At 37.0% G+C, this 144,179-nt stretch overlaps 8 protein-coding genes and 1 long non-coding RNA gene across 23 annotated transcripts; 5 read left to right on the forward strand and 4 right to left on the reverse strand.

Moving 5' to 3' along the window:
- Nucleotides 1-795: 795 nt before the first annotated feature.
- LOC113063358 (apoptosis-stimulating of p53 protein 1-like) lies at nt 796-50,410 on the reverse strand. 6 transcript variants are annotated; one of them, XM_026233673.1, is made up of 19 exons: nt 50,045-50,410; nt 49,443-49,530; nt 31,103-31,250; nt 29,881-30,000; nt 27,608-27,678; nt 19,004-19,105; nt 15,320-15,494; nt 14,484-14,680; nt 14,061-14,201; nt 13,686-13,875; nt 11,291-11,440; nt 9,604-9,728; nt 9,055-9,529; nt 7,376-8,097; nt 6,111-6,248; nt 5,889-6,022; nt 5,638-5,804; nt 2,187-2,386; nt 796-1,986 (listed from the first exon to the last, which is right to left on the reverse strand). In XM_026233673.1, exons 2-19 carry the CDS (start codon nt 49,449-49,451, stop codon nt 1,945-1,947), a joined length of 3,306 nt encoding a protein of 1,101 aa, XP_026089458.1. In that variant the 5' UTR covers nt 49,452-49,530; nt 50,045-50,410; the 3' UTR covers nt 796-1,944. The 6 variants fall into 6 exon arrangements, with proteins under 6 accessions (XP_026089458.1, XP_026089457.1, XP_026089459.1 ...); XM_026233672.1 differs by having other exon boundaries at nt 14,037-14,201; nt 50,045-50,408; XM_026233674.1 differs by lacking the exon at nt 11,291-11,440 and having other exon boundaries at nt 14,037-14,201; nt 50,045-50,401.
- A 4,182-nt stretch (nt 50,411-54,592) lies between these two features.
- LOC113063360 (protein RD3-like) lies at nt 54,593-58,646 on the reverse strand. 3 transcript variants are annotated; one of them, XM_026233679.1, is made up of 3 exons: nt 57,284-58,646; nt 55,971-56,243; nt 54,593-55,393 (listed from the first exon to the last, which is right to left on the reverse strand). In XM_026233679.1, the coding sequence occupies exons 1-3, from the start codon at nt 57,325-57,327 to the stop codon at nt 55,027-55,029; spliced, it is 684 nt and encodes a 227-aa protein (XP_026089464.1). In that variant the 5' UTR covers nt 57,328-58,646; the 3' UTR covers nt 54,593-55,026. The 3 variants fall into 3 exon arrangements, with proteins under 3 accessions (XP_026089464.1, XP_026089465.1, XP_026089463.1); XM_026233680.1 differs by having other exon boundaries at nt 55,971-56,334; nt 57,284-57,332; XM_026233678.1 differs by lacking the exon at nt 57,284-58,646 and having other exon boundaries at nt 55,971-57,276.
- Nucleotides 58,647-64,861: 6,215 nt separating this feature from the next.
- LOC113063361 (reticulon-1-A-like) lies at nt 64,862-88,412 on the reverse strand. Of its 2 annotated transcripts, XM_026233682.1 has the most exons (9): nt 88,202-88,412; nt 81,257-81,985; nt 79,744-80,544; nt 67,887-68,094; nt 67,680-67,818; nt 66,622-66,691; nt 66,450-66,496; nt 66,291-66,349; nt 64,862-65,772 (listed from the first exon to the last, which is right to left on the reverse strand). In XM_026233682.1, exons 1-9 carry the CDS (start codon nt 88,410-88,412, stop codon nt 65,730-65,732), a joined length of 2,307 nt encoding a protein of 768 aa, XP_026089467.1. In that variant the 3' UTR covers nt 64,862-65,729. The 2 variants fall into 2 exon arrangements, with proteins under 2 accessions (XP_026089467.1, XP_026089468.1); XM_026233683.1 differs by lacking the exons at nt 79,744-80,544; nt 81,257-81,985; nt 88,202-88,412 and adding an exon at nt 74,713-74,925 and having other exon boundaries at nt 65,617-65,772.
- A 4,211-nt stretch (nt 88,413-92,623) lies between these two features.
- Nucleotides 92,624-93,991, forward strand: LOC113063362 (putative nuclease HARBI1). The gene is made up of 4 exons (XM_026233684.1): nt 92,624-93,056; nt 93,141-93,256; nt 93,384-93,495; nt 93,584-93,991. The coding sequence occupies exons 1-4, from the start codon at nt 92,624-92,626 to the stop codon at nt 93,955-93,957; spliced, it is 1,035 nt and encodes a 344-aa protein (XP_026089469.1). The 3' UTR covers nt 93,958-93,991.
- A 54-nt stretch (nt 93,992-94,045) lies between these two features.
- On the reverse strand, nt 94,046-96,229 carry LOC113063363 (uncharacterized). 6 transcript variants are annotated; one of them, XM_026233686.1, is made up of 7 exons: nt 95,321-96,229; nt 95,140-95,207; nt 94,862-95,038; nt 94,646-94,686; nt 94,513-94,584; nt 94,382-94,432; nt 94,046-94,310 (listed from the first exon to the last, which is right to left on the reverse strand). In XM_026233686.1, exons 1-7 carry the CDS (start codon nt 95,518-95,520, stop codon nt 94,077-94,079), a joined length of 843 nt encoding a protein of 280 aa, XP_026089471.1. In that variant the 5' UTR covers nt 95,521-96,229; the 3' UTR covers nt 94,046-94,076. The 6 variants fall into 6 exon arrangements, with proteins under 6 accessions (XP_026089471.1, XP_026089473.1, XP_026089475.1 ...); XM_026233688.1 differs by having other exon boundaries at nt 94,877-95,038; nt 95,140-95,210; nt 95,321-96,226; XM_026233690.1 differs by having other exon boundaries at nt 94,513-94,575; nt 94,646-94,659; nt 95,140-95,210; nt 95,321-96,225.
- Nucleotides 96,230-98,038: 1,809 nt separating this feature from the next.
- Nucleotides 98,039-104,159, forward strand: LOC113063364 (protein phosphatase 1A-like). The gene is made up of 3 exons (XM_026233692.1): nt 98,039-98,487; nt 98,936-99,805; nt 100,418-104,159. The coding sequence occupies exons 2-3, from the start codon at nt 98,948-98,950 to the stop codon at nt 100,559-100,561; spliced, it is 1,002 nt and encodes a 333-aa protein (XP_026089477.1). The 5' UTR covers nt 98,039-98,487; nt 98,936-98,947; the 3' UTR covers nt 100,562-104,159.
- Nucleotides 104,160-129,122: 24,963 nt separating this feature from the next.
- LOC113062756 (uncharacterized) lies at nt 129,123-131,387 on the forward strand. 2 transcript variants are annotated; one of them, XR_003278586.1, is made up of 5 exons: nt 129,123-129,156; nt 129,463-129,604; nt 130,488-130,520; nt 130,603-130,898; nt 131,052-131,110. It is a non-coding gene; the product is annotated as an uncharacterized LOC113062756 (long non-coding RNA). The 2 variants fall into 2 exon arrangements; XR_003278585.1 differs by lacking the exon at nt 131,052-131,110 and adding an exon at nt 131,328-131,387 and having other exon boundaries at nt 129,124-129,156.
- A 3,552-nt stretch (nt 131,388-134,939) lies between these two features.
- Nucleotides 134,940-138,372, forward strand: LOC113063366 (homeobox protein SIX6-like). The gene is made up of 2 exons (XM_026233694.1): nt 134,940-136,610; nt 137,758-138,372. Exons 1-2 carry the CDS (start codon nt 136,039-136,041, stop codon nt 137,921-137,923), a joined length of 738 nt encoding a protein of 245 aa, XP_026089479.1. The 5' UTR covers nt 134,940-136,038; the 3' UTR covers nt 137,924-138,372.
- A 454-nt stretch (nt 138,373-138,826) lies between these two features.
- LOC113063365 (homeobox protein SIX6-like) lies at nt 138,827-142,119 on the forward strand. The gene is made up of 2 exons (XM_026233693.1): nt 138,827-139,775; nt 140,917-142,119. Exons 1-2 carry the CDS (start codon nt 139,204-139,206, stop codon nt 141,080-141,082), a joined length of 738 nt encoding a protein of 245 aa, XP_026089478.1. The 5' UTR covers nt 138,827-139,203; the 3' UTR covers nt 141,083-142,119.
- The last annotated feature ends 2,060 nt before the right edge of the window (nt 142,120-144,179 follow it).

A 144,179-nucleotide genomic window follows, 5' to 3' on the forward strand; every position in this document is an offset into this window, starting at 1 on the left:
TTTGATCGCTTTTCCCTTAATCCTGCAAACCATGAATTAAACGTTCCTTACAGACATCAACTGCAGTAGTTTACAGGTCTTTAGCCAAACGCTGAACTTGTAGGAAATTCGGTAAATGTCTCAGACGTGAGTACAACTAAGATGAACTCTTTTAGCCATTTTATATTTTAAGCAGAAAGGTAACACTTCCAACATTGAAACATCCCAACAAACTCTAAAATTAAGAACTCCTATCTAGTTATAACGAACGACTGTGATCGGTCAAGCCTGACAGCGCAGAGAAAAGTAACGCACACCATTGTGACCACATTTTTTTTCTTTTTCTGAATAACAAAATCTTTGGTTATTCAATTTGAAATGCACTATTAAGAAGCTATATAGTATAACTTCGACCCTCAAATTCCGTAAGATTAGATGGATACTAGTTAAAGTGGACTCTTTCATTCCAATTCCAGTAAAGTTCTAATCTTGGGTCTTTGCCAAGCAAGTAAATTTAATATTTGCTCTAAATCTCTCTCTATTTAAATCTCCCTATATATTTAGAAATGTATATCTATTCTCTATGCAATCATAATAGTTAGAACTGGAGTGCAAGGCTGAATTTGATGTGCCCTAGATACAGTGCTTTAGAACTTGTATCTAATCTTCCTTCAATATAATTTATCAGCTATCAGTGGGTTTTGTCAACTGGCTTTTTAAGGCCTCTAAAAAAGACATTGAACCAGATGTAAAAATCAATTTATCAAGCAAAAACAGAGGGAGAGACTGAGCAATAAGCATAACACAAAGCAGACATGATTTCTTGCGAAGACTCATTTCTTTTTATTGTGCACATGTAAAGAACACAAGGTGCGAGTCACTGTATTTCACAGAAGCCCACACGGGCAGTTTAGTCTAACAGCATCGAGTCAAGCATGTCTCCTCTCCAGTCCTCATCACAGTATTTACAAGGTTAAACTCCACAATAAAGCTCTTCACTGCCTCAACGGCAGAATATAAAAATCATTTCACATGACTAAAAACTGGAGTGGAGAGGAATGGGCTGGTATGATAAAGAAACATGAAAAAAAAAAGTGTAAAATATATGTTAATGCAGAGAAAATTTTCAACTGGATTCATCAGACAAAAATGTATAGCATCAGTCCCTGTAGGCCAAATGCTTACTGATTTATAATGATGCTTCTGATGGTTCATCTTAATCTTTCTACACACTCTCTTCAAAACACTCTTATGCTATGAAAAACACTTCATGATGCTCACTGCAGTTTAAAAGAAAAATCACACTCATACATAAATCCCACACGCAACACATACGCTCTCACTTATATGCGCCTTTATGAATCATATACATGCCCATCAGTATACGGGATTTCTCAGTCATAGACCAGAATAATCGTTTTAGGCAAACTATGTATATTTTGTTCTCTGCTCTCAGATACTTCCAGTTTATACACTCGTTTTGTAGAAGAACTATAAAATTAAATCACAAGTCTTTTGTTTTAAACTGACATAACGGTTCTCATTCATCCAGTTCGATTTAAAGTATATAGAATCTCTCTCTGACAAAGAGTACTGTCTGCCCTGGTCTTCTCGGCAAAGCATCATGGGTAAGCAACTACAAATAAAGGAAAGCTCATCAAAGCGATTGATCCCCAAGGTGTGATGTACAGCTATAATACATTTGAGATGACACAAGAGAGCGTGTGAGGAGTGGAGCGGGAGATCCGGAGGCCTGGGAGCAGAGCTGATGGGGGCAGACCGAGAAACCTGAAGCTGCTTGTTTGGCCTGGTGTTCACTGGAGAGTGTGTAGTGCGGGGTAAATTGTGCCTCCAGGTTCAGGGTTTAGCAGCTTCACCCCTTCTATGGTCCAAGTGGCACAAAGAGGTGAAAAATGGAGGTTCAACACCTCGAGACATCAGTTCAGACGGTCACCCACAAGAGGGTTACGCCAGAGACCTCTGACGTGGTTTTATTCTGGGGTAAAGCTACGCAGAAACAAAAACACACAACTATTAACACATCATTTCTTTACTATGCACAACCTTTCAAATGTTTTTTTTTTTTTTTTTGGTAGGAAATTAGCACTTTTATTCAAGAAAGATTTATTAAACTGATCGAATGTGAAATATTTATGACGTTTGGAAGGAATTAGGACTCTGCTGTTATATTGTGTGTGTGCACCTACCCCTAATAGGTTACGTGGCACATAGCCCTCTTTGTCATTGAGTTTACTCCACCACCACTCGGTCTCGGTGTCGTCCTTCCTGCGTAGGACAGTAATGGCGTCACCCTCCTGAAAAGAAAGCTCATCTGCGCTCTGAGCCTCATACTCCCACAGTGCGTACACGACTCCCTTATTCATCACTCCCAGCTTCTCCTGCACTCCTGTAAACACACACAGAGAAAATGCTCTTTAGGTATAATATTATGGCATTAACATGAGCAACACACAAAAAATAGTTAAATTTTATTATATTGGTGAGTATGGAGTAATACTTTTGATTAACATACATTACTGTTTAAAAGTTTGGGTCAGTACGATTTATTATATATTTATACAAAAGTATCTTATCCTCACCAAGTCTGCATTTATCCAATAACAAATACAGAAAAAAATGTAATCTAGAGAAATATTGACTGCTTTTTATCTTAATGTATTTTTAAAAGTAATTAATTACTGCAATGGTAAATTGATCCCTCAGAAATAATTTCTAATACGCTGATTTGCTGCTTAAGAAACAATTTTTATCATCAGTGAAAACAGTTGTGCTGCTAATTATTCATGTCGAAAATCTGATACTTTTTTCAGAATATAAAGTTCAAAGGAGCAGCCTTCATCTGAAATGGAAATCTTTTGTAATATGTCTTCACTGTCACTTTTTATACATTTAATGTGTCCTTGCTGACATACATACATACATGCATATCTTACTGACCCAAAACTTTTGAATGGTAGTTAATGGGACTTCTGGATATGTCGTGATGGGAGAAGTGATTCGTTTCTAAGAGCTCTAAACTCTGTATTTTGGGGACATCTGCTGGTTAAAGCAGTGTACATGCACTGAGAACTCAGATTAAAGGTCCCATGACATGGATCATTTCCTTATCTTTAAATGCTTTTTAATGTTCTCTTAGGTGTACTTATATTGTTAGTATGATTTTTACATTTAAAATTTAGAAATAAAAAGCATTTTTAGATCCTGATATTAGCCCTCTGGCTTGAATGCTCTGTTTGAAGGGGCATGTCTGCTGTGAGACTCCAAACCACAACTGTTGTGATTGGCTGACATCGTTGCATCATCGTTGTGATTGGCATGAAATGTGTTCATGTTAAACCCCTCTCAAATATAATGTTATATATATATATATTAGGGGTGTAACGATACGCGTTGTTCGTTGGAGTAATTAATTATGTTTGAAAAAAAAAAAAAAAGAGAGAGAGAGAAATATAATGATATGCGTTCAACAAGGTAGCCCAATAACCCAAACAACGTAACAGGCAACGCCCCTGACACTCCCGAAGAAGAAAAAAACACCATCTTATATGTTTATGTTTGGCTACTCAGCAGGCGCTCGCTAACTCAGTACGCGCTGAAGGCTCGTTGCAAAATAGCCAATGCGTTTAACAGACTAGAAATGAGAAGATCCTCCAATAACCAACAGGTCTGGTGTTTGGGTGCACTTTGGATTCCCTTTAAGCTATAATGGTGATGGCAAGAGAGTGGTGGATAAAAAAACAACGGTATGTCGCATCTGCAACATGACAGGGTACACCAGCGGGATTACAAAAAAAAAACACCAGCGGGAATATCTGGGATATATGCGTCAGTACTATCTGGGAAAAGACGAAAAAAAGGAGAAACATGCACGCAGCAAACTATCCCTGCAGCATTTAGAAACTATAGCTTACAGGGAATCCAACCCAAACACCAGACCTGTTGGTTATTTTAGGATCTTATATTTCTGGTCTGTTAAAGGCATTCGACATTTTGCAACGAGCCTTCAGCGCGTGCTGAGTGAGCGAGCGCCTTAGGGGCCGTTCACATATCGTGCCTAAAAACGCATGGAAAACGCTAAGCGCGTCTTTCTCCTCCTTTCCAAAGCGCTTGGGCAGAAGCGCTCATGAGGCGTCTGTCTTTGCTAAGCAACAATGACGTGCTCTCTCCATGAGACGCGGAAATTTCAGCGAAGGATAAATGGATTTGCAGCTCTAAAAATCGCTTGCAGTAGCTCTGCTACTAAATTTATTTCAAAATTGCAATCCATATACAACTATGATCAGCTGATCCTTCATCTTGGCTGAGCTCTCAACGTTGTTACGGGAAAGGATGAAGCTGATTGGTTAGTTCTTGTCACATGACCCGCGGTGCGCTTGCGGCATTCTGAAAAGTTGAGATGTTTTTACATTTTGCTGTATCTAAAACGTATCGAACCAAACCGAACCGTGACATCAGTGTATCGTATCGAACCGAACCGTTTTTTTTTTTTTTACTATTACAGCTGTCGAGATTAACGAATCGTGGAAGTGTGGATTATATAAAAAAAAATTCCGATCTTTTCCCATCACATGAAAGGCTGCAGTGATGAGCATTGAGTAGACAGAGTCTGTTTATTGCGTGGATGCAGTGATCTCGTCATTATTGCAACACGTTTTTTCACAAAATGCTTTCACCACAGCTAAAAGCAAACACATGAATACAGTAAGAGCTCCGTTGTGCAGCATAACAGCGTCATTCATTGTAACGGCAGTTTGGGCAAGTGTGCAGATATACTCGCGATGTGTAACAGCTCCGGAAAAAAGGGAGCTTTCTTTGATCGCTCTTTGTAGTTAAATCACAATTTAAATAACAGATTTGTTTCATGCTACTAAGAGAAACAACGCAAAGTTGATCGTTTAGTCACTGGCTTGATTCACTGATGCATCAGTATTAAACGATTTAGAAAGTCTGTGTGAACTTGAATGATTAGCTACACATCAGAAATCAATGATCACAGATCAGGCATTAATGAACACTGTTACTCACTGTTTGTGCCGGTGCTGTCGAATCCATATCATAAAAGTCTGTTTGTAACACCTGTCGCCTGTGCTGACATTGCGACTGAATTATATGTAAATATTTGGGCAGGCAAAGCAGAGAAAGGGGAGGTAACAATTCTCGTTGCAACGTCACAACGAGGATATTCAAGATCAGCCCGTTTGAGCTTCCATGTTCTCAAAGGCAGAGAAAGATCGAAAAATCTCAATTCACACTGATTCAAATTTCTAGAAACTTGGGGACCATATACAGGCTAGGGAAACTCATATTAATCTTAAAAAACCTCAGAAAGTGAAATTTACATGTCATAGGACCTTTAAAACGTTCATTCAATGACATTTTCTACCAAGAAATCTATAAGATCACTATCAGTGGAAAATGATCTGTATATGTGTGTTTGGAAATGAGCTATTTAGTTTGATACGGTCATCTTACACATATTTTCATATATTATTGAGATTAAAGTCACACAAAATTTTATGGAGTAATTTACATTTCGATCTGATCCTAAAAATCGCCTTTACTTTTTCTCCAAATGGATGGTATGAGAGGACTAATAGTTATTCTGAGCCCCACCGAGGAAAAGAAAGGCACTCTTACCGTAGAGAAACTGTGAGCACTGTATGTAACCCTCCTCCATCTGCTCACATTTGTCCGCTGCCGTCTCCACATCACTGATAGTGGTGGCGAAGATGGCAGCACCAGACTCCACCAGCAGCTTACACAGGTGCACGCTGTTACAGGAGGCGGCACAATGCAAGGGCGTCCTACACACACAAACACACGTCTGCTCAACACCTGCTAGACTGAATATATCTTTCACACTGACAGAGCCAACAAAGTGTCCTCACCAGCCATCACTGTCTGCTGCATTCACATTAACACCAAAGTCCAGCAGGAACTTGACGATGGGATGGTGCCCGGCACAGACTGCGTTATGGAGGGGTGTGATGCCCTCATCATTAGGGGTGCTGGGATTGTTAACCTATGAGACGAGAGGAGAATTCGTTAATGAAAATGTGCAAAAAGCAGTGTGTAAATTGTCCTCATGGCATACATGTTATCATACACACCTCATAGATTATCCTTTGTACAAGGTCAAACTCGCCCTCCAGTGAGGCATCCAGCAGCAGAGCGAGGGGGTTGAACTTCACTCTGAGGCCGTGACCCGTCCGCTCTGAGTCGGGTTTCTTTAGGTTGGTGCGTTTGCCCTGTTGAGGACATATGGATCATTAGGCTTCGTTCACACAGCACACAATCTGATTTGCTTTTCAGATCTAGTGTTTAGGACTGATTGTCCGCACTGTTGCAAGCTATATATTCTGAACTCTTTGTTCAGTCGATATCTGGTGTAACTATAACAGCAAGTAATGATGTAAACGCATTAAAACTGTCAACTTAATGTGACTTTCCAATATAGCAAATGAGAGCAGATGTCAGTTTAAGAGGAGACGGAAACTAGAAAGGAAAATGTGAACATTAGTGACATTTCATATATTTATACTGCTGTATTTGGACAGACGATGTTGAAATATTATTACAATTTAAAATAACTATTTTCTATTTTATATAGATTTTAAAATACAATTTATTCCTGTGATGGCAAATCTGAATTTTCTGAAATCAATTCTAATATGCTGATTTGCTGCTCAAATATTATTTATTATTACTATCATTTCTTATTATAGTTTTGCTGCTTAATATTGTGAAAGCCATTTTTTCAGGATTCTTTGATTAAAAAAAAAGTTTAAAAGAGCAACATTTATTTGAAATAGAAATATGCTGACCCCAGACTTTTGTAGAGTGGTGTAGTTTGTGCATTACCTATGCACTGTTACCCAAGTTATGAGAAAACTACTCAAGAATGTGACTGAAATAAACATTAATAAATTTCAAAGAAATATCTGTTTAATCAAATACGTTCTCATTTGTAATACTGTTCTTTTTTTCCCTTTTTTTTTTTGCTTTTCAGAGTACAAAAGAAAAATTACCTGAACTCATAACTGCAGATATTTGAGATATGAAATGAAATATGAACGCTCACCAGTTGGTGCAATTAATAACTAATCTTTTATTGCAAATGCATAATTTATTGTTCAATTACCTATTATAATACAACCTAAAAATATATAATATGAAACTTTTTGACTATTGTAACATACTATGTAAATTACAATATATTAATATCTAATAACATATTGATGATGATGATAATGGTTAAATTCAAAACAGTAAAATACTAGGTAACAACTGCAGCGCTGGAAATGAAACCTAAATGGATCGGGATCTAAAAAATGATTCATATACAAGGCTTGAGTTTGTGTATCAGTAGACTGACCGTGGGCTGGGATGAGGGACAGGTGTCTGCTTCTTCAGGTGTGCTGGCCTCAGCTACAGGGCTCGGCAAAATCGCTAATGGTTCTGCAGGATTATTGTTACGGTCTTCTGCCGGTTCTGGTTCTGGAGGGGTTAATGCCTCAGCTGCTTGCTCTGGGGGCTCATTATCATTGGCATCATCCTCAGCAACAGCACCCCCCGAGGGCACGATGGGTGTTTCTGAAGGTGGATTCCCATTGTCTGCATCAAAGAGAATTTCACCTGTGGCCACGGAGGGCTGGTAGAATGGAGGCACACCTCCACTTCCACTCACACCACCCATTCCTCCTTCCATCCCTCCAGCCAGGGTGTTGAACCGCTGATAGAGAAGTTTCTGGATGTTGGGCCCATTAGGACCCTCTGGTTCTGTAATCGAGCCGCGTTTCTTAAGCGGTCGTGGAGCATTGGCCAGTTTTTTGCGCAAGGTCTCCAGGTCAGCATCGCTCTGGTAGCGCATAGGGGAGTGCACCATGGGTGTGAGTTTAGTGGGGCTGAGAGGTCGCGGGATGTGGTCCACGTTGGGTGGGGGTGGCTCAGGAACACCCATGATTTGGCCGTCAAGGTCCAGCTCAAAATCCAACATGTCTCCTCCAGGACCCTGCAGGGCAGGAAAGGCGCCAGAGCCCCCGAAAGGTAAGGGAGAAGGTGGCATAGAGCTGGGAGGCAAGACTGGCTTACCATATACTACAGAGAAAAAGAAGAAAATACTCAATTATACTGTACTAATAAAACACAATCAAGAAATAAACCACACGATTCACATAAATGCATCGGCCTGTTTTTTAAATAATTTTTTGCTGCAAAAGTTAAAAAGCACAGTAAGGCACCAGCATTCTTTTGCACTGTATCTTGCTGTTTTTAAAAATAAGCAGCATCCTGTACAAACATGGACTATAAAAATACAGATTTTTAGAATCCCAAGAGCGATCTTTTATTCTATGCACATTTATTCTGTAGGTACATATTTTTTAAGGCACATCCAGACTTTTTTTCTACACTATAGTTGTCATGGGTGTTTACTAAGTGCTCATTAATTTCTAATGTTATAATATATTTATAGATTATTATAATAACAGTTTTTAACACAAAATTACATTTAAAGCTGACTTCAGCTGGTATTTCACAATAAAAAACTGCATTAACGCGCGATACAATAATTGCCAGCATTAATCAATGAATGCGTTAACGTGATAATAACGTGTTAACTTGCCAAGCATACATATACATTTTATATATATATATATATATATATACATTTTATATATATATATATATATATATATATATATATATATATATATATATATATATATATATATATATATATATATACACATACAAAACACAATTATATATTTTTAATGATACATATAAGTATATAATTTTAAAATATTTTCATATATAAATACAAATATTTTATAATAAAAACTAAAAAAAATATTAATTTTATAAATATATTTTTTATAGTCTCCCTTTAAAATTGTACACACTTATTTCAGCATCAATACATGTACCTGATGTGAACACCTCGTAACAAATGTTAAAAGTCTGTCCTATAGGGGAGCACAAACTGTCAGTGTAAGTAGTAAATTATTGAAGTTCAATATTGTTTATACAATATTGGTATGTTCTGATGTATACCTGCTTTGACGGCGGGTTTGGCGTTCAGAGGGTAGTTCTTGGGGGCTGCTTGTTGTAGGTACATATGGTAGATGGAGCTTGAGTTCATGGAGGCTGGGCCTTTTCTGGGTGACTGCGGTCTGGAGCCCCTATCAGGGATGAACGGCCTTACCGCCACAGCCAGAGGAGGGTCTGGCCTCTCACCGGGAGGGAAAAAGGGTGGGCTGGGCTGGAAGGTGGGACTGGGGGGCACAGAAATGCGCTGCTGGATCTGCTGAGAGGAAGAGCCGGTGGGTGCTGGGGGGACACGGGGCCAGGCCGGCTGTGGGTTCGTAGGTAAGCTTGGCGCCAGCCGGAGAGGAACATCCTTGCGTCGGTCCAAAGAGCTGGTCGAACCCGAGTTGACCGATGAGAGGGGGTGGTTGCTGGTATGGGCTCCGTATGGGGGGGGGTGGGGCTTACTGAGAGGAGGAGCTGAGCCCATTTTACTGGAATCCTGAATTTAAAAAGGATATTGTAAAATACCAGGACTGCAATTCATTTGTGAGCACAGCTGTAAGACAGAAATACCTTATCTCCAGGAGTTCCTGCAGGTGATGCCGTTTTACCGGTCGTGTCCGTTCCAGACTCCTTCCAGTCAGATTGTTTAACTGATGTGTTGCTCTTGTTAAGGGTAGGCCAACTGGTGTCATTTGCTGAAAATGGAAGAAAGGGAGAATAAGTACAAGATCAGATATGACAGGACCCCTCACATGCACATTCATTATTAGAACAGTATGACGAACTGCATTGCTAATATACTAGACATGACTTCTAAAGATGTCTAGGTACGTTCTTGAGTTAGGAGACATGGAGTATACTGGAAAAGAGAGGGGGGCTCCTCACATCTACAAGAACAGCTCAGATGACCCTAAATTTCAAGAAGATGCTGTTGTCAAAATGTAGTCAACTGCATGATATCTTGACTTCTCCAACAGAGCTTAAAGGTCAGTCATTATGAAACTCAAGCCAAATAAAGAGGAAAACTGATTTATGTTAGAAAAAGCAAACTGACAGAGCCACCAGTCTTACATACTTAACTGTTCTGTCTATTATGCATGTACTGTATAATTAGCTGAATGTTAGAGAATGGTGAAATGGAGCCAGCAAATTAGTGAACTTAAATGTAGAGAGGAAGAGAGCCCAGTGAACCTTATCAGGGTAGATTTTCCCATCCCAGCCAGCATGAGTCCTCACACAATCTATTCTTATACACACATACTCCCAAAAGACAGGATCAGCAGCTTTCGACCCATACTAAATTTCAGTAAAGAGCAAATAAACAAGGGCAAATTTAATTGACCAGACAGAGGGATCTAGTATATCATTAAGGTACTGATGCTCATGAAAAACATGTAATTTTGACTTCTGCCTTAAGCCATGTTTTGTCTGGAAAATTGCACCTCTGCAGTTTTTAAAAGTGGATATGAAATTGAGATACAGTGGAGTCCAAAATCTGAGATCAGTGGAAAACAGAATTAATTTGAGAATTTAGTCTTTTTTTTTATTACACTACTGCTCAAAGTTTTTTTTTTTTTTTAAGAAATTCATATTAATTCAGCAAGCATATATTACATTGAAAAAGTGACAGTAAAGACTTTTATAATTTTACAAAAGATTTTCATTTCAAATATATGCTGTTCTTTTGTACTTTAAAATTCATCAACGAAACCTGGAAAAAGTATGATTTCCACAAAAATATTACAAAAAATTTAAAGTTAATAATAATATTTCTTGAGCACCATACCAGTATTTCAGAATGATTTCTGAAGGATCATGTAACACTGAAGACTGGAGTAATGGCTGCTGAAAATTCAACTTTGCCACAGAAATAAATTACATTTGAAAAAAAAAAAAAAAATTAATAGAAAACAGTAATATAAATGTTGAATATTTTACAATATTACTGGTTTTGTTCATCAAATACAATTTTGAGCAAATAAATGCCACATGGGTAAGCATTCAAATTGTATTTAATTTTTAAAGTATCTTTATAAAATCTTACCAAACCAAAATTCTGAACAGTAGTCCCTTTTTTAAGCTTAACAATGGAGTTACATTTATTTAAAAAAAGAAAAGAAAAAAAACGTATTTGGTTTGTCCAAATACTTGGTTTGTGTGTAACAAGTCTTGGTCGACTGCTTTGATCCTGCTAACCACACTGAATAAGGTTCACAGGCCATTCCTCCTGCCCTCTATCAGACACCTTCCCACTCACGAGAAGCGCCGTCCGACCCTGCCGCAGAGCCGGTGACTGGGGGTGGAGCCCCAGGGCCTGGGCAGGACTCTGGAGGGGGCGGAGCAATCTGGTCCACTATGATGTCTAAATCAGAGACCTTCCACGGGACAGGAGGCTTTCTCAATCCATCTAATCCCCCCACAAATCCCACAAGTTCAAAGTACAGCGACACCAAAGAGAAAAGAGAAACACACACATAAACATATGCACAGCACAGAGCAGAAACGACACAAGAGGTTAGAAGTGAAGAAAATGAAAAATCAACTTCATAAACAAACAGTAATTGAAGAGAGGGAACTCAAGGAAGGAAGTGATCGGATACATGCTGTGGGGTCTCTAAAAGAAGTACCAAACCACTTTATTTACATTTACACATTCAGCGTATGCTTTTATCCCAAGCAGCTTTCCTTCTAGCTATATATTTAATTAGGTTATAGATTCCCTGGGAATCAAAACTATGATCTTGACATTGCTAGCAGCATTCCCTACTGTTTGAGCTACAGGAATGCTGTAGAACTTAATGTTAGAGCTAGTTTCAGTCTTATTGAGCCCAAAGAATACTTTGGTTTTAAATCCTACACCAGGGAGAGCGTATTATGTAAATATCGTTTGGTCCACAAGGTGGCAACACTAGCCCTGGCCGTTGTTTCACAGTCGAAACAGGAACTAAAGAATCAGGACAACAGCAGAATACAAAGACATTTTCTCAGGCAATACTTCTAGAGAGACAAAGGGCAGACAAAGGACAAAAGATGAAACTTTCTAGTGTGCATGTGTCGAGTGCCTATGTTTTTCCAAGCTGTCAAATGGAGTTATACTTTGAAAGGGTTTGTGTTGGGCTGTATGCATACACTAGGTGTTAACGTCAAAGCTTAAGTACACTTTAGGCTTTAGTCACAAATCACGCTTTCAAACCGATCTACTGGCTGCTACACAGTCCATCACAAAACAAGTCATGTTGACATGGGACCAGTGGATGAAACAAATAATTTGAGCAATAACTGGTTGTTGAATTTGTCAAAGTTCGAAAGATCATCAGGGGCCGGATTCACGAAAATCTTCTTAAGAAATAAATTAAGACATTTATTTAGATAAATTCCATAAAGTTCATAAGTATGTTCTGTGCAATTCTTGAAAAATTCTTAAGAAGTTCTCAAATATATTCTTAAGAACATCTTAATTTTTTTCTTAAGAATAAAATAACAGCCGTTATCTGAATGAATACATGATGCACATTACATTGTACATTACCCTAATAATCATAATTAGCACGCACCATAGACTATTTTCATTGCGACTTTGACTAGTGCTCAGCTTCACGGTTTTTAAATGCGGCCTGTTTTTGAACAGTTACTTAGCCTGTCTAAAGCTGCAGCGATACGTTTCATTCATTTTTGTGCCATGTTTTTGTGCTCTCTCCTGAGTTAACTATTCCGGTATGTGAGTCTTCACTTCTACAGCAAATGCGTCCTGCGCATTCATATGTGCTGAATACTGCCAAAGATTATGTATTTATAACTCAAATTAACGGCATTCATTTAAAGCTCCCTATCTGACTGGTTTTAGAGTTGCTAATGAGTTTTGAATTCAGCAAAAAGCAGTGTCACACACAGGCTAATAATGAGCAATCATGTTTATGTTAACAGTTATCGCTGTCCCTTCAGAAAACTCGTGCACATCACTAGTCGTCCTGTGTATTATATGTAGCTGTGTTGTAATGCTTAAATATAACAATTCATTTGAAATAACCCAATAAATTCATTAAATAACTATTATGGTTTCGGATTTAAGACAAGTCTGGGGCTGTCCTAAATGTAAGATGTTATTTACGATGATTTTTAAGAAGATTCTTTTCAAGAATTTGAATTCTCCTCAGGTTTTGACTTAAGAACAATCTTAAGAAAAAAGATAAGAATATTTGGGAATACAAAATATTCTTACCTTTTTTCTAAAGTTAAAAAATTTGAAGGAAACGGCAGTTACGAAGAAAGCTTCGTGAATCCAGCCCCTGATCCTCCAAAAAGTGTTTTATTTGAGGCAAATGAAGGCAGTGAAGTAGATATACATAATTATTGTTTTATGCGTGCGTGGTGTCTGTCAAATAACTGATGCTTATTACTTTTAGGTGGTCAAATGCTCTAAGATATTATTGCATCATTATTGAAAACACTTCATTGATCAAAAACTACCACTGATCAAAACTGACCAAAGCAGTGATCATTTTCAATCCAATATGGAGAGAGTTAATTATGTATGCTGATTCACAATGTACTATTCAAATACACAGACAAAAATTGAACCCTTTTTTTGGCACCATTTCATTCCAAATAAACGTTTGATGTTATCATGCAGATGTTGGTGTTTGAGGACTGACCTGATTTGGAGCGGGCAGGGTTGGCTGGGGTGTTTACACCCAGTGACTGAGGTTTGAGAGGTTCAGGGGGCACTACATAACCCTCCTGTCTGCCTGGCACCGGGACCTGGATGTAGGGTCCCACAGCTGCCACACGGCCGGTGTTTCCAGAAGCCGGCTGGGGAGAGGGAGGACCATTTATTCTATTCAGCTGCAGGAAGGGGAAAAGGGAAAAAAAGTATTTAGCTAGGTTGTAATTCCAAATCTTCCACAAGCTCCAGATTTGGTCTCTAGATGTCTGAATGGTTTCTGAACAAGATCGCTAAATAAATTAAACTAAGAAGCGTGAGTGATGCACACTCCTGGCCTTACTGGAAGATTTTCTTTTTGACGTGCCTCAGCTTTTCTCTTGTACAGTCGATCTCGGAGCTCATTGATGCGCTTGTCCATCAGTGTTACCTCCATGTTTCTCTTATTCAACAGCTCTTTCTGCTGCTGAAGTTTACTGTTCTGCTCCTGATTCAACTTATTGCGTATCTGATTGGGGAAAAAACAGTATTATCACTGATAGAAATGACGACCGGGACATACACCGAGTTACGATCGATGGATATGGCAGATTCCATGTTTCTATACAACTAATGTCATAAATTCAACAATTGTGAATTGATATACAAATAACTGTAATAAAAGCAATGTAGATTTCTCTTCATTTTTTTACATTTTTAGGAATTTTCACACCCTATTTGTTGAAAGTGCCCAATTAAACATTTTTGAAATATACAACATATTAAAAAAACTGCATTATTAAACTCGTACCTGTAACTCCTGGTAGAGTTTGCGGAGCTCCAGGGCAGCGGTGCCGGTGACCTGACCCCCGAGGGTCTGCAGGCCGTTCAGTTTGCCTCTCCTCAGGTCCTCCAGCTGCTGGCTGAGCTGATCCACCCTCAAGACGGCTGCCTGCAGCTCTGCCTGCTTCTCCTGGAACAGCCCGCTGATGTGCTCGATCTCTGAGGCTAACAGACCACAGCAGAGTAACACACATGCAAACTTGCGTGCAAACACAGGCATACATGTGGCGACATACTTTCTCCATTACTATAGGATTATTATTTAATGTTCAATAAAAATGTAATGTCATGCACATGTTGTATAGGAGCTATTGCAAAATGCAAAACTAGCAGGCGGAACAGATCTATTCTATTCAGTACAATCGACTTTTATTGTTCTCAGTTTTTCAACAAAACAATATAGCCTAAATGCTGGCACAACACGAGCAAACCACCCAGCTGAGGGTTAAAACTGAAGGAAAAGTACTGAAAACAAAAATAAAATGTTAAACTCCTAAAAAGACTCCTCTCCAGCAGAAAGGACAATCCCATCTGGAGTTGCGTGTGTGGGAAAATTTGGCATTATGTGAGATCATTACAATTTACAAACTGGCACAGTGCAAATTCTGACCTTATGGCATGTGTTTTTATGTGTGCATGTGATCACAGTTGCAGTTGGAAGCTCAGTGCCCTCTCACGCAACGGCTTACATGAAGCAATCTGGCTTAATACAGCCATGCAAAAAAGTGGCATCACAATCGCCAGCAGTTAGCGATGGTGTTGGCTGAATGCTGAAGTCTGTGGTCAAACAAGTAGTGTACATACACAGGTTGCCATTGATGACTTTGCTGTAGTCCACTTGGCCCCTCATGGCACGGATCTTCTTGAGTTTGGTTTCCTGACTCTCCACCCTCTCCTTTAACCTCTGTAGTTTCTCGGTCTCAGACACAGCCTGCTGCTGCCGTCGCTCCTGCTGCTTCAAATAGCGCAACCGTTGCTCCTACAGACAGAATACATACATGAGCATGCAATAGGAACTGGGGAAAACAAATAAAACAATAACAGTAAATTGTCAGGGACATGTAAAGTATCTACTGGACCACTAAGCCTTGTTGTCATTCCCCATTTTCTGTCCATCAAACTTTCGAAACACAAAAAAAACTCCTTTTTGGCAAATTCCCAACATTATGGTAAGACAGTGTTTCTATGGTACATGTATTTCCAACCGTAGGGATCCAAAGAGGCTAGTCAAAGGAGTTTTGTTTGTTCTGTTTTTGAAATCATATATATACGGTTCGGTACGTTTTAGATACAGCAAAAAGAAAAAATTGGCAGATAAATTTCTTTGATTTTTAAAATTTTTTTTATTTATTAAAACTAACAAAGTATGTTTTTTGTCTTTTTTCATTGAACAATGATGGAGCCATTCTTTACCCATCTTCTATGGTGTTTTCTTAGCAGCATACTGTATAAAACAAAAACAGCTCCTTATAAAAAAATTTTTTTAATGTTATATTGTTGTAGTAGTTATGAACAAATACAAAGATGTAACTTTTTATATGGAACTCTATAACTCTTTATATTGAGTGTGTTTTTACTCAATTGGTTCTCTATAGGGCTTATGTTTTTCGGAACAAAGCAGGAATTACGGTCTGGCTGAAATGGGCTCGTGAAGGAATATTGTAACGGGGCTTAATTTCATTAACCATGTTCTTAATACCTGCGTTTTCCACTACAGAGTAAGGCGCTCGCTCACTCAGTACGCGCTGAAGGCTCGTTGCAAAATGGCTAAAGGGTCTTTCACACAGGACACGGTATGCGCGGCGCTGGACCCTGGGCTCAGCGTTGCCCTTCAGATACAACGCGATTTGCGCTGCACCATGCCAAGAGCAAAGTAGGTTGAGTTTTCAAAACTGCCCGTACAAACGTTCTATTTATAACAGTTCTTCTATCTAATAACGTGCAGGCCTGTTAATTGTATCGTACTGCTCAGGAAATTCCGACACAGTACAGTACTAGTCCATTTTGATTTCCGTGCTTGTTTGGATGCCCCGATCGATTGGTAAAGTGCACCCAAACCCCAGACCTGTTGGTTATTGGAGGATCTTCTATTTCTGGTCTGTTAAACGCATTGGCTATTTTGCAACGAGCCTTCAGCGCGTACTGAGTTAGCGAGCGCCTGACTGAGTAGCCTAACATAAACATATAAGTTGGTGTTTTTTTCTTCTTCGGGGTGTCAGGGGCGTTGCCTGTTAAGTCATTTGGGTTATTGGGCTACCTTGTTGAACACATATCATTATATTTCACAATTTTTTATTTATTTGCAAAATATAATTAATTAGTCCAACGAACCGTTCGGTACATAATGCGTACCGCGTACCGAACCGTAAGCCTCGTACCGAACGGTTCAATACGAATACGCGTATCGTTACACCCCTAATATATATATATATATATATATATATATATATATATATATATATATATATATATATATATATATATATATATATATATAAATATAAATATAAAGGTAAAGTCAATGCCACCAAATTCCCAGTTCATCTCACTGGGCTTATGTATAAAGGGCCTTTAGGAGCAGTGCCATTATATGAAGCACGACCCGTCTTTTAGCAGAAATACAGTACTTAAACAAGATACACAACCTAGTGATTTACTGTCAAATGTCAGGCATGGAGGCATTTGCTATTAAGAACAACCATATTACCTTTGGGAAAAGATGGTACTTCCAGTGCGGACTTATTGAGTAACTAAGTGAAAATAAAAGCAATTAGGCTCTTTTTTTAAAATCATTTCTTTCTCTATCTTCAGGGAACACAAACAGACGCAGTGAAATGGAAACAGTGTCTGAGTGAGTGAGAAAACTAAAAATAGCACACGGTGGACTTTCAATGACTGGAGGCTCAGAGTCTTCACAGCACATTGAATCACAGCAATATTAATCCAAATAACTCTGAGATCAGTGTTCTCATTGGGTCTGATCCTGGAACAGTCTAAGTGCAGTCACTTCTAGATTCCACACTTTGTTGAAGAAAGAAACAAAGCTAGTATGGATGAAAAATGCCTTTCATGGCATACAAAGCATGTCAGAGTTGTCTGCTACATAATTGGCATTTTTGGTTTCATTCAGCTTCCCGGCTCAACCTGTGGTTCCCGTGACTAACACCCTTATAATAGTCAGAACAACCTGCTGTAATGACCTATAAATGGCGCTGAGGAAAACAAAGATGAGGTCAGTAACTTTAAACCACTAATAACAACAGTGCACAATGGTAATAAAGAGCTTAAGCTGCTTCGTAAACAAAGTTGGAGGTTACCCAACAAGCAGCTGTGTTTTGAATAATTACAGGGATACTAAACCCATTAATACCCAATTTTTTTTTCTCAGAAAATGACTTAATTACGGTTATTTGCATAACATATGAACAAACAGTGCAGTTTGACTTGCAATACTGAAGTGTTTTATTTTTCCCACATACAGGTAATTTACATTGGGCTAGGTAAAGTAAACTGTAAGAAATAAGAAAATGAGTGTTTTTCCCAGGTGCAATTATGAGTAAACACCCAGAAATTGCAATATGACTTAAATCAATTGTTTTTATAACACCTAGAGTCATGTTCACAGAATGAACAATGGAAGACCCTTCCGCATCTTCAGTTGCCTGCATGCTTAAACTTACCGGTAAACCATTTTAACAGCAAAAAGAAGCATGCTATCTGAAAAACAACATTAATGGTACTCAAGCGCATTTCCTAAAGATACATCCCTTGGTTCTAGCAAGGACAAATGTAGATGGTTAAATAAAATAAAAAAACTTAAATTATTTGCCAATTTTGGGTAAATGCTACCATGCAATGATTGTCGGCTTAAAGGCTAAAGAAAATTATGCTCAACATCCACAATGTTAGGTACATCATGCCAAAAAATGTTTAGAAAACAGTGGAGTACAAAAGTCTGAGACAACCAGTGAAAATGATTTTGCAACATTTTCTAATAGTAATAATAATAATAATACTAAATAATGAAGTTACAAATTAACCAACTTTTGATTAACAACCTAGTCACACTTACATAATTATTTTACATTCTATCTGAAAAATAAAGTCAAAGCGTACAATTACACATGGTACTCAAGAGCCTTTTTCCAAAGATATGATCCTACCGTTCACCATTGCACAACTGCAAGTTCAGTTCTATCCAGGATAAATGTAGACCACTAAACAATGAAACTAAAAAGTTACATTTATCTGCCAGTTCCTGGTAAATGCCACCACATAGTCAAAACAAATAGTCATGGAAAACACCCATAATAGCAATACAATTTAAACCGAAACCATGCCATTTCAAAGTCAGTGAATTATTCATCACCAATCTTTGATTCAGCAGAAAATTCTAACTGAAGGAAATACTTGTGTCTAGTCCCCACACAGATGACAACAATGATCATGAAAAAGACGCCCATCAAAGGACACATCTGAGCGTGTTACCTTTGCGACAAGCATCTGTTGCTGGGCCTCAATTTGCTGCTGCTGACGAGTGGCCATCTCCTGCAGCTCTGAGAGAGTGAGCTCCACGCGAGGGTTTCCCACCTACACATGGAGAGAGAGATCAAGAGAGAGAGAGAGAGAGAGAGAGAGAGAGAGAGAGAGAGAGAGAGAAAGGAGGGGCAGTCAGACCAAAAATGAAATATATGCACACAAACAAGGATCCAAAGATGACTGGTTTAATTCTACAGCCATAAATGACACCGCAGACTTGAGAAACGGACACGACTGTGTATCTGCAGGGCTCATTGTAGTGTGAAACTGGGTGTGAAACGTCCCGTGGCCAAGTAAACACTCGGAGCTTAATTATAACAGGAGCGCTAATCTTAGCGTAGGCCTGCTGAGCTCATTGAGAAGAGGAATGATGACGCTTTTAGCCGAAAGGGTCTAAAACAGACCTGTGCCAGAAACGCATCCCAGAATCCAACTTTGTCACTGTGCATTCTGGAAGATAAGAGCAAGTTGTCCGTCACTGTGGATGTTGCCAGGGTGTCACCATGGCAGCAGAACAGAACTGTCGTGTAGCGAAGATTAAAGGCACTAAAGCACTCAGATGGCAACTGCCATACAGTTATAGACTGCCATTTAGAGCAATCAAGCAGAGCTGAGGTCAATTCAAGCCAGCGCGGTACATGAACGTAGTTCTGAAATAAAGAGAAGCCGTGTAAGATGACTCACATAATCCTGAAGCAGAACACCATTAACAACCTGGTTCATGCTGTGCAAAAGTTCCCCTTGAAATCCAAATCTTCTATTGTCTGTGGCAATACAGCAATCCTTCCATTTCCTAAAAAGCCAGCAGTCTGTTTTGACTCTGGGCTGTCCGAAGCGAAATCCAAACAAGTGCACTCGCACAGTGTTTCAGGTTGAAGCTAGGTCAGTCATTAAGGTTATGTAAGGACTAGGGGCAATCAGGCATATCAGTTTGAGTTAAATACATTCATCAATTCTGCCAATTTTTAACTATTACATGTCAAATAGTCAACGTCATGTGATCCTTCAGAAATCATTCGAATATGCTAATTTGCTTTTCATTATTATCTACATTGAAAACAGTTGCACAGTTTGAAACCATGCTACATTTTTTTTCTGGATCCTTCGATGCATAGAAAGTTCAACAGAACAGTAAAAAGTTTGCTACAGCAACACTTTGTCTTCAATAGCTAGCTTTTCTCACTGACAAAATTTGCTACCCACATCGATTCATCATGGAACAGAATTCAATGGCCATCTATCAACATTAATACTAATATTAACAAGAATGAGCACACAGCATGAGAAAGATACTGTGGTGATGTTTGTGTCGTGGTATTGCCAGGTCACCTACAGCCTATGGCTACATCTATTCTTATCCAAGTTAATACCATGATCTATTTCCATAATTCATGGGTAGTGTTTTTCCTACCACGATGTGATGGATGAAAACATGTCTGTAATTATCTCATAGTCCATCAATGCTCATGTCTCACAATTTCTTGTTTTTGTTGATCTCCAGGCTTTAAATCACTACATGTGAAAATTGCTTTCTAAATCAACCTGTGTGTTTTTACAGTCACATATAAACACAAGAAGGGTTAAGATAATAGTGGTTTTAGCTAGAGGTTAGAAAAAAAATAGTGTAACTACAGAAACATCTGACATCACAAAAAACGTTTACTTCTCTTCTTGGAACTACATTTTTTCTCAAGCTCACCTGCTTTTGTACACAGAACCCCTGTTTCCACATAACAGACATAATACCATGTACAAATACATATTTAACAACAGAGATTGATAATAATAATAAGAAGAAGAAGAACCTCGACAGAGTGCATTAAAATCATTTAATGCACAGCTAGCAGTGTATTATCAAAATTATTCCATGTCATTTACCAGCATTGACTAGTTAAAGAGGTTAATGATGTTTGCAGCACAATATTTGACTGAAAATAACTTGGTTATTTTAGCTTCAAATCAGACACAGATGAAATAGTGTGGTAAGAGCACATTTATTTAAAGGATTAGTTCATTTTCAAATTTAAATATCACCCTCATGTCATCCAAGATGTTTACATCTTTCTTTCTTCGGTTTGAAATGAATTGAGGTATTTGATGAAAACATTCCAGGGTTATTCTCCTTACAGTGGACTTCAATGGTTACCAAATGGCTGAAGGTCAATACGATACCAGACAAGGAATAAGGGTCTTATCTAGTGAAACAATCTGCCATTTAAAAAAAAATAATAAATAAAATAAAAATTCACATAATATGTAATTACGTTGAAAAGGTCATGCTTGATGCAGGCGGAAGCATCGATTCAATGACCGATCGTTTCGCTAGATAAGACCTTTCTTTATTCCTCGTCTGGTATTGTGTAGAGCCCTATCGAGTCTGCACAGAAACCATTTGGTAGCTGTTTTAGTCCAATATAAGGAGAATAATCCTGGAGAGTTTTCATCAAAAACCTCAAGAAAGAAAGACCAACATCTTGGATGACATGGGGGTGAGCAAATTATCGGGAAATTTTAATATGAAAGTGAACCAATTCTTTAAATGAATTATAACATTTATTTGAATTAATTATCAATCAATATAACCCATCATCTTAACTGTTTTATTAATAAAAGTCACAGGACTGCATTGTCAACAGTTTTCTGTATGCCTGTTTCTGTGCGAGTGACGTGTGTGTCCGTATGTGTGTGAAATCAGCGCATAAATATAGAAAAGGGATTCAACTGACTTGAAATTACCTCTGCATTTTAATAATATAATATAATATATTTCTGAAGGACTGTAGGATCACATGACACTTAAGAATAAAGTAACAGCTGCTCAAAATTCAGTTTTCCTATTACAGGAATAAATTAAATTTGAACAGAAAACAGTTATTTTTAATTGAAATGTTTTCTAATAAAATATTTGTACTGTTTTTAACCAAATAATAATGCTTGCAAATATTATGCACATAAAATATTTTATTTATTTAATAGATAAAACACTTTTAAATGGTAGCACATATTTGTCTGGGTTATGTTTGTCATGTTTACCTTTGGCTTTGTAATTACATGCTTTTTAATCTCACAAAATAAAAGGCAAACTAATGGCTCTGTGTCACGGGAATTGTGTTCCCCTCTTTCAAATTCAGAGATTGTGCTCATGCTCTGTGTTAATACAAAACTGTTCTTTCCATTCAATTAATTATTAGCAACTGCTGAGAAAAAAAAAAAAAAAAGTGTGCTTTGCCTGGAGCAGAAGGCCAAATCACGCCTGGATCATTTCACATCAGAATGAGGGAATTAACTTTTTCCCAACTGCCATCGCTTTTCTTGAGACTAAAACAGGCTACATGTCAAACACACTTAATAACAGTACAAACAATGGCTATACTTACAGTTCAAATGTTATTGAAGACACCGGTTTAGAAACAGCATCATTTCAGTACTTTAAACGATCAACTCAAAAATAGCGCTTTATAAGAAGCAAGCATTACGTATCTTAGCTCAACACCCCGTGATTTATTTATTTTTTCAGTTCAGCTTCCGTTAGCACAGAATAATCCAGACTTGATCAAGAACGATGCAGAATTGTGTGCAGTTCCCATACGCACGAGCTCCATTAAAGTTGAAAGGACTTGACTCAGTTTGCTAGGGAATGATTCATGGCTTAAAGGCCAATTGTGTCAGGCTCTGTTAACCCACACAGGCTCCGTATGGCCACATCACATGGGTTATAAAGAGCCCATCTCCATGGCAATGTGGCACAAGGAGTGACATACAACAGACTGACTTGATTATCAGTTTCTGAGGTGGTACAGTGGAGGGGAAAAAACTGCTCCGTTTCCTCTGACATTCAGCAGAGGGCGTTGTCGGCCACAATTCAGACCACATAGCATGAGCTTTCCTGCTCTTATCCTTTTGTATAATTTTTTTACAAGGCACAGTTGTACAAATATGGCCACGGACCTCTAAAGAAGGTGTAAGAGATCATTCAACTGTGTGGCGAAACTCAAATGATTGTTAAAACAATAATCGGTCCTGAGTCAATTAAGTAAAGATGGTTTTTATTTAAAGAGCAGGCTTCATATTTCCTGGAGCCAAGCTGAAGAAAGGGATGCAGTTTCTTTATTTAACTGATAAATTATTACCAAGAGAGCAAGACTGATGACCGCTGTTTTCTTGCTTTGAAGGTAGACAAAACAACAATTTCTGTGAAGCAGATCATTCAGTACAAGAGAAAAGAAGCAGGTCAGTGGGTAATAACTTGGACTCTAGGGCCTTGTACTATTATAGATCATGAGCTAAAAAGCTGCTCCAGCTCGGATCTTCCAGACGTTTCAAATTCTGGAGTGATGGAAACCTTGGACAGTCCCTTTTTCTTTTTGTTAACTTAAACCCCACACTTGTCTCTTCAATATATGCCTGCATAAAAACATCAGAAATCAAGAAAGTGCTAAATAATTGGCAAGCAAAGAGTGTTTCTGCGGGACACTTTTTAATCTTTATTTTATTTTATTGTTGTTGAAGTGACTAGGGTTTTTACAGAAAAAGGTGTATTTTCCATTTCGCTGGTGCCTGTCATGTATTTGGGACATTTTATGCATGCTTAAAAAAAAATAAAAAATAAACCCTGTTGCTGTGATTCCATACACACCAAACTAGAATCGCAGGACAAACTCTGGCATTAAAAACTGCATCTCTGCAGGGCAGCGTTTCCCAATCAAAGCAGCTCTGGATGCAATGTTCCAAACCGCCAAAGCACATTAGCCAAAGCTGGCTGAGGAAATATCACAAAGTTAAGCTCGTCTTTTGACAGAAATATTATTTTGATATGATTGTATGGTGCACAACCAAAGAGTTTTATATCAAGTCAAGCGATATAAGTATCCATCCTTCATCACTTCATAGACTGAACCCACATGGACAGGATGTTCAGCTGTGACTCTTGGCATGGAGGAAACACACAATGGGTCTCATTCATGAAACATGCGTAAATATACGAGTAAATATCTGAGGGATTTGCGCGTAAAGAGAACTTCCCGAAAACTCTTCTCCTGATTCACAAAAACTTCGGAAACGTCAGATGTGATAGTGAAATGTGTGTGTGTTAATGAATTCCAATCAGTCGTAAATGGGACGCGCGTGCACGCTCACTCTCAAATTACCATAAATCCCGCCTATTAAATCCGACTGACAACTATATATGAGCATATTATGACACCAAACGAAGGATTTCAACATGTCTTCTCAAAAGCGACTGAAAAAGAAACATTTCTCAGCTGCAGAAATTGAAGCGTTATTATCAGAAGTTCATTCAAAACGCCACATTTTATTTTCAAGCGTACTAGTGGCGTATCAGGTCCTAAAAAAGGTAGTTTGGCAGCATATTACAGATCCTATTACTGGCTATCATAATAAAAGTTAAAAGAAAAAACGTATGTAATTAATATATATAATATTTTTTTCAAAATGCTGTGTAAATATGTACCCGATTAAGGTGAATTAAAATGCAGCCGTATTAATGAGCAAAACGTTCAGACATTAAACGCACTATTTACGCGTGGCTGGGAGCAGGTGTAGATTTCTTTCGTACCAACTAACATTTGGAAAATACGAACGTTTTAATGAATATGAAAATTTACGCCAAAACCACTTTACACGCGATTTACACAAATTCGTTCTGCTCGTGTTTCATGAATGAGACCCACTGTGTTTTCCACACTAAGATTTAGACCGGCACTCATTTATTGGCACTGGTCTGAAAGCTGATCTTAGAGAGGATGTAAAAGTCATTCAAACAATGTTAACTTTCTAACTATGTACATTATAAACATTAATAACAAACGGGGCACAAATTATACAGTAATTTATTTAACAGCTACAATAAATCAGCGTTTGACAGTTCTTAAAAGATTCACTTGAGGATGACTGACTTGTGGCGCAGTTTTTGCCACAGTAGTAATTAAAAAAAAATAAAAAAATAAAGTAAAACAAAAAACCTTTACACCATAATGCATGATGGTTTCAACAGAAAAAAATGAGGTAGAAAATAAAAGATCAGGAGACTATTTTAAATACTTAAATTCATGACGTGAAGCATGAAAGGGAGTGAAGAAACAGCAAAACCTGAAACATGTGAAGCCCTTGAGAGAGCCTCATCCCACACACAGGAGCAGCTTCAACTTTATAAAACATGATCTGCCCACACAGTTCACTGTTCTGGAGCTCATAACTGCATGCGTGATGGACAGACATGGTCTTCCTCGATAAGCAGCAGCTCTAGTGCCAATACATACCATAGAGCAGCCTATTACACACTTAATCTATAAAAAAGACTCAAAACAAGAGAAAGACTGACAGCTCATATTACTTTCCAAGTACTATGGACCACACACACTGAGTCAACAACAGCTGGTTTAAACCATTAACAGCCTACGAATGTTCAGAAATGTATTATTGAAAAGAGATCTTGCGTAGGATGGTCACATTCTGCATGGAGAGCAGAGGCAGCCTTACCTTTTAGACTCTCCCTGGGGGCACAAAGTCAATCCGGGCCGTGTAGATGAACGAAGTGTGCAGGGATGGTGTGATGGGATGAAAGAGGAGACAAAATGATGGACAAAAAGGACTAATGATGCAGTGCAACGCTTCACTGTGGACAGGGCCAGGTTGACCCTCTGCCACACGTTTAGAAAGGAGACTCTCGCTTAAGAAAACAGATGGAGAAACAGCGAGAGGAAATGAGAGAAAGGGGGCCACCCACTATTTCATTAGGAGAAAAATGTTCCCTTTTACAGGCTGGCCACACATTCAGGGATTTACCCTACTGTGAACGCTGGGCGTGGTTGTGCGTATGTGTGTGTTTATGTGTGTGTGTGAGAGAGAAATATCTTCAGAGAGACAGAGAAGTCAAAGCAGAGAAAACGGCCCTGCTGTAAAACCACAGGGATAATCCTCTTAAAAGCGGTTATGTCACGAAACGGCGTGTAATCCACAAAATAATATAGACATAACAGGAGAAGAACAACACAACAGAACGTGTTATGAGGGTTCAAAGAATTTTACTCTGACACACACAGATATACAGATGTCATGCTGTTGAATCAGCACAGTGTTTGTGTGCCAGTAATGACTTGCCTAGAATCCTGGGTAGGGAGAGATATTACTTTAAGTACAGGGATGGGCTTCTTCTTTGGGATTGTTCTTGTCTAGAAGTAAACAGGCTAAGATGAGGCCAGAGGGAGAAATCCGATTAAACAACAGGACGTTATCACATACGAGGAGAGTTATCATTAGCTATGCACAACAGGTACCACATACTATGCAAAACAACCCAGCAAAAGTGGATCTTTATTTATGCTTTGATGCTAATTTACAAATCTCCACCCAATAATTAGTCACTGCCAAATCAAGAGGCTTGTTATAGGTTGGTGCTGCAATTTTTGAATGTATAAGTTCACCAACTTTTGCAAGGGGAATTTCTTTGTGTGTGTGTGTGTGTGTGTGTGTGTGTGTGTGTGTGTGTATATATATATATATATATATATATATACACACATCTCTTTATTACAAGAGTCACAGTACAAGGGTCAAAATGAAATTTATGAATATACGTTAATGTAAATTAATTTGTGCAAGCTTAATTGTGTCCCTGGAACACAAAACCAGTCTAAAGTCACTGGGGTATTTGTAGCAATAGGCAAAAGAACATTGTATGGGTCACAATTATAGATTTTTCTTTTATGCCATTTAATCAAACTGTTCCAAGAGCATTCAGGATCATGGGCCAAACTAGCCAAATGCCATAGCTATATAAGTTAACCCTCTTGATTCCCCTTAAACACAATCAGAGAGTAAAAATGAGAGCCATATGGCTACCTGACAAGACAGGCAGACATGTGTAACAGTCTGTTGTGTAACAGTCCCTACAGTAAGACAGCACCTGTCAGAAATAAGTGTGCGCTAAAGACTGTGAGACTGGAAAGACTTCATGCCTGTGTAGCAACAGCATCACTAAACAGCTCCCACACCGACCAACTACCTGTGCCTTTACTCCATCTCTGAAGACTGGGATGGCAGTACCCAAAAAGAAAAATATGTTTCATATCTTTTCTGGTGGTCTACTGTCATCTTTCTCCCTAAAGGTGGAATTAGTTGCGCTTTCTGGAGCCTGGCTTTTCCCCTGTTGGAGTCTGGGCCAGATAGTTGGAGGAGACGAGCGCAGTGGACCACTCTTTGCAGGAACAGATCACAAAAAGAATGAGTGATGTGACAAATGCTTATATGAAAGAAAATGGTGAGTGACTCAGTGACGTGACAGGTCTGGCTGCGTTTGGCTCGGGTTAAGAGAGAAGAACTGAATAAACATGACGTGTTCGAAACGCTTCGGTACTGAAGAGTGTCAATTTCAGCCAGAACTTTGCAGCTGCTACTTTGCATTACAGTAATCAGAAAAGCACAAGCTGAAATGACCATGTGGAATTCAACCCCCTAGGATGCATTTGGAATAACCACAATGCTAAGATTAGAAAAGGCAGCACACATTTTGATGAGGATGTGATATGAACTAACCCCATTCTCGTTGTGCGTGTCTGAGCTGCTTCCTCCTCTCCTGCTGGGCTGCTCCTGAGACTGCTGGCTCCCTAAGAGCCAAGAAAAAATATATAATGAGTCCGTCAACAAAAAACACATTCTTTTGTGAAACATAATCATGAATGAACACAAAAAGCATCTATATACACACACTGCAGAACTTTAAATGGGGGGGTGAAATGCTATTTCATGCATACTGAGTTTTTTACACTGTTAAAGAGTTGGATTCCCATGCTTAACATGGACAAAGTTTCAAAAATTAAGTTGTACGTTTGAAGGAGTATTTCTGTTCCAAAAATACTCCTTCCGGTTTGTCACAAGTTTCGGAAAGTTTTTTTCGAGTATGGCTCTGTGTGACGTTAGCGGAATATCCTTATATGGGTCCTAAGGGCACGTCTGCCGGAAGAGCGCGCGCTCCCGTATAGCAGAGCAGAGATGAGACATTCACTGACCAGAGCGAGAGTGTCGCGAACCGTCACAAAAGAAGTGTATTTTTGGTTGTATGGAGTTGTGCAAGTGTTTTTGTTTGTTCCCTGCATTTCGAAGATGCTTGTTTTACAAACAAGGCCCAGTTTGAAGACGGATTTGCGTATTGTTTATTTCTTAAGGATGATGCAATCCCAACGAAAAATGGTCACGATCGTGTGTTGGCGGTGAGTAAAACTGCTTAAAATATCTCTGCCTCCTTGTTAGTGCGTCCACCTCCCATGCCGGAGACCTGGGTTCGAGCCCCGCTCGGAGCGAGTCGTTGCTGCTGCTGCTCTCGTTCAGTTTCAGCCGCTGGATCTGATTCTGGATCATAAATATACGCTGAATCTGACTGTTAACCACGGTTTGTTTTGGATGATGGTTTTTTCCTCACGGTAATGTCACAACTTCCAAACGCTCTCAACGCAAAAGCCTATTTGCGCTCGTGATTCTTTAGCTCCGCCCACATGTCACGCCTCCAGCCGGTCGTGTTTTTCCGGGAAAAATCGGTACAGACTATCTTTCTCTTATGAATATAATAAAACTAAAGACTTTTTGGAGTTATGAAGGATGCAGTACTACTCTATAGGTACTCAAGATTAACAGGATATCGAGTGAAAACGAGCATTTCACCCCCCCTTTAATAAACCAAACATTGTTGGCTGAACGGAGGGAGAATCATCACAAGACTGTGGAGGAAAAGTTTAAAGGCCCATTTGTTATTCCCATGTGACACACTGGGAACAGAACTTATGCTTTTAGTGGATTACTGCCACTTTTTCCCCTCCCACACATAGGGGTTTCAGGTTTATACCTTAATCCATGCAGACGCTCACTACAAGCTAATCCTGTCTATGATTAGTGATAGGACAAACCTCACTGGGATGTGAACAGAAAGGGTCAAAACAAACAAATGATAGGATAAAGAAAGGGAGAAAAGACTAGCAGTGCTGAAACGGATCGCGTACATGAAGCAGCATTACACGGTGTTCAGTGGTGATGCGTGCAACCCAAAAATTCAGCTATATAAAACTGTATAATAAGGTTTAATCTGTCTAACATCATGGCAATAAAAGAGTTTTACCAGTAAATGCTTTTTAATCTGTCCCTCTGCTTTAGTGGATAAACATATAAAAACAAAACTTTTTAAAATGTATTTATATTTTAAACAATGTACAACAGCATAACCTGCATTCATCTATCTATTTTTGGTCATTTTTTTTTTAAATCCAATTAATCAAATACATTGGCAGATTATCAAAAATAAGTTTGAAATATTACACAAAGATTACCATTTTGCAATAGTTTCACTATTTTATAAGTCTCAATTTGAAAGCAGTCACGTGACAAGCTGTTAATGTCCAGTAAAGGCAAGTGTAAACAAGCATGGAGCTTGATTATAGAACCAGTAACATACTTAATCACCGCAGCAGTAATGCCAAGGTTGTGCATTTTTGCTTCCAGTAAGATCCCTTCATCTTAAATTTTGACATGAATTTACTGTGGTAGTCTCTCCTCAAGTCACAATGCCTTGCTCACTGTAATTTTAATGCACTGAAACTTTCAAAGCTACTTTGAGATCATTCATTTTGTGTAAAGCAAAACAGAACTGAATCAGGAACAGAACCCTGTATTGTTCGGTCGGGATGTGCTTGTCTCTTCTTTTCACATGTTGGAGGCCACTGAAAAGGGAATGCAAAACATTCAGCCACTGTCAGCCAATGAGAGGGGAGTGGTAGTGGGCGAGACGTGGCCTGTAGCCAGTCAAGGGGAAGCGTTCTCACCCTGATCGCTGCTTTCAGTGGGCGAGTCTTCGTGACGCAAGTAGAACTTCACCTCCTGCTTTCTGGGGCCCCATTTCTGCAGGTGCTCATACATCATGTGGTCAAAAGGTATGGTTCGCTCTGGACAGGGGAAACCACAAGACATGGCATTAAAACAACAACAACCCATTCTATTTTAAAAAGCTCACAAACATCATTTTTTGTTCCTCAGGAAAAAAAAAGAAAGTAGGTATAAAGATAGAGATAATATGTTCACACCAAAAAGAGAGCAGGAGATAGATCCTCTCATGCTGAGGAGCATTTCATTCCAGTGTTACACACTTAAACCCACGCCTGAAGAGAAAGAAGTGAGGAACAGACACAGTGGGATCAAAAGAACAAAGACGACGTGAAATTGAATCCAACGTGGCGTCCAGCCAGAGGAATGTGGTGGGACTGGTTGAGCAACATAGTATTGGATGTGGAAAAACAACATTTTGGACATTGCTAACAGGTGGAGGGACATCTGGAAGTCAGACGACACGGAAAAACAGAAGAAAATATGAAAGTGGGAGAATAACAGAAAAGCACACAGGGATGTTAAGAAAGAAAGTGAGTGCAGACAAATTTAACCTAAAAAAAAGACCTGGAGCCAGAAGCTTTAGCAAAATGTTAGAACATACACTCTTTCACACACACATACAAGAACATTATATGAAGAATGTGTTATTCAGTTTAAAAATCAGCCTTAAAACATGAACTACTTTAGAAGATTTTTTTGACTCAGCAATGATGTCACTTCACGATGAAAGGACGCAGGGCTTATGGAAGTCCGTTTGAAAGGAGGCTCCAAAAGCAAAGATAACATTTCTGGCACACAGCTGTTTATACAAATCACTACCACCAAAGGAAATGGAAAAATGAAAATAACAAATATTGACCCATCTGTCAGAACAGAAGTAGCATTTATGTCTGCAAGGACTAAGTGAGTGTGTTTTTCATTGCAGCAAGATTCTTCAAAGTGTGGAGCGAGAGCGTCTTTAAGAGGATAAAAGCACTGAATGTTTTTATTGAAAGAAAGGGCTAGGTTGGGAAAGCTGAGTGCTTTCTCATGGTCAATATTTTTTACATTCAAATCCTGCGACAGGCATTACCTACAATTACTCTGCCTTCACTTGCTATGAACGGCAAGAGGGATGGGGTTACAGACATTTTTGTTATGTGGCAACTCAGAGAATCTCACCATTTCCGCGCCAAACCTCGGCCAGGTGGCAGCCGCTCTCTCCTGGCTCCTTACAGAATTCCACCACATCACGACACGTCGTCTCTGGAGTGATGGGCACCTCCGTCAGCGCCTGCTCCCCATCACTCAAATACACCGTTAAAATCATCTGAGAGAGAAAACGAGACAATATTCTAAATATTTTATACCAAAGATGTGAAAGCAGGCTTTCCCACTCAGCCACGAGACCACTAGGGGGCAGTGTCATTGCTCAAAAACAACTCTAACGACATCAGCAATGGTTTAATTTGCTATTCAGATTTTACCACACAACATCATGCTGTGTGTCTTCATTTAAAGCATTGTTTTTAAGAGCTTTACCTCTTAAATAGTTGCATACAGGAAGACAAAGCACAACAATACAGCACAGTGAGTATGTTGATGAGATTTCGAGCCTCTCCCCTCAAGCTATAACTCACTCTGAATGAGGGAGTAGTCTGGGCCTGTCAGCTTGTCAGGTTAGTGCTGCTCTAAGTGCAGTGTGACACGGGAGAGATGGGTGGTTTGGTGCAAAACAGAGAGAGAGTGCGATAAATACAGAGAGGAAGACCAAAAGAAGTGGTGATGTAAACATTACCTCCCTAACGAGGAGATGAGAGCATGATTGTCTACATGGTACTGCACTGACACTTTCTTGTAAGTATTTAAACAAGAACACTATTCCAAAAAGTGTCCTTTTACCATCCTTGATATTAGGAGTATGGAGTAAAAAAAGGACACTTCACGAATTGTGTCACTGTGCAGCTTAGCAGAGAGTAGAAAACCAATTCTTTACGTCAGCCATCACGCAATCATCCTGACTGGTCACAACAGAGGTCTGTGATATTGCCAGTAACGACACGCGTGATATTTATCAAGGTTGACATTTATGAGGATTACGAAGCTGGGGAAACCTTTATATCTGTTATATAAGTCCCAAGTATCACATTACTCGACATAATTCCAAATGAGAAGTAAGCCTGACCTTTGTGTGGTGCAGAGTCTTAAGAGAGAAGAAGTATGCCCGAGACAACTTTGGACAAAATAAATTGGGTGTTTTTTTTTTTTTACTATGGGCACTGTTAACCCTGAGGACTGGAATAGTGTGAGAGTGAAAAATGTGTTTTAAGAGAGTTTACTTTATTCTAGGGATGCACTGATATGAATTAAAAAAATTGTAAAATTCTCCATATCGTCTGATTCCGATACGATACCGATCCAGATTTTTTTTTTTTTTAAATCAAATCAACAAAGTTTCTATACAGTCTGTGCGATGACCTGATCATCACTTTTGTGTGTGTTAGACTCAACTACTAGAAAAATAACAAATGAAAAATATATATAATATTAAACTTATGACGAAAACACTATTAAAAACTAGATTAGTGGATAATTCATCAGCAAAAGTTATTCTTGAAAAATCATGATGGACAGAAAAAAAAAAAAATTATTGAGTGGGGAGCAAATAAGTGAATAAGTGTAGGACTAAACCTGGTAAAATGTTACACATTTTTCCTTTGTAATGTTGTGAAATATAAATAAAAGTAAATATTTATTGTATATATAAATATATACTATAACATTAAAAGGCATTTCTTTCAAATGTATAGCTCAGTAATGAGGCAGCAACATATGACAGATAGGATAGAACAAGAAAAGGTTTTAATAATCTTTCATTGCGCAAAAATATTATAATATGAAAGGCTCCAATACAGAGCGGCACAAAGTGCTCCGCATAGAACAGTTTAAAGCACAAAGGAAAGAGATATGGATGCGTAGTGTATTAGTATGCTGTGCTTTATCCATTTGTCCACTGCTATATTTATGTAATTTTTACTATGTGCTGTGTGTAAAATGAGTGTTACCCTTACTTTATTTGGAAAAATATGATTCCCAATGCACACAAGCTTCCCAGAATACTGAATGCCCTGATGGTTACAGTGTTTACTTCCTTTTTAATTACCTTTTGATTAAATATGTATTACTGGAAAATACAAGGGTGTTTATTTTACACATTTATTTTTTAATCCATTGTCAAATGATTTCAAATATTCAAATAAAATACAAAATTATATTGGCTTTATATCAGCATATTAGATTGGCTCATGCAACACTGAAGACTGGAGTAATAGTTGTTGAAAATTGAGCTTTGCCATTACAGAAAAGACTCAGAAGTTTGATTTAGTCTCAATGATGGCTAGTTGGGCGGGATAAAAACACTCTTAGCAGTATTAGTGCACTAATGAATACTCCAATACGTCATACCCAATTCTTAAAAAACCCATGTAAATCCCCTCTTCCCTTAGAGCATCCAGGAAGGCCAAACCTGCATTATTTTCTCTTGAATGGAGGGCAGTTCAAAACACAGGTGTGTAGGAGAAGAAAGAGCTCTTACGCTGAAGCAAACCTGTCAAATGTAGTAACACCATACTGACATTCTTTTGAAAGCAACAATTGGATCAGGTCAGTTTCAATGAACTCTTTGTGAAGCAACACTAGGACTAAAATATTTAGGCCACACAAGGTTTTTCGAAACACCAAAAATGACTCTTTTGTGCATTCACCCAACAACGGATTTTTGTGTGCAGCTACACTAGAATGGGAATATGTAGGCTGTGCACATATAATGTGTGTGTGAAGGACAAAGAGAGGTGCAAACTAAAACTGCAGGGAGAACAAAACACACAAGCGCAAGTGGGTCCAAGTGACCTGCTGAAAAGCTGGATAATTTGAGGAAAGTCCCTCGGAGAAGATTTTGTGTCTGTCACAAATTGGCACAAAGACAAATACATGACCATTGCATTTTTCTCACAGACTGCATGAAAAATAAGCAGATAAACAAGCAATAAATTAATAAATATATAAACACCCAAATTAATAAAGTACATAGTAAATGACCAATAGGAGAAAGAGGGTGCAGGTGCTACAAAAACAATTCTGTAGAAAACACCTGTCAGCAATGAGTCGGTATTACAAAAGCTTGTGTGGGAGAGAAACACACTTTTGTTCAGCTTATTTATAAATGCACCATGCCTGACAGATAGCGTAAGGTTTGTCATTATGTCAAGGTCTCAAGCAGTGCAGAGAAGCACAAGAGAAACACGCAGGGTTGCATTTTTGTATTCAGCGTATGCAATGTCACTGCATCAAACAGAACAACACATTTATCTGAGCCCCGGCCCGATCGCAGCTAACTTCTGCTGAAGTTACGCGCACAGAGTGCTCAAGTCTCAATGAGTTATATTGTCATGTGAGAAAGATATGAAAAGGATTTTAGTAAAGAATGTTCTGAGGTTTGTTTGTTCTTCTAAATTCCACAGTCCTCTGATCTAAAGTAATGCCATTAAGATCAAGTTGTGTTTTAAAAAATAATTTGCTATTTATGAGAATAAAGACAATTAAAGAAAGAAATAAGTCATGATGAAATGGATAAGATTCAGGAAGCTATAGCAAAAAAAAAAAAAAAACAGGATTTCCGCAGGATTTAAATGGACACAATTTTCTACACATTCCCCGTTCCACATGCGTCTATTAAATATTTATTTGGTCCAATACAGACAATAGTGTAGCCCTCAATCAACTTTTACTTGACCTTTTTATATAAAAGAGATCATCGTAACAAAAGAATATCTTATAAGTATAAGATATATAAGTTTCAGAACTGAAAACATCCTTCTTACTTAAAAGCTTTTATTGACACCAGATGACATGAGGGTGAGTAAATGAAATACGCGAGTACGTGAAATATCCCTTTAAAGCAGTGGTCTCAAACTCAATTCCTGGAGGGCCACAGCTCTGCAGAGTTTAGCTCCAACCAGCTCCAAATCACACCTGCTTGGAAGTTTCTAGTAATCCTGAAGACCTTGATTATCGTTGGAGCAAAACTGTGCAGAGCTGTGGCCCTCCAGGAATGGAGTTTGAGACCACTGCTTTAAAGTGATGTGGTTTTCTAGTAAAAATAACAATCAGTTGAGTTTTGAAATCTGATCTTTCCAGCTAAGTGATCTGTTGCCCAGTTGAGATCAATAGAGATGCAGAAACCCCCATCTCAGTCAATGTGAAGAAGAGCATCAGTTCTTGGCTGTTGACTATTTGACACACAAAAGAAAGTTAGAGCATTTTGCCCTCACACCAACTCGGGTTTCTTCTTTTCATCATAGGAGAAAAAAGTTGTCTCCTTCTTGATCATACTGCTTTTACAGGATTACGCCTGCTTTAAATTCTGTAACTGTTCGCACCTCACTGAAAATAAATGGTGTCCTAGAAGGTAACTTTTACCAAGCAGGTCGAAGTGATATTGCAACAGAGACGGGAAAAATGTTATTGTTTTGTCACACAGCAAACCATGCTTAATTTTAAAGGAAGATGTTTTTTCTCCAAAAAGCATGATATATACACTGACTTAGCAGCATCCAAATGTAAAAATCCTCTTGGTGCCATCAAGTGATCAAAACCTTAAATCAGAGAAATGCGGCGAGATATGCACCAAAGTACATTTGAGGTCATTTTAGTAAAAAACATTAATATGGACCATCAATATCCTTTTTTTAAGCTATGCACAGTACATCAACTTTCAAGCTCCAGGCTACATCTAAACTATCTTCAAACCCTTCATCTGTGAGTATCTGTAAGAACCAAGTCCTGCAACATTATCGTCAGCCGCCTTTTTTGCAAATGGAGAGATCTGCCTGAGTAAACATCAGTTTTAGTGCTCAAAATTTAAATACATTTTATATGAGATTTGAAACCAGTATCTCATTTTAAATGTCTTCAAATGTTGAATGCTGAAGCTGATTTCACCTGAAATACTCAAGCAGGTCAAAAATATCACAACACTTCAGCACTCCAGCAAATAAAGCAAAAACCTGCATGTCACAGTTCATAATTTCGATCTCTTGAAAAGTTAATAATTGTTACCTCAGAAAACTGAATTCTTCCTTTCAGCACAGGAAAGGGGCATAAATAATTCAGATGTCCAGACAGTCAACTCTGACTTGATTAATCACCGCTTCTGGCAGCAGAGATGAGAACATCTAGATCCCCAAATCTTTGCAGGCCCCACAACTCCCCTCCCTTGTCGCGATCTTAATATATCCAATCAAGATCCGTAACACTAAAGCAATTCTATTAAGGGCAATATGACAAAGCCTAGCAGACAGAGATGGAGAACTGAATCCAATGACTGTCTTGGCACAGGCTGTATGAAACCATGCAAGAGATTGGTTACTTTTTGGCAGAAGAACTAGACTACATTTTATGATTAGAGTTATAGTCTCATTGAAAGGCTGTACTATATACACTTTACAATACTGTCAGCAACAATTTTGGATGAATAAAGTAGCTCATATGGTCATCACTTCTGAGAAGAATTAACAAATTGCTCACTAAATTAATATATAGACAATGCAATGTGAAATGTTACTAGCACTGGCTTACTACCTGAACTACTTGTGATGAAAATTTCATGAAAACACCAAAAAGAGTTTTCTGTCCAGCCGTAATAGAGAGGCACAGGTAAGTATTGTCATGCTCCGCCTCTCATCTCTAAGCAGGACATCTATTTGTATCACCTTTCCCCACTTCGATGCTGTCCATCGTCTCCTGGCCTCTCTCTTCAGCTGCCGGGCATGCTCCTTCCTCCAGGTTTTATCTTCAGGTTTGATAGACAAGCTGACCAGGCCTCGAAGAACAATAGTCACAAACTTCTTCATGTTGCAGGAATCGCTCGTAGCGCTACAGCAAACACATCCTTTGAATGGGTCTCGTTTGAACCCACTCAGCAAACAGCAGCAGGCAAGGGTCCTGCAGCGAAAAGCCTTCAGTAGTCAAGCAAGCTGTGTGACTGCTGAGAGCAAGAGAGCGTGTGAGTGAGAGAAAAAGAAAATCAGAGGAAGCCAAAGGAGGGAGGGTGCTTCTCTCATCAGAATCGTGAAGGGTGCGTCACCAGGTCCCCTCCAGAATAAGGCTCCCTTGAGAAAGCGGATGGCTGCACCCCAGACAAGAGCCAGCTGATGTGTGCATGAGGTAAAGGATGGGACAAATATCAGATGATCATACTCGGTACATTACAAAGGATGTTTTTTTATAATCATGACCTTTAAGAACCATGAGTGAGATAATCAACAAAACAGCTTAGAACACACATAATTCAGTGACTAAACTAGAAATTTTGTGAGTTTTTAAGATAGTACATTTGCCCAGTTTGATAAAGTTTGAGCCAATTATAAAATTGCCAGACTCAATTATACTGCAAGAAAAAAAAAGTTATGAAAACCATATAAAGTCTTCTTAAAATTGGACCACTGTGTGTTGCACTGACACAACCTTCTACTCTCAAAAACGGGTAAAAAAAAATAAATAAATTGCATTTATGTATTATTGATGCTGCCATGATAAAAGGCCAAGAAAAGATGGAATACTTGAATCATTAAGATAAAAATAATGGAAATCAAATGAGAGACGAACTTTAATAATACATGATAAAGTGGATTTTAGTACCTGGAATTATCCTCTTTCGAGAATAAAATCAGTGAAACTCAAAAGCCATATGAAGCCCTCGAAAGACAAACCCTAAAAAGACTGGCTTAACTTCCTTTTTATACTGGCAGAGACCTCAGTGAAATACACACAAACACACACGATACATATACATATAGTCAACATTTGAAGTGGATCAAAAAAGTTCAAAGTTGTCCTAAGACAAGAATAGGTATTGTTTTGGTTTGGTGAAAGGTTTTGATCCACTACACATGTTGATTACTTATACAGGTGCTTCTCAATGCATTAGAATTTAGTGAAAAATGTCATTTATTTCAGTAATTCAACTCAAATTGTGAAACTCATGTATTAAATAAATTCAATGCACACAGACTGAAGTAGTTTAAGTCTTTGGTTCTTTTAATTGTGATGATTTTGGCTCACATTGAAACAAAAACCCACCAAAATCACAATCTCAACAAATTAGAATACTTCATAAGACCAATAAAACATTTTTTTAGTGAATTGTTGGCCTTCTGGAAAGTATGTTCATTTACTGTACATGTATTCAATACTTGGTACAGGCTCCTTTTGTTTTAATTACTCATCTGCATTGTTTGGTCTCTCGTTTCTCATTTTCCTCTTGACAATACTTGACAATAATTTATTATGGGCAAAAATTGTTAAAACATTTTTCAAAAAATTTACTTCCGTGTCCATAAAGATTTGGAACAAAATAAGGGTGAATAAATGATTAGAGAAAGTTTATTTTAGGGGTGGACTGCTGCTTTAAGAACCAAAAATGTATTTGTCTGCATGTGCATGTTTAATACAACCTTTACCACGTTTAGTAATCTGAATGGCCCTCAGAAGAAGAAAAGTGGACAATGCATAAAGCACGATGACATCCTACTAGAGCTGCAACTAACGATAATTTTTTCTGTCGACTACTCTAACGATTATTTTTATTACAATAAATAATTAATGTTCTTTTTTGATTAGCTTCTGAATCTTTTGGATAACTTTACAAAAAAATATAAGTACAACTCCTAATATAATATTTAAACCTTTATTCATTTTCAACCAATGTGGCTGAAGTTTTTACAGTATACAAAAATACATAAAGAAAATTATTTTACTACGGTAAACAAGTTTATGATAGCGCTTATAATTAAACCACAGTAGCCACAAATTTACAGTTGTCTGAGACGTCATGAAATGTTCTTTAGCATCACAAACCATAAAATGTAGTCAGGGTTCTGCTATGGTTTCCAGAGATCTGGAGCTGATTCGGGGTAGCTCGGTGGTTTGTGACTGTTGTCTCGCGGCGCGCTGTCTTTTAAGGGGCCATTCACATCACGTCTTTTGCGCGCTCAAGTTCGTTATTTCCAATGTAGGCTCATGATAATCGGTCATAATGGAAGTGATGCGGTGCGACGCACTCGTTTTTTCCAGGCGAAGCGAGGTATGTTCTGAAATTTGTGCGTCTTCATGGATTGAGCACGTCATGGTTGCCTAGCAACGGCAGACGCCCCAGGGGCGTAACTGCCCGAGCACTTTGGAAAGAAGAAATAAGCGGCGTGACTAGCGTTTTCAGGCGTGATATGTGAACGGCCCCTAACGCGTGTTCGAAACCTGCGCCAACACACTTTTTTTTTTTTTTATCCTTACTTCAGCCGCTACAGGTGATCATACCAATAACTTGTAATCTTTACAAGAATATCAGAAACATGCAATGAGCAAGTTTATTAGACACTTAATAATATCACACCAGTTTGTTCCATCACAATCCGCAGCAGAGACCAGAACCAGGAAATTGGTCGCCAGAACACACGGTAACCAGTTAAACTGTAACACCGGAGAGCGACAGGATGTTTTCCTCTGAGATGCTCGTGCATCGCAGTTGTGCTGCTTTGGTTTTACAAAGGGAACAAAGGGCCATTTTATTTGGCCTCTGTTTAAAGTATTCCCATACTTTTGATAACAGTGCTCTCTGTTTTTGTAATAGAATGCAATTTTCTCCATTCCCAGTATGCCATTAAGCGATATGTAAACAGTGTGACACGTCGACGCATTTCACGCACGTCGACGTATTTTTGTAGTCGATGTAATCGCTGACGCCGACGCGTCATTGCAACACTAATATATATATATACACACACACACACACACAATGGCCAATCAGAGCACACCTCGCTTTTTGCTTTGTAAAAATCAACGCATTTCAGAAGGCGGGGCATAGAAGAACAATTATGTGCATTATATGGAAAATGTGTTTTTTGAACCTTTAACATCATAAACACATTGCATTTACAACCAATACACAAAATTATGTTCTATTTAGCAGCATCATAAGACCCCTTTAAATGTATTCTAAGCAGTGATAATGGCTTTGTCGATTAGCATTTCATTACAGATATACTTTATTATGATGAAAATTATAATAATAAGAACTCCGTATATAAACCATAAACCATATCCTGCTGTAGTCGTGTGTCTGTTAGTCACATTGAATCAATGAAAGCAGTTAAATCTTCTGTTTATTCAGCTGCAGCGCCAGGATTTCTTCTTCAGGGCATATCTGGATTTTCAGCACAAGACTGCTCTCTGGCCTACGAATGGAGATTTACTGCTGATCACAGAACTGTGTTTCGCTGAAAGATACGCACAACAATCGCAGCTTCTGCCTAATCATGATTTATTGCCTTTGCAATTTAATTTCGATTAATTGTGCAGCTCTAATGCCAGCTCAGCTATTCGACAGTGTATTCAGGGGATGTTGTTCTATGCTCGGACCGCCGTAGAATGAGAATCAACCTGGGGAAAATTAAATCAATAAAAATCGCATGTCAAAGAAGTTTCCGAACACATCCACCGATTACATAAACGCCACAGACCAATGGAAGCTCAAAGGTGTTCAGGAGCCAAAACCAACTTGCCCAGAATGTTTGCTTTGGTGAGCTGTTGCAAAACAATTTTGTTCAAAATTACATATCAGTTCGTTCTTCGCTTCTGTTTGAAGTATATCAGGGCCTTTACTCACTGTAAGGTCAAGATTATGCCTGTAGGCCTAATTATACTTAAATAATTCAAGTTTTTTTTTTACTTAAGTAAAGTAAGTGTATTGTTTGGTGCATATCTTAACATAGAAAAAAAAAGATTTAATTTTATGCAAGATGAAATGGGTTCCATGAGAGCTTTAAGAAAGTCAGCCTCTCTAGAGAAAGTGCTTGATAAATCATAGACAGCCCCCTAAAAAAAAAAAAAAAGTTTTTTTAAAAGCACAGGAGTGTAGTAGGTTTTTCTTCAAGAGGTTTAAGTAGGACTGTCTCGAGATATAGTACGTAGCTCCTCAGTCCTCCCGGATTCAAACCCCTTGTGACAGACACCATTCATATTTCAGAAGCTTCTCTATGCAAAGAATGACAGTTAAGCAGGAAGCATCAAGGAAAATAATGCATTTGTAATGTGTTTAATGGCAAAACAAGAGGGAGTAGAAAGAGAGACAAAAAAAAAGGATGACATGAAACAGCAACAACAGCTTTTGAATAATTACAGACGGATTGTTTTATCTTCTTTTTTTTAAAGCCAGACCTGTCAAGTTCCACACTGTATGTCAGGCCTAGGCACCTGTAGCCAAATTAATGGTAACACTGAAATGAACTGATTTGAAAAGAACCGTTTCATTTCTATACATAGTGTAGTTGTTAACGAAAATAATTTTTGATTTAAAACCGTTTGTAAATGTAAAATGTAAAACGTAAAAATAAAAATTAGAAGTAGAAATTCTTCCCTGAAATAAAACAAGTTTGAGTTGAAACACTAAAATGACTAAACCTAAAACTGAAGTAAAATTAAAGATAAACAAAAATATTTCAAATAAAACTACAAACGCACATAAAATTACTAAAGTTTAAAGCAAAATTTAAATAAATATGAATTCAAACTAGGGATGGGCATTCGATTAAATTTTCTTAGTCGATCGTCGGGAGAATTAACGATCGACTATCGATTAATCATTAATATTTTTTTATAATATAATTATTAAATTTTTATAATTAAAAAATGCAATGAATACAAAAATACAGCGTGTTTTTCCTCGGTGAGACCTTTATTACAAGATCAACTTGTGGCAGACAGTTAAACTACGTTCAGGCAAACCGAACATATATCCGCGTGCATATGCAGTGCTCTAGCAGCGGAACCTGCAGCTGCGAGCCGGCGTTCTTAAACAGAGACCTCATTTGTTCCAAAACAATAATAATGATAAAAGAATCATGTTAAACAATAACATAAAAAAAAACATTATAATACTTAGATCTGACAGATTTTGTCAAAATGTAACTCAAAACTATCCAAGCCAGAAGAAAAGGCCAGATATTAGCCTTCCTAACAATTACGCTAACGTAACAAATTATGCTACTTATAGCCTCATGAATAATAACTAACTTTAGTAACTAGCATACAAAGGCTACGGATTTTTGTTGAGAAATACCGTATAAGCATGTTGATATGATCTGGTGTCAGACGCGACCGCAACCATGGTGACCGTCAGTCCAGCCGCCGAAAACACCCACTCTGAGGGAACTGACGTTGCCGGGATGCACAGGTACATCATTTGAGTCGTGGCCGAGTTGTACTTAAACACCCCATCGCAATGTTTGCAGTTAACTAGTTCGCTTTTTAAATCAAAATGGTCCCACGCCACACTTAGCCGTGACATCTTCATGATTACTCTTTGAAATCAAAACGGAAAATCACAGATAACCGAGTAGGGTGTCAAATATTGCACCCTGGTGGTAAAATATTTAATTGCTGCCACACAGTGAAATTCATGTAATTGCTTCAAGACTCGTACTACGCAACGCAACCTGCATTAGATAAAAAAAAATGCTTTAGATTAATCGATAACAAATTAACATGATCGAGGAAAATCTTAACGATCAATTATCGATCGTCGATTAATCATGCCCATCCCTAATTCAAACTATTATAAATTACTACAAAAGCATAAATAATACTAAAATATCATCAACATGTAACAGGAACTGAAGGATCAGTCCACCAATGAGAAAAAAAAAGCAGAACCAGAAGCAGAAGATGATTGTAAAAATGCGCTATAAAACAGCATTAGAAAAAAAAAAATTCCACATCAACTTAGAAGAACGGCTTATTTGATATGACATTTCATAACTCAAAACATTAGTGTAAGTGCACAGTTTCCTGCATTTCTAAAACATTCAACACATGATTCTTGGGGTATTAATACTCTTAGCTCACACTTGTCTTTCAAAAAATAAAGTGAAAAACTACAGAAAAGAGAGCGGAAGATGAGGCTGTGTCTACTAGTTCAAATTGCCCCAACAACAGCGTGTTAGCAGCTCAATACACTGGTCTTCATTGGCTGCCGGAGTCACATGCACAGAGAGGAAGAGATGACTGAGGATGGGACACTGATGCCATTACAGAGCTGTGGGGCAACCCGCCATGCAGGGTAACCTCACATTTCTGACAGCACATTCATGTGCCACTAAGACAAAGGCTTATAAAAGGACAGTTCCTCTGTTTGATCAGCACTGGTTACTCCAGCTCAAGGAAAAGTCTAGAAATATAAACCTGAATGTGTCCACATGTCCCAACAGAAAGTGTCAAAACAGTTCTAAGAGCCTCTAAACACCAGATTTAATAAGACACTATATATCAACTACTGGTATCAACTACTAGATACCAGAACACAAAACCAAATTTAAAAAAGTTAAATAGTGGGTGATAATGTGGCTGACAACTGACGATTCAAATCCTTGATTTTGTAACTCACAGGCAACATGACCAAATGGCACAATATTCATAATCATTATAATGACCATGATCAGAATTCATTTTACAGCTTGGAAACTCCCAGTTCAAAGTTAAAAGAAAACGAACAGCTGCATCTGAGAGCAGTAAATGAGCATGCAGCGGGATCGGGATCATGATCAATATGCCATAATTAAAGCAAACACCTAGGTCCTACTGTGTGAAACACTCCAGATTAGATGTCAAACCCCCAGTAAACACACATCCATGACATGTGAACACACACACAGGCAGAATGGCAAACTGAGGAACTGTGGATCAGCCCAATGCTTTAAATTCATAGTGAAGAGCATTGAGGTGACGCGTTATGAATCTTTCTCCAAACAGGAATGCTATCTAGCAGAACAGACACAGTGGGTTCAGCTGAGGTTTGTCCATGGACAACAAGGCCATCAATTCAAATAGAAAAATAAGTTTCTAGAATGATGTAAGCTTGGTCAATGAGCTTGCCGTTTTGATCCACCAACAGTTTTAACTTTAGGAAAAAATGTCTTGAGACGCCTCTTCTTTTGTATAACATTAACATACATTTTGACATAATACTGATTATTATGTAAAACAGATCATTAGTTAAAACACATACACTCTAAAAAAACTAGTTCATTTTTTAAACCCAGTAGCTGGGTTGAGCCTGTTGGGTTGTTTCTTCCAGTGCTGGGAGGTTTTTATTTTATCCAGCCGTTGGATTAGTGGCTGGGTCAAGCTCACTGACAGCTGAAACTATACACCCCTCCCCTCCCCTCCCTCCGACGAAACAACCCAGCGCAGGTATTTGCGTCCTCTTCAGGAGAGAGCGATTCTCAGCTCCACCGAACTGGAGCACTTCTTCAGTCAGCTAAATGCTACAGCAACGGTCGTAGCGAATGATGGAAATATCTTTTGCGGTGCATAACAAACTGATTGTATTCGTTATAATACTGAATTTTATTTGTTTCGATGATGAAACACGTTCTCTAATCTCAGTACTGTTTGTTTATGGGCAGGCTATGGAGTCAGTCATGGCATCTTTCAGTTACGATTGAAACGCAAGGCGGCGCTCTGAGGTTCGCAGTTCCTCCACCGAAAAGTCTCTCATTGCTGGGTCAGATTTCGGAGACACACCAGCATGAGAATCAGCACAATTTTGATGAAAAGGGATTACAGAGAATGGTTGAATACGCTTGAATTAAACAACAGTTGAGTTAAATAAAACAACCCAGCATGTTGGGTAATATTTAACCCAAACAGCTTGGACAAAATAACCCAGCATGTGTTCAGTCCAACATTTACCTAGCACTGGGTTGCCAAATAACCCAGCAAATCTGATTTTAACCCAGCATTTTTTAGAGTGTTTGTGAGTTTAAGCTATAGGCATAACTGACAAAAACCAAGGATTTCAAAACCCCATTTAAAAGCTGAGCAATAAGCAGCGGTCTTTAAAACAAACTTCTAAGTCTGCTTATGTCAGTTATTTCCTCATGCTAGTGGGGAGCTCAACACTACAAATGATCAAAATAAGCCTATAAAATTGCTGTCTTTAATTAAATTAAACTATAAATAAAAGACTGTTTATGGGGCTGAAAAAAATATATATTTGAATATTTCAAATATTAAAAATAAACTTATAATCATAATAAACTGAGAAACAGGTTTATAAACAAAGTGTTCATTTATTTAAAATTAATTTAATACTGTTTGTTACCTATTTTTTTCATAAAAGAATTTCCTCTGCAGAGGGTGTTCGGTCATACCTGAAAGAATAGAGATGAGTGCAGAATGACATTAACTTTAAGGATTTTATCTTTGATTATGCAACATACTGCTGCAATAACAGACTATCCTCATTCCTTTCCTTTCAGACACACCCATTTACACTCCCTTATCTTCAACAATACTGTACGTACTATTTACAGTAATTGTGAGTGAAACTGACAGAAGAAAAAAAAATTCCAGGTGAATGTGCAGGTATGTGTCAGCTTATGTCGAATTCTTAAATGTATTGTTACATCACATTAAAATAATAAGATATTATAGGAACGTTACCTATCACATAATACCATAGCCAACAAAAGACATATTTATACTGCATCTGAAATGTCATTTAGAAGCATTTTATCTGTTTAATGCAGCTCAGAGGTCCTGAAATAATACTATGAGACTAAGTTTTAAAAATCCTTTTGAATAATAAAATACTGAATGATATTTTTAAAGATGAAACTAAATCTTCCAGAAAACAGTGGCAAGTTTCTGTCATAATGAGTGAGTCATTGAATCATTCCTTCTAATGATTCATTCAAATCAGCTGACTCATTCAGAAATTAAGTGTGACTGTCTTGATGAATGGTTCATTGAATCATTAACTCAATGATTTGTTCAAAACTGCAGATTCATTCAGTAACAAAACACAGCATTGTGTTGCGCTGAGATGCACAGTGGTTCGGTTTCTCTTTATTTGGAACCGTTTTCACAGGCAGTGACAATGTCCTCTCACACATCTCAATATTATCGCAGACTATCACACACCCCCAATTGACAACAAGATCAATGAGCAATATTAAGTGTTCAAAATAGTGCTACTGATCTGCACTCTCTCTTTCTCTCAGAAAATCCCTCTACCAAACCTTATATCATCGAACTAAAGCATCAGATCTGCTGTGTGTGTGTGTGTGTGTTCGCTATATTAATATCTAGCACTGCACCGATGTATCAGAGCTTGCTAAATTTACCCACAGGGGTTATTAACTGGCGTGGCAGGCAAAAGGAGTAAACAAACTCATCACTTATCCACAAGGCCAACCAGCACTCTTCCTGCACTCTTAGACAATCCATAGAGACTGTGGCGCAGGTTCAGAATGCATCAGTGACCCTGTTTTCAGCGCACCAGTGTATGGCACTCTTCAGTAAACAGTAGACAAATTAAGCACTTTATTATATACACCACAGGAGCATGTGGGGATGTGTCTCTAGAGTCTGTGTGTCTCTGACCTCTACTGAGGTTTGATGAAGTATGCTCTTAGATCTTCTCATCTACTCGGATTCTTGGCTTACAAGTTGCTCTAGTTCTCAGATACAAATAGCCACTAGGCAGTACATATGTAGGCATTTCCCATCATGCATCTGCATTCCCAGCAGGATACAGTAATCTAGGTCATGGAGGAGGTCTCTTGTGATCTAAACGACATGTAGGCTCTCCATCGCAGTCTTAAACGAAGAGTCCTATACAGTTTCTAAGAGGCTGACTATGGAAAAAACTGCTTTCTCATAGTCCATTTATGCAGACTGAAGATGTCTTTAGTATTCTAGAGAAACCAAAGAATAAAAACACATTCCATTCTTCATCACTCATTCGGATGTAGCAGTTATATGCGCACCTGTGTAGCCCCTGAGGTGCAGTCTAGATGGTTTTACAAAAAGTACATTTACAAAATATAAGACCATAATATAATGCACAGCTCTAACCTTATGTTGAACTCAACCACACCCTGCTGTGAGTTTGCCGTTTACCCCTCGTTTGGTTGTTTCCATGGCTCTCAGCCAATTGCAGCACAGGCAGCTTAGACGCTGTAGCTACACTACATTACATTACATTGCCAACATGAGCAAAGGGAGAAACTTCGGCAAACTAACAGGAAACTGAACCTAACATCCTTTGTTTGAAAGCTGCTGCCGATAATCAACAGTCAACAATTAAGCCTATAGTTTGAATCAATAAGAGAAAACGAATGGTGTGGTAAAAGCTGTTTTGCAATTAAGCTAAAAGCAAACAAATCAAACATTCTAACAACTAGCTTGTAAAAAGTCAATTATCAGCAGTTGACTTTGTATGTTACATTGTTAAGGCGGAGTCTCGTTTACCATCCTGATTGTTGCATAACTACAATAATGAAAATGGACCTTTGTCCGCAAAATTTTGTCCAAATTGATGCAACCTCACCTTTATATTGTTGCAACTTGCATCTTTCCCTTTTAAACATCTTGGAAAAGATCTGGGACAACGTGTGCAGTTCAAGAACATCACAATAGTTGCAAAAACTAAACTTCTGGCTAAAACAATGTTTTAAACACAAACCACCCACAAAAGAACAGTGTTACTGTCCCTGAAGACCAAAGTCTTTTCTACATTCTGCTCCAGATTGCTGACAGTCCGAGTTTCAACACACAGCCCAATTTTTGGGTAAGCAACTGAAAAGAATGGTCCACTAGAATAGATCATCCATATGTTGTCACAGTCAGAATGTCCTTTGAAAGCCTTGCATGCTCAATTGAGACATAACATGAAAAATGAAATATATGGTACCTCATAGTCCTCCTACCTGCTGCTGAATAAAATGTGTTTGCTCTTTTCACTTTATAAACAGGAAAGATACCGAAATTAGGCTCTAATCCAACAACAATGACAATAATAAAAATAAAAAAAATATTTATTTTTTTTTACCTACAAGTGTGGAACTGGACTTTTTCTCCATAATCCATATTAGTACAATCACATTTTACTCGATTCATTTACAACCAATCAGATCCCTTCAACACTACAGAAAAACAGGATATTAATCAGATGTCATCAAAGGACGGTAATCATGACTAACAATCTGCTTTCTGCTGAAAAATTCAGTTTGGGGACACATTAGACTCGTATTACAGAAGAAAACTGAAATATGAGAATACATATACAGTTTGACAAGGTGATTGAGTTACTAGGTTCTTGCAATGATTTTATATTAATTTATCAGTGAATTAAGGGGGGGGGGGTACAATGGTGTTTGGTGTATTCAGAGTTGTTCACAGTGTTAAAGAGATGGATTCTCATGCTAAACATGGTCAAAATTTAAAAAATATATAATAATTTGGAAGAATGACAGAGAATTTCTGTGCCGAGAATCTTACTTCCGGGTTGGAACAAGTTTTTTTGATCGTGGATTTAATGATGTAGGCTATGGTGGAACTTATATGAGCATTTCTCCCGGAAAAGCACGCCCATGTGTTCAGTTCACCATGTTCAGCTTCCCCAAGAACCAAGCGTTACATGAACAGTGGATGCAGTTTGTTTTTCCGGGGCAGCAACGGAGTGTATCAAGTGCCTTTGTGTGTTCTGGTCATTTGAGTAAAAAAAAAAAAAAAAAACTGATCCTTAAAAGCACAAAACTAGTTTTTTTTTTTTTTTTTTTTTATTTTTTTAATGACCTGATGTACTGAAGTTTTTGCAAACAATTGTTTACTCAAAAATGTTGCCTAAAACCAATTCTCATATATTTAGATGGATGTGGATTAATCCCTTCTTTAGTTCCTACAAATATGGAATGGTGTTCAAAACTGAAATAAAAAGAAGAGCAATAAAAACATGAACGAACAACTGCAGCATTTGTATGTTTTCAGTGTTGCCAAGCATCAAATACCAAAACCCTTTGAGATCTGAGGGAGGGACACAAAGCTGTCAATAATGATTTAGCATTACTGAAACTATTAAGCCATTAGGCTGAAGAAAAAAAAAACACTCTCTTAATTACATTAGCATCACAAAGCTAACAGTTGCCATTAGTGCATAGAGAAAAAAGAAGCTCCTCAACAGAGGGTTGACAAAAGACTAGTCACACAATAACGTTCTGTTTTGATACTGTTCTGTAATGAAAACTGGTTGTTTGCCATCTCAAACAGAGGTATTGTACTTAAAAAGCGTAATGATCAGTGAAACCACAAACAGCACAGCATGAGGTACAGACAGTGAATCTGCACTCTGGATATTCCCATCCACAGCTTTCCGAAAATTAACCCCATTATGGATCCCCCGCAAGGATCTAGGCAGACCACAATTCCTCTCTCTCAGAAATGAACAAATCAAAGACTTTCACACTAATAGTGGGAAATCAAACCAAGATACTGTGTACTTTCCAAATGAGTAGGTTGTTTAAAAAAATACTATAATCACACAGAATCTATAAGAATCGAACTGATGCATAACTATGTTAGCAATAAAGACACAATATGCATTGTTTTGGCTCGAATGAATACTTACAGGCATCATTTTTGCTTGTGTCAGAGGAACATCTGGTCTTCAGCTTCACTTTTTGCCTTTCACGACATCCACCCGAGATCACAGCCCTCTGTACATCAGGAAGACAACTTCATTTGCTCAATCACTGACACATGAAATAAATGTCCACAACACCTACAAACACAGGCCCAATCAGGCCACGACTCCGTGAATCCTGTTATTTTACTGTAATCAAACGCTTTATCGTTACAAGCAACGTGTCCTTTAGTTGACCAGAATTAAAGAGAAGCTTTAAAAGACTCGCTAAACTGGAATAACAACTGTCTGTGAAATGGCAGATGTTGGATGTTTCTAAACACCCGCTGAGATGCCGTAACTCATTCTCTCCTCACTATAAATCGCTTATATACATCGTGTTTTGAATCCTAACTAAGAACTTTAAACGTCGGTCACATTTAAAGCCGTTGGTTTAAAAATCTATCCGCCCTGTTCGTTTCAACACGACTCTCACATCAGTTAGCCAGTTAGCACGAACAGAAAAACATATATCTCTTTGCAGTAACGTAAATGTTAACAAACATTGAGACTACACATCGTCGATGGATAAAACTACTTATACTCACTTGTCACGTGTAGATATATGCCATAATGTTTTAGAAAAGACACATGAGGTATTCCTCGTATCCTTGTGTGGTGAAAGCAGCGGAGTATCGATTAACTCGCCAGATAGCTAAATGAGTTAGCCTGCTTAGCCGAAGCCAGGTAAAACACTACGATACACGAAGCGAATGGGAGAAAACAAAATCAGAACTCGCGTATTCCTCTAAATGTAGTAGGATACTGGTGTAATAGCTTTTAAAGCACCAAAATAAAAGCAATACAAGTATAGCGAAACAGCCCGATCTGGCTGAGGCGAATTCTTGTGTTGTGTTTGATGGCAGGCGCAGACCTGGAATGACAGGAATGTGGAGCTTAGTGGCTTATGGATGTTTGCATGTGTAGTCATTAAAGTCACGAAGTGATGAAAATCAGCTAGGTATAACGCCCTTAGTTTGACGATGAATCACATTATTTCTTAGGAAGCTTTAAAGTGTTTATATTTTAGGAATCGCGTTAATTGCAGGTGTTCAATGATGGTAACATGGACCATGTATTACACGCTTATGTTTCAGATGTTCAGCATTGCGACACTTTCACTCAGTAGTTTCCAATTATATATAGTTATAGTTTTGTATTATTTCAAATTGTATGTTTAGAGCTTTTAAGTATTTGTAAAAGAGTTAAATCTAAAGGACAGTTCTTCAACACCCACTACTGATCAATAACATGAACTGCATGCATTAACTAAGCATAAAATGTGTCTAAAAATAAAAATTAATAAAGCAATCAAATCAAATGAACATTTGGAGTGGAAATTTAACATCTGCTCAGAAAAAAAAAAAACACTGATTTGTGTCCTATAAAAAATTGTATCTGATATTCAAGTACTGAAGGAATTTGAACACTTTTGGCAGGACTGCTTTAATAGTTTAATTCCATAAGTTAATATGAAACAGTTTCATGTTTGCTGATATTAATTTCCTGTAAGACAGCATGAAAGACTACAAAGCAGTGAATTTTCCATAGTGTGATCCAAATCAAGCAGTTTATTGCTCAGATAAAACACAATACAGATATCCATGTGAAGTTCTTCAGGGGAAGATTTACAGAGAGGACATGGGGAATGACGCTCCGGTGGACCAATCAGTGAGCAGGCTCTGTGAGAAAAGGGAAGTTACATTGGATACAGAAAGATTCTTTATATGTCCCATAGATTAGCATTTTCAACAATGCCTTATACTATCTTTTAGACCAAGGACTTTCAAACCCCCATTATGACCTGATGGCGATATCTATAGACCTTGTCACAGAATGTTAAGAATCAGAATGTTAGTGAGAAGAAAAAAAAAACGTATATTTATCAATCTGCATATGCATTGGCTATGATAATTTTTGGTATCTCCTTTGAAGGCATCTTGTGAAAAACAGCTCCATATTTAATGAAGCACATTTAAAAAAAACTTAATCGAAAGTGACAACCTGTTTTACAGAATAGAAAATATAACATAACCCTCATTTATACTGTGAAAAGTGTAAAATATTATTTTATAAAAAATATCTAGAGTTTCTCTTATTTTATTTTTTTAATTGTTTACACTCTGCTTTGTCTAAACTTTTCCTACGTAACACCTAAAACTCCCTTGCGGAAGTTTGGAAGCCTCTGGTTTACAACTTTTGCTTTTTCAAAATCAGTGAAAATCAAAAAATAAAAACTGTTCAAAAAAGAAAAAGAAAACTTTATGAAAGTTTAAACTTTTTCATGTCACACCCAAGTTTGAGTAAAAGTCATAACACTAAAATCTCTTATACTTACTTGACTGCACTGATTTCTTCTTTCCTGCAAAACAGCAATATTATTATTAATATTTTAAAAATAAAATTAGTGGCAAGCTCCAAAAAATAAAAAATAAAAATGTGCTGCCTTGTACACAACACGAAAAGTTTTGGTTTTCTAAAATATTGTATAACAAATGGTCTATGAATATGGGCAATGCCCAGAAGATGTACATCATTTTGACAGTCACCACTGACAAGCTACTACTAAATATATTGTAGAAACGTAATTTCCTGTGATGCTTCTTTTAAAACGACTTGAATCTTGAAAGGCGCTATACAAGTAAACTTTTGTATATTGAATTGAAAAATGTTCAACTGTACACTATAAAATGAATATGGGTTTATGACATTTAGACGGCTTGCACACTTCTAAAGAGCTCTTAAACGTGACCTCTCACCTCCATATGACAGTTTGTAGTACATAAAAGTCATGATTCCTACACCAACCCACATCTCCTGGTAAGCTTTGGTGTAGTAGGGGGCCACCTTAGTCCACCAACCAGCGAAAGCACCACCTGCCATCTAGTGATCACAGCATAAAGATGCATGAACGTGTCTAAAAGCTTTTAAAAATAAACCATGTAACATGAATTTACCACACACGTTTAAACACAACTGTTATTATGTTTCACGTTATAAGAATAACCTAAGAGCAACACGACACAAACAGTAGTTTCAATGACATTACTCAAACATTCAAGGATCAGTTCAGGAATAAAAATAAATAAATAACACGATTAGACTTGAATATAAGGAGTCTTTAAGACAGTGACCAGAAAAAAAGAGCAAAAACATTCTCAGTAACGTTAGAGTATAAGACGAATACTCTAACACAGTTTAACATAGAAACAAAATTATAGAAGAGGCTATGAAAAAAGCGTCAAGCTTGAGACATGAACGATGTTGATTCATTGAAGTCGCTCAGCAAGGCCTTGTCATTTATGATTCAATGACCGAAACACAATGATTTAAAAGACAGGGAATCTTCTTGAAACAGTCAGCGATTATTTAAAACAAGCCAACTGAAAACATATACAATTTACCATAAGAAAACATCTTTACCTCTAGTATGTAAGTGCACTGAACCACTCGGAGAAGGTCACTGTTCAGCGCGAGCTCAGTTGGGAGACAGCGGAAGATCTGTGTAGGTTTCCGCTATGTAATTAAAAGCACCGGCACCAAAATAAAAGTCTGTTAGGATGTTAGGAATGTATATTTGTAACCCTTTAATTTATTTTTCATTGTCCTCATTGTGTCTCCCTTAGACAAGCTTATTTAAATAAATATATATATTAGCATTTTATGAAAACATTAGCACCACACAGTCTCTTACTTTGCTATAAAGGTAGACATACAGACAGAAAGATAGATAGATAGATAGATAGATAGATAGATAGATAGATAGATAGATAGATAGATAGATAGATAGATAGATAGATAGACAGACAGACACAGACATATATACAGACAGACAGTTAGATAGATAGATAGTTTTCTTTGTATGTAATGTATTTATTAAAAAAAAAAAGGAAAAAAAAAAGTTTTGAAAACCAAAGCATGTGAGATGCTAGAAGCAACCTGGTCAGAAAAACAAGACCAAAATCACTTTTAAAAATTGACTTGTCAACACTGGTGTGAGAAATAATTAGGCTACAATAAAAATACAAATTAGGTTTTGTTCAAATTTAATTTTCACTTACAATTGACTTGAAGAGAACAATAAAACTTGCAGGGTTCACAGAAGCAAATTAAACATGTTACATAAATTATTATATTCTGTAGAAGAGGTAACAGCAAAAGTATAGGCAGAAAATGTGATGACTATATTTATGCTACATACTGTATTTGATTTTGTGGTAACAAACACTCCAAAGAAGAGAACTTCACTTTGTCTGGCCACACAGTTATTCAGCAGTCAAGAGATAATTACAAAACTTACACTTTATTTGCCACTTTCAGTCCATGCTACATGACAAACACAGTTCTGACACTATATGATAAAAGACAAGTAAGGATTTTAACTGTTATCTAAAAAGCATGGGAGAGGTGAGAGTGTTATTATTGGTAGTTCATGGGTACATGCAGCAAGCAGGACCACTGATGCACAAAGGCATTGGTGCAATCCTCTCCCCTCAGGCTAAACTCTGCTCTGTAATCCAGAAATATAACTCTGAAAAAGAATGATAGATTAGGTTGGATATCTGGGTTGACTGCTCAGGGTGTATCTGCGTGTGTGTGCTACTTTTAGTTTGATCAGTCATTAGCTGTAGACTCTGGAAAGCTAAAGCACAATAATAATATTATTAATTATAATAATTAATAAATTAATTAATTAAAATGTAATTGTAATTAGAAACAAATGGGTACAAATGCAAAAAAGGCAATTGTTAGTTTAGACAATAACATCAAAGCAATAGTTCTAAAGACATTCAACTATTAGAATGAAAATTCTGTCAGTATTTACTATTGTAACTTTTATTTTGTCTATAAAACACAAAAGTATTTTTATTTTTATTTATTTGTTTTTTTGAAGAATCATTATGCAGTTTTTGTCATCAGTTCATATAACCAGGAGTTGTCAAGCTCCAAAAACTAGACACAACTTATTATTATTAATTATAATAACAATATTTATATAATAATTTTTTTTAAATTATTATTATAATGTAACAAATCTTTTATCGAAAAAGTAGCTACTTCTTGTCATTAAAATCTTTTTTTTTTTTTTTTTTTATCGATCAATTGCAAAAAGATTATTGCTCATCTTCCAAGTTTTAACATAACATAACACATCTTCATGTTACTTACTTTTAATTATTCTAATTAACTGGAGCAGAGGATTCGATTTTTCAGACTGGAAAGACATAAAATGGTTGCGTTGAATTTTCAAGCCAATCTCATGAGGAAACAATTATTTTACAAGGTGGCGATTTCATATGAATTTATTGGTGGTAATTTGTATGAAAATGCAATATTAGTATGAAAATGCAATATTAGTAGTACATTAAAGTATTACTATGAAAGTAACCATCTATGGGATGCAAGCCAGTCATACAAAAACATACCAATCAGATTGTACAAATTCTTACTAATTAGCCACCAATTTGACAAAACATAAAATTGTTATGAACTGCCATTAATAGGTGTTGGACTTCTATAATTAAGTGTCTCACAATGTGGTGCCATAGGCCTCATAAGCGAATGGATGACAGAAGGGCAGACTCCAATCTCTATGGATAGAGTAGGGGCAGGCGGCACGCAAATGTTTATCCACATAACTAGAAATCGTAGGAATTTCTTCCCTGTGCTTTCCAGACTCCTCTGATAAAGAATTAGATGCATTTTCAACAATGTGGTTTCTGTCATTACTCTCTGTAGGTGGACTCGGAGCAGAAAGAATTGTTGATGGAGCTGAAGGGGCTGGACGTTTCCGTATGCCGTCTTCCTGTCTCCTCAGGAAGTCTCTAAGGACTTGTTTGAAGACACCCACCAGTTCCCAGGGAGGAATGTCATTGTGGGCCATAAGATCATGAAGCCTTGAAGAAGCACAATACAATGTTTAATAAAAATATTAAAGCAATATAACGCAAGCACAGTGGTGCTTATATTTAGTTGAACAGAATAATTTTAAGTGAGTGCTGTTTCGTCCAGAGCTCTGCACATGATGTATGGAAAATCGTATTAATTTGTTCCCTCATTTTAGTTAAATCCTGAACGTCGCTTGTCGCCACCTACTGACATAATCATGTTACATGCACAAAGTGTCGCGGAAAAATCCCTACATCTGTCTAGAGCACACAAAAAAGACAAAATCATGAAACTATTCAGCAAACGTTTTTTGGCTTCTAAAATCAGCTGTCATATTCTAGTGTACTTAAAGGTCCATACACTTAAAAATTAATGCTCATTTAAAAATTCTGTCATTATTACTCACCCTCATGTTTTTAACCTAATATGATGGAATGTTCATTCTTTATGTTTTAAAATAGTGAATGACATCCATTAAAGATAGATTTTTATATACTATATGTGATTTCTTAGAGCATTTGAATACCATTTTGGAGCATTTATAAAGGATTTAAAGAACATTTGAACAATCTTTTTCTCTTTTACCTGGAAAGTACAATGGCAGTGTGTGAGGGTGGGATGCGACCACACAGGCGCTCTAGCTGGCGGTGTTCAGCAGCAGGTATAAGGGCAAGCAGGCTTGGGTATGCTGGGGGGTGACGGTATCCCAGAATGCCACGAGAAATGCAGTACTGAAACTCCTCCTCCTGAACCTGAAGTACTCTTTGCTCCAGCTGCCAAAGCATCTCACGTAGCAACATCCGTCCCGGGCCTCCGCATCCATTTGAATGGGGACAACCTACGAAAGGCATGGCTGGACTGCAGTGTAGAAGCAATAAGAAAGCGTGTCGGTGTAACAAGTGGATAAAGTGCTGTATCCTGAAGTGACTTTCTTCTTTATGACCATCCTCTATAAATGAAATGTGACTTTTCATAAAGAGCTTGGTCTACAGTAGACAGTCTTTCATACTGTATTACATCAAGCTGTGTAGTCCACATCCTGAACTGGCAGTGAAGTTAATTCATCACCATAGAGTTCCCCCTTTTCTAGCTAATGCTAGCATCTGCAGGACAGTCATGTTTGTTTTATTTAAAAAATAATTTTGTCAACCAGCACATAAGTTTGATTATGATGTGTAATTATTTGAATAAGCAGTGGGAAACAACTGAGTCATGTTGAGAAAGCACTTATGTTTGAAAAGGCATGTTAAAATCAAGCTAGCCTCTTTGATGGTCAGGCATAAAATGCACTTCACATCAATTTAGCATGGTATTACAAAGCACTTGACATTTGCAGGCATATTTCAAATCATGCTCTGATAGGCTAAAACATTTTAGTAAAGTTGCTGATTGTGTTTCTGAAAATGGTAGCTGGTGGTCCAAGCTGTTCATTTAAAGGTTAGCTAATAGATTGTCTAAAAAACAAACACAGACAAGCTGGTTTGACTAAGATGGTCTGTCGGTGGTCCGAGATGGGCTATCAGCTTGAACAAGCCAGCTAATCACCATCGTGTGCCAGTTAATCAGCTTGGAACAGCTACCAGCTAACTTAAACCAACTGCAAATAAATGTTCCATAAATAAAATGAGAAAAGTCAAAATGGGATAGACAGAGATATATACAAATGGTGTTCTGAGACAGACTGTTGAGGAGACAGATATACATGAACTGAATAGACAGGTACAGAAGAGGACAAAAAGTCGGGCAAATAGAAACAGGAGGATGCAGACATAAAGGTGATGGCTGGAGCAGAATTTAAAGGAAAAGATTCACCACAAAGGATATAGGTTAAGTTTAGCAACAGAGGTGAAGAATACAATGGAAATTACAAACACTGACATTGAAAAGGACATTTTTACCTTGTGGGTCTTAGAGGTCGAGGTCCATGATGCTTTGACTCCATCTGGTACCACCAAATTGCATTAGGTTATGCAAATAAAATATGTAAATGAGGCCAGATATTGAATGAATGGATACAGTCAAAAATTGGAAAGATGGACAGTTAATATGAGAAAAGCAACCTAAAGAAAAAACTCTTCTGGTAGAAGATACTAAGAGAAACTAAAATGAAGTGTTTGATCAAGAAGAATGGCAATCATGCAAAATCAGAGTAAAAGCAAGGAAAGAAAGTAAGAAAGAAAGAGTGTGCCAGTGACACACAGCAATGTCCAGACGACTGCGACAGGCAAAGTTGAGATGAAGGATGTGAATTTCTCTCCTGTCCACTGCAAACTGCCTTCTTTCTCTCTGCTCTGATAACCCAGCCCACTCTGACTCGCATGCCCTCAAACATGCATTAATACACACACAAACACACACATTCACACAGACCGTTTTGATTCATATAACAGAAATAACTTGACACAAACACTGACAGATTTGGTTTGAAATGTGCATCCTGCTTTTCATCTTTCAATACAATGTCACACATCTCGGGGTCTTATATTCAGCTTGAATTTCATGCCTCAAAATCTGCGCAGGGTAAGTCAGTCTGAGGTTCTTGTTTTCTACAGTAAAATGGTTAATGCAGTGTGACAGTCTGAGTAAAATTATCTGAAAAAATGAACCCGGTGTCAGCATGTAACGTGACCCAGTGCCAAGGGGAATTATGTCAGTATACAAGGGAACAAAATTAGAGTTCCTGCTCTCGTACTTTACATTTGTTTGGGAAACATGATCATGCAAATCTTAATTAGGCATACAAATACTTAAATAAGCATATGAACCCATTCTTCATTTACTACATGTGGATGAAAAGCGCTTGTGCTCATAAGAGTTCATCACATATAACAGTTGGTGTCCATATGGTGGATTCGGGGAAGGCTGGAGGCTGGATGGCCTTCTGAGACTCATAATCACAGCCCCAGCACCTGGTTCTGGTTCTGGGTCAGGTCAGGTCAGGGTAAAGCTCCAGACTGCTGGCCATGCCACCTGCCCTATGCACATCCCATAATCCCAAAACACAACTAGATTACATGTGTGCATGTTAATACTAAAGCAGCGCAAACTGAAAAACAGCCAAAACTTCATCAACATGGTTGGCAGCATGTACAATCACAGACATTCTAACATATTTTACATATTTAAATAGGATATCAAAAGTGTTTTGACAATGCATATGAGAAATTATTCCAGTGTTTTCCAATAGAAAATAACTAAACAATGACATCATGGTTACTATAATTATGTATATACCCTATGTTCCTTAGTACATTCCTTTGTTCCTTAACATTCCTATGTTCCTTTAATTATAAATAAATAAATACGTATTTTATATATTTTATTTTTTGCAGGGGAATATGCAAGAGAAATCATGGTCACCATCATCATCATTTATATTGATAATATGTATGGCAGCAATAACTATATGTGCTTTAATTTACTTAAAATTAATAAATTAATCAATCAATTAAATAGTTTTAGAAAGATTATTTATTTATTTATTTGTTTATTTATGTTAAGTAAAAAAAAAGTTAAGCAAAAAGCTGTCCCTTAAACACTTTCTTGAGGTCATTCAACATATTGTCTGTAATATTCCATTCCCGCTTCCTAAATGTGAGAGATGAGATCATATGCACATATGTGAGTAGCAATGCAATTTGTAGTTCTCCTTCACAGCTTAAGTATGAAAAGGTAGACCATGTCGGCAAAACACTTCATATCAGATCATTGTCGAATTATTCCTCTTCTGCAGACTCTGACCTTAAGACATGACATCACCAATTATTTCTGTCTACTGTGTCATGTTGTATTATTTTCAAGGAGTGTTATGTCTCACAGTCTTTCTTTAGCTGACTTTGCTCCTCTTTCTAGCAACAAAACACTTGGGCCAAGGTTTGGAATAGCTGGGAACTTGCTGTTCATGAACTTTCGAACACAAAATCTTTAATTATGAGCTGTGTACCTTTACAAAGGAAGAAAGAAATTCTCTGGAAATGACACAGGACCTTTGACTGCCCTCTCTAAAAACCCTCTGTACCCAGAGGAGATTCGGTCGGTCTCAAGTGGTAAGACAGAGTGAATGTAGCAGCCCTGTCACACATACCTACACAGAGCAAGGCTAACTGTGAGTGTCAGGCTGTGTTCTGAGGTGAGTGATGCCATTGCCACTGGCAGGGTGCCTGTTCAGGGGCAGTGATGATTTGGGACATGGCTGGTGTGCACACACACTGATACACCAGAGGATGGTGGGAATGCTTTCATAAAAATGGGCTTTGCATTTATTATAGGCTATATAAAATAAAAAATAAATTAATGAAATTTTCTTTACTTCATAATGTGCATGCATTATTCATCGCATCAAACACATCAAACATGCATCTATAAACCACAATATAGTATAAATATTAATTATAACTACAGTATTTAACATGTAAATGATACTTGAAAGTTTGAAGTTTGGGTTCAGCCTGGTTTAAAAAATGATTTTGGTCTATATAGCTTATTTTGCCCTTCAAGACAACTGTGAGGGGGGTGATTTAATTATTATTATTTTTTTATATAACTCATCTGATTTTTATAACTCATCCGTATTAAATTTATTTAATACACAAGTTTCACAGTTTTAGTTGAATAACTGAAATAAATGAACTTTTCCACCACATTATAACTTATTGAGATGCACATATATTTTTTCAAATAAATGCTCTTCTTTTGAACATTCATTAAAAAATCAGAACAAAAATCACAGCTTCATCAATGAATATTAAGCAGCACAACTGTTTTCTGCTTTGACAGTAATAAGAAATGTTTCTTGAGGATCAAATCAGCATATTAGAATGATTTCTGAAGGATCATGTAACTCTGAAGATTGGAGGAATGATGCTGAAAATTCAGCTTTGCCATCACAGGAATAATTACATTTGAAAATATATTAAGAGCTTTTTTTTTTTTACAGCTATTTTCACAATATTACTGTTTTCACTGTATAATAAATGCAGCCTCTGTGAGCATAAGATACTTCTTTTAAAATCATTCAAATCTTACAGTAGTGTACACTTTTTTCTTTTGTAGGCTAAACAAAACCGTCTTTTCCTTCATCTCAATCTTATCAGTGTATAGACAGTCAGAACTAAAAACTATCAGAACTATCTATCAGAAGTCATGTAGTACAGTGTGTACAACAGGTTTTTCGGCAAAGTTTTGATCATGTTGATCATTTGGAAGCCTTAAAAATGTTGAAATTCTGATGCTTTTTGAGATCTTTTGGGTTGTGAAAGGCACAAAAGAAAGCAAATCTATTCTGTCTGTTATTGGAATGGGCAGTGGTCTGTTAGACAGAGAGAGCCAGAGGGAGTGAATGTGTGTATGTGTGTGTGAGGGAGACCGAGTGAATCCATTAGGCCTGTCTGACTGACTGACAGCCGCATGTCCTCAGGTGAACAGAGAGGTACGAGTGTGCATTAAGAGTTTTATCTCTGACATCTCCGCCAGCTCTTTTATGATTACCAACCATTATGCCCAACAATCTTCAAAAGTCTATTTCACTTCAAAGTTTTTATTTTTAACAGCCCTTTATTTCCACCCTTTTCTTGGTTTTTCATTCTGAATCTAATTGAAACTAACCAATCAACCCGAAATATAGTCGTTGCTCTTATACTGTGGTAGTGACACAGTCATTTGTGAGGTGTTTCATGAATGTTAAATACTGTACCCTGTACTTTTTTCTTTTTTTTTACATGGTTTTGGGCACTGCAAGCTTTTTCACACTGTCATGAGGTGTATTTGACAAGGTGACATTGGTCAGTCAGGCCTTTGGCAGTTTGTGTTTATGAGGGCACATTTGACATTTGCTCAGGTACAGTGAGTTCTCAACATACAGGCGGGAACCTCAAGGCCATCTTTCCAAATGTCACACAGTTTAGGCAAGGTGAGAGAAAGGTCATGAGATTTTAGAGACATGAAAATAAAGTAAAATCTATGGATTATTTATCTATATTTTTACCAAATACAGTAGCACCAAAGGCTTCACAAAATTCCAGTACTTTTCAACTTGACATTTGGTTAATTCTCTGAAATCACGTTGTTGAATGTAATGTGATTTTTTTTTTTTTTTACCAAGTTGCATTTTGACAATAACAGAAACATTAACAACAGCAATTTAAGACTTTGATTAATTCTATTAGAAAATGTTTGAACACTAAAATCAACATATTAAAATGATTTCTGAAGGATCACGTGACACTGAAGACTGGAGTAATGCTTTCAAATCAGCTTTGTATCACAGGAATAAATTACATTACAAACATTTTCAAATAGAAAACAGTTCATTTAAATCGTAATAATATTTGACAATTTTAATGTTTGTATTGTTTGTATTTGATCAAATAAGTGCAGCCTTGGTGAACACAAGATAATTAAAAAAAAAACTTTTTAAAACATGGAATTTTTTATACTTTAACTTGTCAACTTGACATTTGGCTAACTCTCTGAAAACATGCTGTTGAATGTAATGTAATGTATGTGAATTTCTTTTAAAACATTTTTATTTTATTTTATTTTTTTACCATTTTGAAACTACTTAAATGAAGGCCAGCCAATAATTTGACTTATTATTAACAGGTAAATATCATTTTCACATATTTGGCAGCAGAGGGCACCCCTTGCTCACATTAGCTTTTTCATTTCTCTAATGTGAGCATCAACAAGACGTATGAAATCTTGATTTAATAATGTTTAGATAGTTCCTTTTGTGGCTTAATGAAAAAATAATAATGGAAACAGAATTCCACATATCCTTACAAACATTACATAGCCTACCACCAACTATTAATCATAAAAAAGAAAATGTTTGTAGTGTGTATAGCAAATCAGCACGCATACAGTTGGCATAGGAAAAGGGTTAAAGCTTAAGCAGTAAAGAGATATTCAGCCTGAAGGAAACATCAGTTTCTTAGTTCAAACACACATTTGTAAAAGGTATCAGATTAATATATCAATTAATAAGACTAAGTTTGATACTTGCACGTCTCGCCTGTTTGAAAAAGAGTCCTGATGCACTTTGGGGCTCCAGTTGGTCTCTGCTGAAGTAAACAGATGAGACCAGTTTGAATCAGAGGATCTTGATGAATGGAAAGTTAAGGTCGAAGGCCTGGGACAAGCTTGGTTTTTAATGCTCTCGGCTCAGCACCTTCTCCTGGAATTCCTGAATCTAAAAAGATCCAAAAGGTACCATTTCTCAAAGAGCCAATGAGAAATGGTACCTTTTGGAGGGAAGTTTTACAACCTTTTGTCCTCAGGCATATGTTTAACTTCTGGTCTTTGATTGGATGTTGATAAAGAACTATTAAAGATTCTGGTAACACAAATACCTTCCATATGTTCCAACATATGATACACAGTAAATGGCCATTTAGACCATTGAAAATGCAGCTGAAAGATACCAAACATGGCATACCTGTGACCTCTGCTAACAATAGAATGCAATTCTAAAATGTTCATTTAAAAGAGTTTGTATCAATACAGAAGAACATGCAATACTTTAAGAGGAAAAATAATGACTGGGTACATGTTCCTACATTTCTCAAGTGGTTATATCCAGAGGGAGATATACTGTATAGGGCAAGGGTACATTTGTCTGTTTCAAAGTGAATTTAGAGTGACAACCCTACATTACTTCGAGTTGAAAAACAATCTTATCTTGATGTGTGTCCTTTTACCATGGTAACCAAATGCCTTTTCTGCTTTTTTTGAGCTCATAGTTGCATTTCGGGGGAAGGGTACATAGATGAGGGGACGTTAGATATTATTTGTTAAATATAACAAACAGTTGTGTATCTGATTGGTCCAACTGCTACAAGTGTGTTTTGGGACATATTCCATTAGGATTTAGTGGCTATGCTACAACAAGCCACTAAGGTGACCAATTACCAATAGATACCCACAGGGACCACTGCAGTTTTTATTAAAACCAGTACGATTCCCATTACAACCAGCATACATATAAGCAGCATACTTTTTGCAGAATACTGAACTTGTGTCTGCTTTATAAAACTAGTGTACAGGCACTGAAATGTATTACTAACGTTATCTGATAATATGCATACCATTAAGAGGTGGTATCAAATTTGTTTGGACATTATTTACAAACTAAGAACACACAGCCTGGGGTGTAACAATCGTTTCCTGTTTTGGGGATCACAACTCTTTTCGGATGAATTGCTTAGCACCACGCTCACCATCAGCAAATTCCCTTTTGTCTCTCCACAATGATGCCACTACTGTACCCCACTCTCCCGTTTCGGCTCTTTTTCAGAGTGCGACACTGCCTTTCTCTGAGGTGCAGCTGTCTGTCTCACCGGCAGAGGACGAGGCGAGCTCGCGCATATCAACAGAGACTGCTTTATCCTTTTCTATACTGCATCAGCTGTAATTGTTCTCCTGGGTAATACAGAATTAACCACACAAGACACAATTTGAAATAATGATTTTTAAAACCTAAAAAAATCCATTATAGTAGTGACTGTAATGTAGAAGTGAACCAGGAGTCACCATTTGTAAAAATCAAATATTAAAATCAAATATTAAAATAAAGTAAATACTGAATTTTATGTTAGTGTTAGCTTACTGTATTTAACTTATGAAAACAATAGATGTCTACGCAGTGTCTCCGGTTAGATAGATAAACAAATGTGTGTTGCGACTTGCAAGTCATGTCTGCGAGTGGAAACAGCACTGTTGTTCATGTCTGTTCCACCTGTTCCTGGGGCGAAAGTGCAGCTTTTGGACAATAGACAGGTACTGGGCACACCCAACAGTGCCTGCTGACAGATGGGCAGCGTCCTAACTCAAGAGATTCATTATTCATATAGCTAACACAACAAACATCACTAACAGACAGCCTACATTTTGTAATTCTTGAAGCTACAGTAATGTTTTTCCCCCACATCCTTTGCGTTATATGTTCTGCTGTCCATCTGTCAAGCAGTCATCATATTTTAACTGATTTTATTTTAGCATGAAAAGTAAACCTTAGAAGGGACAAAATGCATGAGCAGTCCTCATATTGTTAGGCTACTGTAGGCCAGTGGGGATCAGTTCCAGTCCTGGCGACCCCCTGCTCTGCATACTTTGCATGTCTCTCTTTATTTAACAAACCTGATTGAGAGAACCAGCTCGTGGTGGTTCTTTGAGAAACAAAAAAAGGGGTAAATAATGGGTTTATGTTACGATTGTTGTAAGCTATACTTAAAATAAAAGTTTGATTTACATGATTTAACAAAAACAATTAAAGTTTGGTCATTTAAGTTTAAAACAGTTATCCTTATATATCCAGAGTACTGGTATCCGTAGTAGTATCGATAATGTCGATATGATAAAAATTAGTAAAAAGATGCTATTAAATACTATTTACAAATTCAGAGTCATAGTATTTTCTAATGCCATTAGCGTCACTGGTTACGAAAACATTAAAATATGAAAGATGAGCCATGAAGAAGTACATTTAAGAACATTTATTTTCGCATTCAATATTGAGTACATCTTAAGTGCAAATAGTTAAGAGTCAATGGCTAAAAGAATGAACAACACTTAACAGTACAAAGATTGACAGATTCTACCTGGCAATCACTCACTGAAGCTTCCTTCTCCTCCCTCTCTTTTATTTTGTATCATTTTCAAAAAAAAAAACAAAAAAAGATTAATGACAGCATCTAATAACATTAATCTCTGTAGCGGACTCCTACGAAAAAGAAACGTACTGTACTGCTACTAGTGAGCTGACCATATCTAATTAGAACATTTCTAAATAGTTGCGTTTGTGCCCAGATATCATGAATCTCATCAGATCCATGCGTCTAGCTGACAATGATGGTTATGTTAATCATGTTTACAGATATAGTGATGGAAGAGGAAAAGCCCCACCCAACGCAAAAGACACAAAAAAGCTTTTTTTTCCAAGAAGAGAGTGTCACTGGAGAGCAATAAAGCTGCAGAGATCTTTCACATACTAGAGTTTTGCCAACAAAGCACACAAACTTAAAAGATGAAAAGAGAATTCATCAGCACTTAAGACTCTTGACTTCATGCACTTGATAAGCAACAAAAAAAAATTACTTCTACAATTCATTAAGTAGTTGTAATTCTGACTAGATCTTGATTTGAGAGAAAGCACACTTCGTTTTTTTTTTTCTATAGTTACAAAGCGAGGATGGGACTTCTCCTGCACAGCTCAGCCTTTGTGCTAGACGTCACAATGTGTACAAAGTAGAACTATGTTCCAGTGATGTTGATTTGTGTCTGATGTGTGTTTGTACAAAGAGGAACCCTTCAGGTGCTCACAGCCTCCTCCAGATAGCCCTGTGGGGTCTATTCAGCCTTTCGTTTGGCCCCAGGAATCTTCTCCTGGATCCTGGATCCAAAACAAACATTCAGATTATTATAATAAATTATATTATATTATATTATTTTTATTTACCAAGGATGCATTAAATTGACCAAAAGGGACACTTAAAGACATTTATAATGTTACACAAAATTCTATTTCAAATTAATTCTATTCTTTGAATTTTCAATTTAGTAAAGAAGATTTGTTTGATTTGTTTTCACAAAAAAAAAAAAAAAAAACATCTTTCACTACTGACATTGAAAAGAAACATTTCTTGAGCACCAAATCAGCATATTAGCATGATATTGGAATGATTAGATCATGTGACACTGATCATGTGATCAGTGATTCAAATGCAACTTCGCCATCACAGGAATTAATTACATTTTAAATTAAAATAGAAAACAGTTATTTTAAACTGCCATAATATAACTATATGGATCAAATAGATGCAGCCTTGGTGAGCATATGAGACTTGATTAAAAAACATATAGTATACTATATCATATTATATTATATTCTTAAAGAATATTCTTACTTACTTCCCTACCACAGAGTTGACTTGGGTTCTTATTAGGGCCATATACTGATCAATCTGTGCCTAGAGACAGAGAAAGATTAAAAAAGTGAGACATTGTAATCATAGTGCTTATGAATTATACACTATTCTGTAGTCATGGTAACAATGGTGCCACTCTGACCTGGTATTTCTCATAGACCACAGGCATCGAGAACATGGACACCACCGCTGAAGCACGATGTAAACAGGACAAGAGCACATAATCAGTAAATGCAGTACTATGGCATTCAAAAAGCATACTTTCATCTATATTGCAAATTGCAGGTGCATATGGAGCCGAAAAAGATGCTCACCCATAATAAAAAGAGTGAGTCCATTGAAGAGGGCTCCCACATAGGTCAGCAACCACATCAGCACTGCAAACTTGAGTCAAACAAACACAACTAACAGTTCATTGACACACATACTCAATGCAGGTATCATATGATTTATGATGCATTTATGTGCCAGTGCTGTGGAAAGCTGAACTGAAGCATTGTAGAAGTTCTTAAAGAGTGAAACTGCCCTAATATTCTGTATAATAATTACTGCTACCATGATTTATGTAGATCAGGTCACCGATTTGCAAACCATGATTAGATTTCTTTCTTGAAAAATGTTTGTTACTGATAACCTGAAAATGTACAATAAATATAGGTGAAATGCATACATACACTGAAGTTTAAATTTGGGGAAAGTAAGAGTTAAAACAAAAGAAATGAATATAATATAATATTAAATTTAAATTAAATTTAAATTTATGCATTTAGCAGACGCTTTTATCCAAAGCGACTTACAGTGCATTCAGGCTATACATTTTTTTACCTATCATGTGTTCCTGGGGAATCGAACCCCCAACCTTGCGCTAGCTTGCTTGCTAATGCAACGCTCTACCAGTTGAGCTACAGGAACACTATATAATATAATATTAATATTAATAGTGTTCCTGTAGCTCAGTTGGTAGAGCATTGCGCTATCAACTGCAAGGTTGGGGGTTCGATTCCCCAGGAACACATGATAGGTTAAAATTGATAGCCTGAATATACTGCAAGTCGCTTTGGATAAATGCGTCTGCTAAATGCATACATTTAATATAATTTAATATTTTTATTTAGCAAGGATACATTAAAATTGATGGTAAAGACAACAAAACAAACTCCAAACTCTTTTATTGTAGTGTACAGGCTGGAAAGTACTGTAAATACTTTGAAGTGTCCTGCCATTTATGTGAGAGCAAGCTGTTTAAATCCAGTTCAGGTAATTTCCTGATCACCTCCCATCTTTTCTATACTTTCCTATTAATTATCACTTTCAACAAAAATGTATAACTAAATATATCCCCCAATGTAGATTCAATTGAACAGAGGGTCACCTTCAGTGAGTCCACCAGATCCTGCACCAAAAACAGCCTGCGCAGTTCTCTCAGTGTGCTGTTGATACAGTACTGGGCGTTTTCTGCGTACTTCTGCATCTGATCATGGGACAGTGACATCTCCACCTCCAGATATGCTCTGCATCCATAATAAAACATTGTTAGTAACTCGTTGAATGACACTGAGCACACACAGAGCAGGCTTACTTGAAGGGATGTCCCTCGTCTGTTTTCTGCACAGCCTGCAGCACAGACTTGTAAATTCTGAAGCTGATGGTGGCAGAGAGGGCGGCCAGAGCCAGATAGGCCACCACGCTGACCACACTGAACTGCGTCAGAGAGAAAAGCAGCAGCAGTAAACTGCCAAACACCAGCCCACTCTGCTTCAGGTTCCGCCAGTACAGCAACTCCATCACTGGAGAGAAAGAGAGAGAGAAAGAAGTTCAGCTGGGGTCAGAATCACAGATGGGATGGGTGGTAGTTTACATGCCATAAATCTGTTTGTCATTGATTGTTTTAGGATTCACAATTCAGCATCCACTGAATGGCATGACCTACAATGATTTAACAACCATTAAATCACCCTGCATTAGAGCGGAGTCAGAGATAACACAGTTAATAACGATTACACAAATAGACAGGAGTGCATTCAAAATCAGAATTAGACAGAAGGCCTATGTACAAATATGGGTACATTCCTGCTTCATAATATGCAGAAAGTAGTCGAATGAACAGAATGTCGGATTATGAGTATGACAGAACAGGCAAAAATATAGTACATGCTTCAGATTCTGAAGTGTAAACCATTGAATACTTTGTTATCCCGTGAGGCCATGGGAGCAGAGGTGATTATAGGGGTAGACCACCCAAAAAATGTATTTACCCTCCTGTCATTCTGATGTGACATTCTTTCTTCTGTAAAAAAATAAAAAATGTAAAGATTACTTAAACTTAATGTACACAAATCCACAAAAGCCACTGTCCATGCCTTTTCATCCCTGACTTTCTCTGCATGTCTTTAATCAATCCTGACAACAGTTTACAAGCGGTTATTAGATCTAGCCCTAAGATTCACATTTCTGCTCGTCACTCTTCCAAATACTGGCCCTTTTTAAATATAAGTGCCTCTAAGTAAACTCATTTTATTCATCATCTACTGTCAGAACGATGCATGTCTTTCCATGTCCCTTTATGTCTCTGTGGCCTTCTCACAAATTCTTGCAAACATTAAATTCTGGCCAAGTGACAGCGTGGTGGCCATGACAACAGACTGAACCCAGGTGCACAAATCTGGCAGTGCATGGTGCCTCTGTGAAACTGTTATATAATTTGATGTCCATCTTTAATCTCCCAGACCAAATGTGACAGTAATGCTATAATTGTGTCTGAAGCCTTATGTCTGCATGGCACTAATCATTTCATATTACACCAAATACACCACATTTTCAAAGCATCTCCTTTTGTATTACGCAGAAGTTTGGAACAAAATCTTGGTGAATAAATGATGACAGAATATTATTTTTTTTTGGTCACAGGGAGAGCGCATACAGTAAATGTGTTTTTTTTAATAGGTCTTAAAACAGTTTAAGCTAAACACAGTGATTTATAATGTGTGATTTAATTGATTTGTAATATCTAACTGACATGTCAATAAACAACAGGGGGCAAGGATTCTGTCATAGTCGTATAGCATCAGTCCACTGTTTTACCACACCCTTTCCAAAGCTCTTCCCTCTGGTCTTTGTTTTCCACCCAATTTAAGATGTTGCAACATCTCAAGAGATTAGAAATTAAGCATCGTATCTAGCTCATAATTATAACCCGATAGCAGCTTTTCACTCTAATCACACTTATCTGAGCTAAGTGGATCTTCAGGGTCTAGACAGAGTTCTGTGATCATTTCCTTGGACGGCTGCCTGTCATACTCAACACCTGGGTGAGATTCTTTGTCTGCATTATAAAGGTGTGGTGAGGACACTCCTTTATGATTCATGTATAATTCATAGGCACTATAATTCTACAGCTCATTATAGCCAATGATAAATATTCAGTCATTTTCTATGTATCAGAGTGGAATAACAAACATATTTCCGTTTATTTTCAGGTGGAAACCAACACACAATAGGGTGCTCATTGCACCCACTCTTTCCCAGCAAACACTGACGCAACACGCTTGTTTATGGGGTCATTACGGTGAGCTTCGTACAAAATGTGTCGGCGTAAAGTTCTGAGCTCTGAGATGAAGGGAGCGCGGTCGCCACGGAAACAGGAGAGATGGGCGCAGTGGAGTGAGCAGTGATGCAGTTTCCATAGCAATGGAGCCCCCCTCCCCTCACTGAGCGCTGCCTGCCAGACAGAGTAATAAGGTGCTGATGAAATGATGGGGGAGGGGAACTGGGGTAACACTGCTATGACAGACACATATGCAAAGACCCCCTTGCTACAACACCCCACTGCTGACTACAACATGCTCCTCGTTAATGCAAGACCTTTGCTTTTTATCAAGCTAAAGGGCAACAACCGCTAACAACCGTCCGGTCCTCGGGAGCAAGAATAGCTAAAAATAGCCATCACTGCGTGGCTGCACTGCAAATCATATTCTTAATCGTTTTTGTCTTGTTTTCCAGTGTGTACTTGAGAAGTACAATTGTGTAAGATATTAAGACTTTAATATCTCTATTTCTTATCATTTCTTTTAGAATATATCCTGAATTCGGTTCATATTTTATTAATTTATTATTTTGCATTAAAGTTTTAACTGTAATTCAATGTAAGTAAATTTACAGTAAATTAAAATTGGCTTTTAATTTATATAAAATCAGGTTTATGCTCAAAACAAATCTTAGCATCTTACTATTATGATTCTGAAGTAAATTTGTCTTATTTCAAGGATGTTTGGGTATTTTACAGGAAAAAAAAGATGAAAACTGATTATTATTATCATTATTATTTAATGAATCTAATTTACATTCATTCATAAATAGATTCAAGTTGTTTTAAGGATGCTTACATATTTGTGGTGCAAAAAAAGACAAAAATACTGATTAAGAAAATTATTTTTAGTATTATGTAATGTGGTAAATAAATTTAATTAGTTAAGTAATACAAATAAATTAAGTAATTTTTTTATGATAAAAAATGTTAATATCTGAAACAAATTTTGCTTCTTGTATCTTATGGTATTTTGTTGACCAAAAAAAAAAAAAATACTGATGTTATCAAATAAAATAATTGTAATTAATTTGGGGGAAGCTATTTTTTACAGGAAATAAAAGACAATGATATGTTCTTTTTTTTCTTTTGCAGTGTATGGATAACTGTGACCCACATTGTGTTATCTCGTACAACTTATCACAAATAGAACTACACAACAGACCATGCTGTATATTCACAGACATAAACAAGGCATAAACAATCGGATTGTGTGTGTATCCTACAAGCCTGAATGCAGACTGTATAGTTCTTTTAGAGTCATGCTCCACTATAGACACACAGCCTGCTCTTGACATCAGTGGATCATACTCATAAAGCAAAGAGATCACTTTAGACAGCCTACAACTAACATTATTACACACTAGACACTAATCTGGATGACAACAATCTTGGCATGGGACACACAGCTCCATAAAGGCAGAAGGCAAGTAACATTTCTCTACTAGAAATAATGAAAGGTCACATTCTGTGACATCCCAAACAACCCCCAGATAAACATTAAAACGGGTCTGCAATGAAGAAAACAATATGGATGCCAGATTCAAAATCCAGCAGTAATTAATGGCTGTGTTTAATCACTCCTCTAGACTGGTTCATCATACTGCCCTATATGGGCCAGCACAAGTCTAGGGCATACATGTATACTCTTAAAATTATACAAATTTTAATAAGAAATATTAGGCAAACTTAGGGATGTAATATATATTCTTGTTTGAGCAACTGCTGACTAGCATGATAAAACTCTGCTGCATAGGGTCCGGTCCCAAATGGTGCCCTAAGCCTTATTGGCCACTTCTGAATCCACTTCATTGATGTCATGTTGCACAGATTATCGGGTAGTATAGAGCAAGCATCAAAAAAGTGCACATCAAGGGCACAACAACAACATAAGTATATGTTAATATATTATATATATATATATATATATATATATACACACACACACACACACTTGTATATACTATATATATTAATATATATAAACTTATGTTTATATAGCACTCACTATTCTAATTCTATTCTTTAAAAAATAAATTCTAACTACATTTCTAATCTTTTTGTATTCTACTTTCTTTTGATTTATTATGCCATTATGTGTGTGTGTGTGTGTGTGTGTGTGTGTGTATAAGACCTCTAACACTACCTTGCTCTATTTTTTTCTATTCTATCTGTTTTCTTTTTTATTTCTAATATTATTTAAAAAAGCCCATGCTACGTGTACTGTGTGTTAAGCTAACTGAGACTTTTTATAGCACTTGTATATCATTGCTCTTTTTGATTGCTTCCACTGTCCTCATTTGTAAGTCGCTTTGGATAAAAGCGTCTGCTAAATAAATAAATGTAAATGTATATGTCATTTAGGATGTGGATATGATATTATGAACTGGTTTATTCAAAAATGAAAATGATGTTACATTTACTGGCTTTCATGTTGTTTTCAAACCTTTATCACTTTCTTCTGTAGAAAATAAAAAGATATTTTGATAAGAAAATATTTTTTTTTCAATAAAAAATGTGGACCCCACTGACATTCATTATAAGGTCAAAAACATTCTTCAAAATAATTTTTTTTTAAAAATATTTTTCACAGACAAAAGAAAGGTAAACGTGTTTGAAAACCACATGAGGGTGAGTAAAAGATGACAGAATTTTCATTATGAGTGAACTATGACCTTTAAGTACTGTTGCTAAGAGACAAAGTACCACACAAGTATATTGAACTTGATGAGCTTCTTTATTATTATGGGATTTACTATGATTTTTGTGAGGATATTCTGATCCACAGCAAGAATCACGAGAAACAACTGAAGAATCAACTCCTACCATCTTTCAGAAAATTAATAACCACTTACTGTCATCTCACCAAGCAAATTGGGTTAAAAGGGGATGGATACTCAAAAATAGACCTTTGACCTACATAACACTGTCGTTGAGGTGACACCTTACAAAAATGGCTGCTAAATAGGATGTCCTGCAACATCCTGCTCTGATCACAATCTAAAAGCTGATATGGATCCAGGATCGGTAAGATCATATGACTCTGTGCTAAGCCTGGCTGTCAAACACCTTTTAGATCCTCTATTGAATAACCGCTAGTATTTACCACATCTTTAATTCTAGGTTCAATATTTCCAGAGTAGGACTATTCTAAATCAGAGATCCAAAATTAGGACTATAAAGAATTTGTATGAGTTTGGGGATGTGAGCTGGATCATTCCATTCTTCCCAGTTTTTATTATTAAGAATGGCGCTATAACTTATAAACACCTTTGTCAGTGTAAAGTGATGAAATCGGTTTAATGATTTGTAATAGAAGAACTGGCAGAGATCATTTTGGCCTAGTACCAAATGGCTATCAAGACTAATTTGGCCACTCACGCCACAGTTCTGACTAAACCGCATACTGTGAAGAGAAACAGAAACTGCTGACTTAAGAAAAGCCAGCACCTGCGGTTTGACTTTACAGCATTGAATCAATACCTAGGGGACACAGATATTAGCAATCTTGAGCCAGCGGGCATGACTAAACGAAGAGATGGCAACAAAATACAACCCTGTGCTGACACAGGCACATCGTCATCCAGCAGTGCAACATATTTGGCATTTATGGCATTTGAAAAGCTAGAGGCCTTTGTTTTTATCATCTTCATATCTGTTTTCATTTTTGTAATGGCTGCGCCTACAGAGCACTTTACCAGAAACTGCACAGAGTCTTCTCCACTATTACCATGCAATAAATCCTAAATGAATCCTAACTGAAAGGGCTCAATGAATCTTAATTCAGGTGTGTATTAATGACAAGAAGTAATTAAATGATACAATATATATTAATGACAATGGACAGACAGACATATAGACAGACAGATGATAGATAGATAAACATGTTTTCATTGTTAGTTCATGATACCTAATGTGTTAAAGAATCAAACCTTTTTAAGATATGAATAAAACAAAGACCAAATGCCATGAATATTTAAATACTCTCACACAAGGAAGCATAACATTCATTGAAATAGATCTATTTGTGTTTATAAGCCCTTGAACAGTCAGATATGCTAAATGTTCAATATATAAATAGCCACTACCAGAAACCCTCCCTCTTAAATCGTTCTAGTTTTCTTCCTCCTGCATGAGTCCCTCTAATAAGATCTAGGCATCGGATTGATTAAAAGGACGGATGCACGGCTGTCTTCCAGTGGATAATAAATAAACTCACTCTGAAACAATACATATGTACCCACATCCATTTTTTCACAGAAAAAACTATTTTCAGGATAAACAGATAGCACTCTGAGCTCACTATACAATCAGGTAGCCACACCCCACACATCTCTCTTTCTTCTTTTCTTCTGTCGCTTTCTGTTCCCAATGAGGCCTGAAGGCTTTTATGATCAACACAAGCAAGCCAGACGTGAAGACACTTGAAAAGGCATTTGACAGCCCTTTATGGAACTATCCACATTCAAATGCGCATCTGACCTGAAAATGATGCAGTCATGCACATCAATGCCTATTAATTCTAATAAAACACACCCAGGGTCTATGAATTCAGGATGGACCCCCTAAGTACAACGAGGAGGGAGGAGAGGAAGGGCGTGCCCAGCGGTCTCAAATCCCCCCAGTCTGGTGCTCATACACGCATGATGGTGGTGACCTCGATTGACAGAAGAAAAAAAAAATGCGGGTGCGTGTCTGAGCATCTTCCAGAATCCAGCAGCCTCAATAAATCAATCCCAGACATGCACATGCATCCTCTCCGTCCCACCACATTCAACCTCATCTTGCATCCCTTGTACCCCACGGACCCCCTTCCTCCTACCCTGGCACTTCCAGTTGCTCCAGAAACCTTCCTTCTTGGTCGAGTCTGCGGCTGCCATGGTGCTGGCCTGCATGCTAGGCTGGGTGAGGGGAAGGACTGCGAATCACTATCTACTAATGCTACTGTTACAGCCTCTTCACTGCTTGTGCTCTATGTCGATTTCCCTTTTTGTCTTTCTCTCTCGCTCACCGGTTCACACCAGTGCATGAATGACCCATAGGAGGAGGAGACAGATAGGGGAGGGGAGGCAGGGATGAAGGAGAGGAGGACTTGGAGAGGTGGTGACAGTGCTGCCCACTGGTGGAGAAATTGAGAACTGATTTTGTTAAAGGCAGACGTTTGGGGGAGGGGAAGCATCATGATTGACAACTTTAAAGGATGTTAAATAAAACACACACAGATTTGACATTTTTCGAGTCTGGCAGTCCATTCGCTTTCATTGTATGGAAAAGAGCAGCGTGGACATACGGCTAAACATCTCTTTTGGTGTTTTACATTAAAAAGTAAGCCATACAGGTTTGAAATGGCATGATGCAAAACTGTAATTTTTCGAGTTAACTGTGTCTTTAAAAACCCTGCAGATAGACTCTAAAGTGGGAGGATGAAATATTTGTTTTCCTTTTTCATTTTATATGGGAGACTAATCCTAACTAATCCTTTTGAGGAGGCTTAAATCTGGTGGTAAACATTGCTGCAGACTCAGTTTGCTCATTCAGTGCAAAGGCTCATTCTGTACTCGATGCATCATCTCTGACAAATTTCACTCTAGACTGCTATAAGAGTGAGTGTGAGTGTGTGTATATGTATGTGTGTGAGGAAGGAGACTCATGGGATATGCAGAATGACTCAGCGCTCTCGGTTAAAAGAAATGGGATGAGCTCAGAAGCAAGCAGACAGTCCTGTCCCATAGTCAGGGATGGACTGGACGTATGAAAGTCAATGGGACTTTTTCTGACCAGGCAAACCTGTGGGCCCGCTGTCAAAACTAAATCTATGTAAAAAGTAAACATTATTAAATGTAAAGATATAAAGTTACAATTTCATCAGGCCTGCCCCATAAAAGTGGCATATATATAACACATACACTACAGTTCACTAAGGTTTTCCAAATTTTCCTATGCCACATCTCTGAATTTGGAATAAATTACATTGGAAATATACCCACACTTCTACACATTTTAATGATCTGCCCCACAACAATATGATAGTAGGTATTGTAGTATATACAAATTTTATATTCATTTTAATATTACCAATGTAATGTTAAAATCTTACACTACAATCTATCAGCTATAAATCGCCTAATCATAGTCTCTAATTCTAGTCATTGTGTGAAGACAGACTGTAATGAGACAATTCAGTGCATAGAAATCCTCCACCATGATCCCATATCTCATGTAAAAGATAACAGTAACCTCAACCAATCAATTTATCATGCAAAAGAAAAGAAAAGCACATGCAGGTGCACATCCAAATAATGGCAGTTAGCATGTGTGTAATGTCTATGCCTCAGCTTCCAGTGAATTCTTGACACATGAAATGCAAAGGGCCTTTAAAAGATAAATAATTGATAGAGAGTTGATAGAAGATTAATACAAACATTTTGATAGAAGCATAATAGAAACAAGAGCGCCATAAATGAATATCTGTTTGTGTTTGCCATTCTAAATGTAATGATTAATGAAGGGGTTACCTAAAAAATGTGGAATGACCTTGCTACAGGTTGAACGGTTAATTGACCCCCTCCAGTAATTGTTTTTAGTGTGGGTACAGAACCCTATAATAAAACCGAATCACACATTGCATAAAACTAATACAATGTTTGTTAAAGAATTTAAGGGAAACTGCTTTTTCATGAAAAAGCTGCAGAGGAAATTGGAACATTTATATTTTTCCAAAAGTCATGCATAAAATCAAGTCTAAATAAAAAAAAAAAATCATCAAAGAATCTTGAAAATATATAGATATATTTGTAGGTGTACACAAAAAAATCAAGTAGAACAAAATTTCTGAAGAATCATGCAACAGCTAAGACTGGAGATTGCAGTAAGTTAGGGTTAGGGTTAGGGTTAGGTTAGGGTTAGGGTTAGAGTTAGGGTTAGAATTAGGGTTAGAATTAGAGGTTAGGGTTAGGTACTGGAGTAATTGCTGCTGAAAATTCAGCTTTGCCATTACAGAAATAAATTACATTATATATATATATATATATATATATATATATATATATATATATATATATATATATATATATATATTACGTTATATATTGGATAGAAAATATTTTACTAAATTATTTTAATTTTTGATCATATGCAGCTTTGGTGAATATAAGAGATTTCAAAAACATTAAAAGAATCTTACTAACCCCAAACGTGTAAGCAGTAGTAATAACACAATGAATTACCACAGGAACACATACAAACAAGAAAACACAGTTTTTGCCCTTCACAGCTCAGTCAGAAATCTCTAATTTATACAAATGCACACAAACTGATAATGCATGACAACCCCTGACAGCAAGACAAAGACAGCATGTGGTAAACTGAGCCCTCTGCTGGAAGAAAATTGCATTTTTCTTGATACCCATCTTCAGCATGTGTAAATACAAAAGCCATCTCATTTCTAGAGGATTCTGTGAGACACTGAGCTCAAGAAAGGAGGGACGGTGGGGGGGGGGTGTGTAGCCAGACAGACTGTGGCACCTTACCTAATTTAACAGAACGCCGCAGACACCCGCATAGATTGGTCAGCAAGCACCAACAGTAAAACCGATCTGTTTTTACAAACAGTTATCCGAGGTTCAAGGTTATAAAGAGGAATACATTGACTGAGAAGCATCATACAAAACAATGATTGTATTAGAAAAGGAATTGATTAAAAGACAAACATGATTTGAAATAAGACAAATTTTCAGTTACATTAATACTGAAAGAGGATTTAGAGCTATCTGCAGCCACTTGCCAAGAAGATATACTTAAATGTTTATCTGTTAAGAACGGAGTGAGCTCTTTTATCTCACTATGATTTGTGCAATTCTTTGTCCTGCCATTTTGCAGTGTCACAAGAAGGCAGCACTCACTGGTCACAAATGCAGCAGACAGAAACTGACCTGAACCACAGGGGGATGCTTTGTTCTGAAGTCTTCAAACAACAGTCCAGCCTGAAGCTAGAGCATTAATAAAAGATGGCTACTGCCTTCAAAAGACACAAACAAATGACCTAGCCATCTACTAATACCAAATGCAGTCTAATTATTTATTTAGACAAAACTATCATTAATAATTGAAATTATTTAAGAGAGAATTTAACAATTAATTAATTTAAAAAAAATTATAATTTAAAACTATATTCACACACACATATATATACACAGATATATACGTATATGTGTGTGTGTGTGTGTCTCCTGCCTACCCTGTGTAACCCCCGGTTTTTTTCTGTTAAAGACTGTGTTTCCTGCAACTACTTTGTCTCTGCATTCATTGCTCCTACACAGTAGACATTCTTACAATATTTGTGTGTGTGTATATTGTAAAATTAAATGTTAAAGCATTTTTTTTTTTTGTTAAAATACAGCAAAATAGTGATTAGGTCCATATAAACTTACTAACACGCTCATATAATATATATATATATATATATATATATATATATATATATATATATATATATATATATATATATATATATATATATTTTTTTTTTTTTATCCTTTACTCACTATACTGTGATATGTTCCCATCACTGAAAGAATGCAAATGTTTTCCATAAATCATAGGGTTTTACAGTGCACAGACTGCTGTAGGCCAGCCAGATCTTCCATGGTTTTTCACAGTTTCACACATGATATTTCCACTGTGCTCTGCTCAATCCCGAAGACACAAACAACAGATGCAGGGAGCAGTCAGGTGTGAAATAAAATCTAAAACATTAGCCGTCCATCTAATGGCTCAGGGGATTGTGTGAAAAATGTGTCTTTTAAAATTTATATTTCATTTGCATGACCTTCTGGAGCTCTGGCGATGATTAGAAACGTCATCTAACAATGTGCTGTATTTCTCTGTTCCACTGCTGTTTGATGAGGAAGAAAAGCAATGACAAATGTTTTGTATAAAACATAATTTGTATAAAGTCTCATTATCTAGATAAGTTACCTTCAAAGTGCATGCAAACACACTGATATCTAAAAGAAATTGTATTAAATTCCACATTACCAAATACCCTGCCTTTATATAATATTAGGAAAATATTAGATGGAAGCTAGCCTGAGCATGCTCAGTACTGACGGATTCTCAAGAGACTGATGCATTGAAATGTTTTTCTTTTTTCAAGTCAAAGGGAGCTCCCAGGGTGATGCCAATGAGTATGAGTCCGTTTTTATTTTAATTTCAGTGTATTTAAGCCTCTCGTCTTAAAGGGATAATTCACCTCACAATCTTCAGAACATCATATTTTATGCTTCGCCGAGAAAAAAAAGGATAGCAAACAGGTTTGTAATGACATGAGGGTAAGTAAATGATGACAGAATTTACATTTTTGGTTGAACTGTCCCTTTAAGAGAAATATTTCCTGATAGTGAGACTTGAATTACTAAGAAAGTATGGTTCCTATTTAAGTACCAGTACTGGAGACGGTAATGTTTTATCTTGGTTCTTGGTTCTAAATAAATGCGACTTATAGTCCAGTGAGACTTATATATGTTTTTTTCCTCATCATGACATATTTTTGGACTGATGCGACTTATCCTCAGGGGCAACTTATAGTCCATAAAAATACGGTAGTTTTAAATTTGACAGTTTATATTTATATAACATTTATATAAAAGACCTAGATATTGTGATTGTAGCTTGGCAACATCTAGTATGGGCTACAACTGGCTCTGAAAGGTGATGATGTTTAATTAATCCTTCAAATGTTCAATTACGAGTCAGACAGCTCAACAGTAACTGTGCTCAAATGGAGTAACTCAAGATAGTGACTGTCAGAACTTGTGTCTTGAAGTGATTATTAGCTTTTGGGGAACGTGTTTACCTTTCTCCCTGGTTAGATCCTGGAAGACGGCGGGTGGTGCAGTCGTTCCCTCAGAGCCCCTGCAGGCTGGACTGGACCGTCTCCTTTCTTTCTGGTGCACCTCTCCAGCAGGATGCTCCACCTTCAGCTCCGCCAGGCCCGGGCTGAGGGTTGTGCTGCTGGGTTTGGGCTTCTCCTCCATGGTGGATGTCATCTCTTTAGGAGCACTGGTTGGGGCTGGAATGGTTGGAGGAGGTGCAGTGGGAGTCATGATTGGTTCTTTAGTTGGTGAAGTCGGGGTTGTGGTTTTTTTGGCTGGCTGTTGGGTCTCCTTGAGGCCATTTGTGGAGTCGTGGGTCAATCTTTTGGGACTTTCCTCTCCACAGGACTCCAGAGCCAGTTCACTGTCCAGCTCTGCTTCACGTTCCTCCCTCAAGATGCTGTACTGCATTGCAGTGCTTAGGGCAAATGCAGGGGTAGATGATGGGATGGGTGCTGTGGAAGGTACTGTGGTAGATGAAGTTGTGCTGGGACTCTTATTGAAGCTCATGTAGCCAGTGCTGGGAGATCGTGGACTAGGCTCTTCAGACACCATCTCAATCTCAGAGTCGCCAGATTCGGTACTGCTACCCTCAACATCTTGGGGGGAAGGAGGCAAGGTGGGTTTTGGGGCAGAAGACTTCACCTCCACTTGGGAACTGTCCTGCTTGGAAGTAGGTTGAGAGGGTGTGATGGGAGATGTTTGAGTCTTGTCTTGGGTGAAGCTCATTATTTTAGTTTCACCAGGCTGGGTGTTAGGATCCAAAGGAGAGTCAGACTCATCTTTAAAGAAAGAGAAGGAGAAATAAAGGACAAGGAGTAATGTAAGGTGTCTTGTGGCCATCAACTATGGGCACCTCTGACCTGGTTGATTTCTACAAGATTAACTCTTTTCAAACGCACTTTGGGCCTGGAATTAAATTACAACAATAAAATCTAAACATAAAAGTAATTTGAAAGTTGCAAAATAAATGATAAAGGCATAGAAAAAAAGCTTCCAAGACAGTTTTAATGTCACAAATAAAAAGGCTGCATTCTGTTTGTTTTAATTAAACTCCTTAATCCCCAAGACATAAAGAAGAACCTGAAGTTGAAAAATCATTAATTTATTGATTTTTCTGAACATTCACTTTCATTCACGCTACCTCAATGACTTAAAGCTGGTTTGTCTTGTCGTGGTTGAGCTTTTGAATGGTGCTCTAACATTTACTAAACTGATGTTTCACCCGTTTCTGTCCTAACTTGAAATTTTCCAAAATGTTTGGAACTTGTTCTGCTGCTTTATCCACCAGATCTGTCTTTTTTATATCATAGATCTGCTCATTTTTCAGTCACTTTACATAAAAATGAAGCAAATAAATCCATTTAAATGTAAGGAAGTTCCCAGATTGACAAATACACCTACACGGGAGCAAAGGGTCAGCTAGCAGAGGAATTTTAAGTGGTGAAATGGATAAATTACAGTGAAGTGCTTGTGTGGGATGGTGATGCCCACCTGTAGGGGGTGTGGATGACTCAGGGCTTTCATCTTCAGGCTCTGAGAGGGTGACGGTTGGCACTCCCTCCAGCCCCAGACTCAGAATACTCTCCTTCTCCGACGCTGTTAACGTAGGGCTGTGCTGGACTGTGGTGGGCGATACAGATGTAGGTGAAATTTCTGTCAGGGTGATTTTTACTGGGCTCGAACTACTGCCGGTACATGGAGACCGATAGGGCTGGTAATCAGACAGCTCTTCATCAGATGGTTCCTCTACATATGGGAAGGTCTGAGAGTCCAGGATTGCAGCAGAGCCGATGTCTTCAATGTCCACTTCTACTGGGGATGGGCTCTTCTCCAGTTTAGTGTACTGGGTGGGCTCTGAGAGGCCGCTCATCCTCCACTCCTCAAAGGGGCGCTGTGAGCTACAGGAGTCCTCTTTACGACTGATGTCCATGTAGTTGTAGGAAGAGTCGAAAGTTTCCTCAGAGTCATGTATCTTGTGAGAGCTGTCAGTCTGGTCTGCACTGGGGTTTACATTGATGCCGGAATCTGAGGTCAACTGGGAATGGGATCCAGGGGTGAAGTCTTCCCTGCTGGATGTATTTTTGTCACCAGATCTGCCCAGGCTGCCAGAAAAGTAGGAGGTGTCTTCATGTGAGGCATAGCTTTGATTGGACAAGAGAGAGGTGTACAGGTCAACCCTGTCATCAGTGGATGACTTCTGGAAGATTAAATTTGACTTATCTGCATGAGAAAAGAGGAACATGAGCAAGAATTATAACTTATTTTAACATACTTAAAGTGACAATGTTTAAACAATGATTATTCTATAAAATTAGTGTTAATCTAGCCACATCAAACAAAAAACCCTATTGTTTTACACCCTTTTCCAATATCACACTATGGAGCCCATAAAGGGACGTAGTGATGAAAAAAAAAAGATTGTATCAAAAACTAGTATAACACATTTACAAAACTGTTGCGTTTCCAAGAAAAACTTAGCATTTGATCACAAAATGTTTCGCACTCTTTCGAATGCGATTATTTTTTTTTCGCAAACATTTTATGTTCGTACGCAAAACTTTTGCTTTCGTGTGCTTCACATATGCGTTCACTAGCAAAATCTTTGCATTCACATACCTGGAGAACTAATGGGTAAAAATGGAAACAAAAGCATAGTTTCTCTGGGAATTCAATATTTTTCGGAAAGAAAAGCTTTTGCAAAAAGAATGCAAAATTTGTTGTTAAAATATTTTGAGAAGGAACACAAAAGCAATAAAACAAATGTTCTTCCCATCTCATATTTTTACATGACCATGTAAAGGGAGGTTTACAGTCGCGAGAGGGCACTCTACGCTGCTCAGTGTAGACTACAGGAGCACTGAGCAGCATAGAGCGCCCTCTCGTGGCTGGATAAGGTAAAGTTTTCTCTTGGTTCATTTCTCTTAGTTCATTTCTCTTGGTTCATGTCAAATTAATTTTGATAAATAAGTCGCAACTGACTATTCTCTAAGTCGCAGGACCAACCAAAAAGTGTGACTTATATTCCGGAAAATACAGTATATATAATATTATTACTTAGAATATTCCATTCTAGCCTTTACTCAACTTGACTTAACTGCTATGTGAATAAGTGAATGGCTGAGAATGAGAGAGGTCATGAGATGAATGAATGAGCAGGTAAGTGTGTATTATTTTGTTTTCAATATCTATCTTATTTCAGTTTGTTTAAATCCAATTGTTTTTTTTTTCTGAAAATGGCTTTCATTTCATTCAAAAGAAACTGCTGCCCAGACTTAAATAACATTAACAAACTACCTTCAAAGTTTAGTTTTATTTCAGTATTTCAGTTTTTAGCTCAAACTCCCAATTTTATTTTATACAATAATTAGTTTTTTTCACTTTCAGTATCAGGTGTATTTCCCACCGCACCATAGATGCTTAACTGTGGATATTTGCATGAGTTGTTTAAATCGCCATACTAACATGACCCCACTCAATCTCTTTCTCTGTGCTGCCCTACATTCACTGGGCAAACAGACTCCACTGGGACTCTATTTTTAACCATCAGTAGCTAAGAAGTGTGAGGATCTATGAAAAAAGTGCAGATATAGAAGAGTCACTGACACTTCAAAAACAAAAACCACATCAACTCAAACCCTTCTTTATTACATTGCTAACTGATAACCTTGAGTACCTGCACCCATATAGTGGCGGACAATCCTGCATGTGCATCACTGTTTGCACCACACATTCTCCAGTCCACACCTCTCACTGTCAACATTTAAGCAACGTGCGAGCTATGACTCAGCCTCTCAAAAACACAGCGATAACGATAGCGATAGTGAGAACTCATGGTGGCCTTAAGTGCTGATCTTTCATTTAGAGTCCATTACTACATTGTCTTTCACCTGAAAAAAAACAGTGCTTAGTGAAATATTATTACAACATAAAATTTACTGTTTTCGAATTTTCAACATAATTACTTCAAACTTCAGTGTCACACGATCCTTCAGAAATAATTCTAATATTCTGATTTACTGCTTGAAAACATTTCTTATTATCAATATTGAAAAAAGTTGTGCTGATTAATATTTTTATGGAAACTATTCTAATTTTTTCAGGATATTTTTTTTTATGTAAGTTCAAAAGACATCATTTATTCAAAATAGAAATCTTTTGTAATAATGTACAAGCCTTTATTCACATATAAATTCACATAATGAAAAATAAAGTCACCTTCCTGTTTTAAATATGTCAAAAAAAAAGGAAAGAAAGCTGGATTCAAGCCATTGTAATTGGGTATATATTTACTAAGCCACACTGTAAAAAATGTAATTGTAATTTAAAAAATTAAGGTGATAATTAAAAAATAGTGTGTATATTTTATGAGTGCTGCTTTATATGTTTTTGTGGGAAGGTTTGTCTTTTGAAAGCGTTTCTGTTGTGTTAAAATCATGGAATAAATAATTTTGGTGATTTTAATTGATTTATTCAGGTATAGATTGCATTAAAGAAACCAAGCTTTAAAAACTACTCAAAAATAGTATTGTAAGTTACCATATTTTTGTTCTCCATATTTCACAGTTTATACAGTGCAAGGGCAGAAAAACATACTACTTGAACAACTTAGATTTGCACAGCAAGCATTCAGTACAAAATATGGATGATGTGAAAACCACACCTGGGTCAGGTGTATTGTTAAGCCTTTCATAAAACAAGCTTTTGTTTTTGGTGTCAACAAACAGCTCAGAAGGCCACAGAAAATGAACAAAAACATTTAAAACATAACCCGTTGGTTACCGAATGAAATGAAAAAAGACAATTTGTCTATTTTTATTGCATTGTTGGCGCTGGCTCTGGAGCTCAGAGTAAAGCTCATTTCCTGGCAATGTGTTAGGTAAGAGTTAGGCATTAGCCATGGCGCTAACACTAATGCGCTAAAGCTAATCACTCCTCTGCTTAAACCTAAAGAACTTAGAGGAGAATTAGCTGGATCCACAGTACGAGTTGATCAATAGATCTAAGACCTACAAAACAGCAGACTTGTCACCATTGCACAGATGTAACATGCCTATTGTTGCATGTAGCTAATAGATTTACTAAGTAGAAGAAAGAAAGAAAAGTCAGCTAACGGGTCAATAAATAACGTTAAGAGCAAGGCTACTGACATTCTTCACAGGAAGACACTGATGAAGCAGCACTGCAACAGAAACAAGAGCATAATTATGTCCCAAAATGTCCTATTTATTTATTTTTCTTACAAAAAAATCTCTCTAAGCCACTAAGATGGGCTTTATTTTAGATATCCATCTCTGTTGTGCCACCACCAGCATACATCTCTGCAGAACAATACATCTGACAGATAAGTTGAAGAGAAGAGCAGGATGCCACTGACAGGTTTGTGATGAGGACTTGGTACCAGCTTCAAGTCACTGCAGGCACTGTTTGAATGCACCAGATTTACTTCTTCATCAAAACAGATGCAGAAGGCGAGCCAGAAGCAGCTGTTGGAGGTACTTCTCTTGTACCTGAAAACCGACTGTTCCAGCATGCCAATGTCTGTTGTAGAAAAATCTAATCTGAAATTTGATAAATAAAGAGCATGGTAATGTTTGTGAACTAACTTATTATTTATGGAACAATGTATTAATTGTATATCATTTAATGCAAAATATAGTCCCCCCCCCCCTCGCAACCATCAACAGTGGTTTTAACAATCAGCAGCTTCTGAAATCCACTTAGCATTAGGCTGTAAATTCAATTTCTGAGATTTTTTCTTTTAAACATAACCATTATTTTCTCTGCATTACTAGGGTCAATTGCCATGGGAAAAGAAGACAATAATCTGTCTGCCTGGACAAATGAGCATATGTTTAGAGCTTTTACATAATCACTTTAGTTTGTGATGCAATATGCGTGCTGCATTGAGATTCATTCATCACAACATTAAGTTTGTTTCTAGTATTTTTGTTAAAACTACATGTTAAAATGATCCCGCAATGCTTGGTGAAAGCTAAAAACAAAAGTAAAGAATACATATGAAAACTAGACAAACAATATTGTATTTAAACATGGTTGGGGATGTCTTTTCTTTCTAGACTCAAGTACCATTTATTTATGATTTAAAATATTTAAAATCCTGGCAATGTTTTTTTCTTTCTTTCTTGTTTTAAGTATATTACAATGATTATATACACATTTTTCAAATGATATATAATGTGGTTTAATAACTTTATTATAAAATATCAGTATATTATAGAAAGCAGTTTCTGAACTACACAAGCATTTTTAATTCATGGCAGCAAGTGCTGAGTCAGGGCTAATGAGGTGAATGTGCTACCGCAAAGGGAAACTGATTCTTTTAATCTTGTTATGTTCCTTAGTACTTTTTGATGCCCATGAGATATTCTGCAACCAACAACACTTTCTGTATGTGTAAAGAAGAAAGTAAACTTGTGTTCCAGAGTCCCTAATGAATCACGCTTCACTGAAGCGAAGACACTGTATACACCGTATACAACTAAAAAGGCTTTCTGATAAAATGCTTTACTAAAGACAACACAGTGGGGTCTTTCCAGCACCCAACCTATACATGATATATAATTATTCATTATATGCCTTAAATCAAACAGTGTTGCCAGAAAGCCAAGGAACATGCACGATGTTTGTAGAGAAATATATTATATGAGGAAACTATCAGGTGTAGCTAAACTCCAACCTAAAATGGTCTTATCAAAAGTCAAAGGAGTAATGGAGTTACTACTATGTGATCTCTCCTAAATAAATTCATGTCAACATTAAAAATGAGTTTATCAGTGTGCTGTAAATGTGATCCAATAACTGGTTATTAAAATGCCAAATATCACATCCTCTCTGAGTCAGTATTGTGGTTCAGTAAACATTGGAGTATAGGCTGTCAATCAGCTAATGAGAGATTCAGTCTGATAAGAGGATTTTACTCTGAATTTCATTCGCTTGTCTACGTCAGCCTGGTGATTAAGACACCCACAAAACTTCTACAAATTTTCTCTGACTTATGATGCACCTTTAAACTTACCAAGTTATTAATTTGAGCTAATTTATAAGTGCTTTAGTGTTAACAGGCATCACAGTGGTCACAAGAAACATCACTGAACCTCACGTTCAGCAGTCCTGAATCTGCACAAGAAGTCTTACATTAAAAAAGGTTTTGAAAATGTTCCAAATGTTTTTCCCCTCATCACCTAATACCATTTCAACATTCGCTCATAGTTAGGTTATTTGTTTGTTACTCAATGATAACCTCTCTTTCTTATTGATATGTGTAAGACTATTATATAATATCGCTCTCACTCACACGTTTATAGCATTAAGATTAATCAAAAACCGAAAAGCATACCTGTCTAAAGATGCAACTGAAAAAGAAAAGCCTTTTTCTAGTTTCATAACAAACATCTGAATGTTTAAGAGACATGCAAACATAAAAAAGCTTATTTTTGCATATAGTATTACCATTACTTATCTCTTATATTTTTGTCTGGTTGTAAAAACTAATTTTGGACTGGTGCTTTATAGAAATGGAGCTACAATCTCATCCCACAAAGAGAAGAAAATTACTACTTGACGAAAGACTATAGTTTGAATGGCTCCGACGGTCCTTCATAGGGCTTCTATTCTACCTAGCAGCATAATGTCATAAAACTCAGAGTTTCGATCCAAGCCTGTGAGATGTTCAAATGGCAATGTCAAGTATTGATCCCTATGCAGTAAAAGACCTGTAAAGGTTACTGTAAAGTGTCTGGTCTGAAAAGCAGCTGAGGCACAACGAAACAATGACAACAAAGATAAATAAAGGGGAAAGAGAGTGAGTTATACAACAACATCTCACTAACACAGTAATATAGCAGTTGTTGTTTTTTATGTTATGTTGTAATGTATAATTCTATAAACCATATTAAATTAAATCTTTTTTTTAGATAGCGTTTAAAGAAAGGTCTCCGATGTGAATATAAACTATAGATTTATGGAAAACAAATTAATTTTGTGATATTGGATGAATATAGTACTTACATCAATTATACTAATGTGAATATTTGGCACATAATTTTGGTGAATAAATGCATACATTTTATAAATATATAAATATAATACAATTTTTATTTACAAAAATAATTTATTTTTATCTTTTTTTTTTTATAAGAAGTGATCAGTGTTTATTATCATTTTATTAGAATATATATTTAGAAAATAACCTTTATGCCACCTCTAATAAGTCTGTGTAAACACTTTGTAAATAAAGAAATGTATTTCCTTACTGTTACAACTGTATACTAAATTTAACTTCCTTTAGAGACAGGGCGACCCAGTAAGCCAGGGTTACTGCTGCCTGATGACGAGGCCCCGGTCCACAGAGAAGTTAAAGCGTCGAGGTATTTCAACGCATTGCATTTATGACGACATACATCAAAATCACCGTACCTGTGGAAGCAGTTTCCATGACAACAGGGAGCGGTTGACGCTCGCTGGAAAACTGTTTCTCTTCACTTGACTCGTCCTCCCAGTTCTTCATTTGCCGCTCCACTCCCAAATCGTCACGCCTGGTGGTGGAGGTGCTCCCAAAGCGGTCAATCTTCTCAAAATCGACCTCGTACCAGCTGCCCTCCGAATCTGCTTCCGGCTTCATAGACATGTTGAGCTTTGCTTCTGTGTGCGATGCTCTTCAGAGAGACGCGGTCACTGACAGAAGGAGAGCAGGCAAAGCACTGGTCAAGTCCTCGGATCAAACGCTTGGTAACTATCAGAAGTGTTTTGGGCACTAGCCGGGTGCTCCGGCAGAGGCGCACGCGGCTGAAAAGCGTTCGTTTAGTTTTGCGTTTCGACGCTGACGTCACCGTGTCTGGAGCTCACGCACGCAGTATTTAAACTCACAGAGCTGGAAGTGGGCATGCAATAAGACTGTCGGCACCTGATTACAAATGAAGATGGGAATTTTTAGAATCGTTTGAGGGGAATAAACTCACTCTTTGGATTGAATCGAGATTCAATTTAAAATTAATTTCAGCACAAAGTTGGCTAGCTAACACAGCGCGACACCTAGTCTATTGTATAATTCACTAAAGGTGGATCTCAGCATTGTCCTGAAAGTTACTCTCGACTGTAGTGCGTGGTCATGGGTCGTTTTCGTTTTTAAGGAAATAGTGTCATCTTGTGGTTTCAGAGGTAATTACAGCAGGGGCTGTAGACATGTCAGGTTAAAAAATATTATAGGTTGTATCCTATAAAACCGAGTTCTACAGTGATACAGTGCTTAATTAAATAAATCACATGGATACTTACAATACCGAAGTTCTTTATATTTACTCTTTTATTTAGTTTATGACTTTCATCTAGTTGCTTAGTCCACAGACTGCATGCACTAATCCATAAGTTGTCTGTTCATACATGATATATTGATGTTGCATTTCATTTACTGTGCAAATAAAAGTGAAAGGCAATTCAATTAGAAGAAAAACTTTTAAAAAAAAAAACAATTTCTGCCTAATTCCAAAGTTATCATATATATTTTGAAATTAGAAAACTGCTCTGTCTTCTTCAGTGACAAATCTGTAATTATTGTGGAATATGAGGATATTTCTCATCAATAGAAATTATCCCTTAAAGAGAGATATTTTTGGTTTTCTTAGTTTTTGCTATCACATAATTATTTTAGTTCTTCTTTGTGTCACATTGCATTTTACACACAGTTCAGAGCACTTGAAGTTATGTTTTATTAACAAAGTTCAGGAACTAAATCAGCTCAGGTGGAGCACTTACAGATCATTAGCATGATAGTGAATAATTTGCATGATAGTAAATATATATACAGCTAACTTACCTCTGTCCCACAACATTTTTTTCTGGCATCCCTCCTCTGTCCCAACTCCTCACTCCTCAGACAACATGCCAAACATGCATACTATTGCATAATATCTTATTATATGTAATTGATAGCCTGAATGCACTGTAAGTCGCTTTGGATAAAAGCGTCTGCCAAATTCATTAATTTAATTTAATTTAATTTAATTTAAACTTTAAAAAAGGTTTTCTGGTTGTTATTAGTACAGTGCAGATTTAACTTATGAAGGAAATCAGAAAAAAATGTCCTCATGTCATTAAATGATGTAAATGAACATTTTTGATTGCATTCATTTTATAGGTGTATATTAAAAGGTATATTAATTAATTTTTTTATTTTTGTTTTTAGTTTGTTTATTTCATTTTTTCATTTAGAAATCATGCATTTCTTATAATTTATTAGAAAAATTATAATTCTACATAATGAAATAAATTGTATAAAAAACCGTTTAGAGACATAGTATTTAGTATTTTCAGTACATTGTCACTAGGTGGCATCAGATAACATTTGAAATGAAATCGTGACAAGGCCTCATGATCAGTGTAGTAAAAATAATAATTACTAAAATAGATGGATTTCCACATTTATTTGACTATTTAATTAAAGTGCAATGTCATGGATGTACTTAATCATGCAAAATGCATTGACAGAAATACAGCATCTGTCAATTGTAATAAACACAAATAGCACTGGGGCTGTCAGCCATATGCATCAGTAATAATTTCACTTTAATTTTCAGTAATAAGTGCACTTTTATTTTTCTGCATTAGTGGGTGTGTGCCTATGGAAAATGGGAACTCAGGAGTCAAGCCCCCTGATTTGTTCACCATTCTGATTATGCAGCCTCACATCAATGGAAGCAGATTGTCAGCCAAGTGAGAGAGTCCAAAATTAATTCACATATGCATGCCTGCACATATGCAGTGCCAAGCAGACTATATAAACACACAAACACATTAGTTTGTCACTAAGCTATTCAGTTGGATAGAATATGATGTGTGAACATTACATTTATTATATGTAGGCCTATATAAAAGAAACATGAAAAGGGAAATGAAAAAATTAAGAGTTAGAACATTGTTACAATTACAATATAGTGTTTCAGTACTTCTCAGCAAAATATATTTATTTGATAAAACTCTGACATACTGAGAGATTTCATTGTTTAACAATCATAAAACAGACATTTCATGTAGATAAAAATACACAACAATAATAATGTTAAAGTGGGAGTTTGTCATGAATGATAAATTATTCTAAGGTGCCATTAACAATTAGTTAATTTGTTATTTATAAGTAAATAAATACGTTTTTTTTGTGTGCCTATTTGCATTTTTCACTCATGTCGTCTAAGCTATAGATTATTTCAAATGCATCTATTTATTAAAATATATTAAATATAAATAAAATAATTGAATAACATATCCTACTATAAGCATTGCAGTGAAATTAAAGTAATATGTGATTCATGAAAGACACTTTAGCAACCACAGCACAGTCCAGCAGAAAAAAGGGAAGCTAAGAAGGCAAGACAAGAACAAAGGGCATTAATCCAAAGAATGTATTGTTTTGTTGTTATCATCTTCACATAGAAGTAAACTCAGCTGCTCAAAGCACAAACCATCAGAGCGCTCTGCGTCAGATTAGAATTACAGCAAATAAGCAAGTGTAAAAATTAGGCCATGGATTTGTGTGTGCCATTTCACTTGGACAGTATTACAGTAGAGCTCAATTGGTATTGATAATCCACAGTCTCTTTAGATTCTAATCTCTTGTTGGAATTAGGGACACTGGAAAGGATTTTTACACAGGAATAAGACCAAAAATGACTTTATATCATTAAGTCTTCTAGATCTAATATTGTAGTTGTTCATTTGGGCAATGTCCATTTGGTCGGTCTCGCCAGGGTTCAACAACAAAAAGAGCTTAGATGTCTCCTTTTGTTGTTTAAACATTGTGGAGCAATAGTGTGGGGGTCATGTGAAGATTGAATATGGAACATTAATCTCTAATCTTAATGTTAGTTTTGCAATATTAGCGAAACACTTTAAAATAATTGTTTTGGTGGTTTTTTTCATCACCGATCATCAGGATTTTGTATTTTTTAATAAAATAAAGCATCTTATGCATACTGATCCTAAATACAGACTGAGCAATATGTGTTGCGAATTTATGAAGAGTGAAAAGACAGACAATTTAATAATAATAAATAATACATAACACAAAAACAATAAAGGTTAATCATGCAAAAACATGGCCATGAGGCAGAAACTTTTTTGTTTGCTTGTCACACAAAGCAATAACAGTATCTTTATTGAGGGCTTTTCAGAACGTAACTGGACAGCAATGTGGCTCCTTTGTCCTTGAGAGAAGGTGGAGAGAAGAAAAGATGAAAGGGGGAGATTGGCAATGACATTTAAATTACTGCTTGGCAAAGAATATGGCAACATCCCAACACAGGTGCACTTTCCATGATCTAAGTGAAAAGCAGAGCTTGGAAGAACAAGACTCAGAAGACAGAGATAAACTGTGTTATTCAACAGTACTGAAAATGACCAGGGGGCTGTTCCATAAACCAAGATTAGAGTATAAGCCAGGCTTATTTCGGTTAGTCAGGCTTATTTTTGGTAGATTCGGTTTCATAAATCAAACTTAAAAAAGTTCAAACTCAGTTCCCCCGGCAACTTATGCTGGCAAATTAACCTGGTCCGGGGCAGGCTAACTGTCAGGCTAAGTCTGAGTTCAGACTTAACGAGCATACTATTTATACTCACCTGCTGGTATTTCGATGTCATTTTATTTTACTTAACCACTATTAATATTTTTTTTAAATATAAATAAATAAATAAGGAAATGTACTTTACTAATACATGTAAGAAATTATAAGGTATAAATACACTAAGAAATGTTCAAAACTTGTGTTTAATTGGTGAGTTTGGTTAATGAGTTTGGTAATTAATTAAAAGTATATAAATAGGGAGCTGAACTCGTCTCCAAACTAAATCATGGCATGTCCTTTCATAGAAGAGGTGGTGGATGAGGGAGCTATAGTCTTGCGGAGGGCATTTCAAAGAGAGAGAACTTTCAGAGACAGGTCAGACCCATTGGCTTTTAATGACAGCTACCTGTATGAGCGATATAGGTTCTCAAGAGATGGGATTGCAAATATTTGTAGATTACTAAGCCCATACATTGCAAATAATACACGCCGCAACAGAGCGCTCACAGTCCCACAGATGGTGTGCATTGCACTTCGCTTTTTTGCCAGTGGAACATTTTTGTACACAGTTGGAGATGCAGAGAATATCAGCAAAGCATCAGTTTGCCGCTCTGTACGAACTGTGTACCTTTCTTTAAAAAGACTACTCAATGTGTTCATCACATTCCCTGGCCACAAAGCTATTCGTACCATTAAACATGCCTTTTATGGAATAGCTGGTAAGTTCAAATAACTATAAAACATGGAAATATTTCTTGACTGTTGATTTTACATGGGAAAATTTAAAAAAATAATTTTCCTAGGTTTCCCAAATGTTATCGGTGCATTGGACTGCACCCATGTGCGTATTAAGTGTCCGTCTGGTCCTCATGAAGCGGACTTTGTGAATAGGAAATCAGTACACAGCATCAATGTACAGGTACGGTCCCACTGAGATGATATTGAAGGCTATGCTCTAGCACTGAGTGTTCTGTACTAAGCTGGGCACCAGTGTTTAGTTCATTGCAATTCAAATGTAGTGACCTACAGGTTTAAATTTATTTTAGATGATTAGTGATGCAGATTGCATCATCACAAATGTAGAGGCCAAATGGCCAGGCTCTGTGCATGACTCCAGAATCTTTAGAGCCTCATCTCTCTACCAGCAACTAGCAAGAGGTATGCTAGTAATCACTTAAATCGCAAAAAGTCTTATAAAAAGAAAAAAAAAAAATCATATATCTATATATTCATTCTGTCTATGCAGGAGAATTCTCAGGAGTTTTGCTGGGAGACAAGGGATACCCATGCCTGCCTTACCTCTTGACTCCCTATCAGGAGCCCCAGACAGAGGCACAGCACCACTACAACATTGCCCATGCACGCACAAGAGGTCGTATAGAGATGGCATTTGGGCTGATAAAGTCAAGGTTTCAGTGCCTGAAGCACCTCAGAGTGACTCCACCTAGGGCATGTGACATTGTAGTTGCTTGTGTAGTGCTCCATGACATTGCTTGTCTGAGGAGAGAGAGGCAACCAAGGATTGCTGAAGAGGAAGACTGGGGCAATGAGGCAGTATTGGAAGAAAATGAAACCGGCAGACTTATACGAGACACATATGCAAATAATTATTTTGCTTAATATGATCTAAACCATGTGTAGCCTTTAAAATGTTCCACTGGCCCCTCAACTTTCTCCTTAGTTGAACAAACACACAGAAGTCAAAGTATATAATGTGATTTGTCTTTATTCAGATTGAATCAGCCTGTTAGGGGTGAAAACACAAATAAATGTTGTGGAAAGTGATCAAAAAGGGCTTTTTTTTTTTCTTTTCCTTTTTTAAAAATGGTAGTTCTACTTGCATTTTTCTGTAGCTGTTGAATTTCCAGCTCCAACTTCCTCATCTTCAGTTTTTTATACTGGATGTCGATATCAATCACTTCCATTTGTTTAAGGAGGTAGCGTTTATACACTCCTTTTATGTTTTCTGGGTTCTGTAGCAACATAGATTTAAGTTATTTCATTGAATACTCTTGTCACATTGTTTTCATTTCTTAATACTCACTTTGTCACATGTTGTCCCAGACTGAGAGGGCTCTAGAACAGTGTCAGCATCCTGAAAACACATTATGATCATTTTATCACACAAGTACACTTTTTATATTCAATAAAGTATCACATGGAACCTGTGTCTACCTCAGGCCTCCTTGAACATACAGACACAGTCTCCTCATCCTCCTCAACTCCCATCACTTCTCCCTGTGACCACTGATTAAACTCAGTTAAAATCATTAGCTTACATGTCTTATTTAAAAGGTCTCATACTCACAGGCAACATGATGTCTGGTGGATCCATACAGCATACAGAATCTTGATAGAAAAAAATATATATTTTTTTTACCAAAATGCACCATTACAGTAGCACAAGTACTTCTACGTGACATTACTGCTATGATGTACTTAGGTTTACAATGCCTAAGGAAGGAGGAAATCAGTTAGTCAGGAAGGAATAATGCTAATAAAACACACACACACACACACACACCTTTTATATACTCACTCCTTATACTACGTGATATCATTTTAGATGATGTCCCCCCCTCTATTCCCTCAAGGACGGGCCTCCCTTTATTAATTTCCAAAGCCAGCTCCTCTGCAGGAGTGAAGCTGGCTGGTGGTGGCCCTCCCCCAGTGCCAGCAACCTCAGTCTTCTTTTTGGTCGCTGCAATTAAAAAAAAAAATACATAAAAAAAAAAAACCCTGAATAGTTGTAACTTCAAGCTGGCATTGATTACATATATACATCCCATTAGATTTACTTACCATTCTGAACTATATTTTTATATTTTATTTTCACCTGCTGCCAGGTTCTTTTTCCTTCACTTAAGTTGCTGCTGCATGAAAGCAATTAACATTACTGTTATTCACACACAAACTTTGCAATGTATTGTGACACACATTCAATGTTGATAAATTATTTTAAATAGCTTACACCGCTACTTACGCATTGAGACGATCAGCAATTTCCTGCCAACCTTTCTCTCTTGCTTTATTTATTGCCGCTGTATTGCCTTTTTTTGGTGATGACATCTTTAAATTCTTCATATGTTTCCAATAGCAAACGCTGTTCCGTTGCCGTGAACATCGCTGCTCTATCTTTTCCTTTTGTTGCCATGGTAGCCCACAGTAAATCGATTGACCCATGCTCGACTTTTCAGGACTTTTAAACAATGGCGTGCACGCGCAATTATCTAGACTATTTAAACCTGACTCAAATTAGTAAAATCACATGATCCTCAACTTACTGTTATGGAACCAATTTAAGCGCGGATGTTTAGCTCGGCTCATTCAAGTCAGGTTTTGGACTTTAATCCCCGCTTTTCTAAGCTGCTTTTATGGAACAGCCCCCTGGACTTCAGTTTTAATTTTATATATAACTGTTTATTTGTATTTGTAAGAGTGGTGGCTCAGTTGGTTTGCCTCACACATTGCCACTTTCACTGCTGCTGTTGTTGTTATTGCTTTAGACTAAAGAGTCCAAATACACTGTCTGGAATTTGGAAAGAGGGCGTCATTGTTGTGGCATGTTACTTTGGATACTTCACCTGTGGTTGGCAATTCGGCAAGCAGTCTGACAATTCAGTGTTTGGTTCCTAAATCCCTTCTTCTGTCATTCATTCAAATCATTCTGTACATAACCTTCATACTTGCTTCATATCTGACATGCTTCAAATGGTCGGAGAATCAAGAAGAGTGACATTTTTATAGCTCATTCCAGTGGATCTTTACCGGTTGGTTGCAACCCAAAACTGGTCTTTTCTGATAAAATACAGCTAAACATTGTTAAGAAAGCAACAAAAAAATATTTTTTGTGTTGTGAAATTCAATGGATGTTTAGAAACCGAATTTGTCACTTCTCCTGTTCAGCTTATTTTATATTAATAATTTCACATATTGTTGGTCTGATACAATTTATGGTCAAATCAATTACTCAGTTTAATTTTAAGTGCATTTTTTGCATTGTAAACAATTTTGGCACTGTGTTGTTGTCAAATGTAAAATATCAGTGCTGAAGTAAAAACAGTTAAGAACCACTGCATTATTCTATAGCCATAAAATAATAGAACGGCATAACCATTAACAGAGAGTACAGTGCAAAAGGTTTAGGGTATTTTTTTTTTTTTTTTTTTTGTATTGATATATTATAAACAGTGCAATTCAGCCTCCAGGTGGCAGTCTAACTGGAGGTTACCTCATTCAGGTCTAATGCTTTTGGCTTTTAGAGCAAGAGGCTACTTACCCTAAGTGCATTGCATTCTGAGCAACACACTTAAGTCACCCTGCAGACAGCATATATTTAATTTAAGAAGCTTTTAATTTGGATTACATTAATTATTTACCTCTGGTCATTAGAATTACTGTGAGTGCAGCCTTGTATATATCATGATACGAAAACATGGTGACACTTACAGCAACTATACATTCTGTGGAATCCTATTTATTGTTCATGGGTAGCCACAAATGACCTAAAAATTGCCGCATTCCCTTTTCTATTTTAGACATGCCATTAACTGCAGATAGCCAAATGAAGGGCTTATTATAGCCCTGTTTATTAATGTCTATGATTATGACGTGCACACCTGTATTAAACCTGAATAGTCCACAAGCAATATCATTTCTGTGAAAAACATGTAGGAAATTGTACACAGCAGCGTGAGTAGTTTACTTCTGGTGACTTCAATCACAGTGTTTAACAGCAAAAAAGGAAAAAAGAGGCCACATACAAAATGCTAATGTATATAATTGTCTTTGCATTGCATGTAAACAGCACAATCCGCCTTATTTTAAGTGTGAAGCCATTTCCTGTGACATCCAATTAATTAGCCACTATAAATGTAAATAGAGCAAATAAACTGTAAATAAAGCCTGGATTATAGGCCTAATTGATCTTATTGTTTGTGTCAAACTTTAATAGATTCACTTTTTTTAGTTCCATCATATATTTGTCACATTTTCAAAAATCATACAGGTCAAACTCGATGATAATCAATAAATTGTTTAAATGCACTTATAAATGCCATTATTTCTGTCGGCTAACGACCCTATATTGATTTACACTACAATGAGCTTTTTGGAAAACTTATAATCATCTGAAGAAAAAACTGCTAAGCACAGTTAAAGCTGCGGTAGGGAACTTTTGACGCTCTAGCGGTTAATAAACAGAACTTCTTGCGTTTTGCGGAAGAACATCGTAGCCGGAACTACTTCTCTCTGTTTATGTCTATGAAGAATCACAAAGGTACTGGGTTACTCCGCCGCGGTACCCCCGAAGCAATCTAAAATAGTCCGAATATAAACACTTATTATAGGTGCACCCTAGTGATCCAGGACAAGCCAAAAACACGGTTTGGAAAATGGATTCATGGTATACTAGCTTATTATATACATTTTTCTACATTTTGAACACAAACAAAGTAACGGACCGCAGCTCTGATTGGTTATTTTTTACCGGGAGCATGGAGTTTCTGCAAATGGCAATAGGACCACTGGGAGGAGCCAGAGGAGCTTGATTTTTTTTCACAGATTATTTGTCTCATATTATACTGTCAGGACATAATTACAGGTTTAATAAATATGTAAAAAATATATATATTTTTTTTTACAAAAGTTCCCTACAGCACCTTTAAACAGCGAGAGCTTCTGCTGTCATTCTCATCAATGGATCTATTTCCAGGTGGCACTGGCAGTGACGTAATAGCGAGAGCGGGACGCGCATTATCCGCTGCAGCATCCGGGTCCCGAACAAACCAATCCGCGCGGAGAGAGAGGTTTGCTGAGCGCGACGCAAGGCTCCAGTAGCCCCCCCTTCGGGAAAACAAAACAACCGGAGCCAGAAATGCCCCACCACCCAGCTGCTGACTGCCTTAACGGGCTTATGTGATGCATGTCATATATTTTCATACAACATTTTTTTTCATAATCGATTTCTGGCTGTTTTGAAGTTAGTTTACTTGCTAATTGGCTAGCCATCGATCGATTGATGGGTGTTGTGGCTGTCAGCGCTGGTTTATAGTGTTTACTATCTAGCTTATCATACTGATATTAAGGCTCTTACCCGCGGCTTTGGTGCCTCGGTGTTTCTTCATTCAGCAAAAAACACGAAGAAGCTGGGTAAGTGGTATTATTTCCCTCTGACGTACGTTAAAGCTAGCCTAAGAGCTAGCCTCTTAATGCTATCTAGTTGTGCAGCGTTTCGCATCTGCTGCTAAGGGCAGTAGCTTCATTAGTAAACACATCACAGTTGCTTTGACGTCATTTAGGTTTGTTAATTTTGCTACGTCAGCATCTAAAATGCTTTTAAAAGGAAGTTAATATCTAAACAATAATAAGTTTGTAGGCAAATAAGTTTACTCTGTTGACGTAATAACATAAGCATTTATCTAAACCGTTCACTTGCATCCTAGGAATCCTACTGCAATTGTGGCTTAAAAATACCCATACCATATCCATCATATGTGTGAACATGTTATCATTTTGTCAGTTTTGAGAGAATGAGAGTCACTTATGTTATAATAGAGCATTTTTACTCACTTAGTTTTTGTGGTTATATTTGTGTCAGAGCAAAATAAGAATGGGTGCGTTCCTAGACAAGCCAAAGATGGAGAAGCACAATTCTCATGGTGAGGGGAACGGCCTGCGCTACGGACTCAGCAGCATGCAGGGCTGGCGTGTGGAGATGGAGGACGCACACACGGCTGTGACAGGGCTGCCTTACGGCCTCGGCCTGTGGTCTTTTTTTGCCGTCTATGATGGGCATGCAGGCTCTCAGGTTGCTCGTTACTGCTGTGAGCATCTGCTGGATCACATCACCAGCAACCCGGACTTCAGGAGAGGCTGCTCAGGAGGTGGGGATTTAATTAATGCTGAGCCATGCGTGGAGGGTGTGAAATGTGGAATCCGCACAGGCTTCCTGCAGATCGACGAGCACATGCGGGCCATGTCCGAACGCAAGCACGGGGCGGACCGCAGTGGTTCCACTGCAGTGGGTGTGATGATTTCTCCTCATCACTTTTATTTCATCAATTGTGGTGACTCCAGAGCCTTGCTGAGCCGCAAGGGTCACGTTCACTTCTTCACCCAGGACCACAAGCCGAGTAACCCCCTGGAAAAGGAGAGGATCCAGAACGCAGGTGGTTCTGTTATGATCCAGAGGGTCAACGGCTCCCTCGCTGTCTCCCGTGCTCTCGGCGACTTCGACTATAAGTGTGTGCATGGGAAAGGCCCCACTGAGCAGCTGGTGTCCCCGGAGCCAGAAGTGTATGAGATTGAACGCTCTGAGACTGAGGATGAATTTGTGGTGCTGGCCTGCGATGGCATTTGGGACGTCATGGCCAATGAAGAACTGTGTGATTTCGTGCGCTCACGCCTGGAAGTGACAGAGGACCTGGAGAGAGTGTGTAATGAGATCGTGGACACGTGTTTGTACAAGGTAATGTCACATTTAGATGCAAATGGGCCATTTTTACCTGCATCTATTAATAATAATAATTAAAATAAAACACATTAAAAGCGCGATTCAAACATAAAATTACTTAAATATACACAATTATGGGAATTATTTTAATTATTATAATATATGGAACAATTATTTTTAAATTTTATTGATTTTGGAAAGAAGCAATAAATTAATAAAATTGGCATCATTTTTAATATTTCTCAGGGTAAAACATCCTGCTTCACTGCTTATTAATATTTCAAAGCTTTTGTCCACCAAATCAAATTCATGTGGTGCAACTAACATGCAGAAGCATACACAGAAAAAAGAAAAAGAAAAAAAAACCTTAAAAAAGGAAATATCTGACCCCTGTAGACCCTCATATAAAAATATCAGAATCATTGACCTGTTAATTTCTATAAAAGTAATTTTTTTAATAAATTGTTATTTTATAAAAAGTATTGTTTACTTTATTAAAATCATATTTGTATTATATTATAAATGTTTATACTTAATGGTTATGATATTTTAGAAGTGGTTCTAACGTTGCATCCTGTTATTAATCTAACTTGAGCATACTATCTGTGTTTATTTGTTTATCAACAGGGTAGTCGTGACAACATGAGTGTGGTGCTTGTATGTTTTCCTGGGGCCCCAAAAATCAACCCAGAAGTGGTGAAGCGAGAGGCGGAGCTAGATAAGTACCTGCAGAACAGAGAGGGTGGAGCATGTAAAAAGACGAATAAATAACATGTATTCCAAATACGAAGGGAGAGTTCTAGAAAGTGAGCATTCTTACTTAATTAGGTGAGTTTGTTAGATGGCAGTTTACACTTACCAATTAAGAATATTTTACCGCTAACGTAAAGTTTCCAATTAACGAATCCCCATATTGGAGAGGAAAGACTCACTGGTACTGTATTAGCACAGTTAGGACTAATAAGAATCAATTTTAACCAGAGAGGAATACCACAGTGTGAATTTATTTGAGCTTATATTGCCAATTAGAGGCCTTTATTTATTGCCAATATGGAGAAGCTCTTAGACAATTTAGAGGTAACCTGTAGCTTTACCAGAGGTTTTATTTTAGTGCATCCGAGGATCCTCCAAACCAGTGCATATTACTTGGTATATTATTAGCTGCTAAGTGATGGTGAGTAAGTGCAATTGTAGTCGAGGAAAAAGGAGTGATGAAAACCCAACATTTGGCTCTGCACTTTTTCATTAAGCGCTGCTATTCTTAAAGGCATCTTCTATTAATAAGAGAGAGACCAAATTTGAGATCTCAGTTAGAGTACAATAAGTTCATGTGTTCGAGCAGAATTAATACAAAGTGTAGTTTTGCATTCTGTTTGTGACCGTGCGTTCTTGAGATAGTTGTTTTCATCCACTTATACAAGCATGTGTTTAAGTCTGGCATCCGTTTCATTTGCATCTTTCTGAAAAGTCGATCTAAATGAGAGTGAATGTCAGGCCTCCACTGCTGATTACCTGAAATTGTAGCTGACACTTCTGTTCATGGCCTGATGATGCAGTTTCTTGTCTGTAGTAGTGGCCACGAGCATTTTAATCTGCATGATTCCTGTCATGTAATATGGAACATTGTTGCCTTAGGCCTAATTTACAGTGACTACCTTGTTTAGAATCGATAGGTTAGAATTAGGTATCAACCCCAACTGCTTGGAAGAGTCAAATGAAATCCAATGGACACATGGTACTGAAAGCATGCACTGTACCGTTAGCACGATAAGTTGTGTACACCTCTTGCATGTAAGCTACATTAAGAAAAAACAGGGATAGGTCTTAGAGTTAGGTTGGTCTGACAGAAGTCTTGTACTTTGTACAGTATACATCTGTAACCCCTCAGCAACCGCTTCCGTGTGAACTCAACAGAGTGTTTGAAAGATTGTGTCAATGTTTTACAATCCTCTCCGAGTTGTTTACTACTTGTTGCCTCAAACTGACACTATGTCAATCCTCTGGTTTATTTATAAATATTAAGAAAAATCATTTAGTTAGGGAATTCTTGGTGCATAGAGTGGTATTCAGTCTGTTTGCAATGTTTGAGATGTAGATCCTTGTTGGTACAATGATTGCACATTTATAGTACAATGGTACACTGCTTTTGTGTCTGTAAAACCAATCAAGATTTGGCTTTTTTTCCCCTTACCTACAATTTTGAAAGTGTCTCATTTAAATTTCTTATTTTTGACCCCCAATACCCCATGGACTTGTCCTAACATGGCGCGACTCAACAAAATTTTAGCGACAAGCAATTTGTCTAATGGTTACGGTAGTTCACCTAAAAATGAAAATCATTTACTCACCCTCATGTCGTTCATTTAAAACTTTGGATCCCATTAACTTTCATAATATGGACAGAAAAAGTATAAAGTATCTTCTTACATAGAAGAAAGAAAAAAAAAAACATCACTTTGAGATTACATTAGAGGTCATTTATTTAATTTGTTGGGGAGAACTATCACTAATGTAAATGTGACGTGACTCAGTGCAATCAATCACAAAACCTGGCCAATCAGAACAGCTCCCACTGTTTCAGAATGTGTGAATCCATTCCTCCTTGTCCATGTTTGATGTTTAATATATATGAAATCAATATACTTGAGCAGTACTTCAGTCTAGTGAATTTTCATTTTGGACAGGTCTACCAGTGCTCAACAAGAGAAAAAGAAACCATGGTACCGACAAAATGTTGTTGTTTTATCAAATTGCACCCTATTACAGAAACTGATTTTTTTTTTTTTTTTTTTTTTTTTGCCTGCAGTAGTAAAGCATAGTTCTTTTTATTTAGCAAAATTTCCCCTTAGAACCAAAAGATCCCACATGTTCTTTGTTTTACCAGGAAAAGTTTTTTAGCGTTAAGATGTGTTTAACTTGATGAAAAACATAGTGTGCCTGCTCAAGAGAACTCTTGAGATTAAAAAGATTGTAGGTTGTTCCTGTACCATATTAGTTTCATTTTGCTTGGGTTTGCTGTTGTATCTCCTCCTCACTGTGTGACATCTTGATAATCCACTGTTTATTAAATTAGCCTTAAATATTTTCTTCCATAATAGCACACCTGAGATCTGTATGCTTTGATGAGACTTCATGTGTTTGTATACCTACAAAGAGTGGCCAGGTTCTTCTGGGAGAGCCTTTAATTGTGCCTATGAGTGAGTCAATGGCCAGTTGTAGCATTCAGATGAACTTTCTAAATCTTTTGTGGTGATTTCTGTTATTTTTGTAACATTATTCTACTCAAGCATAATTTTAGCTTGAGCATTCGGTAGCATTTGGCCCCTTACAGAAAGTGCCATGCGAGGGATTTTTAAACCATGCACTTGAGATCATTGCTGCACATACCACAACCTAACCTAGTGACTCAAACATTGGGTGGAAATATTGCCTTACTGACAAACAAAGCAGGCATTATATGGTCCATAAAGTATTGTAGGAGATCACCTTGATTTCTAACACTGTAGCACCATGAAATTGAGATGTACAGGGAAAGAAAATGTCAACTACAATTCTGTCCTTCTACAAAGTTCATTGCATTTCAAGTGAAGCAAGCAACTGCAAATAAAACAGGCCTTTGTAACATTGGATAATTTCAAAATGTATCTTCTGAAACATTAATCAGTAGGGCAAATAGAAGCCCACTTATTGTCATATACCTGTGCTGTGTTGTGATATTGGTCCCTGTGTGTCACTTCTGTATTTATCTCTCAGGTCCAAACTGACAAGCAACAGAGGACACTATTTATTTAAATTATTTATTGTCTTTATAGTATTTTGCCTCTTTTGATTGAAACTGTCCATGCATTCCATTTTCTTTAGCCAAAAAAGCACTACTAATGCAATGAAAATCTTCTATTCTTTTCTCCTTGTATTTATTGTTATATATCTGTCATGAATAGTCCATGTGAAGTGAAAGCTATGCCAGTTAAAAATGCATCATGTCTTGGTTTCATCTACACAAAGTAGTTTCTTCACTTGCTGTTCACGCTTTTCACTGTTCTGTCAGAGTAGATCGGTCCGAGGTTGACGATGTGTAAGGGTTATAATCTATGATCAGCCCTTTCTTAACCCAGCAGACTGTTTGTGTCTGTGTTTGTTCAATTTTACCTCTCAGAAGGTAACCGTTTTATAAAGCTCATTTTGAAAGATTTTTCGAATACAATTTCATAGAAAAGTATTTCATTATTAGAGGGTGAGCACGCAATATTTTCTTTCTTTAGTTTTTATTTTTGTACGTTAGCACCCGGGTATTAGCAAAGTAGACAAACTGTGATCTTGTTATTCTTGACTGTCAAAGATGATTTAAATAAAATTATTTACGGAAAAACCTTTGGTTTTGTGATTTCATTTCTTTTTTTTTTTTTTTCTTTTTTTTTTTCAGTTAAATTGAAATGAATGTGGTACATATATATTAAAAAAATATACGTTAATATGTTACCATAACTTTACCATAAAGATTGTGGTAGCAATATATATATATTTTTTATAGTTTTACAAATGTACAATAAAATTGTATTTCATTACCTAATTTAATTAACTGAAACTGTATAAATATACCTTTTAATAAACCAAATTACCTTTATAATATACTAACAGCCACCCTTACAACACAGGTGGGTAAAAATAAAACCGCATGATGAATCAAAGTTCATCACAAGTAGCTTTTCCTCAAGCTGAGCTAAATACTAAAGGTGGACAGTGTCGTATGTACAAACACAAATCACCATTGTGGTAACACACATGACCCTAAAATACTGCAATAAACATTAATTTATCAAAAGATGTAACATGAAACACTAATGCACATGACTAATTAGAAAAAAGAACATCAAATGTGAGCTGTCAGGGAATTCTGGGAATATCAGTTATGATTTAAAATTACATTAAATGTCTTATTACATACAGTTTTTCCCTGTATATAAAGGAACTTGGCATTAACCAGTTAACAGGTTTTTAATGTTGTTGTTTTGTATAGACTTTTACCATTCAAATTACGATTCTTTTTTTAAAAGACCAACAGAATCTGAATGAAAAACTTGCTTTATTTTTGGCACAGAGTATGAGTCATGGAGGATGTTTAATAGGCTTCCTGCAGTGAAGAAGCAGTGACTCACATATTGGCTGCTGTTTTTTTGGCACTTTTCAGCATGTCAGTATCTCTCCAGCTAACTTCTAAAATTAGCCAAATGCAGTTCTTTTTTTTTCATTTTCTGTGTTTCTTGTTTTCACTATTAAAACCTAATGTCAACACCTTAAGAAGTGTTTAAAACTAAAAACCTGTACATGTGGTCTTTCATAAATAAGGTCGGAGATCTCTATTCAGCACTGTTTGTGTTGAGATAAAGACAAAACTGGGAATGCAAAGACTGTCTCCTGGTCTTGCTCTTATTGTCTGACCTTCCAGAGACCAATTATGCAGTGATTTATAACCAGAGATTGAATAATATATGAACAAATGACTACCTTTAGACCTGCCTATTTCATGTCTGATGGTTAATAATGCAGCACTTTGTGACCGACTGAATCATTTTAACTTTGACCCTCTTATTTAAACATGGTGATATTAATCTATAGCCATAACATCCTTTAAATCCTGCCTGTCTTCCTGGTGTCCCTATGTATTATTTTGCACCTTCTGAATAGGATTTTGTCTGCATTGTGTGAATGTAAAAGTAAAATTCTTAAGCCAAGACATGTATTCATTCCCATGAAGGTCTCAGTGTGAATTAGTGGATGGTATTCATAAACCTGTCTATGAGTGCTTTATTGTGAGATGTTTCTGCTGAGTTAGAAACCCTTTTCTTGCACAATATTTTTGTTTTTACATATAATGGAAACTTTTCAAGAGGTACTTTGAGTGAGTTTTTTTACTTTCAAAAATTCATTTAAAACTTTAAAACATATTATATTTTGACTTGTCTGTGGCTTATCCTCTATGCAAGAACATATAATAATTTTTTTTCTGTGAAATCAATAATTTTGTTGCATCCGTTTCTAGATTCAACAGAACTCTTCCTGTTGTTTGTGAGTTATATTGATCAGGAACTGTCAGATTTACTGAGAGCTGGTCAGTTCAGAGGATCATAGGAATCATCCTGTATCTGTTTTCCGACCCTTTTGCTTTGAAGATCAAAAGAAGGGTCCCTGATACAGAGAGCATCAAATAGAAACAGCTTTGCTTTGAATGTGTCTGGAGATGTCTGTCTGAGGCTTAATACTGTAGACCGCTTTTGCTTAAATGATTTTTAATTACATAATAATAATATACATTTCTACTAAACGTTTGTAAAATACATACACATGAAAAAGGTGAATAATTAAGTAAAAATTATGAATTTGTACAATAATTTACAAAAAAAATAATAAGTATAGGAAAATTTTGTGTGTGTGTGTGTAATATTAATTCCCTGCAGGTGCACTGTCTAAACATCATCAGTATTTGGCATTGCCTGTTGAATTGTAGACCAAAGATTGTTTTGGCATGCTCTTGCTCTCATTTGGCTGTCTGTGAAAAGTACACAGATACACAACGAAGCTCTGATTCAGAGCCTGACACTAGGGAACAAGTATCAGTCAATCAGCTGTGTCCTTGAATAAAATAGTTTTATCTGTCAAGCATATTTTCAGCATTGCATGTACACTCATGTTTCATATAACCAACCAAGAGAACTGTGAGAATTCAAAGCTTTTCTGGTGTCCATTCATGTTATATTTTTTTTTATATGTAATTAATGAACATTACATTATATTTATGTAGGATAGAAATGTATGATCTCTGTTTATTTGTAGCCGATGTACTTATTTGTCTTTTATTATTATTATTTTTTTCTGGAATGCATTGTTTTCCTGTTAATCTGCACTGATATTTCTGCCATCATAAACTGCCATCAGATACATACAGTATGGTCAAAGGAATAAATCCTGTATATATATATATATATATATATATATATATATATATATATATATATATATTTAAATACATTAGAATAGAAAATGGTTATTTTGAATCGGAATAATATTTCGCACAGTACTGTTTTTATTGTATTGTTAATCAAATAAATGCAGCCTCTGTGAGCGTAAATTTAACTTTAACATAACTTTAAAAAAAGATCTTACAGACCCCAAACCTCTGACCAGTAGTGTAAGTTCATCGAGCTCAGGCAAGCTCTGTTATGGTGAATAATGAAGGATTTTTAATTGAAGTATTGTTCTTGTCACAAAGCACGGATCATTTTTAGTTTAGGCTGTATTAGCTATTTTTGCACCAGACCAGTCTTCATTCCCATAATGTTCTGAATGAAATACATTGTATTTTTAATCAGCTTTACAACATCTCTTTTTTTATTGTTGATGCTCAAGTGTTTGTTACGAAAGTACTATGTAGTTTGTCAATGGACAATTGTTTCAGTTGTTTTCCCAATATCATCTCTTCCTGTAACATCATGTAAAATGTTAAAATCTGACTGGAAAGGTTAAATAACAATGAGATAAGACCTGATGTAATGCATTGCTCCATACTTCTGCCTGGTGTCTCCTGTCATGTTTCATCAGCACAAAGCCAACTGGACGTCCAGTAAAAATGTAACTGTTTAACTGTTAGTTAAATTGACATTATTGACCTTCCATTATATTCAATTTGCCGTCTTGAGTATGTAAATGGGCCCCCTGGGTTAATATATGTGTGGTGCTGTTCTCTGAGGACCCCTTTGTTTTCAGTATCACTAATGAGGATAAGATCATCAGGAGTCTCAACCATGCGGATCAGCTGACTAGCTTCACCGATCGCTTGTGCATGATACCCCATGCTATCTGGAGTTCTGAGCTCCTGCAGCCATATGGTGTCCTAGTGAGGGGTGGTTAGCTCGACTCGGCTCTCCCCTGGAGCGATCTGAGAGAAAGCATGTGCAAACAAACTCGCACAAACACATCTGGTGGCATTGAAGAATGTAAGTAGGCCTTGAGATTTTATGATTTTATGGGTATGAACAGAACGGAAATCTATTTTTCATTATTTCAGCCTTCTTTATTTGTATCCACCTTATTTTTGACCTGATGAGCAGATGAAGCCATTTTGAATGTGCTTCCAGTGTCATGGCTTTCAAATATTTTCAGTCTGTTATGCTGCTTTATATTGTAAACTGGTATTTTTTTTTTTAACTATATTATTTTAATTCATTATCGTAATCATAAACATGCAGGTTTGTAGTGCAAAATAGCTTTGCCGTTTACTGCACTTTGTTATACTTCTAGCGATTTAAAACAGTGACTTATGAATAGGAAGTCTCACACATTCAAAGAACATAGATATGTGTTGCAGAATAAGATGGATAGAATAAAATAAAGTGAATGAAATATAGTGTGTTCCGTAAAGAAATGGTCATAATAATAATAATTATTATTATTATCATTTATAAATGTCTTATAGCATGCATTTAAGCCATAAATTAGGCAGAAATGCACATTTCTCCTCCCACATGTGTAGGAGCTGTCAGACATCACTATCATCTTCTGTGGCCAGAGGGCGCCAGAGATTTTCTCATCCTTGGCCTGTCTTTATCTTTTCACCTGTACTCCTGCTTATTAAACTGATATTTGCCTCTTTATGTGTCACTGCTCCGATTTATTTTGCCTTCTCCTTGACGCGTGTAAGTGTTTTATTTTACAATAGCCTCTGGAGTACCACTGAGAACACAACCACGCTTTTCCCTTCTCTCTTTCGTTTACTTTCCTGCGTAAATAAGATAGGCCTCCTTTCATGGCTTTGTGTGATTCAGTATAGGTGGGTTTTATGTGCTTGTATAGATATGTTCAGCCTTGTTTAACCAAAAAGCGCATATATGAAGACTGTACAATAACACCTCAATGCCTTCTATTCAAATATTTGTCAAGAGTCAGATGGTTGACTGTAACCTACACTGAGACAGGGTGAAGTCAATAAAAGGATGTCCAATTTACATTTCACATAAAGCACAGACAGAGGGAGAGAGACATTAGATTAGTTAAGGCTAGCACTCTCATCAAGCTGAACTGCTGAGAGTGGGCGAGAGAGGCTAATGCCTTATAATTGATGTTTACACTGTTGCTGTTATATACAGACCACATAGGTCCTTCATTAGCTGCAATGCATTTTGGGAAAATGGAAGTTGGAATTCCCTTATCTTCGCCATTGGATGTATGGAATGGAAGTTACTACACATTTCTCTCCAGCAGTATGTTTAGTTGTTGTTTTTTCAGTGCCATGCTTTGCACTAAAAGTACCATATCAGTTGGTTTAACCCTTTAGATGTATGTCTAATCACTGTATAACTGCATTCAACCCTTTTAATCTCAGATTGTTCCTAGCTTAATGAAAAGCAGAGAAAAGTTTGCATCATTATATTGCCTACTATACATCTTTCCCTGTAGGAAGCACATTTTTATATGGGCTACATCACTAATTTCTACTTGTTCAAATTAGTTTATAAACACAACACAGATTTAATGTAGCTAAATGAAATTGTCACTTCCTTAAATGTATTTAATATATATAATATATAATTGTAATTATAGAATGAGATAAATGAATTTATCTGCAGTGTCAATTCGGTTTATTGTTACTCCCATTTATAACTGAAATATGTGTGAACACAGCCCACATTAAACCGTGTGAAACAGAATTGATAACTTTAATTGGTTGATTGATGTTAGAACTTAGTCATAGTAACTTTATCAAACAACAACAGGAATTTGAATTCATTTTTTTTTTTTTTATGAATCTCAATTATTCATTTGAATCACAATCTAGATAAAGTGGGGTGAACCTTCTAATACTGTCTATTATTTTGGTATTGTAGTCAAAAAGGAAAAGAACTGCTCTGCACTCACAAATTAAGATTCTTTATATCTCAAAGAAGCTTCAGAGCAGTTTATAAATCCTGCAGTGATTGACAGGCACTGGATCTTATCATTCATTTCATTCCATTAGATGAAATCTAAATACATTTTCTTTTCAATTGCACATCAACAAACCCTTGCTCTGTGGCTGCACTTCTGCTTGGAAAAGTCAACGTTTGGTGGGGTTATACTCCCCTGCACCTCGCTCTTTAAAACCAGCCGTATCAGAAGAGCATTGGCCCTTGCTGTGGCTGCATGTGTTATTTATCCCATGTTATCATGCTCTGTTTATCTCACTGAGGCCATTAAGTGTGACTAACACGGCCGTGCAGCAGTTAGCCTGCTCCACCCCGAGGCCCAGGGATCTGATGTCAGCCCTCTCTCCTGCTGTTTACTTCCAGTCTAGGGACACATTATACCATTGTAATGAAGGATGGGATGAATCTGTATGTGTTTGCGTGTTATTTACAGTGTATTTTGCCTATATATGTGCCTGCGTGGCTATTGACTGACAGTCAACTGCCACCCGCCTAAAATCAGATTCAAGGTCAACAATGAAAATGTTACGACTGCACCCAAATATGACCTTTTTCACGGTGGTGACCAGCAGCTTTCTTTGCTGAACAAAACTTGTATGTATATCCACATGAAATGCCTTCAAAAATGTGATACAGTCGAACTGTAGCTGGTGGGAATTGTTGCATCTCTCTCTATTTCTGCTAATGTTTTTCATTTATAGGCATTTTTATGAAACTGCCACATCCCAGCCTGCAGCTCCACCCAGATTATTTAAATTACCTAGTTCATATTTAATGTCAGTTGACCTCATTTTGCTTAGCATAAACATAGGCTGCATTTCTTAAAATCTTCTCTGTGATCATTTACATCCACTTCGGCTTCCTCCGCTCATAATTTCTCTATTTAATATTTGACTTTAGGCTAGCAACAGCTATTGTTCCGGATGATGGCCCATGTTACACATCGCTGAATGAAGTCAAGCACATTGTTTCCACTTTGACTTAAATTCTTTGTCTATTCTAGCTTTCCTGTGAACGAATGTGATAAAATAATCCTGACAGCGACGTGACTTTTGTTCATTGTGTTGGTGAAAAAACAATTCAGGTGCTTTCGAGCCTCTTGTCGTCCTCTCGATGGGTTATTTGGTGAATATGGAGGCGTCTGCTACAGTGCTTGCTAGGTAAAAGAGCTTGCTCTGTGTTTCCCCTGAGTCAATGGGTTGCCATTAAGAGCCCTCCTCTTGCATGAGGTATATGAAAAGAGAGCGACTTGCATAACATGCGGCATAGCTGCAATGCAGGCAGCTGACGAGGGCAGTTTGTCCACGCTCCATTGAACCACAGCTGCGGTCCATCTGGAGCTGGACTGGCATTGTCTGCTCTGCCTGCATGGGCCCGCTTGAGCCTGGCTGTGACTGACAGGCCACGAAAGGGTTAAAGGCCACCTTATCCAGCTGGAGACGAGCAACACATATTGCTGTTAGCTGCAGGTCCTGCTGAGTAACATATATGGGGCACATAACATGTTGGCATTCTTTTGGAGGAACTTTTTAAAGACTTTTTAAATTTTTTGGCTCCATTTCAAATTTAATAAAAAAAAATGCAGTTCAGTGATAAAATGAGCATATTTCTAATTTCTGAATTAAAATTAATTTTGATATTCTTTGGGTGTATAAAGTAAAATAATTAATAAGTAAGCTGTCTTGATATCAAAATGAAGAAAGTAGCCTAATTGAAAGAATCAAAATTCATAAAACGAAAGTTGATTGGCATAATATTTTCTTTCTTATAAAACTAATGACAATCAGTGAAGCAGTTTTGTTAAAAAAGTCATGTGGTGCAAAAATTACATCTATTAATTATTAAGTGAATATATTTATTTTAAAAAATTCTTATTTTGAAAAATATATTTAAAAGACAAGTGATCCTGGTGGAGCCAACGCCAGAGGTCCCATATTTTATGGTCTGGATGTCCTGGAGGACCTCACTGTAGTGGTCCCAAGTCTAGTGGTCCTAGAGGTCCTTAAGCAATCTTCACAGCCACAGAGGCTGCCAAAGAGCCACCTTCTAGAGCCTGCTCCATTCCAGGGGCCCTCGGAGTCCACTTCAGAGTCCGCTCCAGCCCAGGAGCCCACTTCAGAGTCTGCTTCAGCCCTAGAGACCCTCAAGTCTGTTCCAGTATCCGCCCCAGATCCAAAGCCTCAAGTTCCTGCCTGGTCTATCTCTCTGGCTCTGCCCTAGCTCTCAGCCATGACTCCAGATACGTCTGAGCCTTCCTGGTCTATCTCTCTGGCTCTGCCCTAGCTCTCAGCCAGGACTCCAGCCACACATTTGAGACTTCCTGGTCTGCCCCTCAGGCTACTTCGTGGTCTCTCCCTCCGTCTCCACACTGGTTATCCTCCACGATTTCTGATTCGCCGGATCCCCCCTGGCTCAATGCTCCCATCCCTCTATGGTCATCCGCATTAATCCTGAACCATCCTAAGACTTCCTGGGCTGTTCCTCAAGCACTGCCTGGGTTGCCCTTCCTCCACTTCTTGTATTTGTTGTCTGACTCCTGTCTTTTGTTGTCATGTTTTGATTTCTGTGTCCCTCGTTGCGGACGCAAGGGGGTAGTGTCAGGGTTCTATCACATTGTTTTAGTTTATCCTATGTGCGGAGCACTTGTATCTTGTCTTTAGTTGATCATGTAGTCCGAATCTGTTTGGGCCATGCACTCTCTTGTCTTTGTTGTGAGCGCACTTGTTTAGTGTTCATTTCCTCACTGTGTGATCTTGTCTTGTGTCTTCGTTGGTTGTTCTGTTGTCATGTTTTAGTTGTAGTATACAGCTTGTGAGTTCTCATTTGCCATGTGCTAATGTCTTGCTAACCACTAGTAACTAACAAAAAGTGTAAAAAAAAATACATTTTTTAGCATATCTTAAGAATAAAAATCAGCACAATAAAGAATGGTGGCCTTGATATTTTCATAGTAATTGTAATATCTTGCAATTCAATGAGGGAGGTATTCATTGAATTTCTGCACAAGAACTGTTTGACTGACGATGACTTCTACAGAGATGCTTTTGTGAAGTTGAAATAGAACAAATTCGTTAAAACGTACAAAATCGTCAATTTGTGCAAAAATTATACCATTCTTAGTATAATGTTTGTAAACTCACCACTCAAAGTGCTTAGGCACACTCAAATCAGTGTTTTAATGATTCCAAGTGGGTTCTGAATTCATGATTTAGAAAAATAATCTGCTAGCCATTGTTACACAAATGTTTATTTTTTTTTAACTATTACTCTGCTCTCTGGAATACTTGATTGTTATTTGTCAATTGCGATATTTCTTAATTTTTATCATTGTCATGGGAATTTTAGCTATCAGTCTGCTTACTTTGAAAATGAGAATCACTGTAGTTTAAAACAACATGCTTGCCATCTCACTTTTCGACGTAAAAATTTAAATACACTGTAAGACTATTTTTACCTAGCTAAAGCTTTAAGACAATAATTTCAACCAAAATTAAATGTATTATGCCACATTCATTCATGAATAAATGTACGCATGCATGTTTAGTTGTGTTACAGGTGGGGAAAAGACGAGCCAAAATTTTTTGCTAAATAATTCCCTGCATTGCCAATAAAATATGATAAATATATGTTGTCCTTGAACTGGACCACATCACTGCATTCTTTTGGTTGCATTTGAATTGGTGTCCTTGTCAAAATGTGTCTCTGTGTGGAAAATTGCTGCCACTCCATGTCATGCTCTCTTTTCTTTATGTATCATACAGCACTATTGATTTCTGCAATCTGGCTTTTACTTTGCAATCAATTCTCTTCAACAATTAGATTTGTCATGCCATTCCACTGGTGTTTGTTTTTTAAAAGCTGACTTTTCCCCCTCACTAACCTTCAAATATATATCTGTACTGTAAGTACAAAATCTTTGTTTCATGGTTGTATTGAGAGTTCAGGCTCAACAGAGGTACTTTTACTCTCAAGGCCCTAAACTGTGGCTTCACATCCTCTGTTCTCAGAGCTTTGTTTTTTTCCCTTTTTTATATCTGAGGGAATGTGTGACCGCCATCTGACAATATAACGTTATGTTTAAATGCCTGAACTGATAAAGAGTAGCAACAAGTCTGAAAGACACAAAGATGACACCATAATCCTCTTTAATACTGAACAAATATATATTTTATTATTTTAAGATATGTTTCTCTTCAAGGAATACATAAGTGAACAAAGTAGTCTATGAGATAGCTGATGTGATTTATTTTATTTACCTTATTTTCAAGGATGGCCTACTCATGGGCCAAATATGTATACAGTACTTACATATGAGGTGCTGATTTTTGTTTTTATGGTTGTTTACAGTTGTTTACATGAACATAAAAAAATTCAAATGAATCTTCTTTACAGTCGAATGTATTAGATGAGACCCTTTATGAAGACATGCATCAACCCATCAACACACACGCATACATTGACAGGCAGGACGCAGCTGTGCAAGAGTGTGTTCCCATTCAGCGTAATTCTAAAAAGAAACATAGTGTTTGGAAGCAAAGCCTTGGTGAATGTTTTATTTAAATCCACAATGGGGGCTGGCTGATTGGACAGACTCTTGCAATTTTTATGGAAAGCACTGCTTTTTTGGCAAAGGTCCCTAAAAGCATTAATGAGATGACTTTAAAAAAAATAAAATATGATTTCTTTTTTTCTTTCATGGGTGATTAAAAAGTAACCAAATTAATGTGATGTGATTCCTTTCATATTGGTGCAACAAGGTCAGTAATAGTTCTTACCTTTTCTGCACTTTGCTGGAGAGATTTAGATATTTGCCTCAGCTGTGATTCTAACACGCTCTGTGACCTTGGATGTACACATGAACAAAATGACCATGATCTTATTTAATAGAAACTGATTCTTGCTAGGTTGAATGTAAAGACCCCCAAATATACTACAGCCTATCCTGTATTTTCCTCACATTTACTATTAATATGCCCATAAAATTCTAAAATAAATATAATATTTATTATCTTTTTATTCAATACTTTCATTCAACAATAAACTACATTTTAAACTAGTTTTGCAATCGAATTTTCTTGGAAAAATTTGACATAATGCTTTTATAGAGTTGGTAACCTTCAACCTTTTTCATATAGAGACATCAAATCAGTAGGCTACTGTGAAAGCAAAGCATGAGTTCCTCTGCACCTGTTCCTCACACGTTCACATGCACATACACGCACACACAGAGAAACCTCCTCTGCACCTGCTTCTCATGCGATCTGAGCATCAGCATGATTCCGGTGGTACAGCAGAAAAACTCTTCACTATATGATTGGGGAAAAGGGATTGGTGGGTGGGCTTGACTTCTGCAGCTGGTCAGATACTCTTCAGTGAAGGGCAGTAAGACAGACAAAGAGCTGAGCTGCCTCAAACAGCCAAACAAATCAGCAGCATCCTCTGAATTCTCATGTAAAACAATAAAGACTGGAAGTCTTCTCTGCCTTTTCAACTAAAGCATCAGGCTTTCACTCGCTGACCATTTTATTCTCCACTGGTTCCTGATTTTAGAAATTTCCTGACCTTCTTTTTTCAGTCATGAAAAAAAGTGTTTGACATTCCTCTGAAAAAACCCTTGCTATTAAGATCTAGTCTCTTCCGTGGCTTTCAGTTTGTTGAAATGAGATCAGTGTGACTGAATCTGATGGAACTTTTTGGAATATATATATATATTAGGGCTGTCAAAATAGCGCGTTAACGACGTTAATTAGTTGTTTGTCGTTAATTACGTCAAATTTTTTAACGCATTCCACGCATGCGCAGTGTGACAAATTATTCAGGTCAGGAAAAGTCGTCGATCTCTGAATTCTCAAGATAGTAAAACACAGCGGCGAGCGCCACGACGAAAACACAGAAGAAGCTTAAGGTTTTACCCCATTTACTCTCAAATACATTCATGTCAAGCTCGATAAACAGAGACGACTTTGGTAGTTGATACGCTGGAGCTTCTTCCTGTTATAGCGTCCTGTGTTTCACACTACCCATGCGCAGATCGCCTACATTCAATGCAGGGAAAATTACAGCTGTTTGGAAAAGCTTATGCATTTTTACTTGGTTTTACTGGCACTTGAAGCCTTCAGAACGTGAAAATATCGATCCTAAAGTATTGTGGCAGAGCAAATGAACACCTCCCAAAAACAAGAGTGCCCAGAGTGCTGCTTATGTGATGGTGGAGCATGTTTGTGTTTCTCTATGCATAATTTCATAGATATGTGGCTATATTTAACTACTGGTTCACCTAAAACTCTTACACTATCAGTAGTTAAATGGCATGGTTTGATATAGTGCTCTGGTAAATTTGATCTAAGTAAAAGTTAAACTTTTGAAATTCAGAAAAAAAAGAACCACATATTGATGAATCAATACATGAAAATTATGTATCTGTGTCCTGTTATTTATCTTTTGGTATGCATTTCAGGAAAAAAAAAATGGTTAGGATTCAGGTGTAAATGCAAATAGTGATTAATCATGATTAATCCACTGAAAATTCTGATTAATTTGATTAAAAATTTTAATCATTTGACAGCCCTAATATATATATATATATATATATATATATATATATATAAATTGCAGCAGATTCACATGAACAGTTTCTGTAAAAGGTGGGGCAACAGTGTTGAACAAAAATTTGTTAATTAAGTTAAAATAAAATTAGACAATTTACTCAAAAATGTACATTTTGTCATCATTCTGACCAGACTTGTATGAAACACAACATAAGCAGAATGTCCTTTCTTCTGTTTTCCATACAATAAATGTGTTTTATGATTTATATTGCCAGGGGTGTAAACTGGACAAATTTCCATTGTTTAGTGAACTCCATTAAGTATGTTATATCCAATGTGAAATTTGTTTTTTCATGTTGTACAATGCCAATTATAAGGCAACTGAATTTATGTTGTTGCCATTTTGTTTAATGGCAGAAAAAAATGATCAGTTGAAATGACTTGTTGAACAGTAAACATATTGGGAAAGTATTAGCTACAAACTGTAATACCACCTGACACTTCCTAAAGGCGGTCCTTCAAAACTCTCTCAAGTGTCCTGAGTGAGGTCACAGTGAGGCGAAGAACCACTCTGAAGGAGCTAAAGGGTGAAGCTCTTGTATGGGAGGCTCACACTCACAAAGTGCCAATGTAAATAGTATATTTCAGCTATTTTTCTTATAAAAAACTCTACGCACAGAAAACGTTCTATATATGTTAAAATGTCAAATAAACCATCAAAGAGACTAAATTTTCCAAAGACAGGATTGATTAAGGGTCTGTATACTTTTATAAGGCACTGAATTTACCAACACTTTTTTTCTAGATTTCTGATAATTATTATGTAGTTCCAAAAATGTGTTGATGGTAAAAGTATATACCATCAACACAAACCAGAAACGTATTTTGATGCTGGTTTCATGTGACAGAAAATAAATGTATACCACCACAAGTGACATTCACACATGCAAAATGTTCTGTCTCAAATGTAATTCAGACACTGGCCTGTGGGTGCTGACGTTCTGAGTGGTGAAAATGCTCTTAAGAGGCCACTTGAAAGCCTTGGAGGTCATGCCCTCCCTTGCCTGGCATCTGGTAACCTTGTCAGAAAAGATCACCAGCGTGGAGGACTTCAGCTTTCCTGAGAAACTGAGATGTAATCTCTTTAATTGGTGTCAGCTTAGAGTCTCTGCAGCTGAGAGACACATCTAGGAGCTCTGAGAGGACAGCCAGTCTTCATGACCTTTTTCAACCCACTTTTGCAAAGGGGGCATCCATGACTGAGCCTTACTTTCTTGAATTTGCATTGGATGATGAGTCCCTGCTCTTTGTCATGTAATCGAAAAATGCAAACTGAGGGCTTCAAACTAGATTGTTGGAAAACACAGTCATAAGCAAACTCAAGTGTACTATTTCAAGACAGATCACTTACAGTCACAAATGGGCTACAATCCTTATATACACCCATGAAGCACTTGAAAAGTTATACTCTCTGTGCAAAGGGATACAAAAATAACTCATTTTGTTTGGTTTAATTAAATATGATGAACGGCATATAAGGTTGTTAAATTACTTTGTCAGATTTTTGCAAGCGCAAGAATGGACCTCACACAAAGTGTGATTTTGATATTGCAGTTGCAGGGTCAATCTGAGGAAACAGTGCCATTTGTGTGCTGTTTCTCCATCTCCAGGACTTACAGCTATATACATAATAATATAGGGCACTACAGTTCATTTATTTGAGAGATTTACCTAAAAAAGGAAAAAACAACAAATCAGCATTTGTCTTAACATGTTAACAGAGATAAGATACAAGTATTTCTTATTTCTTACTTAACCTTTAATGTTTAAAAGTTTTTTTTTTTTTTACATGTATTATTTCTATTTTATTGTGATTACACCAATATTTTCCAAATTCAACTGAAGTTTCCCTAATTCAACTGTCTAATTCAACTGATGTTCTTGGCAAAAAGCACAAGCATCTTTAATGTAAATAGGGTTAGGTGCAACATCAGACAGTTGTTCACCTTTAAATCTAAAAAACGTTGACCTTTTAATGAAACCATGAATATATGCAAAATATAATTTTTTATTTTAGTATTGTAACTTTTTTCTATATTTTTTCTCTATATTTATTCAACTCCAACAGCTTTCAAAATTATGATCCTTGGTGCACATTTGCCTAAATAACTACATCTGCCTAATCAAGAGAGATTTGTAACCTTGTTAAATATATCATCTCTTTATACAAACATACAAAAGACAGATATTAAAATTATTATTTAGGAAAACTTAGGAGCTCGATACATAAACGCTTTACTGTGCATTTTCTGAATGATTCCCTATGGGACTCCCACATGTTTGCCACTCTCCTGTCTGTTTCTTTTACAGCGCATGACCCAGTATGTACCCGCTGAGCCAGGAGACAAAGAGAAGAGATAGCACAAGGCAAGCCACTGATGGAGGTGAGGGGACAATGGTCACCAAGGTGATACTGAAATTCAAAAGCAATGAAAACAGGTTGATCTTTTGGGGGGTGTTTGAATGTATCTATTGTGGCACCCCGGGTGGGACCTCTGATGACAAATGCCCTGCAATTTGCCTGTGTGCAATGTGGCTTTTCTGATGACAGTAACCATCTTGTATTTGCTGCGTTATCAACATACTACATGCTACACATGCAGGATCTACAAATTAGTGATGCTTTAGGCAACTTCTTCATAAAATAAAGTCCCAAAAGGAGGTTTTCACTCTGATGTCATAGAAGAACGATTTTGGGTTCCTCAAAAAAACTTTTGTTGAACAGTTCTTAAACAAACCATGTTTTTAGGTGTGTGTGTGTGTGTGTGTGTGTCCACTATATAAAGAAGCTTTCGTGCAATGAAATGTGTCCAGGGTTGTTAAAGGTTCTTCATGGAACTAGACATATTTTTAAGAAAGCAGAGCTAATGTATTGTTTATCTGTGAGTTATCTGTGTGGCTCCTGAAATACGGGTCTAACAGTGTGCACATGTGTGCGACTCCAGCGCTTTTCTGTCCTCATTTTTGAAGAGGCACACTTGAAGAGGCGCTCTGAGTTGTTCCAGGCGCAATCTCAATATTTGCCTACTCTACCTAGCAGGAATGCTTTCTCCTCATTACTTGGTGACAAAGTGCTGGCTTTAACAAGCATCCTTCTGCCCCTCCTCGGCATTTAGAGACCCCCCCCCCCCCCACACACACACACAAAAAGAACATCATTTTAATTATGCAGTCAATCACAATTAGAAGCAAATGTTTTCCCTGTTGGGCCTGCCCCTCTTTTCAGGGCTTTGTGCCTTGCCCCTTTGTCCTCCGGGAGAAAGGCCTCAACTGTCAATGGGGTGGCTGAGTGGATGTGGGTAAGGTGGAGGCTCGCGTCCTTCAACGTACCTCGGAACGTGCTTTGTGGGGTTAAGGGGAAGCAGGGGCGAAGGGAGGAGTTGGAGTACATCCGTAGCACATTTGCTGAATTAAGGAGCACAGTTGGAAGACTGTGGACGAGAGGCTGAGGGAACGAGGGGGGTGTTGATGGAAGACTTGTTGCTAGGTGACTAACAACCACTGCGTGTCCGTCTTTTTCTTCTCATTTATGCACTGTTCAATTCTCTGTTCTGCTTCCAGATAGTCACATTGCTCCCCCCCCCCCCCCCCCTCCTCCTTGCTGTATCCTGTCCACTTACTCTGAAATAAAGAGTTCCCAGAGAGGGAAAAAATTACCTTGCGCTATTTGCGCCCTATAGAGTGATTCTCAGAAGGCTATTGAACAAAAACTCTGTCTATACAGCTAACTAACAGAACACAATATTTCAGCACAATGAAGAACCAAACGCTTGCTTTAACTGTGCGTTGAACGCTCTGCAAGTTTATTTTTATTTTTATATTCACTATAATCTATCTTTTCACATCGTATTATCATTTTATAAATTGACGATCTTTTTTTTCACGTGTTAAAATACTTTTTGTTTACGTCTGAAACATTTTTACGTTTCACAGTTTAATGAATGGAAACACTGACTGCTGCACAATACTGTATATCTTCTGTTTATTTGTAAAATCATTTTTTCATTTATTGAAATACTAATATCATGCATTTTACTCTATATAATCTTTATTAAAATGTTTTGTCCATTTACTGATTTTTCTTAAATAATATGCATTCACTCATTTATTCAGTTATTGATTAATAGTGTGAGAGAAATGCAATGAATCAGAGTCAAAAAATGTGTTATGATTTATGATGTCAATTCCTTAAATATGATGTAAAAAAGAAAGGAACGAATTAACAAATAAATAAATGTTTTTATAAGCATTTGACCATTTTTGACAGATTATATGATTTGTTTTCATCCAAAATTTTTCTTTCCGTCTTTCTTTCTTTTTGTCAGATTAAACAAGGGTTCATGCTTCTGCAATGTCTTTGCATGATTAATTATGAATGCTTTTCTTTTGCATGCTTTGATTGCAAATGTGTCATTGAGTTTTGATTAAAGGTCATATGCATAAAGCAACTGCCAGCTCCCATTTTCCATTTTCCACATCTGAATGTGATTTTTGACATCTGATTTCAAGTCGTCTCTCCTTATTTTGAAACAGTGAAAAGAAACAGTGTCTGTTGTCACTAGTTAGATGACATCACGTTCTTCAGTGTGGAGCCGTCGCCGAGCTCATGGCATGATATCACATTCTTAAGGCTTGCATTGTTTGAGGTCTCAGAGCACTACTGTCATCTACAGAGTATCAGTTCTGCCCTGTCCATCTAGTGCATAAATCAGACAGCATTTTCAGACAAATCACACTATAACCTGCAATATGGTGTAACATCCTGAGGATACATCAAGGATTACTGATGGTCACAGAGGTCAAGATGATACCTTTGCCCCCTTAGGTTTGCATATCACTGTCTTTGAGCCTTCATATTTGCATGTGGACAGTAGTACTCGCCACTGGCTCCACTTACTGTTACACATGCATGTTAAGACAGGTTCCAGAGGGACTCTAAGCTCCTCCACACGGCCTGGTGACAGCAAGCATCTGACCAGCTAAATCAACCTTAACATGCCACCCAGCAACACAAGACTGGATCAGTGCCCATAAGTGACCTGATATGATGAAGGCTGCTGTGACATCTGTCCTTGCCATGCGCAGAAAACCCCTGCCTACTGTGACAGGCATTTTAACACATACTTCAGGATTTCCGTCCACTGTTAAGCTTGTGATATCTTACACAGATCATCAACGTGACCTCCTAGTTGAATGAAAAGCAATTTATATTATAAATAAATAACCTATTTAAGACATATGCGCAAAGAAGAAAGGCCACACATGAATCACAGATATTTTTCTTGACGTGCAATTTAGTTTTATTTTACTATTTCAAATTTTAAGTAATTTGTTTGATATTTATTTATAGAATTATATGTGGTAGGGTATGACCATATCCAGGGTTTTAACATTATTTTCAAACTGTAATTTTAGCTGGTGTGGATTACAGGTCCCTTTCTGATTCCCATCTCACCCCTAGCCTGAACTTTATGAGTTTATAAGAGGCTCAGCAGCACTTAGATGGCATTACTGTAGTCCGCCTGGACATGTGTCATGAGGTCAATCGGTGCAGTGGTAACAGAATGGCAGCCAGCCACCCAAAACAACTGATTAAACACTTGCTCGGCCTCTGGAACAGCAGATTATTTCATTTTCTATTTTAGTTTATTATGACACACACCTGAATGGAATGACACAATTATCTCAAACAACAGAAACGATGCAAAAGGGAAACAAAGTCCAAGCTGAATGATGCATTGACAGTAAATTCTTGACTGAATGCAGTTCTCATGCATTTACATATTAAACACCTTCGTGACATCACTGTTTCCTCTAGCTATAGGAACATTCAGGGTCTCAGGCTTTCACATACTGGTTTAGTCAGAGGTCACCTGATGGCTATTTGCAGAAACAGATACTGTATATTTCTATTCCCTGAGAGACTTAAGATAATATCTACTCCTAAGACACTGGGTATACAGTACAGATTACACAGATCAGCGGCGGATTACTAATGTAAGTAAAACAAAGTTAAAACAAGCTGACAAGGGGACTCTGGGAAAAGGTCAATATTGTTGTTGTCTATATTTGTGACTCTGTATGTGTCTTACTTAAAGATATGACTAAATATGTTGATGGGAATTAAAATAATAATAATAATTTTAACACAAATACTCATTTTTATAACTTGTTTCATCATTTAAATAGAGAAATCTGAGCCAATGCATGTATAACCTACATGCATTTGATGTATTAATAAATGTCTCACTTGTTTACATTAATGCATTAACTAGCTTGAACTAAAAGCATCTTTCAATCTTTGTTTATGTGAATTAAAATGTTTATTGTCTTACTAATGTTAACAAATATCACTTTTTGTATTCCAAACGTATTAGTAAATGTTGAGGTTATAACATTACGATTCATAAATGCAGAACTCTTGTTCATCGTTACCAAATTAATTTGTACATTATGGCTATAAATGAGGGAAATCACGCATATAGATCTTTGTAGATTTTTTGTCTCCTGTGTGTTTGATGTTCTAGCATCCTTATTATTCTTATTTCTTATAAAGTATTAATAATAAAACAAAATAATGAATTTATATTATAAAAATAATCTTTATGTGCATCCTCGGTCTAGGCAAATACAAACCAAGCTTGAGTTTTCATAGGTTGCCTATAAAAGATCCATTCGATGTTCTTACTCGCTTCATTCATAAGTCTGAGCTCATTAAGACTGACACACAGCAGAAAAAAAAAGAGCCAAGCAAGCGCATATGTAATGTGGAAACAGGTAGAGAGTGTAGTAAAGTGGTGTGTGTTTGGGGGGGGGGGGGGGGGGGTATGGAGAGAGATTATTTGGGGGCAGAAAGAGAGAGAGAGTTTTGCTCACTGAGGCAGAAAAAGCGGACAAGCTGACACCCACGAGATGCTCTTGATGCTCCCTGTGCACGGACATGGAGAGCAGGCATCATGAAAGTTGCATGGGTGCCATTGGCCCTCTTCATAATTCAACGGCTTCATATCCACACAAGGCACCTCGGTGACAGCACTTTCTCTTTTGTATTAAACATGTACACCAGATCACTGCATGGGCAGAGTTGAAACTATCACAGGACAACCACCGCTTCCAGTGCTGCTGAGAAAAGGACATCTGAGTCTATTTGAGTCTATTGATATTCCAAACTATGAAACCAGATTCATTTGGATTTATTCTACAATGCCATAAACCCATGCAAATGCAGTGTATGTATGTATGTTGTCTTAAAGTGTTATGTTGTGGTTCAAATATGTCCCATGGCAGGCAAGTCATTGCTTCCTAAAATAGATGATTTGAATCTTACTAGCTGGCTCCTAAATCCTGACCTATACTTGGGTTTATAGAAGCAGTGTTATTCTACCGTTGATTTATAATTCATGCTATGCACTTACAATAAAGCAAACACTGGTATATAATTCTGTAGCAAATATTTCATTAAATTTAAAAGCTTGCTTAATAACAAAAGCTGAACAAAACAAGCTAAAACTTTGAATGTTTGAAATCACTTTATTACTAAAAATTAAAACAAGTGTGCACTGTATAAAATATAAATATAAATGTTTTCCTTGAGAATCCACTTAGGTCACTAAACTTGTTTAATAACAAATCAAATTAAAAAATGCTATTTTTTTGTTTGTTTTTTACAAAAAAAATGAAATAGTAAATTTGTACTGTGTGTAAAATGAAAATAAAAAATGTAGCTTTTTTAAATATATATATTTTACTTATTACAAATGTTTTGAAAATCCAGGCAAGCTAATAAACTTGTTTAATAACTAACTAAAATACAAACTTTTTTTTTTTTTTTACTAAAACTAAAACATTAAGTATGTACTGTATATAACATGTAAATCTTGAACAAATATTCACAGTTTTTTAAAATATAAATTAAACATACTTTCCTTGAGAGCCTACTTAAGCTGCTATGCTAATAATTCTTTCTATATTTGAAATGTGGTGATATTTGTGGTCAAGTGCAGCAAACTTTTTCCAGACATTATTTATAGCACCTTCTTGGAATCCCCATGGGCTCGTTATAACCTTAATTAATCCCATCACTTCTTTCATAGGCACCAGATTGGGAAACAAGGCCGTCTTTAGAACATGCACCTGAGGAGTTCAAAATAGAGCATGATCTACTTTGGTGAACACTTTTAGACTCTCAGGATGAGTGGGCTGTGTGCGGACACTGAGATGTGTGTGTTTGGGTGTAAAGAGTAGTGGTCTGTAAAGCTCAAGGTCAAGCAAGCATGTCATTCAACTTGAGGGCAGCTTTGTACAGCTTGAGTGTATTAAACTTTTACAACTACAACATCAATTAAGTGCTGGTCTTTGAGCAATGAATTTGGATTTGCTGGGGTGTAACGGAAGATAATTTGTGGTTCTAACACTTTGAGGTCAGTATATTTTTAAAAATGCTCTTTTCATCTTAATATTAATAAATTTAAAAAAATGTAAAACAAAATGCAAAATATACCCGTGACTATATCAGACCTGTTCCATGCCCTCACTGTCACCTTTGCTTGACCTTCTATACTCTACTGTCCTATAAATAATGGCAAAAGTAATAAATAAATAAATAAATAACAACAACTTAACTGAATCGACTAACATGCAATCCTTGTGTGACAATACAAAGAATGAATCATCAGAAAGAGAGCAATGAATATAAACATAGAAAGGACAGATTGTAAAACTAAGCCATTATAGCCTTATGCAAAAGAGCATCCTTCCTTTTTCCAACTAATCCAATCACCACTTCCTCAGAACCTCTACTAGGGAATCACAAAATCTCTCTCGCACAGAGCGATAGCTTGACCCTCCAGCCAAACAAGTCATATTTACAACTGCACCTTCTGAGCCGATTTACATTCGTTCCCAATAAGCCGATTAGCCAGAGTAAGCTTGGAGCTCTCTTGTGCCGTATCATAATGTTAAACATGGTTTAGTCATCATGCACAGACTGCTGGGAACTCCAGTCTTCCTCACACACATTCCTCCCACCCTCTGGGCTCCTCCTAATAAGGCCTGCTTCTGAACAGACTGAAGGTGCACTCACTCTCACCTTGGGCTGTTTGTTTGTGTATGTGTGTGCAGGCTGCATAGGTTATATATAGCAGTGTGTTCATGTGGACAGATTTATGCAATACATGATATCAAAGCTTACAGTCATTTTAGCAGTAGCAGTTAAACCAAGCCAACACAACCACCTCAACGTCTAGCTACTACATATTTATGGAACATGGAATGTTTTTTTTATGTTATGTATTAATCTATAGTTCTTCAAAGAAATTAGATGCAAACAAAACAAATACTAAATACTATAAAAGTAAGTTTACTAGAAAAAAGCACTAGGCTATTTCAGTCGTTTTACATCACATGCAGTTTCACATTTAATTCAAATTTGCTACTTGCCATTTCTTTGTAATTAATTCTGAAATTTACTAGCAATATCTGAGTGAAAAATATAGTTTCTACATCAACAGTTTTTCAGTGTGCAGGCTTAGGATATATACTGAGTGTATTTGATTAAAATATTTAAATTAAATCATTATAATATTTATTATTAAATACATATTCAGTGGCTGATACAATCTTTGTAAATGGAATAGCCTACACTTTTTTATGTACATTTTATGTACATTTTATGTTCACAATCGTCAATTAAACGATTTCTTTATCATTATTATAGTACAAAATCTCCTCAGTGTGACAGCCTGAAACAAACTAACAAACGAATAAATAGGCCTAATTGTATACTTAACACTTCGTATTTATGTAGATTTTTCAGCCATTTTCAAAAACATATTTAATAACTCAAAAAAGTGTACGACACCTTAATTGCTAAATGTATATACGTCTATAGGCTATATTATATATTTATATAGGCTACAATGTGATTCCTGCACTAACCTGTGTCAGGGAGGCTATATTTGGTAGGACTAACATACTTTTGCTTTCCGTTAGTTTTATCCTCTATACTTTTTTTATCCGCCCGAAATGTTAAAACCTTAATTGTTTTGAAATAATAATAATAAATAATAATAATAAAAAAAATGCCTCAGTGCCACTTTCTCAAATCGCTCGTGGAGTTTGCGCTCCAGTCTGCCGATGCTAAGCAATCATGAGCCACGTTCTCCATGAAGGCGAAGAAGTTTCAGCTAACCATAAATGGATTTCCAGCCACATTCAAAACTGTATTTTTTTCTAAAACTGTATTTCCTACAGATTTTCTGTAACCAGCAGATGGCAGAAGTCTTCCACTAACACCTATATCAATATCTATCAACAAACTAAATATTTTATTTTGTTAATCATTTAAGTATATATATATATATATATATATATATATATATATATATATATATATATATATATATATATATATATACATCAATAAGTGCAAATATTTGTAAAAATCACAAATTATATGTTGTTTGTCACATGTAGCTGACCATTTTTGTGTAGTGTAGGTTTTCAACGCAGCTACCACCATAAATACATTTTCAAACCTGTGGGAAGCACAATAGGATATATATTTTTTTAAGGAAAAAAGTATCTTTCCACAAACATCATGATTTATTAATTCAAAAATGATTTGCCTCTTTTAGGAGTTGCATCACATGACATTTTACAATCTAAAAAAGTATCTGATATTTTCGATGAGGCTTTTTTATTGACATGATGAGTTCTTCATTTTGATTTTGACAGTTGCATCACATTGATTTTAAATAATAATAGTAATAATAATAATAATAATAATAATAATAATAATAATAATAATAATAATAATAATAATAATAATAATAAAGAAATCGCATTTTATTGCATATTTAATTTTAAAATTAGCATCGCAACCCCTATGAAGGACTGAGCATGCAGGATGATCATGAATTTGGAAGTGTGAACCTGAGTGTGGCTGTCTGCTTATACAGATTTGTCTGCTTTTCTATGGATATTAGATATTCTCTGTTATAGATTATGATTTATACAAAGTCAGCTCTTCTAATGCTGTTTGGCACCATCCAAGCAGCAGATTTATCCACTGCATTATCCTCAGCTGCAAAAATGATCCTGGGATCCCTGTCACTCTAAATGCCCATTTATGGCTTAACCATTGCATATTTAGAACACCAGAGGGGTTGTTAATATGACTACTGGCATGATACCTTAATTACAATATAATCCAGCGGGAGCAATTGCTCTCTGGCCTCTGAGATTGTAGCAATGCTTTCTGAAAATTCAATCTAATGGTCATTGATCCAACATGCTTGATGAAGGATAATCCTTAGTTTGGCTAAACAAAGTCAGATGTGTACTCTAGGCCATTTGGACAACAAAAGCATGATACTGTGATACTAGCTGGAGGCATGTATAGACAGTGTATATTAACAAGTGTTAGTGAAAGAAATGTTTATGGTGGATTTAGAAAGAGGGAAACAGAGGTAGAGATAACAGAGAGAGAGAGAGAGAGAGACATGAGAGCAGCCTGCTCTTATACAGTCTGTATAGGCAGCACAGCACATCCAGAGGAATCTGGGTCATCTAATGGCCCCTCACCCACTATTCCTTTTTTTTTTTTTCTTTTTTTTTTTTTGGTGGGACATGCTGTGACCCCACACCGTGGGAATCTGTGGTCCACAACGGATGACTTTAACTGTCTCACAAGAAAAATGTGGATTATAGAGCAATGATCTTTCCTTTATTATACCTTAGTTATTAAAAAAGAAACTCTAATAATGAGAAATTTTTGATTATTTCAGTGTTATCATTTTCTTCTAATCATTATTATGACTAAATGAATAGAAAACAGTGATCATAAACATCATAAACTATATAGAAAATACTTTCAAAGTACACAATACATGAATAAATTACTGGAAAGCCAAGAGGAGAGTTAATGCCTAAAATAATAATTTATTGTTGCTTGCATTTAGTATATATGCAAAATTCGTCACCACAATGAAACACGTTATCAATGACAATCAATCATTTTGTTCTACTCAGTTGTATGAAAGCATACTATATATAAATTTATGTCTACATGAATCACTCTATATAAATGTATTACATTTTTTCCCGTTGATTAGAATGATACACTTAATAACAGAAATGTAAACACTTAATAGAAATGTAAACCCTTAAAAAGCTGTTTAAATAATGAGCTTATGCATTTGACTACAAATTACACTCATTTAGTTTAATCACCTACTTAAATCCATCAAAATTTCAACACTGAAAAAATACTCAATCACTCGAAATGTCAATTGAAAATATTATCAAATCTGTAATTGCAGGAACGTCTGTCACTTCTTTACACAGCTGAACCTATAGGCAGTGACGCTTTTTGGAGCAACACAAAAGCAAATGTTTGGCTATTTCAAAATAACAAGAAATACCATTAAATATGAATGGGCCTTTAAATGTTTAAAGGCTTAAACTTGTCAGGCCACTAAAACAACGTTTTTCCTATTTCATATACTCGTATGGCCCCACGGTGTGGAGTACGGGCCAATTCAAACCCTATAACCAACATATCTCTGATGAAACCTTCAATGTTTTCCAGACAAATATACACTGTAAAAAATTTCTGTAAATTTACAGCATATTAACAGCGTAAATATACAGTACTGAACTGTTTTCTAAAATTACGGTGTCTTACCGTAAATGCACACGTGATCGGTGGGAGAGGGGCAACCAAAGGCTAGCTGACGCATGGAGGAGCATGGATTCAGTCAAAGTTTTATGGATTTCATCTCAAGTTGAGGCTCATTTACAGGTAAGCAGATCAAAGTCTGAATACATTTTTATCTTAAACTGCAGCGTTTTTTTAATGTGGGCACAATATTTTAATTTACCTTTGACAAATCTTGCCAAGACGGTGAACTAGCATGTATGCAATTTTTACAAATTTCTCCTGAAAGTTAAGTGTGTATGTGTGTGTTTGTGAAGGATTTGAATCGTTTTTTTTTCTTTCCTGGTGTAAAATCCTGTAAATGTTAAACTTGTAAATAGTTAAATATAAAATACTTGCGTTCGCTGATTATTTCATTGGATATGAATTGAACATATTCGGCAACGGTAGAAGATGAGCACGTGATCGGTGGGGGAGGGGAGCAACGGTTAGCGTCTGATACCAGAGAAAAGCATCATCAGTCTCTGTGAATAAAACGGATATTATCTCAAATATAATCTCGATTACAGATTGCAGATAACGAGGATATGAAGTAAGTGTGTTTTCCTGATTTTCTGAAACACTTATTTGCACAATTATATTTACATTTTGCATTGGCGCCAACCCAGTGTAGTTTACAATGGAGGATTTGTTTTTTTGCATTAATGTTGCTAAGTTAGGTGCGTATAAAGTTGGTAACTTATATATTATCCTTATATATTGGGAAATCGAAAATAGGCCTGTAAACTTGATTTTACTTAGGAAGCATAAACTCATCGCCTTTTGCATGAGCACTTGACTGGATAGATGGAAAGAGTAACGTTAGCGTTAACGTTATGGTGAGAAACGTTTGTTTTCGGAGTGACACATTAGTCTTTCAATATAAGTCGTATCTAAAACTAGTTAGAGTGTAATCTAAATATATTCTAACTTATTGTTAATAAAGTGGTCTTTGTATGTGAGCACATTTTAATTTTAATTTTGCACTGGATTTATTGGCACAAATCTCTATATCACAGAGGAAACGTTACTTCATTCACTTACATTCTAACTTGTTCCTCAGCCTCAAATACAGTTTTGTGAGTGTGTGAGAGAGAGAGAGAGAGAGTGTGTGTGAGAGTGTGTGAGAGAGAGAGAGAGTGTGTGTGTGTGTGTGTGTGAGAGAGAGAGTGTGTGTGGTGTGTGTGAGAGAGAGAGAGAGAGTGTGTGTGGTGTGTGTGTGTGTGTGTGAGAGAGAGAGAGAGAGAGAGTGTGTGTGTGTGTGTGTGAGAGAGAGAGAGAGAGAGAGAGAGAGTTAGAGAGAGAGGAAGAGGAGAGAGCAGTAGACAGAATATTTTTAAGTGTTTTTAATGAAAAGTTGGAGGATGTCCCAGGATGAGAACAAAGATATGGTACACCTGCTTGTCAAGATTCTAACGTTAATGTCCCACTTCCAGGAACATGAAGATGGACTGGTTTCACATGCAGATGTAAGTATTTAATTTTCTTCTTCCCACTTCACCACATTATATTATGTAATATTATTATTTGTGTATTGTGTGTTCTCTACAGGTTGCAGTATCTGCATCTGATGTTGAGAAGACACTCAATCTACCTGCCAATCCTCATCTGATTTTGCTGGGTTAGTGTGTCATTGCACATGATGAAGAAGAAACATTTACTGATGGCTGAGATATAAAATTGTTAACATTGCTGTTGTGCACAATTGTTAAAATTGCTTCTTTTTTTTCTTTTTTTTTTTGTGAGTGTCCAGTCAACATTTTTGACTGCAGTTGCAACAGTGTTTGCTGTGTACTACATCTTCAACCTGCAGTATCAAGAGGCTAGAGGTTAGAATTTTTTCAAAGGTAAGTGTTTTCCTTTTTGCGTATGTTTTTATCACTCTCTTAGAATCTGTGGTAACACTTTATAATAAGTATACAGTAGTAAAGTAATAAATTATTTGCAAACTAGTTACCTCAACCTTTCTCCTGTGTTCTACTTGTGTTCTTCCATTTCAGTTTTTTCAGTTCATCATCTGAAACACTGTCAAATGTGGTTTTATTCGCATGCCAGACACGGAGAAAATAGGAGAAAGGCATGTAGATCCACATTAAATCCAAACGAGTCAGAATATATATATAGATCGTTTGCAAATGATTTATAAGTGCTTTATTACTTTATACTTATTATAAAGTTTTACAAAATTAATCTAAATTCTAAACCAAATTAATTAATCAGAATTTTGAAAAATGGTTATTATACACTTTGTTAATTTTTAATGCAACTTTCCTTAGATGATTCTATGGAATAAACCCAGAAAGAGGCTCAAAGACCTGCCGAGGCAAGGTAGTCTCCAAGAAGACGGGGAAGGTGGTGAATAAGAAGTCCACTACAGTCAATCCAAAGGTTGCCACTCTACAAAAAAATCGAATGGACTTCAAATGGGACTTCATCTAGGCAAGTGAAGTTACACATACATTTTCATTAAATACAGTTCTTAATACAACTTATTTCACAGTTTACACACATGGAATATTTCTCACATTTAAACTTGTTTAACAAAAAAAAAAATCAACATTTAAAAGTAGTCAGTTGAAAAAGACTGATGTGACTCATTTTGGTTACTAACGTTGCGTCCCTGTAGTTTGCATTGCATAAAATAAAATAATTTACAGCAAAGAAACGGTTTTATAAATAAAATATCCACAAACCTATATTTGACCCAAAAAAAAGTCGTCAGTGGCACTGAGAACTACCCTGAAGATGATACAGTCCACACTCATTACAACCCCTATGTTGTTGCAACTGTTCAGTCCCAGGTTACACAAAAACTGCGGGTTCGAGCCCTGCTCGGAGCGAGTCGTTGCTGCTGCTGCTCTCGTTCAGTTTCAGCCTCGGGATCTGATTCTGGATCATAAATATACGCTGAATCTGACTGTTAGCCATGGTTTGTTTTGGATGTTTTTTTCCTCACGGTAATGTCACAGCTTCCAAACGCTCTCAACAAAAGCCTACTGGCGCTCGTGATTCTTTAGCTCCGCCCACACGTCACGCCTCCAGCCACTCGTGTTTTTCCGGGAAAAATCGTTACAGACTATCTTTCTCTTATGAATATAATAAAACTAAAGACTTTTTGGAGTTATGAAGGATGCAGTACTACTCTATAGGTACTCAAGATTAACAGGATATTGAGTGAAAACGAGCATTTCACCCCTCCTTTAAGAAATAAACGATGTGCAAATCCGTCGTCAAACTGGGCCTTGTTTGTAAAACAAGCATCTTCGAAATGCAGGGAACAAACAAAAACACTTGCACAACTCCGTTGATGCTCTGTAAAAATAAACTCCATCCACTGGTCCCTTAATGCTGTTTCTCTTTTGGTAATCTGTGCAGGGTTGTCTTGCCCTGGAAACCAAAAACACACTTCTTTTGTGACATTTGGCGACGCTTTCGCTCTGATCAGTGAAGTCTGTTGTGCTCTCTCTGCTCTGCTATACTGGAGCGCGCGCTCTTCCGGCAGAAGTGCCTCAGGACCCATATAAGGAAATTCCGCTCCATCTAACGTCACACAGAGCCATACTCGAAAAAAACTTTCCGAAACTTGTGACAAACCGGAAGAGGTATTTTTGGAACAGAAATACTCCTTCAAACGCACAACTTAATTTTTGAAACTTTGTCCATGTTTAGCATGGGAATCCAACTCTTTAACAGTGTAAAAAACTCAGTATGCATGAAATAGCATTTCACCCCCCCTTTAATCTAGTGTTCCTTTTTTTGATTAGCTAATTAATCCTTTGGATAACTTTACAAAAATTATTAGTACAACTTCTAACATAATATTGTAACTTTTATTCATTAATACACTAATCCACATCGCGATTTCAGTTAGTGTACAACACTATTTTATTATATTCATCACAAATGTGACAAATTCTGTGACAATCCACATTATTTGCCTAATTCCGTTTTGATGATTGGATTCCGTGATTGCCTCCATGTTTTTCACATTGTGGAAATCGTAGGGTCCTAAGTTTCTGAAATTTTTTATATTGTTATACAGTATACATGTTTTTTGTTACGTTCTATTAAAATTCTGCTGATGATATTTTAACTTAAAAAGGATTTTTCTCTATGTTTATGTTTCAGACTACACCCCTCCCTGGCTACACTTGCATCAGAGTTGGTGACAGTTTTATGCTTCTGAAACGTTCTTGGACTGTTCTACAAATCCTTGCCAGGTTTTGACTTTTATTACACCAAAATAAGATTCTTGTTCAGAAGTTGTTTGCCATTTCTTAAAGACTGTTTTTAGGGGAACGTACACTCCAAGCCCATGCCCATATATTGTCATACACATAGCACAAAGCTAGACCTAAAATGGCTGCTTGTTTTGTGTTTTATATGGTCAACTTAAATTAGTTTAAATATGTCCACAGACTTCTGCAGGGTTCATTTTGCACATTGTCTGTTTTGTAAATTGGTTAATTTTCTTCTCTCTTCATCTCATCTTTCTCTAAGACAAACAAAGACTGATTCTTCCATTTTGATTGCTTTTGTTTTTTTTTTGTTTTTTTTGAGAAAGCATTTGAATTATTGGTTGGGCGCTTAAATAAATAGTGTTCTATAAGAAATACCCCCTTGGTCTTCTCTTTTCTGTCTATTTGCTGCCACTTTTTAGTATAAATGAAATGATAGTTTGTGAATTTGTTAAAATACAGATATTTTTAATAAAGTTAATGATTGGCAAAATTGCCAGTTCTACGGTTTAGAAAAAAAAAAAAAAAAACTAGAATACAGTAATGATTCCTGAAAAATTACGTTACACCGCTAGAAACCCTGCTGCCAGTATATTACTGTTAATTTACAAAAAAAGCTGTAATTCAGAAAACTGTAAAATAACGGTACACAGCTGGAAACCCTGCTGCCAGTATATTACCGTTAATTTACAGAAAAGCTGTAATTCTGGAAACTGTAAAATTACAGTACACTGCTGGAAACCCTGCTGCCAGTATACTACCGTTAATTTACAAAAAAGCCGTAATTCAGAAAACGGTAATAAAACTGTAAAATTACGGTACACTGCTGGAAACCCTGCTGCCAGTATACTACCGTTAATTTACAGGACAATTTTTTACAGTGTAGCCTACTGAAATGTAAAATGAAGGGGCTTCTCTTATCTATTTTCTCTTGTTTTAAAAGTTTCTGTTGCTTTAAATTAGTTAAATATTAATTAAATATTAAATATGAATGAACCATTAAGTAATTAATAAATGCATCCGAGGTCCATAGATTTGATTATATTTAACTTTTTATGCTATTTATGCCTCTTTTATTATGAAATATTTAAATAATAAATAAATAGTATTTTGTTATTGCTTTAGCTGAATTAATTTTATGATCAGTTTTACAGATATTTGTTTCGAATGTAACTTGTTGGTAATGGTGTGCAGGTTAAATTGTGCTAATCTTGATGGTGTAAAGAAGAATCCGTCTCCATGTCGGGACTGCAGTGCATGAAAATGAGCAGCTTCTGTACACATTCTAAAATCAGAGATACGGGCAGCTCATACATCATGCAAAAAGGGCCCGAAGGATTTTCTTCAAATGAAATGTGTGGGTCTGTGAAAATAATATCAGGGGCTTTCCGTCAGAATGAACTGTTCCACTGTAGCCAGCCGTGAAATAATCTGACCCGACACTTCAAACCATCTGCGCTATCCATGCGTTTTCTTATTTAATGCGAGCTGCAGCTGATATGATAGCCTACCACATTTTTTATGATGTTGCAAATCCTGATTAATCCCCAAATTAACTCAGAATATTTCATTGATGCAAAGTGTTGTGATATAAGAACAGTTTAGATTAATCAAAATATATGTCAATTAAAAAAGCAATTAAAATACCTAGGACGAAATTATTTGCTTAAAATAGGCCTAGTTTTCGCTGAAATGGTCGATTATAACTGCTTATGTAAGCTGTTAATAGTCTTTAGCGTAGCTACTGGTTAGCAGAGATCAGCAGACTCGTGTCCACGTGCAGCTGGAAGGCGGGATGGTTTGTCCAGTTAAGACTCGTTTCATCCTAAACAGCGCGATATTAAATTTGACAGGCCTGTGACTGTTGCGCTGAGCTGTCAGATGTCTACGTACGAACTCATATCAATGACTCCGTAACTGAACGAATCTTTCCTAATTTGTTTCCTTTTTGTGTCAGCGGCCATAATTCTTCACAAGCGAGACTCCGGGGTGGACGACTGACTTCTTTTCGGAAAATCAACACGACTAATGGATGATCTCATTTAATGTTATTTGTCATTTCAATCCGAACATTCGCGCGTCGGAAACGCCTGTGCTCGCCTGTTCAGAACGATAAAAAGCCAATCATGTCCTCCCCTGTGTTAAGACTAGGCTATAAAAAGTCCAACGAGTGACAGCTTAAATATAACATTTTGTGCTAGATGAGACAACACTGTTACCTTCCATTAGGTTTTAAAATTCTCAGAAAGTAGGCTAGTTAACGTCGCATAAACTTAACTTAAAATCTGCGTAAAATACGCAATCGAGTACAGGCTAATTAACTCGCGGGGACTCGGTAAAAGCAGAGGTCGCCGATGTTTACATTCTGAAAGGCGCTGTCGATGTCTGGGAGGTGCTGAAATCTACTCAAGCTCAGTTCCGCGTGATTGCCCCCCTTTGACAGTGATTGACAGGCGAAACCACGCAACCAAACTGCCAAGTCCAATAGAAAATCAGAAGCGGACTGCACGTCTTTTCCCTCCTCAAAAACATCATTCTTGTGCTATAAGCTCGTGCCCTCGAACTCTCGAGGAAGCCTCAGACCGACCGAGCGACCGATATCTATTTCTTTACATCATCTAACGTTCATCAGCTGATTCTGGAATTGCCTTTTTGTCTGGATTCGACCGTGGGAGAAAGAGAAAAGCCGCATAAAGCACGGAACTGTGCTTGATGTAGAGAGGACTGCGAGGGGGAATCAGAAGCCTTCATGTTTCAGTTGCCAATTTTGAATTTCAGTCCCCAGCAGGTAGCGGGGGTATGCGAGACTTTGGAAGAGAGCGGAGACATCGAGCGTCTCGGCAGATTCCTGTGGTCGCTGCCCGTGGCACCCGCTGCCTGCGAGGTGCTCAACAGAAATGAATCTGTGCTGCGAGCTCGGGCTATCGTAGCCTTCCACACCGGGAATTTCCGCGATCTTTACCACATTCTGGAGAACCACAAGTTCACCAAAGAGTCTCATTCCAAACTGCAAGCACTTTGGCTGGAGTCACACTACCAGGAGGCAGAGAAGCTCCGAGGCCGCCCGCTAGGACCAGTGGACAAATATCGGGTACGGAAGAAGTTCCCTCTGCCTAAAACAATTTGGGATGGAGAACAAAAGACGCACTGCTTTAAAGAAAGGACCCGGCATTTACTTCGAGAATGGTACCTCCAGGATCCTTATCCGAATCCGAGTAAAAAGAGAGAGCTTGCACAAGCTACGGGACTCACTCCCACTCAAGTGGGGAATTGGTTTAAAAATCGAAGACAAAGGGACAGAGCCGCAGCCGCTAAAAACAGGTGTGTTTCCCATTTTAATCATGGGGCCCATATTGAGCAAATATTTCATATTCTAGCTATAAAATGGATATAAACTAAAATATATAATTTAAACGAAATATACACATTTAATAAAGGAAAGGCTATAGGCTAAAGCATAACATTGCCTACTGTCACTTGTCAACAATAAACCAACACCCTATACCAAAAAATAATATTAATAATAAAATAAAAGATCGATATAGCTACTCACCAAATATTAGTAGGCTATGTACTTTAGCTGTATGTTTTTGTTTGTTTGTTTTAAATCCGACATTTCCTGGACTTATTTTTTGTTTATATTATTATTATTATTTACATTATTACTGAAAAATAATAATAGTAATAAGTGCCGTCACATGTTGCAACAAAATGTTGTTACTTGTCACTTACGACTAAAACTCATTGGCTAGCTTTTGTGTGTGTAATTAGGCTATGGTTTGGGCCTAGTCTACATCACTGGGTAAAAGTCCTTTTTGATATGCGAAATAACAATTAACGAGAAAATAAGAAATGCAGCCTAGATTAAACGATACTTACTTTCATTTTAGGCCAATAACTAATCTTGATTTCGACAGTTCAGCTGTGAATTGAAGAACTTCTACCGTGATGTCAATAAGCTTTTTGTTTTTTTTTTGTGCAAGGTGCTCGCTGTAGTAGCTAAAGCGAATAAGGAACGTTTCTCACTAATTTACCTCTGAAAAATTGTGTTCTGTATTTTGTTTTAAGTTTACATTTATAAGCGGATATGCTATTAACAACGTTAAATTGGGTAATATTGAATCACAACTGTTAAAAATTTAGGCCTATAGATTGTTTTAAAATCCGCCTATTTATGGTTAAAATGTGTTTAGACCAATAAAATAAGTTTTTTTTTTTTTTTTTTTTTTTTTTTTTTTTTTTTTTTTTTTACATTGCCATTCATTTTATTAAACTAAGCCATATAACAGATTTCTAGACAACAGCTGCGCGCATTGGCTGTAGCATCCCTATCGTGTTCTTCCGGGGCATTCCGTTAGTAGCCTAGGCTAAACCTGGAGCCGGGAATAAGCAGAACATCATTTCATAATAAAAGAGTTTTAATAGAAAATCCTTCATCTGAACACCATCCTTTTTCCTTTTTTTAAAGGTTCCAGCAGCAGGTGTTGTCTAATGGCTCGGTTCGGTCCCTAACTGGAGAGGATGGTGCTGTAGACCGACTGGGGAACGCGTCGAGCCCAGAAGCGAGCCTGTCGAGCAAAGCCGCTGCGTCGGCCATCTCCATCACTTCAAGTGACAGCGAATGTGACATCTAACATCGCACCGAACCGGCCCGAGGGGCTATAAGGGAAGACTATGAAAAAATTAACACATACGATGGAAATCGAGACAGACAATCAGCAAGATAAACAAGCACATTAGTGCCTGCCTTAACGTATCAAAGGCCGTGTTTTTTATTGCATTTCATTTAATTTATTAATTTTTTAAGGCTGTTACACCAGCCTGGAATCTTGGGATTCACGGAATGCTTTATCATCAAAATGTATTTATCTTTTTGTGAGAGCAAAGTGGGGGCAAACGCGGGAAAAAAAAAACTATCTACTTTTGTAATCGATTGCCTCAAACAAATAGCCTATGTGCCCCTACGGAAATGATATTTAACACTTTTGGTTAATTTTGAAAAGGACTTCATGGTGAAACATTTGACCTCCCGGGTTTTCTAAGGTGTTTACGCATTAAATTGTTACTCTTATAGAATCTCATTTTTATTTGCTTGGTCATTTCAATTCTGGTCATTCAATTCTGGCCATAATTCTTCACAAGCGAGACTCCGGGGTGGACGACTGACTTCTTTTCGGAAAATCAACACGACTAATGGATGATCTCATTTAATGTTATTTGTCATTTCAATCCGAACATTCGCGCGTCGGAAACGCCTGTGCTCGCCTGTTCAGAACGATAAAAAGCCAATCATGTCCTCCCCTGTGTTAAGACTAGGCTATAAAAAGTCCAACGAGTGACAGCTTAAATATAACATTTTGTGCTAGATGAGACAACACTGTTACCTTCCATTAGGTTTTAAAATTCTCAGAAAGTAGGCTAGTTAACGTCGCATAAACTTAACTTAAAATCTGCGTAAAATACGCAATCGAGTACAGGCTAATTAACTCGCGGGGACTCGGTAAAAGCAGAGGTCGCCGATGTTTACATTCTGAAAGGCGCTGTCGATGTCTGGGAGGTGCTGAAATCTACTCAAGCTCAGTTCCGCGTGATTGCCCCCCTTTGACAGTGATTGACAGGCGAAACCACGCAACCAAACTGCCAAGTCCAATAGAAAATCAGAAGCGGACTGCACGTCTTTTCCCTCCTCAAAAACATCATTCTTGTGCTATAAGCTCGTGCCCTCGAACTCTCGAGGAAGCCTCAGACCGACCGAGCGACCGATATCTATTTCTTTACATCATCTAACGTTCATCAGCTGATTCTGGAATTGCCTTTTTGTCTGGATTCGACCGTGGGAGAAAGAGAAAAGCCGCATAAAGCACGGAACTGTGCTTGATGTAGAGAGGACTGCGAGGGGGAATCAGAAGCCTTCATGTTTCAGTTGCCAATTTTGAATTTCAGTCCCCAGCAGGTAGCGGGGGTATGCGAGACTTTGGAAGAGAGCGGAGACATCGAGCGTCTCGGCAGATTCCTGTGGTCGCTGCCCGTGGCACCCGCTGCCTGCGAGGTGCTCAACAGAAATGAATCTGTGCTGCGAGCTCGGGCTATCGTAGCCTTCCACACCGGGAATTTCCGCGATCTTTACCACATTCTGGAGAACCACAAGTTCACCAAAGAGTCTCATTCCAAACTGCAAGCACTTTGGCTGGAGTCACACTACCAGGAGGCAGAGAAGCTCCGAGGCCGCCCGCTAGGACCAGTGGACAAATATCGGGTACGGAAGAAGTTCCCTCTGCCTAAAACAATTTGGGATGGAGAACAAAAGACGCACTGCTTTAAAGAAAGGACCCGGCATTTACTTCGAGAATGGTACCTCCAGGATCCTTATCCGAATCCGAGTAAAAAGAGAGAGCTTGCACAAGCTACGGGACTCACTCCCACTCAAGTGGGGAATTGGTTTAAAAATCGAAGACAAAGGGACAGAGCCGCAGCCGCTAAAAACAGGTGTGTTTCCCATTTTAATCATGGGGCCCATATTGAGCAAATATTTCATATTCTAGCTATAAAATGGATATAAACTAAAATATATAATTTAAACGAAATATACACATTTAATAAAGGAAAGGCTATAGGCTAAAGCATAACATTGCCTACTGTCACTTGTCAACAATAAACCAACACCCTATACCAAAAAATAATATTAATAATAAAATAAAAGATCGATATAGCTACTCACCAAATATTAGTAGGCTATGTACTTTAGCTGTATGTTTTTGTTTGTTTGTTTTAAATCCGACATTTCCTGGACTTATTTTTTGTTTATATTATTATTATTATTTACATTATTACTGAAAAATAATAATAGTAATAAGTGCCGTCACATGTTGCAACAAAATGTTGTTACTTGTCACTTACGACTAAAACTCATTGGCTAGCTTTTGTGTGTGTAATTAGGCTATGGTTTGGGCCTAGTCTACATCACTGGGTAAAAGTCCTTTTTGATATGCGAAATAACAATTAACGAGAAAATAAGAAATGCAGCCTAGATTAAACGATACTTACTTTCATTTTAGGCCAATAACTAATCTTGATTTCGACAGTTCAGCTGTGAATTGAAGAACTTCTACCGTGATGTCAATAAGCTTTTTGTTTTTTTTTTGTGCAAGGTGCTCGCTGTAGTAGCTAAAGCGAATAAGGAACGTTTCTCACTAATTTACCTCTGAAAAATTGTGTTCTGTATTTTGTTTTAAGTTTACATTTATAAGCGGATATGCTATTAACAACGTTAAATTGGGTAATATTGAATCACAACTGTTAAAAATTTAGGCCTATAGATTGTTTTAAAATCCGCCTATTTATGGTTAAAATGTGTTTAGACCAATAAAATAAGTTTTTTTTTTTTTTTTTTTTTTTTTTTTTTTTTTTTTACATTGCCATTCATTTTATTAAACTAAGCCATATAACAGATTTCTAGACAACAGCTGCGCGCATTGGCTGTAGCATCCCTATCGTGTTCTTCCGGGGCATTCCGTTAGTAGCCTAGGCTAAACCTGGAGCCGGGAATAAGCAGAACATCATTTCATAATAAAAGAGTTTTAATAGAAAATCCTTCATCTGAACACCATCCTTTTTCCTTTTTTTAAAGGTTCCAGCAGCAGGTGTTGTCTAATGGCTCGGTTCGGTCCCTAACTGGAGAGGATGGTGCTGTAGACCGACTGGGGAACGCGTCGAGCCCAGAAGCGAGCCTGTCGAGCAAAGCCGCTGCGTCGGCCATCTCCATCACTTCAAGTGACAGCGAATGTGACATCTAACATCGCACCGAACCGGCCCGAGGGGCTATAAGGGAAGACTATGAAAAAATTAACACATACGATGGAAATCGAGACAGACAATCAGCAAGATAAACAAGCACATTAGTGCCTGCCTTAACGTATCAAAGGCCGTGTTTTTTATTGCATTTCATTTAATTTATTAATTTTTTAAGGCTGTTACACCAGCCTGGAATCTTGGGATTCACGGAATGCTTTATCATCAAAATGTATTTATCTTTTTGTGAGAGCAAAGTGGGGGCAAACGCGGGAAAAAAAAAACTATCTACTTTTGTAATCGATTGCCTCAAACAAATAGCCTATGTGCCCCTACGGAAATGATATTTAACACTTTTGGTTAATTTTGAAAAGGACTTCATGGTGAAACATTTGACCTCCCGGGTTTTCTAAGGTGTTTACGCATTAAATTGTTACTCTTATAGAATCTCATTTTTATTTGCTTGGTCATTTCAATTCTGGTCATTTTCGATGTTAGACGATCGCGTTTTAGAGCATGTACGCCGATAGTGAAGATTTTAGTGAATAAAGGACTTATTATAATAAAACTTTGATGCTCAAAGTAACCATACAGACTTATTCTCATCAATTACTACCAATATTAAACTAAATTCATGTTTTGTTTTGTTTTTCCCCGACAACCATTTTGTTGATAAGTTACAAATTATTATTATTACCAGTATTCGGTAAATGTAGGCTACAGTGGTGTGTTTAACCTGATAGCTAACTGCGTGTCCAGACGCGTTAACCGCCCCGTGTGATTGGTTTTGCCGTCCCGTAATGTTTTCTGACAGGAGAAGGTCAACGAGAGGGCGAAGCGCCTCGGTTTCAAAACGAGCAAGCCAGAGATCAAAAGCATCGAAAACTTCGAAAATGCACAACCGAATGCTATAATTTATTTACTGATTTACTTATTTGTTTGTGCTTTGATTGCTTACAGAAAAACTGAATTACTGTATTACTTATACATTCCTTTAATGCCACTTTTGTTGTGAGAAGGAAGGACAAACATAGGCTATGTTTAAAGTCTGTCAGTCCTTGGCTTACAGATTTTTATTGAAGGAAAAAGAGGCATAAATATGGTTGGGGAATGGAGAGCACACTATTGAGTGTGCAAAGGGACAAAAGCGGAAAGATTAGGAGAAAAGAGTGTTTTTGACAGTCAATAAGGTTGTCAAACTCTTCAGCGCTAATCAGCGGTAATGACCGGTTCTCAAACCCAACTGGAACAATAGTGAGCTCTTCAAAGCTCTGTTGGGGTTAAGGGGGTGCTCTCTTCATATACGTGCTTCAAGAATACTTTTTCAGTGCATATTTATTACAATAGGCTATCGAAAAATATAGGCTGTAAATAATGTGTGTGTATGTGGGAAAAGTATGAGGAATGTGTATTCCTCATATCATTAGCTGCCACAAAGACTCCACCGACAAAAGTAGTATTTTTTTAATAAATATGCCTAATTATTATTATTATTGTTATTATTTATTATTTTTAACTTAAAAATATTCGCTTCTAGCTGGCTTCAATTAAATTTTCATCTTCTAAATATCAATATTTAAATTGAGCAGGGACTTGCATTCACTAAAACTAAATGAGGTATTTGAGGATTCCTGGTGTTTAACAATTTCCATGTGTTTTTGTGAACATAACACTATGCAGATTTGTCGTGCTCAAGGCCAGAAAGCATGCAATTGATTGCCTTTACTAAAATGAAGTGTGGAAGAGCCAAAGTATCTTTTATATAAATACCATCACATTCTCCATGTGCTCTTGTCCCGTCTTAATACATTAACAGAACGATTATCGTTGCAAGTCCCCAAACAATGGACTAATTACAACTCAAATGGCTAAATGAAGCTGGGTGGTGTGATGCATCAAAGCAAGCATCCCTACATGGTCCGAGTAAAATAAGGAAAAACATGCTGTATACGATTGTTAACGATCCTTCTGTTGACTAAAAGACAAAGATGTATTTCACATTGATATAGCTGCTTTAATACTCGGTTTTACATTGATTTAAAGAACAACATACGGTGTTATTATGATTTTTACAGTTGAAGTGGCTCGGGTGTTTTTGTGGAAAAATAATTACTTTTCAATTATTTATCAGAAAATGCCCTTCGTTTGCCCTTTTTGCGTCGAAAATCTACCACTGTGTGCAGCGAATTTGCACAGAATTAATCAATTTGAACATTCTCTTTATTGCTTTTTGGAAGAGAGAAATAGCACAATGCAAATTAAAAAATACAATAGGCTATCAGGGTAAACTCTGTAATGCAAAAAAAAAAAAAAAGGTGCTTTGAGAGGGAATATAGGCCTGTTATGTCCTCTCTTAAACACGGAGACAATAAAGACATTATGTTTGTCTTTGTTAGAGCTTAGCGCCCTCTGCTGTTCAATCTTGTTTTTAATCTGCCCTCACTATTGCTCGGATTCCTAAAGAAGCTATTGGAAAGAAACTCTGGGTTCAAAAGTAGCTCAATTAGAGCAGAACCAGTATGAACACATTTTAGTTTTTGCTGATTTGATTAGCCTTTAGCACAAACAACAACAAAACAATAATATACATAAATATGTTATCGAGTCATTTACGAGTAATATGAATTTATTATTGTAAAATGGTTTCAGGGTTTAATGTTTTTGTGAAATTAACCTAATTTAGATTATATATTAACTAAACCAGAACCAACTAAACGTAAGAAAAAACTTAAACTTTGCAACTGTCGATTCAGAGATTGGATTTATAGTGAAACACTTCCCATTTGTCTGATGACTGGATCGATTAGCCTACTGGATTTTTAAATAAATTTTGTAATTTTAGGATAGTGATTAATTTTAGTGTTATCATTTGTAATTAGCAGCAGATTTACCACTGCAGATGGCAGCCCAAAACTGTCATTGGTCAACGGGAGTGCGTGGATTTCAACGAGCTCGAGAGCTGCAGTATATGTTGCTAAATTGAGAAAGCAAGGTGGGCTGTGTGGTTTATTCTCTTTATGTTCCGTTTTTTTTTTAATTTAAATGCACATTCGTTGTGTGTGTAGTCTGTATATATATATATATATATATATATATATATAT

This window comes from Carassius auratus, chromosome 45, assembly GCF_003368295.1.
Source record: "Carassius auratus strain Wakin chromosome 45, ASM336829v1, whole genome shotgun sequence".
Taxonomy (NCBI): domain Eukaryota; kingdom Metazoa; phylum Chordata; class Actinopteri; order Cypriniformes; family Cyprinidae; genus Carassius; species Carassius auratus.

What these genes read in the sequence shown, in the direction of transcription:
- LOC113063366 (XM_026233694.1), top strand. Translation starts at nt 136,039, where the DNA reads ATGTTTCAGTTGCCAATTTTGAATTTCAGTCCCCAGCAGGTAGCGGGG. An exon ending in GCCGCAGCCGCTAAAAACAG is followed by an intron (nt 136,611 to 137,757) that starts GTGTGTTTCCCA and finishes CTTTTTTTAAAG; the next exon opens with GTTCCAGCAGCAGGTGTTGT.
- LOC113063363 (XM_026233685.1), bottom strand. Translation starts at nt 95,520, where the DNA reads ATGGGTCAATCGATTTACTGTGGGCTACCATGGCAACAAAAGGAAAAG. An exon ending in ATTGCTGATCGTCTCAATGC is followed by an intron (nt 95,211 to 95,320) that starts GTAAGTAGCGGT and finishes GCTTTCATGCAG; the next exon opens with CAGCAACTTAAGTGAAGGAA. An exon ending in TATGTTCAAGGAGGCCTGAG is followed by an intron (nt 94,433 to 94,512) that starts GTAGACACAGGT and finishes ATGTGTTTTCAG; the next exon opens with GATGCTGACACTGTTCTAGA.
- LOC113063358 (XM_026233672.1), bottom strand. An exon ending in AACTCTACCAGGAGTTACAG is followed by an intron (nt 14,202 to 14,483) that starts GTACGAGTTTAA and finishes TTCCCCAATCAG; the next exon opens with ATACGCAATAAGTTGAATCA. An exon ending in TGCCACGTAACCTATTAGGG is followed by an intron (nt 1,987 to 2,186) that starts GTAGGTGCACAC and finishes GTTTCTGCGTAG; the next exon opens with CTTTACCCCAGAATAAAACC.
- LOC113063361 (XM_026233682.1), bottom strand. Translation starts at nt 88,412, where the DNA reads ATGTCTATGAAGCCGGAAGCAGATTCGGAGGGCAGCTGGTACGAGGTC. An exon ending in GTCATCCACACCCCCTACAG is followed by an intron (nt 80,545 to 81,256) that starts GTGGGCATCACC and finishes CTTTCTTTAAAG; the next exon opens with ATGAGTCTGACTCTCCTTTG. An exon ending in TGGTCTATGAGAAATACCAG is followed by an intron (nt 66,350 to 66,449) that starts GTCAGAGTGGCA and finishes CTCTGTCTCTAG; the next exon opens with GCACAGATTGATCAGTATAT.
- LOC113063362 (XM_026233684.1), top strand. Translation starts at nt 92,624, where the DNA reads ATGGCATGTCCTTTCATAGAAGAGGTGGTGGATGAGGGAGCTATAGTC. An exon ending in TACACAGCATCAATGTACAG is followed by an intron (nt 93,257 to 93,383) that starts GTACGGTCCCAC and finishes AATTTATTTTAG; the next exon opens with ATGATTAGTGATGCAGATTG. An exon ending in CTACCAGCAACTAGCAAGAG is followed by an intron (nt 93,496 to 93,583) that starts GTATGCTAGTAA and finishes CTGTCTATGCAG; the next exon opens with GAGAATTCTCAGGAGTTTTG.
- LOC113063364 (XM_026233692.1), top strand. Translation starts at nt 98,948, where the DNA reads ATGGGTGCGTTCCTAGACAAGCCAAAGATGGAGAAGCACAATTCTCAT. An exon ending in TGGACACGTGTTTGTACAAG is followed by an intron (nt 99,806 to 100,417) that starts GTAATGTCACAT and finishes GTTTATCAACAG; the next exon opens with GGTAGTCGTGACAACATGAG.
- LOC113063360 (XM_026233678.1), bottom strand. Translation starts at nt 56,359, where the DNA reads ATGAAAAGTCACATTTCATTTATAGAGGATGGTCATAAAGAAGAAAGT. An exon ending in ACTGCCATTGTACTTTCCAG is followed by an intron (nt 55,394 to 55,970) that starts GTAAAAGAGAAA and finishes TGCTTCTTCAAG; the next exon opens with GCTTCATGATCTTATGGCCC.
- LOC113063365 (XM_026233693.1), top strand. Translation starts at nt 139,204, where the DNA reads ATGTTTCAGTTGCCAATTTTGAATTTCAGTCCCCAGCAGGTAGCGGGG. An exon ending in GCCGCAGCCGCTAAAAACAG is followed by an intron (nt 139,776 to 140,916) that starts GTGTGTTTCCCA and finishes CTTTTTTTAAAG; the next exon opens with GTTCCAGCAGCAGGTGTTGT.